At 36.9% G+C, this 121,896-nt stretch overlaps 2 protein-coding genes and 2 long non-coding RNA genes across 7 annotated transcripts; 2 read left to right on the top strand and 2 right to left on the bottom strand.

The window, feature by feature from the left end:
* Positions 1–481: 481 nt before the first annotated feature.
* On the bottom strand, positions 482–44,231 carry NADK2 (NAD kinase 2, mitochondrial). 4 transcript variants are annotated; one of them, XM_072824884.1, is made up of 14 exons: positions 43,852–44,031; positions 43,286–43,362; positions 30,857–30,945; positions 29,916–30,004; positions 28,963–29,044; positions 22,923–23,006; positions 21,426–21,562; positions 16,593–16,671; positions 13,565–13,630; positions 12,136–12,231; positions 5,919–5,974; positions 5,734–5,787; positions 4,708–4,831; positions 482–2,596 (listed from the first exon to the last, which is right to left on the bottom strand). In XM_072824884.1, the coding sequence occupies exons 5-14, from the start codon at positions 29,031–29,033 to the stop codon at positions 2,458–2,460; spliced, it is 906 nt and encodes a 301-aa protein (XP_072680985.1). In that variant the 5' UTR covers positions 29,034–29,044; positions 29,916–30,004; positions 30,857–30,945; positions 43,286–43,362; positions 43,852–44,031; the 3' UTR covers positions 482–2,457. The 4 variants fall into 4 exon arrangements, with proteins under 4 accessions (XP_072680985.1, XP_072680982.1, XP_072680984.1 ...); XM_072824881.1 differs by lacking the exon at positions 43,286–43,362 and having other exon boundaries at positions 43,852–44,221; XM_072824883.1 differs by lacking the exons at positions 22,923–23,006; positions 43,286–43,362 and having other exon boundaries at positions 43,852–44,231.
* On the top strand, positions 9,378–18,288 carry LOC140632650 (uncharacterized). The gene is made up of 3 exons (XR_012030254.1): positions 9,378–9,488; positions 17,100–17,204; positions 18,217–18,288. It is a non-coding gene; the product is annotated as an uncharacterized lncRNA (long non-coding RNA).
* Positions 24,310–37,926, top strand: LOC140632649 (uncharacterized). The gene is made up of 2 exons (XR_012030253.1): positions 24,310–25,830; positions 37,811–37,926. It is a non-coding gene; the product is annotated as an uncharacterized lncRNA (long non-coding RNA).
* Positions 44,232–49,143: 4,912 nt separating the features above from the next.
* On the bottom strand, positions 49,144–93,333 carry RANBP3L (RAN binding protein 3 like). The gene is made up of 15 exons (XM_072824880.1): positions 92,737–93,333; positions 72,518–72,576; positions 70,951–70,990; positions 70,392–70,469; positions 69,247–69,321; positions 66,917–66,988; positions 66,223–66,362; positions 63,237–63,340; positions 61,990–62,074; positions 59,518–59,620; positions 58,839–58,969; positions 56,888–57,008; positions 55,070–55,212; positions 51,494–51,683; positions 49,144–49,947 (listed from the first exon to the last, which is right to left on the bottom strand). Exons 1-15 carry the CDS (start codon positions 92,825–92,827, stop codon positions 49,904–49,906), a joined length of 1,476 nt encoding a protein of 491 aa, XP_072680981.1. The 5' UTR covers positions 92,828–93,333; the 3' UTR covers positions 49,144–49,903.
* Between the last annotated feature and the right edge of the window lie 28,563 nt (positions 93,334–121,896).

The following is a 121,896-nucleotide window of genomic DNA, read 5'->3' as shown; positions in this document are numbered from 1 at the left end:
CATGGTATGATTTTGATCTTTTTCAATCTGTTGAGACTTGTTTTGTGGCCTAATATGTGATCTATTCTGAAGAATGTTCCATGTGCACCAAGTGAATCTTTGATACAAAATTTGTGTTAACTGGTTCTAATGATTTTATACATATTTTGATATTTAAAATCGAAATGAATGGAAATTCTTTATATTTAAAGGCTAGTAAAACATTTAATATGATTTGATTTACTGGGGCTATGAATATAAATACATGTGGAGCATCAAAAATAGTAGGTCAAACCTATCTGCAGTCTGCACTTACAAGTACTTTTACCCTTTGCTTATATAGTAAGTCCTAGTTCTAGGTGAAATATAAGCAGTAAATGAAGTCAACAGGGCACAGCATTGGAAAAGACCTAAAACATAGTATTTCGGGAAAATCTGGTTTTCCAATAATGATGCTGTTAACAGTTAAGGAAACAAATGTAGTTAAAAAAAAAAGATAACACTAGTTTAATTATGTTTATTCACATACAGTTGCCATTAAAGGGTTAACTCATTCATAAACACATTTCTCCTATTGTAATATCCTTTGCTTCTTGTCTCTTCCAAATAAATCCCCACCACATAGCAGAAATGTTAGAAGTTATACTGCAAATGGAGAACATTAACTATTTTTTAAACTTTTAAAATATGGCTTATGAACAATTTTACAGAGCAGGTTGCCTATTAATATATTACATATTAACAAACATATGGTACCATTTTGGACAATCAGATTTGCTTGATATAAAGATGGAATTGGCATTTTTGTCAAGAAGGTATTTTAAACCTCAGAGAATTTTTTATAAAGAACTGAAATTCCATACCATAGTGTTATCTTCAGTATATCAATTTAAATCAAGCCAAAAACTAGATCCAGCTCTGGGAAAACACGATTTTTTTTTTTTTTTTTTTTATACATCATGTAAACACTGCTCTGAGTGTCTATCACATACTCTGAAAAAAAGAAAAACAGATTCTTGTTCTGGATATACATCAAAACCTAGGTTACCTTTGTATAGTAACATTTATCTAAAAATTTGACAAGAACATGTTAAAATGTTGGCAAAACTAAATAGCACTCGATTTGATTATACGTCCTAGTTTTCATAGAATTTGAGCTCACTAGACTCAAGTTCTCTTAGAATAGAGTCTGTTTCCTTCATCAACGTATATCCAGCATCTGACATAGTACATGGCACAAGCTATGTGTTCAATAAATATTTCAATGTTGAATAACTTTTTAACAGCAAGTGAAAAAAGATACAACTCTGAGTAAATGGCATGAGAATACCAGTTGTCTCATAATGCAGCAATAGGTGCTTTCTGTAAAAATTCTAAGATTACTTATAAGTAGATCAAGAATTAGGTAATTTCCTCTCAAACTAAAAAGAACTCTCACAGTGATGGGGGCGCCATAACATTTTATCTTCCAAACTAATGTATGAAACATGGAATATGAGTGAGGTGAAAACTACCATGATATTAAAAATAAGGCAATTCCAAAATTAATGTTTTGCATATTTATTAAAGAATCCATTTTCTGACACTACTCCTAACACTAGATGAAAATATTTTTTAAAGGTTTTATCAAACTCCTAAAAGAGTATGTTCATTCTTTTAGTCTTTGATTCCATGTTAGAGTTTTAAATAGAAAAAATCTATTAAGATTCAAAAGCATTCAAAACAAAACAAAACCTGTCTATGACCTAAAATAGCTATGGGATAATCCATTTGTAACAGTATCATGATTTTGTCCAGATACACGTATTTCACCTCCAGCACTGTCAAAATTAACCTGAAAGCCAATGAAAACATTGATAATTTCAAAAACGATTGTTTGAACGTCTTAAATCAATAGAGCCATAATAGTATTGTACTCTGAAATTAGAAAATTCTAAGCACATATAAAAAACACATTTACCTACTTCAATTAGGTCAATGTCAGGATTTATCAAAATTCTCCATCAAAATTTTTAAAAATCTTGATTTTTAGGTACTATAAAAAATATACACTAATCATGATAGTTGTTTGGTCTGACCAATTCTGTAGTTGGGAAAGGGAAGGGGAAAAAAAAACAAACAAAAACAACTTGTACAGTGAAATTTCAAATCCTAAACATTTACTCCTTTATTTGAGCCTACCTCTCTAAATTTAAGAAGATATCAGTACTATTGGATACCAACTGTAAGCAATATAGAAATTTCACTGGTATCAATTCTAAATCAGTTTAGTCCATCCATTTTCTAACATAGCAAGCAATCTTTTCTATCTGAATCCAAAAGAATAATACAAATCTCACTTTCTTGGTCACCTTTGAAGCCCAGGGCCAACCAGTCTCAATAATAACCAAAATATGTAGTTTCATGAGTGGTAGTCTGTTTCTGCAGTGAAAGTATTTTCCCAGTAATCAAAATTTATTTGTCATCTGAGGAAATCTTTCATTGTTCTAGAAGCACAGTTCGAAGCTCATCTTCTTTATCGATCATCATCGAAGCAATTGCTCCATCATTAAACTCAAAAGAAGTACCTCCATCCACAACCATGCAGGCATCCCAACAACGAGAACGAACACACACCCTGAGCAGAAAGAAACATCTCATTAAATATTAAAAGTTTCCTTAACCTTAGATTATGGCTTCTTTAAAAACCTTAATTTTTACTGAAACTGGCAGATCATTTGGCTTTGATTTTAAAAATCAGGTTCTTCGGTTTGAGAGAGTAACATTGGGTACATTATCAAAATCTAATATTCAGGATATTTCACCAGTATTTCACCATTCACTCAAACATTTATGAGAGAACAAGTTCAGGCTTGACAGAACTCACAGGCTTTTTTCATGACAAAATGTTGAGTTATTACAAGTACTATTACCGAATAAGAATGTAACTATTTTCATGGATAGTTTTTACTTAAGTACAAAATATAAAGAGGCACAAATTTGTAGTGTATAGCTTACTGAACACATTTGCGTATTCATCACCCAAATCAATAATCGAATGTTGCCCGGCTCCTCAGGGGCTCTATCACTGCCTTCTCCCAATCACTGCTCCTGGCCCCTCCTTCCTATACGTGCCGCTATCCTAATGCCAGTCAGCTATCGCAGTAATAGCTCTGTCTTCTTAAACTTTATATAAATGGAAGAATACCAGAGGTCTGCTTGTGTCTAGCTTTCTTTTGCTTCACAGTATGCTTGTGAAATTTATCCGTGGTTACTACCAATTATCCGTGGTTATTAGTTAGTAGTGTGTTCATTTTCATTGCTGTATGAATATACTTCTATTGTATGAAAATACCAAAATTTATGGATCTCTTCTATTCATGGACATCTGGGTTTTTAACTACTGGAAGTAATGCTGTTACATATATTTTTGAGCATGTCTTTTGTTGCAGACATTTGTGTCTCTACGATTCTGTTGGATGATACCTAAGAGTGGAACTGCTGGTGCTATATTCAGCTTTGGTAGGTTACTGCCAAACAACTTTCCAAACTATCCCTAACAATACTGTATGTAAGACTAGCATCTTAGCTATTCTGGTGGGTATGTGTGGTATCAGATTATGTAGTTTTAATTTGCATTTTCCACGTGAATAATAAGGTCAAGGATGTTTTTCCATACAGTTAGCCATTTGGATACCCTCTTCTGTGAAATGTCTGTCCAGAACTTTGGCAATTTTTCTACTGAGTTGTCTTTTCTTACTGAGTTGTAGGAATTTTTACAATATTCTGGACATAAGTCCATTGTTGGATATAGGTGTACTGCAAATACCTCACTCTGTGGCTTGCCTTTATTTTTTTATTAATGGTGTCATGATTAACAGACGTTCTTAATTCTAATATAGTTCAATTCGTCAATCTTTTGTTGATGAGTGTTTTTATGACATGTTTAAGGAATATTGTCCAACTGCCAAATTCATGAAGCTTATTTTGTTTATATGAACAAAAATTTAAATGTCTTTGTAGTCTCACCTAAACTGAGTAGATTTGTTGATTAATCAAAATTAACTCTCAGATCAGTAAAATGAGTTTGAGTGTTTTTCCTAGAAAAAAAAAATCAACTGTATTTTCAAAAAAAGAGAATATGTACACTGTAAAGCAGTAATTTTAAACTGTTCTTTACCTGCCATGAGACAATGACATTTTTCCATTAAGTTTTTTTTGTTTGGAAAATTGGGCAACCTTTACAAAATAAATTATGTATGTTTTCTTACATCTACCCTTCAAAAGAAAATCAAATCTGATAGAATGGGGGGGGGGCCACTTATAGGGGAAAGGTAAAAGAAATGAGTCCTACTCTAAAAGTTTATCGCTATACAACTGAGGTTTCATATGAATGTTTATCCTGCTTTTATCCCAGAGCATATGAGGGAAAAAAAGGTGCTTTCCAGTTTCTTTTAAAGGGATAATCTGATCTTATTGTGATTTAATAGATTAAAACAACAGATCCATATCACCCAATTAAATAATTATGCCCTTTCTAATCAATTAGTTTCTCTAAAATAGTACGATATATTAGAAAGGAAATACCATTCTCACTAGGGTACAGCATGATACATTAGTTCCACGAGTTCTATACTTTAGCTACCAGATTAAATTTGAATGAGTGAATTTCATCAAACTGAATACTTTAAAACCAAGACTCCTTTTAATTACGAGAGATGAAAGTACAGTCAGCCTTTGGAAGCTTACTTTGAGGTGAAGCAACGCTGACGACTGCTGGAGAAAACTCTGTTTGCTATTGGTTCTCGAATACTGAAAAGTATTTTTGGTTCTTCTGGACTATAGAGCAGCGATTCATTATATTCATTTGTTACTATAAAGGGGAAAAAAAAGTATAAGCATATTCAATGAAAGATGGTTGCTTCTGAGAGGTACAAAATGAAAAATGTATGCTATCCTATCCCCAACCTAAAAGCAACTCTGTTCCAAAGGTCTGTTTGGCAGCAAGTTTCTTGGCACGCACAACACATTCCATTAAAAACAAAAAACAAACAAACAAAAACCTTATATATGAGAATTAGGTTCCAAGATTAGGCCACCAGAGCCTACATCAACCACAATCTAGCAGAAATAGACATTCTGGGGATGGGCTACAAAACTAGTAATTAAATAGAAGTAAGGAACTAGATAGAGCTTGAGGCACTCAAAAATACAACTTGGGATGCACAAGTCCCTTGCTAAATTCCCTTCCAAAATACCATGTCAAAGTATTCATAAGTTAATTGTCTTAATGTACAGTCCAGTCTTAAAAAATGATAGGCAAGATGCTTTCTCTAATGAAACTGCCATTATTCAAGATATTTTTAGAAATCTTTGGGACCTGCTTCGAATAATGAAAAGCCATATGAGAGTTGGTAGACAAAGCAAAAACTGGTTAAAAACAACTGTACAAAGAAATCAGGTTTGAAAGAACATTTAGTTGAATACCACATTAAAACAAGTCATAAAACTGAGATAATCTTCAAAATCCCAGATCAGTATTCTTTCCCAATAGGACTAGTTCTCTCAAGAGAACCCTGAAGTAACTGGACAGAAGTAGGGAGGAGAAAGTTAAAGAGAAGATTTGCTTAAATATATGTAAAGGTATATCAAGAGCCTGAGTCAAAAAAGTACTGTGCTTTACTAATTAGACAAGTAAACTTCACAATAATGTCCTCAAGATTGATGTAGAACATAAATGAGACTCAGTAATTATAATTATGATTAGTCACTGACCTTTCTCCACCAATTCTCTGTTCAATGGAAGACTTAAATTTCCTTGTCGTTTTGCTTTTGAAAAAGGAAAGGGGGAAATATCTTGATTAAATATTTTGTCTCCTATAATAGCTAATATATAATAAAATATATACGTTACATATCATATTATAATTATAACATATAATAGCTATTTTGGTACTCACCAATATTTAAAACATCTTCCACGGCCTGAGTTGCAACCCTGTTAATATTGAATGACCTAAAAACAAACATCACATAAGTTCTTTCATTCTAAAAAACATACTAAAAGTGAAAAAGAAATTATCTATTTGATATACAAAAACCTCTCAGAATTATCAAGAAAAAAAAAACACCAAAAGACAATAGCCACTTCACTCAGTTTTTTTTTTTTTAATAAATTTTTATTTATTTATGATAGTCATCACAGAGAGAGAGAGAGAGAGAGAGAGGCAGAGACACAGGCAGAGGGAGAAGCAGGCTCCATGCACCGGGAGCCCGACGTGGGATTCGATCCCAGGTCTCCAGGATCACGCCCTGGGCCAAAGGCAGGCGCCAAACCGCTGCGCCACCCAGGGATCCCCCACTTCACTCAGTTTTAAAAAGTGGGCAAAGTACACAGTTTACAGGCCTATATGAAAAAGTATTCAATTTTACTACTACTTAAGGAAATACAAATTAAAGACTGATAATATATTGGAATGGGCATCAGAAAAACATTCTCATACACTGATGGGATTATGGAAGTTGCCATTGGAGGGCAATTCTGTGCTATTAAAATTTAAAAGGAACAGATTCTTTAATCTACTACTTTATCCTAAGGTATACTTGCATCTATAATATACAAAGACATGTACAAGGATATTTCCTGAAGCATTGTTTATAACAGCAAAATAACTCATCCATAGGAAGCAGGTTAAATATGTTACTACGTAGATATTAAAAACAAACAAACAGAACTATATGTGCTAATAGATAACTGATAAGTTAAAAAAACCAAAGGAATTATGTAGTGTATATATTACATTCCTATTTATATATAACATATATATATATATGGGGTGGTTGTGTCTGGAGATTAATACTAGAGATATGAAATAAAAGACTAGCCTTTCATTTGATAGCCTTTTAAACTATTTAACATATTTTTAATATGTAAATATTTCTTTAAATTATAAAATAGAAAAGATTAGAAAACTTTACCGCTGTGATGCCTCGCTTAACCCACTTAAGAACAAATGTTAACACAAATGTGAATCACTTTTAAAAGTAGCTCTGTCCTTGGGTCTACAAAGTTGGTTAAGGAAGTGTGTGTTTGTTTTTTAATTCTTTCCAGTAATTGAGAATTCTGCTGCTTCATAACTCTTCTCACATGGCCTCATCATATAACTCAGTGAACAGGTAGGTATAGCATAACAACCCACACACTCTCAATGTAATTCAGTGACTCTCAACCTTTTTGAGGAGGAGGAGCAATAGATACCTTTGCATACCCTTCTAGCCCTATGCCTTTCACATTTTAAGAAATGTGATATTTTAGGCATTCTCTTAGTGCAGATACACAAATTTTTATATGAAAAATAAAACTATGGGGCCATTCACAGATCACATTACTATGCTAAAAAAAAAAAAACAAACAAACTCGAAATTTGCCGCTGCCTATTCTACTTTTCAGGATTATCTACTCTCCAATTTCATATTGCAACCACACCAAGCCCATTCTTGCCTCTGTACCTTTGCTCATACTTACTAAGTGGCATGAAATGAAGCAAAATACTTTAAATGTCCTGACCCATTGTTTAGTATGAGGTTCGAGATACCTATTCTCCTTAGAATGACTGTCACACTACAAGGCAAGGCATCTGCAGCACCACCTGGCTCATGGCAAGAACTTGATACTGAATGAAAATATCAGATGAAAGAGATGTGCATGAGTTACATTCTAATTCTTTTGAATATTCACATTATTGGAAGATACTGTTTTATTTTAAATTAAAAGTCACATAAAATAAGCTATGTTTATTAGGTTCCACTGAATTAAAATATTGAAATTAAGACTTAATTTAAGAGGACAAAAGTCTCATACGATCACAACTTGATCTAATAGTCCAAGAACTAGGACTTATTCAGGATACCACAAGATAACCCAACTAAGTCCTCAGAATTGGAGTTAAATTAAGATGAATTTCCTATGGTTATAATCTGGATCTCAGCTAGTTCACTCTCCCTTTAGGAGTGGATTATATTCTACATCAAAGACAAACTATATGCCTAAGAAGGTATTAACTAGCACATGATGACTTTTCCTAGGTCTATCACCTTCACCATTCTAAGAGTTCCCATTTAAAATCAAACATAACCTCCACTAAAGACAATCCAATTGAAAGACAAATTGAATCTCGTATCTTTTTTAGTTAGTGAAGCTTTCTCTCCTCACTTAACACTTACCCTTAATTAAGCTGGCTAAGACAGAACGTATGGAGGGGAACTGGCAACAGTCTTAAAAACCAACAGAAATATATGTGATTAGACTCTGTAGTACTTCTCTCAGTGAATGTAGCAAATCGTGTTCCACACTGGGAAGAGGACAGAGATGACAATGAGACAATTCAGAGACAATTTGCTATCCAACATAACACCTACATCCTCTGTCCTGTAGAGGAATTTTTAGAAATGCAAAATGGGATAGCTAATCCCCAGACTCTTTGAATGTGGTGCATAATCAGGCTATCTTTTCCATCCTTCTTGCCATAAAGCCATGTGACTGAGTTCTAGCTACAGGAATGAAAGTGGATGTCATGCACAACACATCTAAGCCTGTGTCCCATATTAAGCCTCCCACAGGTGATCCTCCATGCTTTTCCTCCTTCTGTGGCTTAATGTAAATAAGTAGAGTAACTAGGAGCTATGTTTAAAAGATGGCTGAGCCACATGATAGAAGGAGCCAGGATCCCTGAGCCACCACTTGGAGACCCACCTCCCAGTGAGGACCCACTTGGACTTTATAAGAACAAAAAATAAACTTCTACTGTATTAAGGTTGGGGGTTTATTAGTTACAGTAACTTTCTTATTCAAAGTTATACATTTCCACATTTCATATTCAAAGCAAGGACTGAGAGGTCACATAGGAAAACTTTTATCTATGTATCCAGAATTAAAAGAAGATTAAAAGAAATAAATAGGCTATTCTACTCCTTTCTTTCTAGTGATTCCTGAGATCTACATTTCAGAGTTAAGTGCAGAACTTAAATCCTGTCTTCACCATTTATTAGTCACATGGCTTTGAGAGACTTTTAATACTCTATTAATGAAAATAAAATCACCTACTTCGAGTATTTTTGAAAATTTAAATAATATATGTAGCTCAAGACAAAATGCTTAGAAATGGTAGTTTGATCAAACACATAGAAATGTATTGCTTTCCCTCAGCCCTTCTGGCCCCCCAGACTTCTCTCCTCCCATATTCTGAAGAGAAAAAGAACAAAAGATGAATGGGAAATGCAGTCACAGCAAAAGAAGGATCAGTAATGGTACAGAGTAAGGTAGAAGATGTTAGAAGCAAGCAAGCTACATAGGGCTGAAGACAGAGGCCACTCAGTGACCAAGGTAACAAGGACAGAATATAGTTAGTGACAGAGTTCTAGACTACAACACTGGAGAGGACAGGAGACTTTAATAAGCAATATAGAGAAGACTGAAATTCTAATCAAAGCCATACTTCTGTCCACTCATCATCACAGGACTCAGCTATAAGGCAGCAGATGGCAGGACTACTTTACAAGTCTAATGGCTCTTATTCTTTATGCTCTTACTACTTAATTCTTCAATATAAGCTAGTAACACATCTTTGGGCTGTATGGATTCTATAGACAGCTCCCCCTCTGCATTTAAAAGCGGGTAATCAAAAAGGCATTGGTTTTGTAGTCAAGCTCACCTGTGGTTGAATCCAATTTCTGACACTAGTTGTGACTTCACCCTAATTATTTATCCTTGTGAAGCCTCAATTTCTATTTTATAAAACAGAAATACTACTACTTTCTTGCATGATTTCTGTAAGAATATTGTCAAGGTATTAAATAGCACCTAGCATATTATATTCAAAGTAGCAGGGGCTAAATCACTGATAGCTTATATTATAATGCATTATACAGAACTACAGAATCACAATTCAGAAGATAAAGTAATCTTATTTTATCTGTTCCATTTCCCCTCACTTTGCAGAAAAGGAAATTTGTACAAGATCACAGAGCTAAAAGGCTGGTCATTTAGCCAGGTCTCTTTAACTTCCGTGCTAGTACTCTATTCAGTTGTTTGGGGGGAACAGAATACTGGGAGAGGAAAAGGAGGATAAAGGAAACCATTTTTGATTCTCAATCTAGTTTTCAACAACATCACGATGAGCAGAAAAGATGTTATGATAAAGCAGTTAACTATAATGTTTTCACTTTATGGGAGGGTTACAAAATAATTTTATAACATATTAGATAATTAAGTTTATTTTTCAAACAATTATTGTTAAAAATCATTTTAGAAATGTAGTTCTCACTGGCCCTCAGGAAAATGAGATGTTATCCAATCTTTAAATGATACTTTTCATTTTCTCCAAAGGTTCATTTATTTGACAAAAATGATGATTGTTTTTAAAAAACATGTGAAGTTACTAAAGTCACATTCATTCATTACTGAATGTAATGTCTGAATGTTAATTCAAAATAATAGGCGATAAAAGGAGACAGTACAGGAACAGAGAAAAAGATTGCGTATGTTGAGAATTACTGAAACTGGCTAATAGGTACATAGATACTGATTATGCTATTTTGCCTACATATATTTAAAATCTTTTTCACAATTGTTTAAAAAATACTGCAAAAGTATTACTATATTTTAAACTATCCAAACTTAAAATTACAATTTAATAAGTACAGTTTTCCACTGTATTAGTGAGCATGTAGTCATTTATTTAAAAAAAAAAATTGAATGAATATGTGTTAGGTACTGTGCTATACACACACACAAACCCATGAGTCACCACCCCAAATGCTTCAAGTTGCTTGAACCAGCCAGGTATCAGCTCATTAGAGAACTAATAACATGGTAAATGCTATCTATAATAGTGCTACGAAAAAAAAATAGTGCTACGAGGCAAAAGTGTGAGGTGTGCACCAAAAGAAGGTTCATTATGCTAATGAAAAAAAACTAGATTCTAGTAAAGATTTCCTACACAGCATGACATTTGAAGACTGGATTTTTCAAGCCAGGGGATGGAAAGTGGAGAACATTTAGGCATTCAATGCAGGAAGAAGTTGCATTGAACAAAAACAAAAAGCCCAGAGAGAACGTGGCTTGTGCCGAGAATTGCAAGTAGCCTGCAGTTCCTCCAGTGGGCTGGAGGTTAGGGTAGGGCAGCAACAGGCCGGGCAGATTCCTCAGGACTTATTTACAGGGTCTTAAACACAGACTTAAGTAAACTGAACATAGACATAAATGAAAGTTTTACACCACAGAAAGGATCTAGCCAAATTTATCTACATTTTGGAAATATCACTCTGTTGGCAGTATGGGTGACAGCCTGAAAACTAAAGGGCGAGGCACAAAGAATACTCACTAAGAAGATGGAGGCCTGGACCAAAGAAATAGCAGGAGAAACTGAAAAGGAGGGGCAAGGACTTGAGAGGTGGGACTGGCAGGATTCAGACACTGGTATGTGAAGAACAGGGAGACTCAAAATAAGAGCAAGGTTTTGGGAGCAAAGTTTTTCTCTAGAGCATGAACTCCGGGTAACAGTGATCCTATTAAGCACTGCAGAGATCACAGGAACAAAAATTGAAGATAATAAATTTAGTTTTGAATATGTTGAATCTGAAGGTCTATTACCACTCTCTCTAGTAGGTAGTTTAGGAGTTTGTGCTCAGGAAACAAGAGAGCTGTGGATCAAAGGGGGGCGTCTGCATGTGTATAACTAAGCAGCAGCAGCAGTGATCACCCAGAGAGAGAGAGGTTAGAGAGTAAGCTATGGGAGCCCAGTTCTCTCCAGTTAGCCCTTTGCTGCACAAACCTCCGGGTCATCTGCTGCTGTTGTTGTACTGTTTTCATTTTTTTACTATTAAAATATTTTTCATTAAAAAAAAACATAGTCCCCCAAAACATTTATTTTCTTTTTTTCCTACAAACCTACTGCAATAGGTTAAATAATGACCAAATCTACAGCTCTAATCTGTGAAGTCAAGGCAGGACTTCTGGACCCAACTGAGGAGTAGAGCAGAAAGTGAACCAACAAACATAACAACCAGGCTACCTCTCATGTACCAGAGGCTTTAGATACACCGATGGGCAGCCTCGGGTAAATTACGTTACTTAAAATATTTCACAAAAGTCAATAAGCAACATCCCAAGTTACTCACCAGGCCTTTGATCCTGTTCCAGTACACAAATTGAGCCCTGAACTCTTCTGTTTTTCCCATGGACCATCATCAACTGAAATCTCATAGTACGAAGCCCTATGAATTGAAAATATAAAACTGGATTTGCCAAATTTATGGCTCACAGTAAATAAGACAAACATCATTTCTTCAGAACTAATGAAATCTAAGTGGGCCAGCTTGACTTAGACATACCTGACTTAGTAGGTGTGTACACCATGATGCTAATACCAATACTGATTAAATGAAAAAGTTAAAAAAAAATCTGCGTATCTCCATCCCTCTCTGATCATATATGCTCCTTTCTATCAGTATTTTAACATTTCAAACAGGGGCTGCTTGTAAATTTTTACCTACCATAGCTATTACTGTTTTTATGGAATCTAACATATACAGAGCCTTATTTCAGAATTCAAAAAGAAAATACTATTCTGAGGTGAGTTTCATTCTTGGTAGCTAGTCCTTGATAGATCCAGTCTGCATCTAACCCTTCAAGTTGCCAACAGTTTCTGCTCAATTTGTGTTTTTTAAGTTACATCCTAATGTGCCTTTTGAATTGATGGTTAGCTGAGAGAAAAAGTTCTAAAGAAAATTCTCAACCAGTACTGCATCAGTGGGCAAAACTAGGAATAAAACTAGAATTATAATTTCTTTAAAGATTTCTACTTCTTAGAGTAGTTCATAAAAATGAAATCAAATGGGTTTTCTGACACCAGCAAAAATGTCACTATTCTTTCTGTGAACATATAAATTTGCAATTATTCAAAAAACTTTTGAAACATGTAAAAGCCTGTTTTGTAAAACTGTAGCTTAAAATAATGGTGTCATTGATCAACACTAGGTTGTTTTTGTCCAGCAAATAAAAAAAGTTAAACTCTTAATATAGCTTTTGCAGTAGTAACAATTTATTAGACATGTTTACAAACACTGTAACACTCAATGGATAATTTATCTCTTATTTTAGCCCTTTCAGTTTATCCTGCCAAATTCAATCTATAAAGGTTCTACATGGCATAACATTCCTTTACATGTTTTCTTTGAAGTTACCATTCTTCATAAAAGATAGCAGGCCTTGTATTCACATTTAACCTATTTCATAGTTTTGTTATGTCTTCCTAGAAAATTAGGAATTTTAGGCATATTAGGAGCCTATTGCATTCAGACAATCCAGTCAACTCTATAGGAATGGCTGCTATTATGCTAGAATCACATGGAAACAAGAGATTAGAGGTAAGTGGGGATAGAAGAGAAACAGGTGGAGAGGAAGAAAAGTATAGGCAGGTGAGAGGTGTTGAGCCCAAAATGATGAGCAAATTTAGTGTCATTCTCACATGCAGGTTTATCAAGATTAGTCAACTCAGAATTTTTGTTTTCAGGGAAATTATTTTTTTAAGGCAGCAATAAAACTCACAGTCCCTTTAGAGTGGGTATACTTCTTCTTAAATTGTCCACTGCTACAGCCCAAGAATAAGACATTCTAGGTTAGAATAGAAAAGAAAAAAAAAATTGGGCTTTTAAAATGTTCTTAAATCTAAGAACATTATAAATGAGGCAGGAATAATATTGCTGCACTTCATATTTTCCAAGCAAAGCACTTAAGTTTTTCAGGGCATAGTGAAGCCTCAATATAGAAATACTGGGTATACATGACAGTTCCGATGCTAACTAATGATAGGACCATGGGCAAGTTAAGTGAACTCTCCAAATCTCAACTTTTTCACTGATAAACACAACTACCTTTCTCACAGGGTTGCAATGAGTGTCTGATGTGGTAATATACACAATATACACAAAGCCTGGCACATAGCAGGGATCCAATAAGTGTTCATTTCCTTTCTGCCTTAAGGGTCTATGTCATAGATTCTTTTAAAACAAATTCTAATACCTCCTATAGTGAAAACTTTTTCAATAGCATCGGAAGCAAACCAACTGCTGTCCTTATCTTAGTAAGGATATAAGGTGAGGCTCAAAGAACACAAAAAGCAGCAGCAGCAGACATTATTAAAGAGATAAACCAATCAAATCACTCCTGCCTCAGACAATAAAAATATTCAAGCTAAAAATCTAGTGGATTTTACCGAATTCCCAAAAGTCTGTCAATCAATCCCAGTTATCCTTTCATTTTATAAGTTACCTGATTTTTAGTAAGTACAAATTATAAAACAACACTAGTAGGAAGCTCTTAAAAGTTACAACCTTTAAAATACACAAACCATAACATAAACCATTAAATGGCTACTCTAGAATAAGCATAAATTCAAACATTTTTACCTTTGTCATCTATTATTTTTTTATTCAAGTATAATTAACATACAATGTTATATTAATTTCAGGCATACAATACAGTGACTCAATAATTGTATACATTTCTCATCGCTTATCAAGATATACTCTTAATCCCCTATTTCATCCATTCCCCCCACCAACCCCCAGTTTGTTCTTTACATTCAAGTCTGTATTTTTGTTTCTTTTTTCTACTGGTTTCTTAAAATCCACATTTGAGTGAAATCACAAGGTAATTGTCTTTCTCTGATTTATTTCACTTAATGTAGTATCTTCTAGGTCCCTCCATGTTGTTGCAAATGGCATTTGTCATCTGTTTAAAGCAGACTTTGTCCAATTTCATTTAGTTGTTGCTCTCTGCCTATGTTTTTAGTAATCATGATTAGATTAGATCACTAATTAGAATTACATCTCCTGCCTTCTGTTACAAAGTATCCATTATTTATTTCCACATTGCTTCAAACTTGATATAGAGCAAAATAAAAAAACTTATGTATAACAAAGGCTCTTATTACTATGTTAAAATAAGTATTTACACTTTATATCTTTTTTTTTTTTTTTTTTACATTTTTTAAAAGAGATTTTTATTTATTCATGAGAGACACAGAGAGAGAAGCAGACTCCTCACAGGAAGCCCAATGGAGGACTCAAGCCCCAGATCACGCCCTGAGGCAAAGGCAGACATTCAACCACTGAACCTCCCAGGCATCCCATATTTTACGTTCTTTAAAGAGTATATTTTTATTTGATTCAAAGAATTTTACTTTTAAATACTTTTAAATTATATATTTTACCATCTTCTAAAAAAATAGGATGCTACTTACTACCTTTATCTGATTTATCTTTACATCCCTAGTAACTTATGTATTACATGTACAGGTACACAATATGTTTTACTGAATAAATTTAAATTACATTAATCAAAATTATTACAGCTGAAAAACACTGTTCAAAGCATTCTACTGAATCAGGCTTTGTTCTTTTCAGTACTACCTGAGTTAGTCATTGGCTAAAACATGGATATCTTCTTTAATTAAGACAAGTATTTCTCATCATAGACTTATGAAAAGACAGGTCAACAGACAGAATTTCAGAATATGTGGAACTCTCAGTAAACTAGAGAAGTCAACCACATGACCTTCAGAGTGTCACACAGTTCTGGTAGCAGCAAAGTGAGACAGAGACTCATCTGTAATTTTCCACCCCTAAATTACTTACATCTACAAAAATGAGAAGGCAAGTTCTAAATGACAGCCAAGAGTTAAATTAACTTCACATTATGGCAGTCATTTTATTAGAGGTAACTAATATCACACAAAGTTCTGAAAAAACATTCTGCTGACAATTTGAGCCTAAGTTCTATTCAACACCCCAAAACAGATTTCATCAGTAATAAAACAATAGTATACTTTTATACTCCTAATGAATAGCTTTATTAACCTTAATTTTTTCTAATAATGATTACAAATCTTAAACTGTCAATACACTTGGCTTATAATGTTGCATTAGGGATACAATTACCACCAAATAGTATTCCTGCCAAACGTGTTTAGTCTGAATCTTATCATGCAGAGAAAAAAATCATACAAATCTAAAACAAGGGATATTGTGCAAACCAACTGGTTTAGACTATTCAAAAATATTAATATCAGGAATGATGAAACAACAGTGGAACTAAGGAACTATTCTTAATTCTAAAGGGCCAAAACGGCCAAATGCAATGCATAATCCCTTAACTGGATGCTGAATAAAAATAAGCAAACAAATCAGCCTTAAGGGAAACTATTAAGATAATTAGGAAGTTTTAATATGAACTATCTATAAAATTTTTATAACAACTGCAAATGTATGCCTAGTATATCATTCTCTTAAATGTTTATGAAGCACCTTTATGATAGATTAAAGGCTCTGTAGTAATGGAACCTGGGTAACTTGGTTTAAACTAGTTTCACAAACTTTTGCTCATAGACCCTTCTTTCCTCTTAACATGTATTATAAATCCATGAGAAGGTTTTGGAATATTTCATTAAATAATTCATTTCTATCACTTATAGTGTATTAATTATTCCCAATTCTTAGGTTGTAGAAATCAAATAAATATTTAAAAAAATACTAAAACATTAAATTCCAAACTGAAGATAACAGTTTAAAAGTACCTGGATGATAGACTCTCCCCAATGAAGACTTCATTTAGTGCCCTCACTGGCAAAAGCTGGGGTCCTGAAGCCTCTGGCCCTATACGTAATAAAAAGAATAAATAAATGTTCAAGACAAAATGTTTAAATTTTAGAAATGTTAGGATTTAAATTTTATAAAATATTAAAATATTCATACTTCTGTTTCAATAGAATCCATAATATTAACATAAGTTAAATCTCATAAAGCATTCATAATGAACCTCAAAATCACCTAACATATCTGTAATGAAGCATTTCTCTCTCCAAAATAAACCTCAATTATTCTTGAAACAATTTTTCAAGAATGATGACGTATTTTTATCCATCTTATAAGAATCTTATTGTCATGCTTAATTTTTCTCTGAAAGCTTCAGAGGAAGAAATAGTCAAGTACTTCCAGAGGAGAGCCACTTTGGATTTAAGCAACAATTACATGCATGGTTCATGTTGGAAGCCAAATTGATTTTTTTTTTTTTTTCCAAATAGAAAACCTCAAAAGTGTTTCTAGCAATAGTAGCACTGGAAGGACACTGCCACATCACCTTTCATGACTCCTAAAAACACATCCACCTTGTCTTTTTTACTCCATAAGTAAGTATGCACAGTTAAGGTAATCTTCCTTGATGATATTTAAACCTAATTCCATCACACAAAACCCTCCAAAGGATTCCCACTGCTTTTGGGATCAAATCTGCAATTGTCACCTTCAAATTGTTTCTTTTACTTTTATCTTTTATCTGTCTCCAACTGGAAAGGCCAACCCCATCTTCTCAATGTCACCAATAGCAGATTCATTGCAGATCATGTGCTCAGGGGCAGGGAGGGGGTGGATTTCATGAGCAGTCCAACGTAGAGGCCAACATAGTGAGGAACTGAAGCCTCCCATTAATGGCCATGTGATGAACTGGGAAGTAACCTTCCAGTCTCAGTCGGGTCTTCAGATACTGCTGTCCTGGCTGACAGCTTGACAATCTGCTTGAGAGACCCTAAAACAGAACTATCAAGCTGAGCTGTTCCTGGATCCTTGATCTTCACAATCTCTGTGAAATCTAAATATTTGTGTTTTAAGATACTAAATTTGAGGGTGATTTGTTATTTAGCAATAGATATCTAATACACATTAGACACTTACTACACTAATGAAACTTTCCATCACTGTTACCAACATGGCCACTGATCTAACATTCTCTTGACTTGTTAGCATGATTGTTAACATTCCTGTTTATATGTTTATTGGACACTAATTACATATATCTAATTTCTTTTGGATTTAACCATCTACAGGAGACCCAACTATTCTTTCAAACATAACAAGTTGTCATTATAATGCCAAAGACCATATGAAAGCTTGTTGACTAAATTGTATAATGGACTAGCATTATCAGCTCAATCTCATAGCTGTAAAAACTTGATACAAAAGGGCATATTTAAAAATTTGATGTATTAATTAAATTTGCACTAAAGACCACAACAGCTAACTTTTGAAACTATCTTAATTTGGTACTAGGTATATCATTCTCATACATGTCAAAAATTTTTGTTTAAATTATTTTTCTTTACATAAGGTAATTCCTAATGGAATTTGTTTTATATCTCCCCACAGATTTCCTGCAAATGCCAAACAGTAGGTACTCGCTAAATATTACTAATAAATCTGATTTCTCACCAAACTGTACCATATCTTTTATAAGGTCTTGACTTTTTGCCTCTATTTCCAAATCTCTCTATCCTAATTTTCCTCTCCATACTGCACTTTTAAATGTGTGCTTATTGAATTTCACCTGAAACTCTTTGTCAAACAAGAGAATAAAGACTGCTTCAAATCTCAACAATCATCTTAATTCTGCTTATATTTACTTTCATGCTAATTGACTACCAAACATGATCTAACTAATGAAATTGTTCATTTGCAACTACTTCAATTGGACATGAAAAGGACAATTAACAATTTTCTCTCCAAAAGAATGGATTACAAAATTAATTATAATTTGTACTTTTAAATACAGAATTGTTATACTAAGGACAGGGACCATTGCTGTATAAGAGATTACACATCTCTTACACAGCAATACTGCTAGACTATGTTTCTAGGTCTACTTGCATTGGGTACACCCTATGAGACTAGTAATGGCCAATGGAATATGAGGAAAATTAATGCTTCAAACATGGCTCCTAAAACCTCCCTTAAGATCCTCCATGCTGTTTTCTCTACAGAGGATCCAAAACATTACTCAGAGGCCTTAGAAGATGGTGGCGGGCACGGTTTGGAAGTTTTTCAACAGCCCTCAGGCAGTGAAAGAAGCTAGAAACAAACCATTCTGTTAAGCCATTGAGATTCTGGGATTGTTTATCAAACCAATTCACTTATCCAAATTAATACAATCAACTTTTCAAATAAGAAAGTTGCTAGTTTATATGATGAAAAAATTTAAAAATAGTAGTCAATAAACCAACCCTACCTTCCTTCACCTGGAAGTATATAGGTAGTAAAAATGTATTCCTCATTAACTTGTACACAAATACAATCCAGTAAAGGATTAAGTTGGAAAGTTTAAAAAAAAAAACAAAACAAAACTAAAATTTTTTTTTTCTCTGTAATCTTTTGTTCTAAATTAGAAACCTAAATCAGGGATCAAACATGGTGGCATACTTATTAATCTCAAACCCATTCCTCTATTCCAAAATTCCAAATGGCAGGTTCCTAAGAAATGTTTCCTACCAATTTGATGACAATTTAAATAGAAAAAATGAGATATACCTTAAAATCTTCCTCAACTTTTTCTCACAAAATAAAGCTATCAAAATAACAAAAAACACTCTCACAAAAATGCACTCTAAAATAGTGCCTAGGCAAAGTAAATACCATATAATTATTACTAACAAAATAGTTATTATAATAAGCATAGCAATTTCCAGTATTACTATTGAGAAATCAAAAATTATTCTGATTCCAGATTGTTTATATATAAAATAATGACCACAATCACCAACACTTCCTCTCTGGAAGCCTACAGCTTTACTTTATCCCTAGCATTCTGACATACCTTGGTGTGAAATCTTTTACCATTAGTTATGCTAAGTACTTGTGAGTCCTTTCAATTCAGAGAATGGTGTCAAAGTTTTGAGAAATTTTCTTGTATTATTTTTATTTTGAATGTTTTCTTTTTCTAGAAATACCATTAATCAGATGTGAGTGATTACTGGATGTTACTTAGTAACTCTGTGATTTTGTTTCTATATACATTAACTTAGTTTGTAAAACTAAGTAAACAGCAAATCTGAGACAGGAATCTGAGCAATGAACAGCTTTCTTTTTTTATCTACAGGTTTCTTTTTTTATTATTATTTTTAATAATATATTTATTTTTTATTGGTGTTCAATTTGCCAACATACAGAATAACACCCAGTGCTCATCCCGTCAAGTGCCCCCCTCAGTGCCCGCCACCCAGTCACCCCCACCCCCAGCCCTCCTCCCCCTTCCACCACCCCTAGTTCATTTCCCAGAGTTAGGAGTCTTCATGTTCTGTAATATCAGAAAGGGAGACAGAACATATCTACAGCTTTCTTATAAAGCCACTGGTAAATTTCAGGGCCAAATCTTAAACATCTCTGGAGATCGCAATACCTTCTTCTGGTGAGGGATAAAGTAAGATTTCTAACTAAAAGTTTAAAATCTTACTGCAGTCTTTTATAAACATTGGTTTTCATTCCAAAACCAATGAATCCATATGCATATGATTTGGGGAGGCGGGATGGGGAGAACGAGCATCTTTAAAACATGACATGAACACATACTGTAAGAACAGCCTAATATATAAAGCATAAAAAAGTCTGAAAATAATGAACATAAACATCAGGTATCATGCAAGACAGACAAAGCAGATATATAAAGATAGCTTTTCCTGGTAAGTTTAGCCAAGAAAGGAAACACAGGAGGAACAAAAAAAAAAAAAAATAGGTATCTTTTTATGTAGTCCATAGATAGTATATCTCAGGGTCTTCTTATACCAGGAAAGCCACAATTACTGGAAAAAGTGGGAAAATATGGCTAAATTACAAACCACAAATTAACTTAAGACTGAAAATCCATCTTAACACTTAAAAAAAAAAAAAGCTGCATATCACCTTATACTAATATTCCCTTAGGAGCTTACAGAGATGTCTGAAACATAAATCTTAAGGCTGGGATGCAAAACTTCCCAACAAAAAAGTTTTAATCAACAACTGTAACTATGATATATATATTTAAATATGAATACAAGTGTAATTATTAGGAAATCTTCTACAGATTAGATCATTTTATTTCTACTGCTTGCTTTCTCCTTTTTGACATTTCAAAGATTAAAGCTAAGAATCTTTCCTTAAGATTCCCTTAAGGGACACCTGGATGGCTCAGCAGTTAAGCATCTGCCTGCCTCCGGCTCAAGATCATGGGTTGTTACTGCTTCTCCCTCTGCCTCTGTCTCTGCCTCTCTCTCTGTGTGTTTCTCATGAATAAATAAAATCTTAAAAAAAAAAAAATCTTTCCTTAAATATCAACTATTCTCTTAGACATTTTATAATCCTTTCATAATCAACAGGTTTTTAAACTCACCCTAGAAAAACATTTCTTCTGGAAATATGTTTTTTATTTCAGTATCTAGTCATAATACATTTTATATCTGAAGGAGTTCACTGTATTTTCTTAAGTGTGGTCAGTGGTACTAAAATGCCCAAATAAGTGAATTATAAATTATTACTTCTAGAAATTAGAAATCAAAGGAATGAAAAGCTAAATATTGCCCAAACACATATAATTCCCATCTACCTACTTTCATCATGAACTCTTTCAATGTTGAAAGCTCTACTATGTTGATTCAAACTTAGCTGCTGTTCATGAAGGTCCACAGGAACAGGGTTTATACCAGTCCCTTCAAGGTACAACCTGATTCGCTGCCTCCATAACCACCTTAGAAAGTGAAGGAAAATTATGTTAAGATAAAGTAAACTTAGGATGAGGCATTATAATTTCACCAAATTAAAAAATTCATATTAAAAAACTAGTTATTCCATAAACAAATTATACCAGAAACACCTAAAACCCACAGGTTCCTCCTCAAAGAGAAATTTAGAGATTTAGTTCTCTTTTCAAATATAGTAGAAATATCTTATGTATTTGTACAAAATCTCCCACATAATGAATTAAAGTCAAATTCTTTATCAAGTATCCATTAAATCTAAGATACTGAGTTAGATATAGTTGTATTTCACTCATATAAAATTGTAACATAGGCAAAAAAAAAAGGACTCTGAGATTAATATTGTGTTAGGGTGATTAGACATAACTCTCTCCCCTAGAGTTCTATAAGGATGATTTTTTTTTTACAGTAAAAAGAAATCAATGATAAATTTCATAGCATTTGAGATTACACCTAAAACTTAAATGACATTTTTGATAGAAGGAAAAAAAATCAAGTACAATTGATTCCAAAACCAAAAACTGATGTAGCAAAAAGCCAGTGGGACAGATTCTGCTAGATTAGTATATAAAAATATACTCCCACTTGATAGCTAATAACTGGTCATTTGTAAAGGTGCCATACTGAAATGACTAGAAACTAGAATCATTACTAATGATTCCAGAAGTCAAGAAGATTTAATTTCACAAAAAATAGACAAAAAACTTTCTCAAACTATAAAAATCTAGTCTAAGTCAGGAAATATAAAGTAGTCCAACTTGGCTCTCTCTAGTATAATCACAATCTCCATCTCAGTGACTCCCTCCACCCTTCTTTTCAAGACAGCCTGATCGCTGAACAAATTAAGTGAAGGAAATATGAAAAAACACTCCCCTGCTTAAGAAACACTTAATATGTAAAATAAAGATACCGGGAACCTCAGTATGGTAGAGTAAATCCAACCCTCAGTCTTCTGGATGGAAGAAGAGGATAAAAATATAAAATGTCAAAGAATATGAACACTTATTCTTAGCCAATAGTTTTAATTATCTCTACCAAACTGCTAAGAACATGTAAATAACGTTAAGAAAATAGAAACACGGCCTCTATCTCACTGATGGAGAAACCCCTCTTCTTGCAGTTGGATTACAGACCAAGTGGCATTTATCAGGGTTTCTCTATGCAGTTCCAGTTGGACTAGAAAAAAGGTAGAGGTGTTTGTGACTCAGCTAATAACAGTAACCACAAAGAGTAATACATAACGATGTTAGGCCAATGCCTAAGCCAAATATTATCTAACTTGTTCTGTTCAATAGCATTTCTAATGGCACATTTTAAAATATTTATAAAACAAATGTAAGAAATTCCTACCTGAACTCACCACGATAGAACTTCTGTAAGGCTTCTGGGAAGGAATGTGTATATCGAACAGGAAGACATAAATGACCCTCAGATCTTTAAGAGATTTGTAGTGATGTAAAGGGAAGAAAAAGAAGAAAAAAAGAAAAAAACCAAAAACTTAATTCAAAAGGTATTACTAAACTACAAAAACTAGATATGAAATTTTGTAAATTTCTATTCTGTACTTGATTTTTTTTTTGCCACAAAATTTTCTGTACTTTCAATGAGACAAAAAGATCAAATAGAAATAGTAGTTTTGCATCTAGCTTCAATGCCATAATACACAATACTATTTACGTTTCCACATCACAGTGAAACTAAAAATAACAACAATTTGTCACTGACTGATTACCCTACAAAATTAGTTAATGGTATAGTTGTGTTTGCCTCCTACCTTTAAATTATTTAACCATAAACTTTGGGCAAGTCACTTTAGCATCAACTTTCTCATCTCGAAAAGGATGACAAAACCATGAATCTCAAAAGGTTATTCTAAGGAATCAAACTATATATGAAAGTGAACCATAAATCCCTTTTAAATATCATTTAAGATATTCCACATCATAAAGAGAAATCACAAAGCTAATCCAATCCAATTCTTCATTTATTCAAAAAAAAACATAAGGATGGGGGTGTTTGGGTGCCTCAGTCAGTTAGGCATCTACCTTTGGCTTAGGTCACTCATCTCAGGGTCCTAGGATTGAGCCCCACACTGGGCTCTCTGCTCAGAAGTCTAGTTCTCCCTCTACTTCTGTTCTCTCTCTCTCAAATAAATAAAATATTTATAAATAAATAAATAAATAAATAAATAAATAAATAAATAAATAAATAAATGTGAAGAGCTTGACATAAAAGACAACAAAACAAAGTGTTAAGATGGCCTATAGCTGCTATAGGAAGAGGAGAGAACGTGGCACCTAACATGAGGAAAGGTGTCCAGAAAGTTCAATCATCATCATTTACATGATGCTTTGATCTTGAAGGAAAGGTTGAGAGGAGGCTTGGCAACACAAACTTTTAATAACTGTACATTAACTTACAGGTGTGAAGAGCAGAGAAAAAGGTTTTTACAAAGTTGTGACGGATCAGTTTCTTAATCTCAGTGCTGATCCTCTTAGATAAAGAAACTTAGGCCCTAGTTTTTTTTAATTTTTATATTCACTGCAATACTTTTACACAGTGCTAAGTATATAGAAGGTATTAACAGTCATTTGTTGAATAATACCTGCTAGGATCAACTGCGGGTCTGAAACATCCAAGAGACAACAATTGATTATGAGGTTATAGTCAGGTATCAGCTAGGCTGTCAGCACCTGTGGGCTTGACTTAGCCTGGAGATTCACTTGCAATGTGGCTCACTCACATGGCTGGCAAACTGGTCCAAGCTACCGGCAGGAGGGCTCAATTCTCCCTATGTGAGCCTCTCCACAGAGCTGCTTGAGTATCCTCACATCATGCTGACTAACTTACACCAGAATGAGCGATCCAAGAGACTAATACAGAAGCTGTAATACCATTTATGACCTGGCCTTGGAATCTACAGACTGTCATACATTCCACTGGTCACACAGGCCAGCTCTGATTGAATACAGAAGCACGGAGAGAACCAAATAAAGGTGTGAATGCTAGGCAGCTACCCTGGAGGCTAGTTACCACATGCCTTCTATCCTATTTTAATTAGCAAGCATTAAATGTCATAATTATTTACTGGGCTCAGTAAACTGAATGCAGAATACAGGTAAGACCAAAGTTTAGATGACTCCATGTGAAAGAACTATCTAAGAAGGGTATCTTCCAACCCAACTCAAGCCTTCAGGTGCCTGCAGCCCCAGCTGACATCTAACAAGAACCTCATGAGAGATCTCAAGCCAAATTACCCAGTTAAGCTCCTGAATTCCAGATTTATAGAAACCATGAGAATAGATGACTATTACTGTTTAAAGCCTCCAAGTTCCGGTCTGATCTGTTATGCAGCATTTGATAACTAATAGAAACGAGAGGAAATTTAAGTTGAACATTAACTTCTGAGTTTATTTAAGGACTGTGAGTTACCACCATGCTTAAAAAAAAGAAGTCAGGTAACCTGAATTACCAAACAAGCTAGGAGGCTTCTGTCCTGGAGACAAGAAAGAAACAAAAGGAATTCTAAAGCCTGTTATTCTAGGTAGAAATTAGAGAAGCAATACTATCTGCTTACCAGTTTCAAAATTCCCATAAGCTTATGAGTATTAAGCCAACTTTTTAAAGGAAAATATATTTCAACAAACTGTTAAAATGTGACAACTAAAGTTAAGAATCTCTTAATGATATAAAAATATGCCATTAAGAAGTTCTAAAATACACAGGCGTCACACTGAACGCAATCAAAAAATAATTACTGAACCAATGATCTCAATTACTTATGCTCAAGAAATATTTACTCAGCTATACATTTCAAAGGTTGATTGTTTACGGACTATGTGTAATACAGTAATAGTGGAGGAATTAAAATGCAATCCTATACTCAAGAAATTTATAGTCTAATGGAAAAGACAAAAACCAAGCAAAAAACAATATGCTCTCTACAGGGAAATTCTAGTCAGAGTCCAGGAGAGGCACCAATATTGTTCAATCTTCAATGAACAATATACAACTATACCACTGACTAAGTGGTACAAGGGCACTCCAGGCAAAAACAGGTATCAAGTCATGAAAAGAATATGCACCTTCTGGAGAACTCTTTCATTTATTCTTTCAAATCCTACTGTCTTAAGTATCAACAAATCTCCTCGCCAGAGGAAAAGCCTCCACCTAGAGTGTCAGCAGATGGTTATACCTGATAATTGCACTAAGGACAGCCAGAGTGGGTAGTGGAGGAATTGGATGAAGGCGGTGAAAGGTACGTATTTCCATTTATAAGATAAATAAGTACTAGGAATGTAACATACAACATAATGACTATAGTTAACACTGATGTATATTTGAAAGTCATTGAGAGTAGACCCTAAGAGTTCTTGTCACAAAAAAAAAAAAAGATACTTTTTTTATCTATATGAGATAATGTTAACTGTGGTAATCATTTCACATTATGTGTAAGTTATTATGCAGTACACCTTAAATTTATGTAGTCTACAAGTCAGTTATATCACAACAAAACTGGGAGGGGGAGAAAAGCAATTAAAAAAAAAAAAAAAAAAACAGCCTTAAGAAGAACCCTAGGCTGTTCCTAGATAGACTTAAGTAATTTTTTTAACTGAAAGTATAATGCCTATGAGTAAATGAGGATTGATGAAGCTAAAAAAGCAAATAGGCAACAGATGGTGAAAGATCATACTATTATACTAAGAAATTTGCAATGTATTCTGAAGGTCATGGGAAAAACCCTGAAAGATTTTAATTTAGGAATGAATACAATTAAATTTGTACTTTGGAAAGAACATAAAGTGTAATGGATGGGTTAGAATGAGAAAGTCTGAAAGCTATTGCAGTAATTTAAACAACAAATTATAAAGGCCTATGTTCAGTAGCAGTGAGGATGTCAAGACATGGACTCAAAGGTAAGATTCCAAGAACTTAGAACTATGGCCATAAACCAATGTGATAAAGGGGGTGAGGGGTGGGCGGGCACAGCTTCAGCAAGGTTATGATTCTATTAAGTATGGTAGGGGAGGGGATAGGAGACAGGTTACTTTTTTTTTTTTTTTAAGTAGGCTCCATGCCCAAGGTAGGACTTAAACTCATGACCCTGAGAATTAAGGGTCCCATGCTTGAAGACTGAGTCAGCCAGACATGTTACATTTTTAATGTTACTGGATAATAAATTCAAGTAGAAGACAGTATGGCTAGATAGCATGAAGAAAAAGAAAAATAACAGGAGAAATGGACACAGAATAGTCAGAGACCAGAAAATGTAGTGTCTTATATGTCACTGTTAAGGTGACCAACTGTCCCAGTTTGGCTGGGACTGACAAACTTTCCCAGGACATGGAACTATCAGTGGTAAAACTAGGAAAGTCCTTGGCAAATCATGATGAGTTGGTCATCCTAGTCACTGTAAAGAATTAGATTTCATTCTAGGTTAGATGGGAAGCCACCATAAGATTTTGAACAGAGGAGTCACATATTATCAAACTTTCATAAAATGATCACTCTGGTTGCAGTGAGAAGAGAATATTAATAAAGATAAGAGTGGAGGCAAGATCAATGTTGGATATAAATATTTTGGAGTCACCAGGATTTAAGTTCAACTACAGATATTAAACAGTTATTCTGGAAACAGTATAAAAAGTGAGAAAGAGACAGATGGCCCAGAGGATGTGAAAACACCTTTAAAGCACTGAATAAAATATAACCTCCTTCAAAAGAGACAAAGTAGCAGCCATCAGGATAGGAAGAAAGGGGGGAGGGGCCCATAAATTCCAAGGAAGTACGGATGCAACACAGGATCAGTTAGCACTAAAAATCTCCCAGAAATCAAGTAAGACAAGGACTAAAACGTCCAATAAGTTCATAACCAGGACGTCACTGGTAGGGCAAAAGGAAAATTAATGAACTGGTTGGAGGCAGTTCAAAAAGATGGCAAAACAATAACTGAAGTAAGGAAGTAGAGATACAACCTGGGCCACACAAAGTTTTTTGAACAATTCTGAAGGTCTGGTTCTAATCTAAGTGCTAGAAATGACAAACTGGATGTAAATTTGGGCCCAAACTATACCACCAAGCTTAAGTTTCTATTTTTTTCCCCAGATGGCCCCAACTGCTGATGAAGGAATAAAGAGGATGACAGACTGATGTAGGATGGGGCAGAAAGACAGTGGTACAAAATGTTTAAGAAGTTTGTTGGGAGGGGTGCCTGGGTGGCTCAGGCAGTTAAGCATGGGATTCTTGATTTCAGCTATGGTCATGATCTCAAGCCCTGTGAGGGGCTCACACTGGGCATGGAGCCAGCTTAAGATTCTCTCTCCCTCTCTCCCACTCCTTCCCCACCCACATGCATTCTCCCCCCCCCGACCCCCCCAAAATTTATATATATGTGTGTGTGTGTGTATATATATATACATATATTTATGTGTATGTGTGTGTGTATATGTGTGTGTGTGTGTGTGTGTGTGTGTGTGTATATATATATATATAAAGAAATTTGTCAAGAAAGTGAATGAAGTAAGGGAAAATTAAGTGAAGACAATAGAGGGGTTCAACACGCTGCAAACCAAATGGCAGATTTAACAGGATCAAGGGAATAAGACTGTTGTTAAAGGTAGGAGGCTGTGGAGTGGAATTAAGATTTGAGATATGGGGCAATTCTAGATGATCATGAAGTCCAGGTATGGTCATGGCTGTGGGTGGCTGGTATAGAATGATGCTAAATATCAGTGAAGCGAGGAAAGAAAAAAAGAAATGATGACAGGGTTTGGTCTCTTCATTAAGTTAATGAAGTGACCCAGAAAATCAGCAGAGGCATAACCAGAAATGTAGACAAAAGACAAAAGGAAGGGCCAAAGACGGGACATGAACTCATCCCTCTTCAGCAATACCGGGGTTACCAATACCCAACTAGGTCAAAGGCTCAGGTCTATTCTGCCAAAGGCACTACCCCCAGACTACCTGGGAAATCCAACGTGAAGATTTGTCCATCCAGATCATAGTTTCCTACCACCAACGGTAGCCAAATGCATATATATGTCTCATGCCTGAACTTTATATAAGAGCTAGGTCCTTGAAAACAACTATACAGAAGAAAATTCTACTAAAGGTAGAAACAAATTGTACATGCCTGAATTTCATTTCTAAAATGTTTTTGGAACATGGCTCTAACCTTCATGATTACCAGGAGCAATAATACTTCCACTTAAACATCATGCACTAAATAATAAACCCCCTGTAGCAATGGAGCACAGCAAAGTGACAACAGTAGAGAAAATAAAGAGCAACCAAAATTTAAGATTTATCAGAAATAGATACCATGCAAAGCAAAACATAACTGTATGTGTAACACACACATACCAAACAAAAGGAACAAGTTTTTTCTTACCGTTCTGGATCAGTGTTTACTCCAATAACTGGCTTAAGTCTATCCAAAACCTTACTTGCTGCCAGGAGCATCGTGCCATCACCTAAAGGACAGAAGACATAACCAGATTTGCTACAAAACTAGTTTTTAACATCATTTTGAACACAAGTCCTTTTAAGAATCACACTCCCACTCGATCCTGCTGCCCACCACAGTCTATTCCACTTCCTTTCTAACTACTATCCCTAATCCCGGATTTCTCAACAGGGGCAAGACTGACATTTTAGGCCAGATTAATTCTTTGATGTGGGGGGCAGTCCTGTGTATTACAGGTGATAGTTAGCAGTACCTGCTACATGCCAAGTAGTAGCCTCCCAGCTGGGAACCACTACTCTACTCCTATTATTTCTATTAGCCAAATCTCTTTCCTTCCATCATAACATCAGTCCAAATTCAGAAACTATTTTAAGGAGAATATACCCAACAAAGTGTCCAGTGAAGACTTTTCCTTCTAATAAATGCTATCAATTTAATTTAAGGCTTTGGCAACAGCACCCACTTCCTTAATAATAAAGCCCAGGAAAAATAGCTGTAAGTATATTGGAGCCAGAGTGGATGGAATTTATCTAATCTCATTGAACTCTTTTTTTTTTCTCATTGAACTCTTAAACAATTTCAACATTTTTTTTAAGACTGGCATAACTAAACCAAAATACAGTTACAATGCATCCTTTGAATCAAATTGAAGTGCACACCTTAAATATACATAGAAACAGACACAGAACCTCACAATACCATTCACTAAAAAAGTGAAATATATAGCAGATATTTTACATTTTATCCTAAAAGTCCAAAAAATGCATCTTGTGGTAGGATTCTGAAGGCTTCATTACAGCTAGACCACAGAGTATCTGGAAATGCATAGTAAAGAGCCTCTCCATATTCCAACATCTTTACCTCTGTAAAGCTATTACCTCCTGCAGCTATGACAGCGTCTGCCCATCGAACAATCTCTTCATCATATTCTCGCCTCTTTACTAGACGAACTTCAATTCCCTCATTCCTGAGATAAAAAAGTAAAGTTTATATAAAATGTCCATTAATAACATAAAGGATGTTTTGAGAGGCAGGTTATTACAATGATGGAAAATAAACCTGTTTTATAAACAAATTTATGTTTAGTTTTGCAAGGTTAACTTCATTTTCATTTAATTACAACAGCCAATTTACTATGGTCAGGAAGCATATGACTAAACTGGAAGTTAATAACTATCCGAAATCTCTATGTACTTCAAAAACATCTTGTTTTTGCCCCTGACAAATAACAATATTGATAGATTAGAATTTTATTTCATTTTCTCTATTTCCTCTGATGCTAAAATTCATTATTACAAAAATGGCCAATAACTTTAACATCTCAAGAGACTTTTTAACTATAAAACTAGTCATTATTTTAAATCCAACAAACATTCCTTGTCAGACACTGAAACAGTGACTAAAATACTATTTTTCATGTTTTCACACCGATTCCCTTACATACAAACATATTCCTGACTGCATTAATTAATGAAGTTCCTATAATTTTTAGACATTCAAAGAATAATTTAATGAAGAATAGTCCAGTATTCTAATAAAACATTATATATACAGGTGAAACCTAATGCATATAGAATTATCTCTATAGAAAAGGCACTTCTCAGACCACCCAGTAACTGAAAATCTGTGGAATTTTCAGAGTACAATAAAAATTTCCTTAGAAATACTGTATCAACTCTACTAAAAACAGTATAATTTTTGGAAAACGCTTTTATAATGGCAGTCTTTACTAAAAACCTCAGGATCCTCTGCTAGTAAAAACAAAAACTGGAAGTCCTGAATACAAAAGCCCATCCAAGATCCAATCCAATTCACTTACCGTAAACTATCTAGAATATGCTCTACATTTTTGGTGTGAATATGATGTCGTTCAAGCAGTCCACTGTAGCTAGAGCCTTTCAATGCAAGCTATATCAAGATAAAACAAATTCTGTCTCATTATAGGACATATATTACACATTATAACATAGCTCTTTAAAAAGGCCTATAAAAATATAATGGATTTAAGACACATTTTTAGGACCAGAAGTTTAAATTCAACTAGAAAGTCTGATTTCAGAAAATCATAATTTGGTTTCAATACCAAATACAGCATTAAGTTTCCAGAATCATGTAGTTAACAGAATCTCAAAATGGTTTTTTTTTTCCTTTTTTCAACTTGAGGGTTTTTTAAATGGATTTTTAACGCATTGAAGACCAAAGATAAACTAATATTTTAGAAGGCAGATGACCTTTGTCCCACTTGAATTTGCAGCTCTCTTCTGTTCAGATTTATGAACTCTATTTGGAATTTACCCCACGCAATCCAAACAAAGGACGGGTTAGCTCCCCGAAATTGGATAACTTTTAGATGTGAAGACATATCCTTCAAGAATTATCTTTCCTAGTCCACTAGAGTGATATTTTTATAATGTTAGCACCTTACCATTAATATTCTCCTTTTAAATTATATGTCTTCTAAATAATCCATAAAAGTAAAATGCTGAGAAAGAAGTTCAGACATATCCTCATTGCAATATCCATTTAATCAACTAGGAAATTTGTCCAGTAAAGTGAATGCTAGAATTAAAAAGCATGTTATTTTCTTTCCTTCTCCAACTTCCCTTATACCCTGCCTCTTGATGACATAATATCGGTTTTTCAAGTACCTGTCCAAATCTTAAATATATTTTTAGATTATTGAATTATGAAGTAAAACCCATTTTTGATAGCATTCTTAATAACGTATTTAACTTAAAAAAAATGTATAAAAAGGGCAGCCCAGGTGGCTCACTGGTTTAGTGCCACCTTCAGCCCAGCGTGTGGTCCTGGAGACCCAGGATTGAGTCCCATGTTGGGCTCCCTGCGGGGAGCCTGCTTCTCCCTCTCCCTGTGTCTCTACCTCTCTCTCTCTGCATCTCTCATGAATAAATAAAATCTTTTTAAAAAATGTATAAAAATAACAAGACATGGAAGGTACATATATAAAGAAAATTTAAAATATATATAATCTTATTGTCCTAGGACAGTTTATGTTAATATTTTGGTATCTACATATCCAGTCTTTTGTTTATGATACAGGGTAAGAGTTTTAAAATAGTTTTGTCCTCACTCTATAATCTAAAGGGAAATGTATGCTCCTCAAAAGAGGAGGGGAGGAAACATTTGGCTATTTAAAAATTAATACATATATGTTAACTCAAAAATATACTAGATCTGATAATCTGTATAACACTTTTTAACACCTAGACATAAGCTTCATATTTAGATAGATCATACCAACATCAAAAATATTTTTTAAAGAAAAGCAGTGACCAAGGTAATTAGATAATCCTTCATTTAACAACAAATCAACACACAACAGGTTTGAAAAACTATTTTAAGAGTAGAATTTCTGAATATGGATGAACATACTATTAATATTAAACTACTATTATGCAATTACAAATTAACTAAACTGTACTACCTCTCAGTAAATTTGGGTCATGCTGCTCTCCATCTCTACTCTTTCCCCTGGACATCTCTAGCTTCAAGGCTTTCTGTAAGAGATCTGTATGCAGAGGCCTCCCAAGGGCTACCCCTCCCCTGTCTTTAGGGCTCCAAATAAATGTATCCAACAGTGCATCTGACATCTTTCTCTGGATATCTAACAGGAATCTCAAACTAAAATACTCAGTATCAAACTGTGGTGTATTTTTTTTGTTACAGTAATTACCTCTCAGCCCATTTCAAGAGTGAACACTTTACATAGTTAGAAATTGAGCTCTGAAGAATTAAATTAATCTATTCAAATATTTGAGTGTCTACGACTCTGTATTTGTTAAACATTAGTTGAGCTCAATTAAATGTATTTAATGGGGCACTGAAAACTGCCAAGGCAATGGGAATTCAAATGTACGATAAGTCTATTAAAATATTTCATCAAATATTCTTCTAACCTGCTATAAATAAAACTTAAGGGTAGCTGGTCCTCAACTCCCTGTCTAGATTTTCATTTTATGTTCCAATTTTTGGTTTGGACAATATAAAACATGTACCCAGGAATATAGGACATAAATCCTTATGTATGATAACTGTAAATTCTGGTCTGGTGGTTCAGAAGCTTTTGTGCGCACTTCTGACTCTCAGCAAACTCCAGAAAATTAAGATTACTCAGCAGCTATTAGAAAACTTTGCTTTGAGATGGTAAACGGGATTTGAATTTGTGAAAAACTTCAAGTTTTCCATGATTTTACCAAGTTTTGGTAGCAACACTAAAATTCCTAAACTTCCATACCTAAATATAAAGTTCATTTAGCATAACATCAGAATACTTAATATTGGGGCAGAAATGTCATTTCATAAATTTTGTTCCCATTCAAATTTCTTCTTGTAAACTAATTCTCTAATAACGTTTATTTGGAGAATACAAGTTACTATATTATTTTCTTCAAATATCTAAATGGTTGGTCTAATAAGCTTCATTAACATGGACTGGCTAAAGTAGGCAAACACAAGATAAGGCATTTTGTAAAATCACTTAATAAAAGCATCAATTAGAAAGTCTTAAATCACTAACTGGCTCATACAGTTTAAAGTTTTCTTTTATATTCAAAGGCTGGAAAGAATTTCTGGCTATCCCTCTGAAAATAACAAGACTTCAAGTATTTAAAATCATACTTCCCCGAAAACAAAAACACAAACTCTTTATGTCTTACAGTGAAGAGGTTAGAGAAATTACTGAAACTTCGAACACATTCTCAATTCTGCAATGTTACACTGCCAGTATTAGCAACAAAGTGTTAACATTTTTATTTTTTCCAAAAAATCTTGTGTTGATGTGATTTAAAAAATATAGTTTTAAGGATTATTCACCAGAATACCTGGAAAAACCAGTGTGAATCTAAAAGATCTACAGTCTTTCACTGCAGTGAAAGAACAAAAAAAAAAAAAGTTTCATTCAAGCAACAAGAGCTTCTCCTACAAAATTTCCAAACGCCAGCATCACTTCTCCCCAGGTAGCTTAGAAATTAAAACAAAAGAAAGCATGAAAGAAATAAAGGAGGATTCTGAACCAATAAAAGCTTGCCTACCTTAAAGTTACATGTGATACGCTACTTCCTAAATAATCCAACCACTTTTATTAAAGGATCATAGATATTTTTACTTGACCAAAACTGAGTTTATTACAAATACAAATTTTTAAGATTCATTTTACTAGTCAGTTCAATGTTCCTACTTTGTACTCTACATACTAACTCACATGAAGGCTCAAAAAGGGAAGGAAATAGGTCTTTTTAAATTTAACACATAAGAAATGCACATTCTGAGGCAACAATTTGGTACATAAACTCACTAGGCATAATTTAAGCACTCTTCAAAGTACACCCACATAACTTAATGGTACACTGAGTATTAATTCAGAACTGCCTTAAAATGATTACTAACACCTAGTCAACAGCTAGAAAGTAAATGATTCCACCTAGCATGATCCGGTCTGGGGATCCCTGGGTGGCGCAGCGGTGGTCTGGTACAGTGAAGCCTGAACACTTCTTTAGTTATATCTGGCATTTATCTTGGATCATTTCCATTTCACGTATCCTTTCTCCCAGGTGCTTACCCATCATTCTCTTCTTACAACTGCATTCCTCTTTTTATTCTACTCCTTCATGTGTTGGGATTGCTCAAGGTACCACTTTCAACTTTATTTGTTCCCACTTCATTTTCCTTGAGTTACCTTTCCACACCAGAGGCTTGATCTCCCAAGTACACACCAGTAACTGTGAGATACACACTGTCAGCTCTCTCCTTTCTCTTGAGCTATAGGCTCAAATTTTCGAAAGCCTACATTTATATCCCCCCCGCCCCCCACCACCACTGGTAGATCAAGTACCTCTCCCCAAAACCATCTAATTCCAATGACCTATTTCTCCTTCAAATTTGCTCTTCTCAGTGCCTTATATCAGTTAACAATACTTTTTTTTCCATTATTTTTAAATGTTTTTGAGTAGTTGATATGTTACATAGTTTCAAGTGTGCAACACAGTGATTTGACAACTTAGCAATACTTATATTTGTATAATCAACAGAATAAACCCAGATGTCCTTTTTTTTTAAATATTTATTTACTTGACAAAGAGAGAGAGCAGAACAGGGAGAGCGGCAGGTAAAGGGAGAGGGAGAAGCAGGCTCTCCTCTGAGCAGAGACGGCGATACAGAACTGGATCTCAGGAACCTGAGATCATGACCTGAGCTAAAGGCATACAGATGTTTAACCAACTGAGCCACCCAGGGGACCTCCAGGTGTCCCCTTTAATTCTTCCCTCACACTCGATCTCCATAGCCAGTTGGTGGCAAAGTACAACAAATACACGTGTAAACGGTTTCCCCAATCTGTCCTTCACAGGCATGCTGCCACCACTTGACTTCGACATCAGCTCTTATGTGGTCTCGTGCCAATAGCCTGCCTCCAGAACTACTTCCTTATTTAAGTCTTTATTTCTCATTCCACCAAACTAACCACCACCATGACAAGCTTGCTTTTATACTAGCCCCAGAATGCTAAAGTCTCAGGAAAACTGACCCTCCAGCCCACACCTATGGGGAAAGAGAGCAGGACGGTTGCATTCTACTGCTAACAAAGACTGGAAATTATTAGGACATAAAGCCAACTCCTGTTCATGACATTTAATATCTTTATAACACCCAGCCTACCTGTGTAGCTTCTAGATACTTATTCTTGAGCAATGATTTCCAAACTCCCTTAAAACGGTTGTCACATCAATTTCTTAATCACAACCAGCATTGCTATTAAGAAAAACATAAACTACTATATGTAACTGGCTCAATTGTTTCATGTTATCTTTTATTTCAAATAGGAGTATACTTACTCAGCCATGATGTAAAATTTTTCTGTAGATTAGAGTCAAAAGCACTTAAGTTCTTCTTGCTGGCAAAAGGATTAACTTTCCCTTGTCTTGCTAGTACTATTCTCTCCTATTCACATATCAATTCTTCCTTATTCTTTAATATTTAATTAAAGTATCCTGAACTTAAGATATTTCACTCATCACAATGTCAAAAATGTAGAAGTCTACCAAGTGCCAGTGAGAACATGAGGAATCTGGGAGTTGTTCGATGCATATGGAAATAATATTTGTACTTCTAATCACATTTTTAATAGTAGAAAAACTGGAAACAACCTAATATCCCAAACAATGTAATACTAGATGGCACTTAAAGTGAATTAACATAGATCAAATAACATAGATCAAGCCAAGAGTAAGAAAAGCAAATTTCTAAAGAACAGGCAGCACAATCTAAAGAATATATTATTGACCTAACTTTTTCAAGATGCACAAAATAGTATACTTTTTATGGACGGTCATATTAATCAATGTGTAACATACGCATGAGGAAGATATATATATATACACACACACATACATATTTAACAGCTTCAAGCCAGTGGTTACCACTAGGGACACAGGGAGGGGAAAAGTGGAAGGATAGGGCTTTATTTTATTTTTTAAGATTTATTTATTTATTTATGAGGGACACAAAGAGAGGCAGAGACATAGGCAGAGGGACAAGCAGGCTCCTCACAGGGAGCCTAATGTGTGACTCGATTCCAGGACCCTGGGATCACAACCTGAGCAGAAGGCAGACAGATGTTCAACCGCTGAGCCACCCAAGTGCCCTAGGATAGGTCTTCAGTTATAAAACTTCCTTTAAAAAAATCACAAGCAAATGTGGCAAAATATTAGCAGCTGTTAAGTCTCAGCTGTATATACAAGTATCTTTTGAAAGTTCTCTATGTGGTAAAAATATTTCACAATTGAAAATCTAAAAACAATCACTAGAAAGTCTGCTTAAAATCTGAAAAAATTCAAAAGTCTTCTTCTCTTTCATTCTTGCCCTTTCCCAAGTTATTCTCTCCATTCTCTGTATTCCTATGGACCACTTATACAGTTATAACACAATTTAATATATTTTCTCCTAACATTTGGGAACCCCTTTTATTCACCTGTGGTTCCCCAGAACCTAGCAGGATGCCTAATTAGCAAGTGCTCAATGAATGGGTTGGTGAATATTTAAAAGTGACACTTTAAAATAAAAAAAATTAACAAACGTCATGAATGTTAGCAATAGTGATACTGTAAGCTACTATTTTAAAGATCATGGTTTTTATTATTATTTTCTCCATTACAAAAATACTTCTTAGAGTAAAAAAATTCAAAACTGTCACTTCCTACAAGAGATAGGCTTTAAAAAAAAAAAAACCTACATAAGCAAGAGTTAAATTCAACAAATCTTCATTTCCTTTAGTGTTCTATTTTATAAAGGAACCTACTTTAAAGTGACCAAAGCCATACCATTTTAGGTACATAATTTAACAAATAATAATGGCATTTACATAATCATTATTGTGGCTGAAAAATTAAAATTATGCTGCTTTAAATTATGTAAATTATATATTTAATTTGATCTTCCTAAAAATTATGTAAACAAGGAAAAGCAGACATTATTATACCTATTCCACAGTCAAAGAAGCTGATAAATAGAGAGAGGTTACGTTACTTGCTCAAGTTTATAAAGCTAATAGACTGGTGCCAGGATCAAAACTCATTCCTCCTGCTCTTAATCCAGGATTTGTCCACTACAGATTCCTAATATTCCTACGTTAGCTATATATTTCATTCCTGATTGAGAGCTGTAAATACTCATTAGGGCACTAAGCCTCAATTTTAATCATTAAGTTATATAGGCCAAGAACTATTCTGTTCCTATGTCCTAATTCTACCCACTTTTTTAGGAAGAAGAAAGTCAATCAGCTAATCTCTCCTTGAATGCAGATGTCTTACAGGGGTTGGTCTAATTTCCTGCACAATCCACATCATATACAATAAACTTTCCTAAGGCGTGAAATAATCAGGAAATTTGCTGATATTCTGAAATACACATTTCTGTTACATATTAACAAAGATTACAGTGAAAAATGAAGTTAACTTACACTTTACTAGCTCAGAAGGTATGTACATGTGTCAATACTCAAAATTCAATTCATATAATTAAAAATACAGGAAAAGTGATCACAGTAAGAAATTACATTTTGACCAGTCTTATGGCTGGCCATATATATATATATATATATATATATATATATATATTTCCTAAAATTTCTCCCAGGTAATCCTAATACAGTGAAAGGTGAAAAGCAGGGCTCAAAAGCCCATTGGTTAATGATTATGTTAATGGTAGAATTTCAGCTACTCTAACATTCAACCCCTTTACATTGTTCAGAGTCTCTTATTTAACTGCAAATATTTATGGAAGGGAGACTATCGTAAGCCTCTATTTCCCAATTTGCATTCCACAAAATTTGATGTTTTTCTGCCTCCTTCCCCCTACTGCGAATCCCATAGTCAAATCAAAATCCTGTTTTGTTTAGGTTTATGTTTCTCAAACATACTTAACCATGAAAAAACTCTTTTAGGGAACTCATGTTGGTAACTTCAACCTTAAGCTTGCAGCAGCTAACATCTTTTGGAAAAATGATAGCTGGAAATAAGGCTCTGGACTAGAAGCCTCCAGGAGAAAAAGAACTAAAACTGATTTCTAAAAAGTCAAAAATATTTTACCACCCTTTTTGGTGGGGATGGGAAGATAGAGAGGATGATGATGAATAAGATGCATTCCTTGCCCTCAAGTCTAGAGAAGAAAATAATCCGATTATACTCAAAGGTGGAAAGCTCAAATATGTTAAGTATTAGGAAGATATATTGGCAACCTTGGTGGCCAGAGAGGGGCAAGACAAAGTTACCAAAGAAGGCTCCTGTAAAAGTAATGTCTAGAGCCTTACCTCAAAGGAAGGCTAGGAATTGGCTAGAGGAAGCAGGAATATTCTAACCAAAAGAGGCTGCGGAAGTAAAGATGCTAATAGACGCAAATCAAACCATCCGAAATACCATTTTTCACCTGCCAGCTTGGTAAGACCCCCAAAATGTGATAAACTGCTTATTGGGGGAGGGGAACACCTTTCATCCATTGCTGGTGAAGGCATACAGCCTCCAAGGGAAGCAATTTGGCAATATGGATTAAAAAATTCAAATGCACATGCCTTGACAGCAATTCTACCTTTAGGTATTTATCTTCAAAGCTGATTCACATGCAAGTAAATTAACACAAATGTTCATACAAAATGTACTTCAATAAATTAAGACGCACCCAATAGAATACTATTCAAACTGTTTTAAAGAAAGAACAAAGTGCAGAAAACCTTAAATAGTATGTTATCTCTGTGTAAAAAAGGGATGGGACAAAGAAAAGTAATATTTCACTGTGTTGATTTGTATGTATAGATTATTTCTGGAAGAAAACACAAGAAACTGATAACACTGGCTACTTCCAGGGACAAAAACTGTGTGCCCAGGGATAAGAATAAGAGAAAGACTTTTTCATTGTACACTCTTCTGTATCTTTTACATGTTGGACCATTTTAATGCACTACTGATCCATAAATAAAATTAAATCAGGGCACCACCTAATGAAAATAAGATCAGTTTTAAATTAATGGAAAATGAAGTCCAAGACAAAAATTGATCAGAAATGAAGCTTAAGAGGTAGACAGGAGCCAGTTCCTGAAGGGCTTTGTTTGGCATAGTAAGGATCATAAGGGTTCCCATACAACAGTGCTTCTCAAAATGTGATCTGGGGACCACTTGCAAATCTGGAGAGCTGGTTAAAAATGCAGATCCCTGGACAGACCCAGCAAACTTCAGGGTGTGGTTCAGAAAGGTAGAGTCTGGAGTCTCCATAAACTGAATCAGAATCTTGGGGTGCTAATGTTCAGGCATCCTCATTTTAGCAAATTTCCTAGGTGATTCTACAGGTTATGTGGAGCTTTTGAGTAGTTCTAAACAGAGAAGTAAAGTGGCCAGATGTTCACTTTAGATAGACGACTTTGGTGCCTGTATCTGAAAGATTTGAAAGGAATGGGATTCTGTTAGAAGGCCTTGGAAGTACTCCAGATCATGTTCTTTAATTTGATAAATATTCACATAGACTACACTCCTTGCACACCATGTGGCAAAAGTATCTGCCCGAGAATTATAACCTAAGCTACACTATCATTTTCATGATACCCAGTAAAGGAAACAAAATCCACGGTGCTATATCTCCTAAATATGCTAAGAAGGTAATAACTAGGAATAATTTAATCCAGTAATAGAGGGACTGCAAAATGAAATTATTCTATCCCATTTTAAAGATAATTTTAAAAACAATAAAAATGGCAACCTTAAAAAGGGTTGTTTCTGGGGTTGGGGTGGAGGGAGAGAAGGGTGGAAACCATTCATGTCTTATTCGGTATAGAACAAAATATTTTTTTTTAAGATTTATTTATTCATGAGATACACAGAGAGAGGGAGAAAGAGGCAGAGACACAGGCAGAGGGAAAAGCAGGCTCCATGCAGGGAGGGAGCCTGACATGGGACTTGATCCCGGGACCCTAGGATGATGCCCTGGGCTGAAGGCAGGCGCCTAACCGCTGAGCCACCCAGGGATCCCCCTATACTAAAATATTTTTAAATGAAACCTACTCTTTAGCCAATAAGGCATGTTTACAATGACAAAATCCTTTCCAATCAGCTTTGATTCATCTAAAGATGCAATTTGTTGAGTGTTATGGACCCTATTAATAAAAATTCCACATTTGCCAGCAGCTGCATCTCTTCTGATGTAAGTAAATCACAATAATAGTTTAATTAGTCCTTGCAAGGTAGTGAGCCAGGAGAGGTACAATCCTTGACTAGAAATTCACAGGAAACATCATGTCAAGATTTAAAAATAAAGCAATGCGGGGCAGCCCAGGTAGCTCAGCGGTTTAGTGCCACCTTCGGCCAGGGCGTGATCCTGGAGACCCGGGATTGAGTCCCATGTCAGGCTCCCTCTGCCTGTGTCTCTGCCCGCCCCCCCGGTCCCCCCCTCCTCCCTGTGTATTCTCATTAATAAATAAAATCTTTAAAAAGAATAAATAAAGCAATGCAACCAATATGAAAGAAAATTGGAAGTCTGACTTTGACCGACTTTGAAAGACAGAAACCTACTCTGTACAAACCAACTCAACTAAGAAGTATTTCCCCTATTGGTTTAAGTTTCCACAAAGTGAAAGACTCATGATGCTTGAGGGTATAAAATCCCACTGACACTCCATCCTTCATCTTCTATTTAAATTTTTACAAATAAGCTAACAGATACCTATTCTGCAACAAGACCACCACTTCCACAGCAAATGAGAACACTCAAATACAAAGCTTCAGGTTACCATGACACTGTAGACACAAGAGGAATGGTGCCAGAGACTAAAGTAAGCACATGGCCACTTTCTTTTATATCCAATTCACATGATTGATATAACTTAGTATCTTTTACCCCAGCAAAATAGCAAACAATATTAACCAGCTTATCAGGCCTACCACAGAATCCCATTTGAGAACAACTTTACACAGCCCGGTATTATTTGGCCTGGACTCCACCTAATGCTATTCCATTTTGAATACTGGCTTTAATACAAATGGTAAAATAAACTCACATCAGTAAGGAGCTAAGCCAATAATATGTAACTGAAATGACAACAGCTATTTCACTTGCCTTGCAATTACAAAACGATGTGTTCTATGGTACAGAAGTTTTAACTCAAAAGTTTTCTTATCCCAAACAGCAATCCTAGCCAAAGACAAATATTTACCTATTAGAGATTTCTCTTTTTAGATACTCAGAGTGGGTACACTAGGTAGTTCAATTTCTAAAGACTTATTGATTTGCCTACATTTTAAAAGTTCTCATTAGTGGCAATCTAGTTCAGAGGTCCTAGAATTAATCTAATTTAGAGAACACTCATTTTCTTGAGGCCTTGAAAAGTTACCCAGAGTTTCAAAACGCTAGCACTAAAAAAGGCCTTGGAGGCTATCTTGCCCAACCTTACTATTTAACATACCGAACGAGGCAAAAGCACTTTGAAAAACATGACCGTACTACAGAAAGGCATTTATCATTGTCACACATGACCCCACAAAAGTTAAAAAGGCCCGTAGGAAGTTAACACAGAAATGGGCAGAGGACTCCAAGATCCTACACTCAATCCTATACCCCCAAACAGGCCAGAGGATACTACTTTAAACTGTTTTTGAGAGGTTTTCATAAAACTGTATAAAGAACATATTTACAACACATATATTTGACAATCTCTATAAAGTGTATCTTGCAAAACCGGGAGTACAATCCAAGGAACACACCTCTTCCCCAACACAGAAACAATGTGCTTGCTTCTGACATTCTTATTCCCGGCCTCGCCCCCAATTTCACTACTCCAACTTCCTACTCAAACTGATCTACTCTTTTCAAATGATGCATTTGTTTTCTATAAATTGCTACATCTTCAAACACTAAAGGAAAGGAGAAAAAAAACAAACCTGCACCTAGCACTTCCATCTAATGAAAGCAGGGGCCCTCCTCAATTAACCCATTAAAGTATCAAGAAGTTTAATGCTGAAAAGAGTCCTTAAGCAGACATGATGATTTACAACTTCACTTTGATACCTGCATAAAACAGTAAAAATCTGAAGATTACAAACCATACCAGAAGTTTAAAAAACAGGCTGTCTACTCTGGTACAGAATTCTACAAGATTTGGTTTTAGGCCTCTAATTCCAAAGCTTTATGGTGCAGAGTATCAACAATTAGAGATTTCCATATTGTTCATGGTAACATCTTAACGCTCCTTTTCCTAAAGTTCAAGCGCAGGGAGCAAGGGATCAGAAGTTTCAAAGGGGGTGGGGCACCTGGGTGGTTCAGTGGCTGAGCATCTGCCTTTGGCTCCCCCGGGCCTGGGATGGAGCCTCACATCAGGCTCCCCGCAGGGCCCCTGCCTCCCCCTCTGCCTATGTCTCTGCCTCTCTCTCTCTGTGTCTCTCATGAATACATAAATCTTTAAAAAAAAAAAAAAAAAAAAAAAGGTTTCAGAAAGGAACAAAGAGAGGGATATTCACAGTTTTTTTTTTTTTCTTGGACAGACTTACATACTTTTGCAAAGATACTAATATCTGCACTAAACACATTCTGCTGTGGAGCCACTGCTATGCGTGGACACGGGCTATTTATTGCATGATTCCCGAGTCTTCCTGCCCTCCCTCTTGCCCTTTCTCCGTAGAAACATATTCAAAGTGAAATTTTCTCCCTCGCTGTCGCCTGAATCCAAAACACGTGTGCTTTTAAAACAAACTGCTAGAACCTTGTCTGACGACCACGTTCCATCACGGAAAAGGCTCGCCCAGGCCGGCTTTCCGGGGTATCCCAGGCCTCGCAGTCCTGCAGGGTAAAAGGGGGTGTGTCCGCGGTACCTTCGCCCTCTCCCCCACCTCCCGCCGCGGCGCCCCGGGGCCCCCTTCCCCCGCGGAGACTTGGGGAGCTGTTGCCGGAGCGTCCAGACGTTCAGCCAGCGGCCCACCTTCCTCGGGGCTGTGGCTGCTATTCCCAAGGGGGAGAGCAGGGGGTGGGGCTGGAGAGGGCTCGAATGGATGCCCCAACCCTGCCCGCCGGGAGCTCCTGCTCCCCGCTCCCGAGCCTTCCTCCCCGACTAGGGGGTCCCTGCAGTGCCGGTGACCCCCGCCCCGTGGCACACGCGCACACACGAGGCGGGAGGCGGGAGGCGGGGGGGGGGGGGTCTACGAGCGGAGCGCGGCGAGCCGGGAGGCCGGGCGTCCGGGGCCCGGGGAGGAAGGCTGGCCCGAGAGGTCTCGGCGCCCCGCGCAGCCGCGGCCGGGCCTGGGGGGGGACGGGGGGCCGCCGGGGACCCACCAGCTGCTTCAGGTCCTCCTCCGAGAGCTCCGCGTAGCGGTACCGCTGCTGCTCGAACTCGTAGCGGGTGGTCTTGGCCACCACCACCACCCGCGACGGGCGGAAGCCGCCGTCGGGGCGGCTGCCACAGCCCGCCAGCTCGCGCGGCTGCCCCTGCCCCAGCCGCCGCCGGCCGCCGCCGTCCCCGCAGAGCCGCGGCCGCGCCGTGGGGCCTCCCGCGCCCGGTCCGCTCAGCACCGCCGCCCGGCCGCCCGCCACGCGCCGACAGCTGCCCAGCAGGAAGCCTCGGTAGCAAGTCATCCTCCGCCCCGCGGGGCTGCAGGCCCGGGCTCCCGCCTCCGCCGCCCGCCACCAGCACTGCCCGCCGCCGCGCCGCCCCGGCCTCCAGCTCCGCGCCGGGCGGGGACAGGTTAAGTGCACCGCCGTGCGTGGCCCGCGCCGCCCGGGGGACGTGCCCGGACGTTGGCGGGGGCGGGGCAGGCCGGGCGACGGGGCGGCGGGAGAGCCCGAGCCCCGGGAGGGGTGGGCGGGGAGGAGCGGGAGGCCTCGGGGGGCTGGGCTGGCCTGGCCGTGTTCGCGGCTCCGAGTCCGCCCACGCCTGCGCAGTGGCCGCGGCGCCGCGCGGGGGGTGGGGCCCACCGCCTGCCCCACCCCTTCCCTGGGCGGCCACCAATCCCGCCCGCCCGGCCCCCGCGCTGTGAGCCAATCAGAGCCGGCTGCGGCTCGGAGCCCGAGGAGCTGCGGGGATTGGCTGCGTCCGGAGGAAGGGCTGGAATTCTAATTAGCGATTGGGCCGCCGTAGGAATCCAGCTGGAACCGGTCTGAAGCGGCGTGGGGGGCCCCGCGGGTGCGGTTTCGAGCGCCGGGCGGGAGAGCAGGTGCCTCTGCGCACCTCCCCGCTTGGGTTTCCTCATTGCACGGGCCCGGACGGTGTGAAACCAGACGCTTTCATCATCGCACACGAGACTGGATTCTTGAGTCCTTCGTTCCGCCGAGCCCAGTCGGATGGCCGATGCGACCCCCGCCGGGCTGCGGTCCAGGAGACGGAGCGAGGACCGTCTGCGCCGCTCGGGCGGGCTCGTGCAGGATGCAAATGCAGAGCTTCTGGTTCGGAAGTGACTGAGAAGTGCCAGACAGACAGCAGGGAGCCGCGTGCCCGGCCCGTCTAAGCAAGGCGCCTGGTGGGACTACGCGAGTTGTGCACCCTGCGGACAACCCCAAAAGTGTCAGCCCGGAGAGGGAAAGAGTTAGCCTTTGAGGAAATTAGAGGGTGATGGGGTGAGGAATCTGGCCAAGCGGAGCATTTCTAGATGGGGAGAGAAGATTGAAAGAGTAGATAGGTCAAGAGAGGAAGGTGAAGAATGTGTTAGTCTTCTGGGCTTCCTTCTGTAGGTAGGAGTCAGCGTTTGGAAGGCTTTTAACTGGAAAGAAGGGAGTCCATGAAACCGTGATGAGCAGTTTATCTGGCTTGAGCCTGTTGAGTGGATTGGGAGGCAAGACGAGGAAGGACACTTGGCCCTGATGGAAGAGTTACACGTGGCCCTGCGTTGACTTGGTAATGGAAGTGGAAGAAAACGCTCCCGTCGTTAAGGGTTGCATCAAATGGCTGTCTACATCCTCCTGCTCCTCCCTCCTCCTCCCTACATCCACCTGTTTGGGCGCCTTCTTTGCTTCTTTTAGTCCTAGCATCATCGGTATTAAACGAGCCCGTGGACTTTGGGCAGGTCACTTCATCTTGCTGGGCCTCAGCTTCCTTATCTATAAAATGAAGGTGTTTAACTAGAGTGATACCAAGGTTCAGTCAAGCCCCAATTGATTCAGAATCAGGACTCTTGCTTTTCAGCTAGCCGCCACCACCAACATTCATCCATCGGTTCACCGAATATTTATGGGGTCCCTACTGTGTGCCAGGTAGTATATTAGAATAGGAAATACAGAGTGGAGGCTGGTGTCTGCTTTTAGTAGGTCTCTGATCCCTTCTGTCCAGGAGCTATGTCTCACAGCAGGTGCTCCTAGCGACTTGCATTGAACATGGAATCCTCTCTTAACTTCTATGGGGTGTGAATTACTCATCTATAACTTGAACATCCTCAAGGTCCTTCCTCTTCCCACTATTCCAACACCTTGTTTAGTAAGGATTTCCACAGAGGAAACAGCGCGAACAGAAGTATGGAGCAATGAAACAGCAGTTCTGAATTGCTAGAGAATTTAGAGGAGGCAGGCCACAGTGGGAAGTGAGGCTAGGGAGGCAGATGGGGGAAAGACGTGGAAAGTGTTCTATCTATGCTTAGGAACTTGGCCTTTATCCTGCATATTCTAAGAAGCCACTAAGAGGGGAAAATGATATGCTTAGCTTTGCAAAGATTACAAACAGGAATTTCTTAGAAGAAACAAGCAGAGAATAAATGCCTGAAAGATACTCAACCTTATTAGAAGTAGAAAAATGCAAATGAAGGTAATTTCACTGAGTCTTTTACATCCACTAGCTTGGCAGAAATTAAGAAGTTTTGGCAAACTTCTAATTGTTTGAAAACTATTACATCAAATCTTTATTAGGCTATACATTTGCCAGTTATTTCAATAACTTCTCCAATGCCATGGTTTTCCAAATATTGTCTTAGAAACTTTAAATGTGTTCATGTTTCCAGTTTGTCCACTCTTAAGTCTGATGTCAAAAATCATGCAGTACTGTAGGTGTGACCTGCCTATTGCAAAACAAACCAAAGTGCTTGCATTCGTGGATTTAATATGAGTTTCAATACTCTCAAAACTACTAAAATAATCGCTTATGTTACTGAGTTTCAAATTCAAACCCCATCTATGGCAGGGCTGGTGTACTTTTCTAGTAGGTGAGCTTACCCAACCACCTCATAACCACATCTCAAGAAGTTTATTTGTTTTCAACATTTTATGGAGTAAATTATATATCATTGTGATAATCACAATTTGATGGCTTACAAAGGTTAAGATGTATCCTTCCCAATCCCTAGAGCCCCCTCCAACCGACATACATTCTGACTCTATGAAAGATAAACTCCCTCCCCTTTTAAAATGACATCCACATACTCTAGGACTTGTATATTAATCCTTGGAGTCAAAGGATTCCTGGCTTTGGCAGTAATGGATGTAAAATAATATTTTAATAGAGAATGTTTTGATGGTCCATAATTAAGCTGAATAACTTGGTAGAGTCTAAAGCCTTGTTGAAAGAGAAGAATATTAAGGTTACTTGAATATAAGAGATGTATAATTGGATATATTAAATGTATATCTAGTACCTTTGGGAAGTATTTAAATTTTAACAAAAGCAGCTTCTATCAAAATCTAAGAATTATGCTTTGAAATCGTCTATCTAAAAACTTATGAAAATTATTTCATTGTATGATGATCTCTTCACCTTAAAGAGAGGTCAAAGTCTGTAGAAAAAAACAAAAAAGAAGAAGGCTAAATGAAGATAGAGGGCAAAAAAGAAAGTATAAGATGTTTCTACTTTTATTACCCCCTCCAAAATATTACTAAATATTTGCATAATGATCATGAGAAGGCATAATAGTGTGGACGGAAAATTATTTGAAAGTCATAAGCTAAATAAAATGTTTCTGCTGTTGGTAATTGTGTCATAATCCAGAAATTTTCACTCTTTTTCTCTCTGCCTTCCTGATATTCTAATACTATTTTTTATTTTTTATACTGGCATTAACGTATAGATAAGTAATTGAAGTAGTCTAATTTTTTTGTTTGGTATATGCAGAGAAGTACAAGAAAGATCACAGAAAGAAAGAATGAATTCAAATGATACTAAAATATTTGAGGCATTGAGAAAATACTGCTTTATCTTCACCCTCAAGTCAGGGCAAGAATGAACATATCAAGAAGATAAAGAAGATCTCTGTTCTCTGCTTCACTTTAATGATTTAGTGAAATCACAATGTTCCTGTATCGGCTAAGATCCTACAGGAAAAGAGAACCAATTCTTTAATTTCTTCTCCAGATGTCTTCCTGTTTATTTTAGCTTCTAAAGAAATTTTCCACTGTGTTCTACATCAAAGGCACTTTTTTGGGGGTTAAGATACCCCAACCAACTTTAAACTTTTGTTTTCCCATTGTTTTTATTCTTCCTTTTACGCTAGAGCTGTTTTTTTTTAATTTTTTTAATTATTCTATTCCTCTCTCACATTAACTTTTCTTTTCCATTTCCTGAATCATTGCTTAATTTAGAAGGATGCTATGTTTCTTTTATATTCTCTAAAATGAATGGCCTAAAAGTTAATAGTTAACTTTTACTAAGTTAATACTTACTCAGTTATGAGGAAAGAGCAAAACCCTGAATGATTTATATACTAACCAAATTACAGTCTAAAAGAGTTAATTCAACTTTCATATGCAAAACTATCAGGCATTAGCTCAGGTTTGACTGTATCCATATCTATATGTAAGAATCTATATAATTGCTTTTATTACTATAAAAGGTACTGTAACAAAATAATGTAACTTTTAAAAAATGTGTATTCACATGTATATATCCAAATGAATATTGTTCTTCAAAGTAGCATTTAGTGAAGTTATACTCGTTATTCCAAATATGTTGTCATTGTTGAAAAATTTTTCAGAAATCATTTTGGGATTGTAAATCTTATTTCCTAGTTATGGACAATGTTTGTATTCTCTCCCAAATGTATACGTTGAAGCCCTAATCCCCAATGTGATTGAATTTGGAGATGGGGCTTTGGGAGTTAATTAGGGTTAGATAAATTTATGGGGGTGGGGCCCTAGTCTAATGGGATTAGTGCTCTTATAGGAAGACACACTAGAGAGCTTGCTCTCTCTCTTTGCCTGTGCTCCCACCAAGAGGTCCTGTGAGAACATGAGCCAACAACCAAGAGCACAGGCCTCAGAATGAAACCTATTTTGTTGACCCTTTGATCATCAATTTCTTGAACTGTGAGAAATAAATTTATATTATTGAAGCTGCACAGTGTGGTATTTTGTTAAGGCACCTGAGAAGACTAAAATGCCTCTAACAAGGGAATATTTAGAAGTCATGATCAAAAGTCATTTGAAGTCATGAGGTGATCAAACTGGATTGAAAAATGAAATATGGCTATAAGCACTAATTTTTATAAGTATTTGTGAAGTATCTCTGAGACAAATCTCAAAAGAGGAGCATCCAAACCTTGTTGCACAGTTGTTGAAATCATTATGGTCTACCACAACAAAGGCATTTAAAAAAATTAATTTGGGTATATATGAATATATATATATTTTTAAAAGGTCACTATACAGCTACAACCATTAGACTATTAATGACAATTTAATTACATAAAACAAAGAACAAGTTAACATATTTTACTTTCTGTATACTTACTGTTTTGTTACATAGATAATGTATTTTGCTCATCCTTTCAACAACTACTGGATGCTGAACTGGAGTCAAGCATATACAAGGTAAAATGGATACAGGTCCAAGAACAATACTATCTTTAAAGGAATTCACACCATGAATATACAATAGTATTATAGTATTAGTAAATCCAAAGGTTAAATGAAAATACACATTTCCCAGAAGAGAAACATGACTTCATGAAATGTTAGCATGCAGTTACAGTGTTTTGGAAGAAATGACTGGAAATCTTGTAAAATATTTGTTTTATGACCAGACTATGTATGACTGAAAAAATATTTTAGTTAGGTATTTATCAAATCCAGCAATTTATTTTAACTATTATATCCACCAATGTGATGAATAGTCCAAATTAGTTTTTAAATCCTATTCTAAATTAGCTTCTTCAAAAATGATAAATTTTGAACTTCCAAAGTCCATGTATTTCTTAAATTCCGTCATTTTCTCCACAATAATCAAAATGTAAAATCTTGCAATTATTAGACTATATAGAGAAAAATCTTAATTGCAACAAATTATATTTCATGAACTTTACTATAAAAACTCTTCAAGGAATGAATCGGATCTTCTTATTTAGTTAAGATGGTTTAGTATTTTCAGTAAGATGACCAATCTTTTTGTAGATGTTGTCACGTTTATAGTAGATAGCGCTCATGAACAGGCAACCGACTGTCTGTGGGTCCACCTAGAAGGATCTGTGATATAAATTTCAAATATTATAAAATGTTATATCCAGATTAGATTTAATATTGAACACAAATGAACATGAATATGCTTACTGTGAGGAAATGCAATATATAGAATTTACATTTTACACATAACGTTTGGAAATGTTGCTAATTTTAAACATGACATTTTCAGATAATGAAACCCTTAACTTGTGGGCAGCACAGTTTAAAAAGATTAGACTTTTTATTGCTTTCGTAACAGCTTAGCATTTGTATGCAACGCCTCCTGTGTGAAAAGGGAAAAATGACAGAGGAAGGGTGGGTTCATACGATTGTCGTTTACTTTGCATTATTTCCATTGTTTCTCATTTTGTATGAAGACATTACTCTTTCCTAAAATGGAATAAAGTATAGATTTCATAAGTGTGATTTTGTTGATGAGAGAATTTTGCCATTGAATCCTTATTTCATGTTAATATTTCTAATGGATACCAATTCATTTTCTATTAGATCCTATTTTATTGTTGACAATATAAAATATCACTTATACATCTCACACATTTTAAAGAGTAAGAAACCATTTGTTTAGTAGCGACAAGAAAAATCATATTCACTTAGTTCTCTGGCTCACTGAGTCAAGCAGTTTATAATCCTAATCTGCACATTTTGTGCACTCTTCTTCTTGATTACATTTTTAATATTGGACAAAGGAAGATCTTTCATCAAGTTTTGCACGTGTACTTTGATAGATTCTTAAATTATGATTAAGTTACCTTTAAGATAAAAAATGATTAAAAGTTGGAAAAAATGCTTGCTCACACACTGTCATTGTAAGTATGTTACTCAGTTCTCTGTAGAGCAGAATTCAGGCCTAAATGAAACTATTACTGAAAATACTTGGCACCATTTATATAACAAAACTGGGCTTAATATTTTCTTGACAACGTTTCTTTCCAAAAATAATGATAAATTTTTGTTTTAAATCTACTCACCAGGACAAGCATTGAAGCCTAAAAATCTGCTAACTACTGGTTCCACTTTAACCTTGCTCAATTCATGAATCCTGACACAATAAAAAAAAATAATACCTTTTGCCCTAGGCAAAAAAAAGTCCTTGAGAATAAAGCAAATTCAAAAAAGGAGATAAGCGGGAGTTTCAGCATTTCAAGCCAGATTTGTCTGGTGGGCTACACTGTAATGTGTTTATTAACTTTATAACATATTTATGATTTTTCTATTATAGCCAATAATAGGAAAATGAGAGCAAGTGAAGAGAAATATGAATAAATGGTTAATTTCAGTGTACCAGTATAAGACTTTATGGTATTTTTATTAAATTTATGTGCAAATGACATGCGGGCATCACCCTGAGGATGACTTTTAGCAAAATCCTAATGAAGGCCACATATAGAGACCGTGATTTCCAAACCCACTCCTCTGATCCAAAGAGTGAGGACTCTAATTCCCATCCACTTTAAATAGATCAGTTCCACTTTACAAAAATCTATTTCATATATTAGGATTGTGCAGAAGATTTCTTTCTTAAACCTTTAACCTAAGAAAAGCTATTTACCTGATCTATTTTTAGTGACTTGGATGAAATCATCCTCATCTTCGTCACAGCTTTCGCAGTTTAGTTGTTGGAGGATTGTTTCTGACTGGCTTTCAGCTTGATTTAGATCTTTCTGTTTATCAAAACTTCGAAGTGCAACAAGCCGATGATGTATTGCTGCATACAGACATCCTGTGTCTTTGGCACTGGCCTGCATGAGGAAAATTAAGTTGTTGAGAATAAAAATAAGAGCCCCTGGGTGCCTCAGTCAGTTAAGCTGCTGACTCTTGATCTCAGCTCAGGTCATGATCTCAGGGTTGTGGGATCCAGCCTCATGTTCCCCACCCAGTGTGAGTCTACTTGAGATTCTCTCTCCCCTTCTCCCTCTGCCCCTCCCCCCTAAAAATGAATAAATAAAATCTTAAAGAGTATAAATAACTTAATAGCCACATTTTAGAGATTTTTAATCTTTCACTATTAATGAGGAAGGAATTACATGGCATAAATCTAGAATCTAAATAACCCTAAAAAATAAAGAGTAAAAAGCCATTCATCTTGAACCAAATTGATTCTGAAAGTGAATAATTTTATAACAGGTCCCAATTTGTGCATTTAAACTGAGAAAGAAATTTCTGTGATTTAAAATTTCTATTTGAATTTAAGACTATCCTTCCTCCACTATTTTACACTGTAGGAAATTTTAGGGTGGATGAAAAAACCCCTCCATTTCCTTTACATAACCGTGTTTAGATCTCCCCTGCAAGCTTCACAGCTCAGTGGAAAAGCAGAGTTTATTACAGCAATCTATAATATTGCATTGTAGAAGCCCAGGGTACTTTCCATTACACCACAGAGTCACACTTATGATATGTATCATCAATACATCAGAAGTCATTGCTTTCAGTACTTTTCTATGCTGTTTTATGGATGCTGTTAATATAAAAAATGATGGTAACAATATCATTGGTATAATCGTTATGGTTACTACATTACTTTTTATTCAATCCTTACTATAAAACTATGAGTTAACTATTTATTTCATTTATATAAGCAAATGTGCACAGCACAAGTAGTCAATACATACTAATTCCCCTCATGTCTCTACAGATGAGATTAAGGCTCAGAAAGTTACAGTGACTTGCTTGGATTTAATTATCTAGTCAGCAAATTGGTTGGGCTCAAATCCCAGATCTTTGTCATCAAAGTCAGTGCTCTTTCAAGGTAACATGGCAGTAGTTTACATTTTTGCATCCTTTCACAATTTCAAAGAGAATCTAGGTAAATTATCTTTTTGCTACCCCTCCAGAAAGCTGTCTTACTTTTCAAAGTCTAGAACTGAGGGTTGAAAAAAACTACATGCCAACTTTTGGGGAGAAGAGTCTTAATTTCTATTTTTTCATTTGCATGTTCTTAAGTTCCCTTAATTACTGTGGAGGAAAATAACTATAAGTTAAATAAAATATTTTCGTTCCTCATATTGTGCTAAGTATTATATAGTAGATGTTTAGAAAATAATTGTTCACTCCCGAATGATTTAATTTTTACATTATGTGCAAAGGTGTAATTTTTCCTTATTAAGTTGATAAATATTGAAAGGGTATTTGTAATTGAAATATAAATACTACTCTGCCACCTTGACTTTCTAACATTAAAATTTAAATATACCTTCCACCAGTCAATATATTGCCATTTGGCAAACTCATTCAGATATTTTCATTCAAGAAATTCAAACAAGAAATTAAAAATAAAATCACAATGTCATACTTTTTTTGAATAACAAATTATCACTGCTTAAAAATATTATAATTCCCAGGAAGTACCATAAGAAAATGCTGGTGGGAATGAAAATCGATTCAGTCTTTCTGAAGAGAAACTTGTCAAGACAAGTCAAAACCTTATCTCGAGAAAATTAACGTGTATGTACACAGAGAATTCCTCATGTCTTTCTTGCAGAATTTATAATAATGAAAGACATAAATTACCTATTTAACAGAGTAGAATTAATGGAATAAATTATGGTGCATAACAGAATTCTTTTCACCCGTTAAAAGAACTTTTGAAGAATGAGCTATTTAATGCCACAAAAACACTCATTTTCATCGATAAGTGAAAAGGTTATAGGGATCCCTGGGTGGCGCAGCGGTTTGGCGCCTGCCTTTGGCCCAGGGCGCGATCCTGGAGGCCCGGGATCGAATCCCACGTCGGGCTCCCGGTGCATGGAGCCTGCTTCTCCCTCTGCCTGTGTCTCTGCCTCTCTCTCTCTCTCTCTCTCTCTCTGTGTGACTATCATAAATAAATAAAAATTTAAAAAAAAAAAAAAAAAAAGAAAAGGTTATATATGTGTACTTCATAATCAAATATTAGCTATCTAATTTATTCAACCACAAGTATATTATTATTATATTTGGCAGAGGAGTAAAATCAAGTTAAGGAATCTAAATAACCTGTCTGAAGATCATACAGTTTGTACTGTATATACATATTTATGCCCACACATATATGCTAAAATATAAGACAACATTAATAGTGACCATCTCTGGGAATGGAAGTTATTTGCATTTAGTTTGTTTATTCTAGCAAATATCATACAATTTATGGAGCCAGCATGGGTCAGATATTGAACAGCAGAATCCCATCTAGCTAATGGTCTCAATCTCAGTATCGGTGGCAGGCAGGCTGGCTGCTTTACTCACTCTAAGCTAGGAGATCCAGCCTGGCAGGGTATCAAATATTGTCTCCCTAAATGGTAAATAATGTTTGGGCATTATCTTACTCTAACATCTCAATACTCAACATTACTTACACCTAACAGTGCACTTACTGGTAGTTAATAAAACCTGTGGTTTTTCATCACTGGGTACTTGCCACCTTTTTTACTCATTATACGGAAGCTAATTTACTTGTATTGTTACCTCCTGCTCGAGTCATGTGAGTACTCAGTCTTCTCCAATCTTCTGGGTCTCAGCCCATGTGGGAAACCTAGCCTTTCTTCTGGTCTGATCCCTGCCAGCTCTCTCTCTTTTGTGCCTGGATCTTGTATTTGAGGTCAAGCATTCCTGCTGCCAGGAACAGCTAAAGCTCTGCTCCCATCCTGTTACCTTGGAGACTGACTCATGTCCAGAATTGGAATTTGCTGCTGGACTGATTGTTTTAACTTAGTAGCCCTGTGTTTTTCCATTTCTCACTGGTTTCTTTCCAGGGATCTCAAAGCCTTCTCAATTTCAGCATTCAGTGTAAGCACTGGACTGTGTATTCCACTGGACTCCTAGGAGCCAATCTTGACAACAGTCTCTTTGGTCACTGAGTAGGATTGTTGACATAATTTCAGTGGTAAAGAAAAATGTGGAGGTTTGAAGCATATATACCAATACAAATGTCTTGGGACATATACCAATTGATTACTATAGATTTTGGTGTTAATCTGTAAATTTCATATAAAATTTAGGTGTTACATTAAACTGTAAACAACCAAAATGAATGATTGATTTTTTTTTTTTGGCCAGTAGTGCAGGTTACAATGAAACTAAACAAATTAGCAATTGCAGAGATCTAGAAATACAGTAAGATAATTCTCTATTACTGAGATTTGTCACTTACCTGAATTAAAAACACTTTGATGCTATAGTCTTCTAAGTCAGTCGCTGTTATTCTCAAATTTTTGTGGTTTGCTCTTTGAATCTCCATTTGAGTCCAGAGTTTGCTATTGAGAATCAGCCTCAGGCTGCCTTGATTGCGCATAACTAAAATGGGAAGATGAATATATAAGACTACAGAACAGTTGATTCTTTGACCTTCCTGGGGAATTTGCCATTTTTGAAAGCAAAGTAAATCTTATAGTTGTTTTTCAGACTGAAATACAGTGAAATATCACTAGTGAAAATATTACTATTAAGTTGTAATTTGGGGCAGCCCCGGTGGTGCAGCGGTTTAGCGCCGCCTGCGGCCCGGGGTGTGACCCTGGGGACCCTGGATCGAGTCCCACGTCAGGCTCCCTGCATGGAGCCTGCTTCTCCCTCTGCCTCTCTCTCTGTGTCTCTATGAATAAATAAAGTCTTAAAAAAAAAAAGAAAAAAGTTGTAATTTGGCTTATTTATCAGTTTTCAAATAGGGCTTTATGATGTTAGAGGACTATTTTTAGCTTAAAAGCTGGAATTCTTTAGGATTAAAATTTTAGAACTTCTTTGAAGATCTAGTGGTCTGAAGAATATTTACCCAAGAATTGCTTACAGTGGAGAAAACTTTGCTTTAAGGGTTCAAAAAATGGAATTAGCTAAATAAATGATGACATGGCTATTCATGATAATATGATGAATCCATTAAGAATTCGCAAGAAAGATAATTACTGATGTGGAAAGGTGATCATGTTATACTACATAAAAGGTAAAGTCAGGTTACACAGCAATAGAAACACCATGCGTCACAAATTTTGGCAGGCAGCGGGATGGGTGGCATTGAACAAGAGTAGATAACAACTAATACTTGCCTTGGGAATACTACTTGGTTGGGTTATTTAGAAACCTGTTTGCCAGTTATAGAACTGAAGACATGGTTCCTATTCTCTTAGTCTGAATTCTATTCCTTACAGATTTCTCGAGCTTGATAGCTGAAGCTCAAAAAACATCCATATACATGGATCCAACTTCTACCAGTGGTCCCTGCCACAGCTTTGACTGCCTAATGTTGACCAGTAAACCTACCCACCCTACCCAGATCTCTGCCTGTGCTCACTTTCAGTTTGGGCCTCTGAACGATGCCCAGTGTGTCTCTTCAGGTGCCGAAAACTTTCAGTTTGAGTGACTCTAGATTCTTACCATTGCTCTGGATGTCAGCCACATACAGATTCAGTAACCACATACCTTTATTTCCTTGGAAACTGACCCTTCATCTCAACCCACACGCCATGTTTAGAATGCCAAGAATAAACTATAGGACAAATATTCTCTTCTAGAAAAACTATTTTTCCTTCAAAAATAATGTCATCATATTGTTTTAACCAATATGGAGATTACTACTTAGGTGTGTCCCGGGCTATCTCATAGGTGCTTAACATGCATTATTCCACTGAGTTCTCAGTTGGTCAATAAGTCACAGAGTACTATTATCCCCATTTTAAACTGATGTAACTAGGGCAGGGAGAGATTAAGTACCTTGTCCAAGGTCACTAGTTAGTCAATGATAGAGGAGAACCAGAACCTGTGTGGTCTGACATCAGAGCCTGCTCTAAACAGGAAGCTCCTATAGTACATTAAAAACAACATTGTTAAACAAACAAACCAAAAAAAAAAAAAAAAAACCATTGTTTTCAACAGTCTGATTTGTTTACTATTTTATAACACATCTCCAGAAAATGATGTGTACCTACTGGAAATTTTACTCTGAGAAATAGTGGGTTTGCTTTACAAAATGATTCCTTACTTAGTCTTGACTGGAATGTTCCACAGTCACTGCTTGCTGTGTCATTCAGCCTCAAAGCTCCTCTGCCCCTTTCAATCCACGACTGTGTTGTTTTGTTGAATATAAAAAGCTTGCAGTTGATCTAAAGGACAATTTTTTAAAATGTCAGATATATAAAAACCTTTTAAAGTGATTTCTTTCCTATGTTGTAACACTTTTATGTCTGATTTTACCAGAATAACATCTCTTAATGATTTGTAAACCAGCTTTAAAAATTTAACTTTTAAAACATACATTTTTTGAATACTTCAAATATCAAAAAGCAAAAAGATGTACTAAATGAAAAGTCCTTTCCAACCCTACTTCACCATCTGTCAATTTCCACCCCTGGAACAGGTGATCACTGTTACTAATAGTTTATTAGCAACGAATGTCTTCTAGAAATATTTGTATGTATATACATGCCAACACTTATGCCCTCTATTTTTCTATAAATGGTGAATACCGTAATACTTTCTGCATCGTGCCCTTTCACTTAACAATATATTTATATGTAGCAACTTTTAAATGAAATTCCATGTTATTGGGCTGCCTGAGTGGCTCAGCGGTTAAGCGTCTGCCTTCTGCTCAGGAAGTGATCCTGGGGTCCTGGGATCAAGTCCCACATTGGGCTCCCCGCAGGGAGCCTGCTTCTCCCTCTACCTGTGTCTCTGCCTCTCTCTGTGTATGTCTTTCATGAATAAATAAATAAAATCTTAAAAAAAAGAAATTCAATGTTATTTGACCCATGTAACATGTGAAAGTAAAGGAATAGTGAAATTATTTGTATGCCTAACCATTTTTTGAAGAATACAGCATCAGAACTAGGATGTGATACCACAGAGTACTGTACTATAATTTAATGCTTACTAGAATTAAATCTTATTGTGTACAAGAATCACCCAGATGACTTATTAAAAATACAGCATGCCAGGGCCTCACCCATAGCAATTACTTCAATTAATCTCGGTTTAATCTGACCTGAGAGTTATGCCTGGAAGCACACACGCATAGTATATGTATCAGTAAATCATGGGAGAAAAGAAAAGAGATGGAGAGATTTGGGGGTAAAAGCAGATGGAGAAAGAAAAAGGGAAATCTACACCTCATTGAAAAATGATTATGTCATAGCAATTACATTTCACATGCCTAGACCGATAGGTAGGCCGCTCAATACTCAAATCCTACATATGCTACTGTATACTACAACTGTGAAAGTCTTGCTTGATATAAAACCCAAAACTTATATAAAAGAACTTTTCAAAGAAAAACAGAATTTTTTTTATTATCTAGAACTGAAATCTATTCATCTTACCATCATTTTTACAATGTCTACAGTACGTAGATCTTCCACATCATAGGATGATAGCACTGATTATAAAAGCAAGCATAAGTATAAAACATAGGTCTGAATTTGTTTTAAGACACCGTACCTGGCTGTCTTCTTTCTAAGAAACTAATGTGAATGGTTGTTAACGCAATAACCCATTTTCCTGAAAATTACACAAACTAATGTAAGTATACGACAAAATATCAGCTCAGTCATTGGAAGCCTTTCACATTTTTATTGAAGCAGCTCGGACTTCACGAAAAATATACTTCTGCCTTATTTATTTATTTATTTATTTATTTATTTATTTATTTATTTATAAATTTATTTTTTATTGCTGTTCAATGTGCCAACATATAGAATAACACCCAGTGCTCATCCCATCAAGTGCCCCCCTCAGTGTCTGTCACCCTGTCACCCCCACCCCCTCACCCACCTCCCCTTCCACCACCCCTAGTTCATTTCTCAGAGTTAGGAGTCTCTCATGTTCTATCTCCCTTTATGATATATATCTGCCTTTATTTTTAAAGGTATTCCTGCTTGTAGAAACTTGACTTCATGCACATAAATGCTGCCAGAAAGAACAACATGTGATATACAGACCTTTAACACATTATGCTCTGCTTCTTCCCCTGTTACAACATCAATTTTCTCCAGCAAGCATTTTGGTGATGGCTTAGAAGAGAAAGCAGCAGCTGATTCAATTAGGGATATCCTTTGAATAGAGTGTGTGCCTAAGAAAAGATAGGGGAAAAGACACATGAAAGACCTCATTCTCTCTACTGCACAAGCTCTTTACTGTCCCCTTTTACATGCCTCCTTACCTTTTTTTATTTATTCATGAGCGACAATAGAGAGAGAGAGGGAGGCAGAGACACAGGCAGAGGGAGAAGCAGGTTCCATGCAGGGAGCCCAACGCAGTACTTGATCCTGGGTCTCCAGGATCACACCCCGGGCCAAAGGCAGCGCTAAACCGCTGAGCCACTGGGGCTGCCCCTCCTTAGCTTTTTATAACAATGAGTGTTTCCCAAGAAGCGAAATTACTTGAGTTTAGATAAATCTCTTTGATTCCTCATATCCACAAGTAAAAAAATTTTGAAAGCTTATGTATCGCACAACCATATTTGTATGCTTTAATCTTTACCAAAAAGTTTTCAAGCACTGCATTATTGTTTTTGCATTACATAGATATTAAACAAATGACATGGCAAAACAGGAAATATGCTAATAGTTTTTTTTTCTTTTTCTTTTTTTTCTTTTTTACAAAGGAAATAATTCTTACTTGAGTTTGGAGAGGTAACGGGGAATTCTAGGGTGGATTTGAATGGTTTTTCCTCAGTGTGTGAATCATTTTCCAGTTGAGGTTGGGTGAGATTTTGAGTATCCTAGGTGAGGGAAAAAGATCTATTACTTAATCACATCCCTATATATTTGAACTGGGCGGGGGGGATTCTTCCTATCATCAGAGGACCTTGGTCCTGATCCTCAGGAAGTGTCATCTAGTCACTACAGCCTACTTCAGGCAGGATCTCATTCCAGGGACAATGGGAGAAGGTTTGGAGACCCAGAAGGATGGTCTAGCAGCACTGTTCGATGCCATCACCACACTAACCTGATGCCCAGCAGGAGATACAAATATCATCTCTGTTTCAAGGTATTTCAATATTCCCAGCACTTCACTTTCTATCCAAAATAATAATAAAAGTCACCAAGAGAATGCACTCGCTCTCTCAGAGCTCATCTTAACTTTTCCTCTAAGACAGTGTCTGCCAAGAGTTGCTTTTAAGGTTGTGCCCCTGGTGCCCTGCCCAGGTGCTGTAATCAAGGCCTGGGAAAAAAGACCGAGTCATTACCAGGCCATTTATGATCCTGGAGAGCCCCCTGCAGAACCAGGAGAATCGGAACAGCTTTCTGTCTTTTCCTTTGTGAACTCAAAATTCTTCCACATTAGTTCATCTGGATATTTTTAAATATTTTGGTAAAACTGGCAGAGATGGGTGTGATTATTCCCATTTTAAGGAAATAAACACGAGGGCACAGGAAGTTTAATGACTCATTCGAGCAGCACATGGTCAGCAAACAAATCAGGAGGGCGTTCTGACCCCCAAGTCACAAGGTCACAGGATTATAGGATTAACCAGAGGACAAATACAAGTGATCTCTATAGCTCCTGCTATCCTAGGACGTTATCAATTTAAAGGGACAGGAAGCTCAGTTTCCTTTAGCCAGCCAGATTTAAAGTGCCCATAGGTACACAAGGACCTCCTCAAACCAAATTTCGAATTTCAACTGTAGTTCATTTGCTCAGGTATGTCTCTGTCTCCCTTAGACGATAAGCACCTCTAGAGCACAGCGTCTCCTTTAGCTTTGTGTAACCACTCACCCAGGTGTTTTTCAATCCTGGCTGTACATTCAAATCACCTGATACCTAACCTCGCCAACTGAGACTCTGATCTAATCTGTTTGGGGAGATGCCCGGGCCTAAGAAATCCTTTAGAGGCTCAGCAGATGATTGTTAATATGCAGCCAAACTTCAGACCAACGCCAGTACCCTAGGTATCATAAGAACATAAAATATGTTTGTTAAATTAAATTGAGTGTTAAGGTTGATCCTGTGAGGCTGGGAAAGTATTTTATTTGTGTCCGTGACATCTTCCGGAAGCTGTGACTAATCTAGTGCCAAAGTTAGGAAAGAATGACACAGAAGAAATGTGCCTGAATGCATTGCCTGGGACTCCACTCTGGAAGCTGGTCCATTCTGGTTCAGATCCAAAGATGTGGGTCACCAGCTCGAGACCTGTGGAGCTGGCCTTCATCTTGAGGGTGACAGGGTATCCCTAAGCTAAAGAGCTATGATACTACTCTTGGAGTTTGGGTTTAGCCTGAGGTGGGTGTAGCATAAAAAAAGTCTTAAAAGGGGTTGATTTGTGAAAGCCCTAAAAAATTTGGAAAAAACAGGCCTCACGAGTTGGTCCTTTTGCTATTCCGAGCCTCTGTGCAGTTTTTGAAATCTGTGTAGCCTCTGGATCCTGGATGTGATTAATAGTCCTAATGCAAGCTAGCCACCTTGGCCAATCTCAGCCAAGATTCTGGTCTGGGTGAAAGCCGGAAAGGGTATGAAGATGTGAAAGACCCGAAGAAACCATAGGCACCTCTGCTACACAGCCCTCACTTTGCTGTCTACCTTCAATACAAAATAGGGGTGCTAGTAATACTCGTTAGGGGTTTGCGCTTGGCAAGTATATTTCCCTAGGCAAGTAAAGTACTATGATTTTCCTCTTAAAGCCTGCAGAATAAAAATAGTTATGATAATGTTTTTCACATAAAAGCTTGACGGGGAAGGTTGTGGTTAACAAGAAAAATAATGGCAAATGATTTTAAATGCATCTTGTTATGAAAGATCCTATCAAAAACCTGATATTAAAATATCATTACCAGTTAAGCTCATCTATTGCAAACAATTCTGGGATTCTTTTGGGTACTTTGGGTGTAACACATATCAAAGAACTATTTAATATTTCTCATCAGTAAGAATGTTATAATTATACAATTCCCTTCCTCTGTGGGTCCCTGCCTATTATTCTAAGAACTAAAACTTGCTTCCCAGGAGAATTTTTCTAGTTAAAGAAAGAAAATGTGGCTTTGAACTCAGGAGTTAAGGTATGCTCCAATTTAACACTGTCTTAATTAATTTGCCTCCAGAAACGCAAAGTGACGGTTTTCTATATAATAGAAAAATTTTCCAAATTCTTACCAAAACTCTTTCTACCATGTTTTCTCCAAACACGAAGTCAGAACTGCAGCTTTTAAAAGAATACTTATCTTCATTTGGTTGACATCTAAGGAAAAGAAATAAACATTTGCTATTTGAAATATATGAATAAAGCCATGTTAGACCTTAGCACATGAAATAATCAGATGATTTAACACATTGATATATAAAGCATAAAAACATCTGCTAACTCTTGGTCATCTGCAGTTATTGAGAAATGAAGGAAAAATGGAGATAGGTACTCCCAGGGATGATATTGAAAATATTTGACAGCTGTGACAACACTAGTTGAGACCGTCCAAACACATGTCATGCCCATCACTGTTCCGGCTGTGTGATCAACCAGGGACTGCCTGGATCTTATCTTCTTGCTTTTCCAGCATAGCCTCTCCAATCTCTCATTTCTACTCTCCCCCTCCCCCAAGTGGCCAATGCTTTTAGCTACAAGAGGTCTCCAGAGCAAAAGCAACATCAATCTTTCTTATCAGTTATACTTGACTGTGCTTTTGTTTAATTTGGGTTTTTTCCCCCTGGAACTTTTTTTTTTTTAATGTTAAAAGTGTTTTGCATGATGAAAAATTCAAAGACATGCAGCTCTCTATCTGTAGGCTGATGTGCTCTGGGGCCCCCTTGCACCCCCAGTATGCACTGTAGGTAAATGCTATGCAACTACATGGCCCTAATCATGTGAGTCTGGTTTATGTCTCTGGCTCATTTTAATCTTCCCTCAGATCAAACATGCCTTCATTGTGATGACATCAGTAAATAATAACTTTCATTTTGCACAATTACACTGCTTTTTTTTTGTTGTTGTCTAGCCAATGTATGTCCATAAATAATGAATAACACCAGAAATGATTTAAAATGGCGAGGGGGGGGGGTGGAAGGAATGCGAGGGGAGAGAAAGGGGAGAAAGGGGAGAAAGGGGAGGCTAATCTAGCAGCCAGATAATTAATTCCTAACTAAATAAAATTTTAGCTATAAGTTTTTTAGATATTCTCACCCAAGTCAACAAAACAATAGAGATAATCCAATATTAATATGACAATCTTTAAGTATTAGAGACATTTTGAAAAGCATTTTAAACTTGTGTCGTTTATAAAATCTCAAACAGAAATCTTAGAATTTATCTGTGCAGTATCAGAGAGCTATTTTCCATAAATGATTATAATGATAAAAGAAAACAAGAATAAAAGGGTATCCTTTCTGAGTCCCCATCATCAGCTTACCCTACTGATGTAGCACCTAAACAATTCTGGTTAGTAGTCAGCTGGACTGAAATTCTGGCACTTGGTAAATTTTCACTTAGCAAACAGGAGTTCCCCTCAGAGATCTGAAAGAAAGGAAATCCATCAGAGAGTTCCTTTGAATTCCCTTACTAGAGGAACATCACACAAGGAAACAATAGAGCTAAATGTATTGAAAACTTACTATGTTTAAGTACTTCCCTATGCATTTTATGTACATTATCTCATTTACTCCTCACAACATCTCTAGACAGGTTATACGTCTATTATTCACATTTTATAGTTTACAGATGAGTAAACTGACCCAAAGTTAAAGAACTTGGTCAGGCTTGGGCAACCAGGAATAGGGCTGACCTTAGAGCCAGAGTCTGTCTGATATCAGAGACTATACACTTTGCCATTATATTCAGAAATCCCACCTCCTCCTTTTGTTATTTTTACCTTTTTAGCTTATATGGAATTCTCATTTCTAGCTTAGCAAATACATCCTTCAGGGCTATTTAATTCTGAAAACACCCTAAGAGCTTCACCAGCATGACCATCAAACGTCAGAGGAAATCCCATTCATCATCTAAAAGTTTTCCACTGGTAACTTAATCAACTGGTGACTCTGTCTGATGTATATATATGTACATTACCTGACTAATGTATAAATGAAGGCATGAGCAAATTTAGAACTTGAGGGAGCCCTATAAATGATCTGATCTAGGGTCTCCAATGTTTTATGAACACCTCCTTTCCCCTAGTAGGGATTTGCAAAAATGTTGTAAAGAATTCATATCTTTCAAGGTAGACGGGGTCTGTTTCCACTTTAATTTTATACCAATCAATAAAAATAATTTTGAACATTTTTCCCTTTTTAATAGAATTTGAGACCTGAGAAATATATACGAAGAGAATATATGTTGTTGGTTAGCAACGATCAAAGTGTATGCCCATGACTCAGTTACTCGGATGATTTCTCTCTCAGCCAAAATGGTAGTTTTTACTCATATGTACTAAAGTACTTTTTATTAGGCATATATTGTTTAAATTGTACATAATAAGTGACCATTGATTATTGACAGAATGAATAAAAATTGCTCTGATTTATATACAAGTCATTAAGGAACATGAAAATAATAGCTCAATGAAATTCACCTAGAGATAATTTTCACTAGATCTAGAAATTACATTATTTTGTCAGAATTCTTACATTGCATCTTATATAGCATGCCCTTAAATCTTCAAAGTTCATTATTAGAGAAAATTCAATAACAGGCATATCCAGTTAAGCTGTTCACTAATTAGGAAAAAGTGCTATTCATATGTTTAATACATTGGCTAAAGAAGAAATGCTTATAATTACCTGAATATTTCTCTTATTATCATTTAGAGAGAAAATGCAAGAAAAATATTAACAAATTTTATTTTTCAAATACATAATGCAAGATTTCAATAAGCCATTCAAAAGAAGAAATATTGATTTACTTTTTATATCATAACATAACAAAAATTTTATTATTTTTTTAAGATTTTATTTATTTATTCATGAGAGATACAAAGAGAGAGAGGCAGAGACATAGGCAGAGGGAGAAGCGGGCTCCCTATGAGGAGCCCGATGCAGGACTTGATCCCAGGGTCCCAGGATCACACCCTGAGCTGAAGGCAGATGCTCAACCACTGAGCCACCCAGGCGTCCCCATAATAAAAATTTTAATCTATAATTTATAGTACATTCTGTTCCAAAATTATGTGCAATATAATATTTTAAAAATTAGTCGACATATCACACTTTCTGTTACATACCTTAACACAAATGAAACAACATGTCGCACTACTTAAATGGATAAAAGAATTTGTGTGATATGATTACGATTCTTAGGTTATATTTAAATGAAAACTTTTAATAATCTACTGATATGAAATTTAAAACATGTTTTACTTAAAAATCACACCATATGCCATGCAAAAATGATGAAATGATTTTTATAATTCACAATGGGTCGCATGAGATCAGTTCTTACAAAGGAAAATGTTTGGAATTATAAAAATGTTGCCAAATACTGACCAAGTTCAACTCTCTCACTTCACTGATAAAAAGAGAAGATTGGGTGTTTTGTCCAAGAACATAAACATAGTTGGATAGGGGCAGAGGTTGGATTAGTATGGATTTTTTTTCATTGCATGAATGAAATGACTGGTATTTTTCATTTCCATTTGTCACTGTCTCTATTTTCAGTATGGAAAAACAAAACAGGTGACCAACCCTCAACAGTTCAGCTGGAAACAAATGAAGGGTGGAATTATTCTGAAAATCTTGGGTGCCATTCCTCTCAAGTACTGTCTTTTGGAAGACACAGCAACAGAATATCCTCAAACACATATCTGTGTGGCTAGATAGGCCCACAATGAGAGATTCAGCTATCTACAACAATTGGAAGGGAGAATTCTTTGTCTTCAGAAGTTTCCCTAGCCCTCCCAAATCCCTCCCCTATGCAGGTAGGTCCCTGCTCCCATTATCCACGAAGATGGGTCTAGATAGATCCCTGGTGTGACCTGAATTGGCAAAGCACACAAGGATGTCGACCAATTGGGGATGCAGAAAACCCCTGTTCCTTTTTTGACTTCTGGCTCCTTCTCCTGGCCACCTCTCTGCTCCTCCTATTCTCTTGTGAGGTCAGTACACTGGAACAAGACCCCAGAGGTTTCCACCACAAGGGACTCCTCTTTACAGCTTAGAAGACACCACAAAACTACTTCCCAGGAACAACTCTGCAATTTGTTTAATTAAACAAATAAACAAAACAGTTGTTTAATTAAACATGTTTAATAAGGTTACCAAGGACTGTTTGCCATCTATAGTTGGAGTGTTTCTCCAGCCTGGCAGCCGCTTCAGCAACAGAACAAAAGTCAGGCAGCCCATAACAATCTACCAAATGAAAGATGGAGAATTGATATTGGTCCCACTCCAGGAGGTTTTTCTTACCTTATTCTTTGTTTTTTCTTTGGTCTTGCAGGCTTCCAGGGAATTGTGTCCAAATGTTTTTCTCACTTTTTCACACCTTTGAGCTTGAGGTGGCTGCAAAATAGCAGGTCTTAGAACATGTTCAGAATGTTTCACAGGACCTTAAAGGAACAGAATTAAAGGGTCAATGTCTTTAGTGAAATACTTTTTCCTCCGTGTTTTTTATAGATTATTTATTTATTTATTTATTTATTTATTTATTTATTTGAGAGAGAGAGCACATGCCAAGGGGAGAGGCAGAGGGAGAGAGAGAAGCAGACTGCCTGCTGAGCAGGAAGCCGACATGGGGCTCCATCCCAGGACCCTGGGATCATGACCTAAGCCAAAGGTAGATGCTTAACAGACTGAGCCAGTCAGGCACCCCCATTCTTCTTCCATATTTTTGGCTAATTTAATATTTACTTTCTAAAGTCATCATTAGATGAGGGATTAATGTTAACTGCTCAATGTCTAAATAGCCAGTGAATCACTTAGTGCTTACTTCTGACCTATCTTTTACCCAATAACTATTCATTTTGGCCATGGGACTTGGCTTACCAAATATGTTTTTTCATGTTTTGTCACTTGGACCTACATACCCCAACACACACACAACAAAGTAAAATATAAGTGGTAAAATGTAAAATTTCAGAGGTTCTTGTAAAAAACTACATACCTTGTTCTGTACTGTTCATGTCAGCATTCCTTTGCACAAGAGATGATGTCATAAAAACATTGTTTTTCTTCACTGTAAGAAAAAATATTTTAACACATTTAAATCTAAGTGTTGGTTTCTATAGGATTTGGGTTTTAAGAATCCTTGTACTAAACTCACCAGTAGATGTCGCTGTTGGCACTAATAACTGTAGGTAGTGCTCAGAGAAAGCAGGTCCGCTAAAAATGGGTGATGGCAATGAGTTTTGCCACATAGTTCTGTTTACTTTCAGAAATATAAGTGAAAATTGGTCCACTAATGGAATAGGCAGTCTCCTTTAGAATCATGAAAATGAGTACCGATTACAAAATCTGATGGTAGTGAAGCCTCTGGGTGCATTAATACGTATTAATGCATATTAGTGCATATATATATATATATGAAAGGAAGATTTCATATATATATGGATTTGCTAATGGTTTCATAACACTTTATAAAAAATACAATATATATATATTTTTTTTTTGTCCCTCTCCTCTCTAGAGAGATGACTGTCACGCTAGGTGATTTTTCTGTGAAATGTGTTGGTGGCGAAAGACTATGGTAGTGGCTGCAAGTATAGGATTACTATCCATTTCAAAGAGATTACCTACCTCTTGGTTGCAAATGGCAGAAACACCAACCTTTGAGCATTTGATTAATGGAAATGAGAATAGAATAAAAATTGCTTCTTCCGAGTATTAAAACATTATAAATGCTGGGCATAGAATTGCTTCTCTAATTCAAAGTTCAATTAAATGGTTTATGATCTTTATGATTAAAAACCGGCAACAAATGGGGCTTATAAAATGGTGCCATTTTCTCCTTTCCAGTATCACCAACATTCTGCACAACATAAAATGGAATGGTACTTACTGATGTCAGTGTATGTCTAATTTAAAATAATAATGAATCGAAGCAGTTATTCAGATAACTTAGAGCCATCCCTTCACTTTATGCACAAATACAATAAAACAAATTCTCTAGGATTAGGACCCCTTTTCCTCTTAATGTCTGTAACTTGTTAGTCAGGCTTAAATGGGGCCTATTGAACTTGAAAATATTTCTTCTGTATCTGAAAAGTACACATGGTACTCAGTCATATTTGGAATTATTAATAAGAATATAAATTCGTTAGTTTGAAAACCCTGTGGCTCCCGGGTAGAGAGGGATCAGTTAAAAGGAAGTGAATAGTTTTTGTTTTTGTTTTTTTTAATTTCTTAGTGGCAAGAAATTTCACATGGAAAAGGCAGCTGGTTGTTCAGTAGAAACAAGAACAAAAAGAATATAAATTTTAATTATTTAAAAAAAGATTTTATTTATGTATTCATGAGAGACACAGAGTGAGAGGCAGAGACACAGGCAGAGGGAGAAGCAGGTTCCCCGTGGAGAGCCAGATGGGGAACTCGATCCCAGGACCCCAGGATCACAAGCTGAGCTGAAAGCAGATGCTCAACCACTGAGCCACCCAGGCACCCTATAAATTGTAATTTTAATATAATGTTCCAACCATTTCAAATATTTTATAACGATAAAATATTTATTTAGCAAAGCACTACAAATTTCAAATAAAAAGAAGTAATGTTTTAATTAGTGAAAAGTTTAAGAGGAATCATATTCTAAAAAAATAAATAAAAATAAAAGGAATCACATTTTAAACTTTAGATACATTCACCTAAAGCATAAACTTTAGAATAAGAATTTAAAACATAGCTATATATTTTGAGTACTCTAAGTATATATGTGTAAATATATATATTTAAGGATTTAAATATATATATATATATATTTAAAGATTTAATTACTTGAGAGAGAATGAGTGAGAGAAAGCATGAGCAGGGGGAGGGGCAGAGGGAGAAGCAAGCTCCCCACTGAGCAGGGAGCCCAATGCTGGCTCGATCCCAGGACACTGGGATCATGACCTGAGCTGAAGGCAGACACTTAACTGACTGAGCCACTTGGGTACCCTTGAGTACTATATATATTATAAACTGTACAGATGAACAATAATAAGTAAAATAAAGCAAGTTATTTTATAAAGCTGTCTTATATAACATATTACTATCATAAACATGAATTCCTTAAAAACATCATCAAGTTCAAAATTTCTACCAAAAATAAACAAACACATTGCTTGGATTTGTGGAGTTGGAATTCATAAGGGATTCTTCTAATCATACTTTGCAAAGGCTTCTATTTTATTTGCCACTCACTACAATGCCAGCATTTTATAGTAGCTGAGTAGGAAAGCTCAACATTCGTGAGAATGGATTTTGAAAAGTCAGAGTGTCAAGCTCAAAGCTGTTTATTACCTGGCCCAGAAGGGGGGAAGGTCAGGAGGTTGGTGAAGGATGATGATCTCATTCGATTCTGGGACAAGCTTGATGCTAGAAGCAAATTGCAAACTGAAGTCAGTGAAGAAGTGGGGTTTTGTGTTTCTTTTGATTTGGACTTTTGCTGTTTCAGGAAGATTTCTATATCACTGATTTAGAAAATGTTTTGTATTGTTATCAATAGAAATAAAATGTGCCTATGGTGGGAATTATAAATTAATTTCTATTTGATTCAATAAATATTGGAGTGATCACCATGTGTAAGACACTCTATCATGCATGAAGACGACCTCAAGGAAGTCACATGGAAGAGACAGACATACACAGAGACAGCTGTATTACAAGGCAGAAGGCAATGAGGTCATTTCTTTTCTTTTCTTTTCTTTTTAATGCGGTCATTTCTAAAAGGAATTACGGAGTACTTTGAGTGTAGGAGAGAGGCAAACTAAGTTACTGATTTACTCAGAATACAGTATGTGCTGAAGTTCCTAAAGGGTTCTTTTCAAGGCAGACATCTATTTAAGTAGATGGATACTCAGGGAGAAATGACAGTTTCCCCTAATTACAAAGCTAATACATACTTAATGCAGATACTTTGGAAGCACAACAAAATGCAGAATGGGTGGGAAACCCCAAATCACCTGCACTCCCATTACCTAAGATAACCATTGCTGACATTATGGCTTCTGTCCTTTCAATCTTTCATCCAATGTTGATAAATTGAATTTCTATTTAGTTATTTGTATTTTTTAAGGATTTGTTATTTATTTGAGAGTGAAAGTGAGTGAGGGAGAGAGAACGAGAGAGGGAGCACATGAGCCGGGAGAGGGGCAGAAGGAGAGGGAGAAGCTGACTCCCCACTGAGCAAGGAATCAGACTCAGGGACCCGGGGGTCATGATCTGAGCCAAAGGCAGAGGCTCAACTGACTAAGCCACCCAGGTGCCCCTGATAAATTGAATTTTTAAAGTGACTCGCTGTACAATCCATTTTATAGACTGCTCTTTTCACGCAACAATTTATTATAAACGTGGGCTTAAACATTTCCCATTTGAAAAGTCTCTCAGTGCTTTCACACTCAGAGAAAACAGAATGGTGAACAGACAACACTCAGGGCTATACCTACCTCCTGGGGACTGAGGATGTGTAGTGTGCAAAGTAAAAGATGAAGACCTTACGCGCTTTCTCAGAAAACCATTGCATTCTGCAAGAAATTCAACATGATGAGTAAAATTGCTGACAATGACAAGCTATCCTCAACCAAAGGATAAACAGAATTACCTTTTGCTGCATAGATCATCATCTGATAACTCGTTAACTCCCAAAGGCCAAGTTTAAATGCTGGGCTTAATAGCTTGGTGGCCGTAGAGCTACAGGCACACCAGCCTCATAAGAAACAATGAGAAACAAGTGACTTCAGCAAGAAACTGCATGTGAATTTTGAGATGGTAAAGAGACTGTTTGGCGGGTTGAGACACAGGGCAATGGAGAGATGAGGGCCTTCAGCGTCACTAACGTCAGTGCTCTGGGGACTGGTGTGTCATCTCTCAAAACAAGAGCCAATTTGGTGTTTAAACATGAGAAAAACCATGAAGTTTTACATCTTGCCACATGCCCAAATATTTGTGCCTGTGTATTTTCCTTGTAGGAAGATGGGTTTGGAAATCCCAGAGGTAAGTCCTTACCATGTTCTGATGCTTCATAGGTGGAGTCCTCTGCAGGTCTCTGGAAGGAAACAAAGCTGCCAGTGAGAGCTGAGTGTTTGCTGTTTTTACAACAGAATTCCACCCTGTGGCTCCATCAGAGATTTCTCAAAAGCCAGGTCTGCTCAGCTAGGCCAGGGCGAAGCCTCTCACCCTTACTCCTTCACTCGCTAGGCACATATTCAAGACAAAACAAAGCCTCAGTAGAGCGGTTTTGTATTTCAGGGACTGTAGAATGCCTTGTCAGAAATTGTTTAAAAGGAAGATTTGGTGTCCATCGAAAGATGAATGGATAAAGAAGATGTGGTCTATGTATACAATGGAATATTCCTCAGCCATTAGAAACGACAAATACCCACCATTTGTTTCAATGTGGATGGAACTGGAGGGTATTATGCTGAGTGAAATAAGTCAATCGGAGAAGGACAAACATTATATGGTCTCATTCATTTGGGGAATATAAAAAATAGTGAAAGGGAATAAAGGGGAAAAGAGAAAAAAATGAGCAGGAAATATCAGAGAGGGAGACAGAACATGAGAGACTCCTAACTCTGGGAAACGAACAAGGGGTGGTAGAAAGGGAGGTGGGCAGGGGGGTGGGAGTGACTGGGTGACGGGCACTAAGGGGGGCACTTGATGGGATGAGCACTGGGTGTTATGCTATATATTAGCAAATTGAACACCAATAAAAAAAAAAAAAAAGAAATTGTTTAAAAGGAAGATTTGGAAACACCAGCTCTCAAGATCTGGAGCTGTTGACCTGGGGTGGAGCCCAGGAAATGGACTTATCTTTGACTGGGGCTTGGGGGTTGAGCTTTTCTTTAGTCAGTTTTGTGGGTAGGAAGGTAAATGACTTGCATAAGCAGAACCCAATAACAGGAAAATACCAATCAAGCTAAAGTGGAAAGCTACTAATCTTATCATTGGTCTTTCAAAGCTGGTGGTTTTAGTGTGATGCAGGTAGGGTCCTTCAGACCCCTTTTATTTTTTTTTAATTTTTATGTCTTGTATACACATTTAGTTTTATTGTAAGAAAGCAGCTTATACACTTTTCATGTTTAAAACTGAGCATCATCTTTCCTTTCTAGCGAAACAAAAAGAAAATTTAAAAATCAACAGGAACAAAATTATAATAAAGAATGTCAATTCCAAATAAGATCCGACAGGTTCACTTTTAAGTCAAGCATCCCAGTTTAGGACTTTACACCCAGTTGTAAGCTAGGTCAGTGGTGGAGACCCACGCGGAGTCTCTGCCCTGCTAACCTCTTTCAGTCCCGCCCTTTTCCAAGTCACTAAAAAACTCTATAATTTTGGTAAAGATGACGTGTTATTCATAGCTTCAACACAAGGCAGGCCTCTGGCCTCCCATTTTGGCCAAATTGCTACCAGTAAAAACCCACTATATAAATATTCTAGAGGCACAACTCTGCTAAGTGAAGAGCAAGAGGATAAACTAAGGCAATCGTATATCATTTAGCCTCACTAGCTTCTTGAAACAATTTTCTTTGCCAAAGTGAAAATCAAACAAAGAAAATTAGCTCGAGCTTACCTTAAAAGTTTGTTCTCTCTTTGCAAAAACAAATATTGGTTGAGCAATGACAGATTTTTCTGTACAAGGAAAAGAATAGGGAGAAAGTCAAACTATATTCGGACATTTCTAACACCAACTAAAAATATTAGAAGTTTTTTGTTTGTTTGTTTCACTTTGTATTTTTCCCTGCCTTTGGGTAAAATCCAAACTGTTTTTACATGGACGCTATAACTTCTGTATTTACAAATTATTTTAGCAGTTAATTACAGAAATAAGGACTTGGGGAAAGTGATAATAACGTGTTCCCATAAGCAGTGAGATCATCCCATTAAAAGAACACACTTTAAGTGTTTAAGGAAAACAAAGTATAATTATCTTCATTTACAATATCATTAGGACATAATGATTAACATCTTTGCTTTTAGAATGAAAAATTGCAAGGGGTGAAAAATCTCATCTAAGAATAGTTCTTCTACTTGAGTTGGATCTCAAGGTAAGAATGGTGGGGATGTATTGCATTCTATCCTCAGATTGTTCCAGAAATAATCCATATTTCCTTCATTAGAGCAGTCATATACTAAGCCATATTTTCAATATTTAGACTGAGAATCAGTCTTTTGTCTTCAGCCCTGCTGACCTCATGAATCTTTTATATTTTCCTCTCTTAGGTAAAACAACAGAGAGAAGCTCATTTACTCTAGGGTATAAATGAGTGATAACAGTTTAGCCACTCCAGAATTCTTAGGGAAGATGACATGTTTGTTAAAAGCTTGGGCCCTGGAGTTAGTTAGGCATGTGTAGCACTAATACTTGGGGGAAATAATAGGTTTGTAACTTTAGTTTCCTCATCTGAAAACAAAATGAAAATTATAATAGTACTTACCTCACAGAGTTTATATGATGATTAAATGGATTTTTAGATATAATTATTTATATTTTTACAAGACCAGAGAGAGAGAGAGAGAGAGAAAAAAAAAAAAGCTTTAAAGAAAGGATATTAAATAATGTGGCATGCCACCAATCTCCATTCCAAAACTCTTAGCTGACATTGCCAATTCATGACAACATTTTCTTTCTTTTTAAAATTGAAGTATAAATGACAACACTTTCTTAATGAGCCCAAATATGATCTCATAAGTCTCCCCATAATAGATTTCCAGCAGCCATTACCAATATATTGTCCTGGCACACAAGCCGAGGTATTTGCCATCCCTGGGCTGAATAATTAAAACTCTCACAGAGGAGTTTCAAGGAACTAGCAGACAATTACATTTTTTTAATATGCCAGGAAGAGGTTCTCCAGTTCCCCATAATCTAATCCCATAAGAGAGTATTCAATCTCTGCCACACCATCCTTGCCATGCTCCTGGGCCCTGTGAGCTTGGGTACATTCTTTCAGTCCAGTGAGATAAACTGCTCACTTTTTCATGCAAGTGCTTACCACATAGTCTGCCCTTGGAACCAAGTGAGCCCCAGCAGAAAATGCTCAAGAATACATCAGCATTCCCATCCATATTAAACTATAGTTCAACTTTTTGTTGCTTCCCTAACAAGCTCCTCTTCCAGCAATTACATTAGATTTAAGAAAAGAGAAATCTAGTGACTTTGAAAGAAAATAGTCTTCGTGGATGTTCAGAGGATACTTATGAATTAGAATTATAAATTTGCTCTTCTAAACTGGATTTAGGATAGTTCTGGCTAAAACATCATGATGAGGTCTAATCTGTGACAAAGGGCATGTTGACTTTCTTTCCCTTGATCAAAACATTCAGCTAAACACAGGCAAAAACAATCTTCCATGCGGCGTTAAGGAAGAAACCACAAACGGTTACTTGCAGCTTAGAGGATATATGGTAAAGTAAGTACATCACTTTTATTCATTAATTCAATGAAAACTTATTGAGTATCTTTTTTGTGCCAGCCACTGTGCTGGATGTAGGTATACATTGTCTGATTAAAGGCATATTAGCCTCAGCACAGTCACCTTCTCTTGCCCACCGACATTGTCTGACACATTGGTTGGAAAACAGAGACTTTCCATACCTCCTCCTCCCTCTGAGTTCTCTCCCCTTCTCCCAAGCAACTCTTTTGGCTCCAAAGACAATGCCCTAAGCAAGCATTTATCAAGCCACCGGGTCTGTAACAATTTTCTTACTTGACCCAGTAGGAAAATTTAGAAATAAAAGCAAGGTTCTTAGGATTTTATATTTTTAATTTATTCTTTTCTTTGTTGGCAAATTGAATTTAAATAAAATATTTAAAAACTTTAAAAAAAGAAAAATAAATTTATCCTCTTTTCTTTCTCATATATTCATTAATCAATCCATTTATTCAAAAAAGGTTTACTGAGGGTTGACTATGTTCAAGACACCATGCAAGTCAAGAGAGAGAAGACAAGTGGTACAAGATGAGGCTGAAGATGAGTGAATATAAACTTCTTTTTCTCCTATTTTAATATGTATCATAATTTCCCCCAATTTTAGATAGGTTATAAGGCCTTGTCCCTACCCTTTATTTCCATATGTTTAATTGACAGTCTCTGACAAACCTATTTCATCTAGGCAAGTAACTGGAGGATTTTCTCAAGGAATCATCTCAGAGAAGGAGGTTCAAAAGCATCTAGGGAGCCAAAAGCAGATCCAGAAGAGGAGGAAGGCACTTGACGTGGAGTACCATTGACTCAGAGTCCCCATAGGAGTGGGGGCAGGTATCGCCAGGGTCCCCAAGTGTCTGCTATACAGTTTCTCCCATGTAGAGTCCTGCAGACCGTCTCTTACTGCATTGCTGGTTTAGGGAAGGTGAAAACTGAGTCGTCCACGCTGGATAGAACCAGGCTACTCTGGGCAGAGCCAGAAAGGTTATAGAAACACTCTTGGCAGGAAAGAGAGTGGCAACAACCCCCCCTGCAGAGGGGCAGGCGCTGCCAAATGGGTCACCTCTTAATTGCTACCAGGACTGGAATTATCCACTTGGACCGCAGCCCTGGCAGGACTTGCATTTTCCTCTGCCTTTCTTCCTGGACCTATCCACATGTTTGCCACATCCTCCTCTCTAATTTCTTCTTGTGCACTGTCTTATCCCAGTCTCCAATACAGTTCTTTATGCCCCCATCCTCTTTAACTTGTGTCCGGCTCTCTGACTGGTCAAAGCATGGATTTTGGAGCTCTGATATCGAATAGTCCTAGAGTTGATTTTTTTTTTAATTACTCTAAGCCTCAGCTATTTCTTCTCTCTCTGTATATATTTTTAAAAGTTTGTCATGAGGATTGAAGTCACGTATGCAGATGCGAGCACCTAGTACACCTTCCTCTTCAAACCTGTTTGGAACAGAGCAGAACTTCTGTCTGTCTGTCTATCTATCTGTCTATCTATCTATCTGTCTATCCATTCTCCATATATGCACACATCTCTCTATACATCTAGATATTTACAGCATATTCCATATCATCTATTTATCTATCTATCTATCTATCTATCTATCTATCTATCTATCTATCTACCTATCTATCTATCATCTATCCATAAACATATAGCAATAGATCAGACGACAGGTTGCACGGAAGACATTCACTAAAAGTAAGATTCCCTGCCCTCCTCCTCTCCAATCCAATGGTATAGGCAGGTTCCAGTGACTCTTATTAGTTTGGGGGAAACGTCTCATTGTTCCTCAAAGGTCTTTCTTTTTCCTTTCACTCATTACCTTATTCTTACCGCTACTATTCTCAGTTCTCCTCATTGAGCTCTTATATCTCTTCTTCTTTTAATAGGAGCAAATTTCTGAATTCAGGCTGTGGCCCCTACATAGTTTTAGAGATTGTTGGTCCTCAAAGTGTGGTCCCGATAGTAGTCCTATAGACTACTTCGGGCTTCTGTCACCCGAGACCAAACTTAGGAAGATGGCAGTGGAGGCTCATGGAGTCAGTGACTAAACCTCCAGGTATTCGGAATTACCTGACAATTTGTGAGAGAATGGTTACTATTCAAACCACATACTATGATTATTATGATTCAATGTAAGGTGAAGTCAAGGGCTGTGCTGAGGACTTAAAAAGAAATCCCTGTAGTAAGGATATTAAAATATTGACATTGATATTGAAATCAGTCATTCAAATATTTTGCTTGAAGCAATTAAGATTTTTTCCTCTCTGATGCAAAAGTTTGTTTGCTGCTTTGATGTATCTGATTTCTGACCTTTTTTTTCTTGAAAAATGCTTTTAGAAAACGTCTCTGCTTGAAATTATTAAATGTTAATTTCTGCCAGGCAAAAAAATAGGCTGGAAGCATAAACTACATCAAAAACTTTGTCATGGTACTAAGATTCTTCAGCAAAAACCCGAAACATCTGAAGCTTCAAATCTAAAAATGAGGTCTTCTGTAGAAAATAACAGGCAAATCATAGCAAGTGACCTTAATCTCTGTATGGGACCCCAGAAAGAGGAGACACAGAGGGTCTGAATAATCTTGATTTTTTTAAAAAAACAACTCAACCTCATATTAAAATATTCCAAGACAGTTTTATAAGGGCAAGTTGCAACCCCAGAACATAAAGTGATCTGTGCCAATTTACAACGGAAGCACAAGCATGAGACATTCTGTAACTTATTTCCAGCCATACACAGAGGAGTTCTATAAAAATGTAAAAGGAATGAAATAAACAACAAATTACCCACCAATATATACAGATGTATGTCTTTACAGAGAGGATGGTAGGAACACAGAGTGACATTATTAACTGTGATGGAACACTCTTGGTTCTATTTTCTGAGATGCTGCATATGCTTTAAAGGTGAAGTAACCGGGACCCCAGAGAAACACAGAGGAACACAGAGAGTTTACATGGGAAGTTTCCAAGCTGATTCACAAAATATTAGCTCAACTTGAGAAACAAGATGAATGGACCCTCTAGAACGATTCCAGCCCTGGTTGTTGCTGCTGAAGTCATAACCAATTTTGTGTACTATAAATACAAAACTGTTGTAATAAACACCTAATATGAAGTAGAAGGGGAAAGCATTCACACTTTCAATTAACTTCTAAATTTTTTGAGATGCTTTAAGTTCTTGTTGAAAATGAAGCTATTAACTGCCCACTCCAAGAAATATAGCATTTCTTGTTTTGTTTTATTATGAGAAGCACACACTGGAGACAAAAAGAATTGACATTAGAATAGAACCAGAAAGCTATTCCTCTTCTCGTCAATGTTGGTAAAGAAATCACTCAATTTCAGAATGGGAATCATATCAGAATAGGAAATTAGAGAAGATGAGAAAAGTCTCTCTCAATCCACTAAAAACAACCATCACCACCCAGAGTTTATTCAATCCATCCGATTTTCTGAACTCATCCGCTTCTCATGCTGATAATCTTCAAGAGATCTGTTCATTGGTAAGGTTTTTTTTAAAGATTTTATTTATTTATTCATGAAAGACACAGAAAGAAAGAGGCAGAGACAGAGGCAGAAGCAGGCTCCATGCAGGGAGCCCAATGTGGGACTCGATACCAGGACCACGCCCTGAGCCCCAAAGGCAGCCGCTCAGCTGCTGAGCCACCCAGGTGTCCCTGTTCATTGTTAAGTTTTGAAGAGTCTAGACTCTTTCCTCCACTGTTTTGTACATTGGTCTAGATCTAGACACAGACCAATTTTGGAAAACCAAGGCAGAGAGATAATAAAAGTCTCTGGTGTGAGCAAGAAGCAAGAAGACTCTGAGGTTGTGTCATTTATAGGTCTTGCTACCATTCTGGAGGTAGGAACAAGCCCTGAGAATTCTGTGCTGAATGCACTCACCCAACGTCACCTCTAAACTGTGCTGCTTAATTTATCATCCAGTTATATGTGGTAGTGGGAGATAGCCAGTAAATTAACTTCATTTCAATCTTAGACTCTGGTAATTTGTAGCAGCAGTAATTCAATTGAAGAAAAATTATTATTTTTTAAAGTCATTTACTTCACTAATGTCTATATAAACAGAGAAGTGTACAGATTAAAGAACAGATCATTTTAATTAAATCATTTAGTATAGAACATCTGGCCAAATCACTCTGTCAACCAAAACATAATGGTGAGGAAAAAAACTGGCTTCATATTTTTGAGAATATTCTGTAATTGTCCCCCCAAAAGATATGGCCATCTTGTGCAGTGTGCTTTATATTTGGGGGTGATCGGTGACTTTTCAATAGATATCATAGCATACTTCCTTAAATTTTACTATTATTCCAGTGTCAGAATAGACCTATTTGAATTATTTCCTTTTTCATTCGTAAAGACAGTAGCCTCCTTATGATATGCGTATGTATGTCATGACTAGTCTTTATCCTTTCGCCTTTTGAAGTATTTAACTCAATATGACCTTAAGAAGTAGCAGAAAAAGTTAGACCTTGGTGATCTCCCAAGATGCTTCTCTTATCCACCAGTGTAATAGAAAAACTTAATTTGCATCACACATTACTTACTACAAAACAGATTTAAATATATCAGTTTTTGGTGACTAAACGAATGGCTACTAGGGACCAGAATGTATGGTTTTAAAAATCTAAGCTTTGGCAGAAAACAGACCTGGATTCAAATTCCATCTCCTGAATTTACTAACTACGAGCTAGGGCAGGTTTCCTCATCTATGAGATGAAGAGCATAAAGCATTCTTCACAGAGTTGTAAGGATTAAGTAAGGTAAGGTAGGCAATAAGCTGCTGCTCTTACTGCATTGGGGGATTTTCTAAAGGTAGGTTATTAAACCCTGTGCTCATGAGAAAAGAAAGGCTCTAAAATTATGGGATGTGCCCAAGGTCAAACAGCCAATACTTAGGGACTAAATAAAGCAAGCAAGGACTCTAAGTCTCGAGCTCCCCACCCAGCACCCCCAGCCCCCTAAAGAAAGCTTCCCCCCTTCTTCCATACCACCCCCCCGCCCTCCCCCCCACACACACCGCTTCCATTGTCAGTAAAATGACTATGGGATGGCTTCCTGTCTTCTGAGCTGTGATACGCCTGGGCTGCGATAGCTCTCCTGCTTCCGTGGTCTGTACTGTACCAGCCTCACTGAGACGTGATCTCAGACTGTGTCAGTCTCCCTACATGTGGGGTTTGCTCTCTGTAATCACTGTAAGATGCTTCACTTAGTCTCACTGTTTTCTGTTCACATTCTGAAGAAAGAGGTTTTTCGAGAATGTCATCAGACAAGTGAGAGCCTTGCCATCTAAAATCCCCATGTCGGGAGGCCTGGTGGCTCAGTGGTTGAGCGTCTGCCTTTGGCTCAGGTCATGATCCTGGGATCCTCGGATTGAATCCAGCATCGAGCTCCCTGCAGAGAGCCTGCCTCTCCCTTGGCCTATGTCTCTGCCTCTCTCTCTCTGTATCTCTCATGAATAAATAAATAAAATCTTAAAAAATAAAAAATAAAATCCTCATGTCAATATATATACTCAACCACTGATAAAATAACTCAGATGTATGTATTACTTTTGACAGACCATACCCACTTCTCCGTAATTTGGAGGTGCTATTTTATTTATAAATAAAACAGTTTTGTGATAAGGTTACTTGTAATCTTTGATTACTCGAATACTTTTACCAGCAACAAGTGTGGGACTTCTGGATTGAGAATACCAAAAGGGGCTGTTTGTTTCTTTCTCGACACTGTTCCTTCATTTATGCCCATGGGGTTATAAAGATGGGGAATGTGTCCTAGGATGTGCTTGGTCAACTTGGTACCATTTGGAAATACATATTTCATTTGACAGCATTTATAAATCACATATTTTCCCCTCAGAATAACTTGCAGTGTGAAACTGCTTCCATATGTTAGAAATGGGTCTCTCCATTTTGCTGAGGGAGGGGGAAGAGAAATATAGTCTAGGTCCTATGACATGTTGAAGATTAATATTGAACAGGCACATGCACAGGTTTAAAATGGTATCTTTTTATTTCAAGTAATTCTCCAGTGTTTCTGTGCTGCTAAAATTAAAGAGGTGATTTTGACACAAAGTATCCTATTAGTAAGAATTAAGTCACTCTTCACATAGGCTATTAATAAGTCAATATGGCTGAAGCATAGCTTGGTACGTTGAATTCAGATAAATTTAAGCTCTTCCTCTTCAGTAAAGAAGCACACTATTTTTAAATCCCTTCATGGATTCCAAGGACACAGGCCGGATGGAGAAGTTTGATTGCAACTTCTTCTAATTCCAAATCTCTTTTCCTTAAACTTATTCCTCTTTGAGCCTTTGAGCAAGCAGGAGAAAAGGCTCCTTGTTTTCTTGTTTCCACAGGAATAAATGGATGTTATTCCCCTGAGAACAAGACCTTGGAGGCCTAGGCCAGAAGAAAGGAGCAGAGCTGCCCACCCAAGGCGCTCATAAACCCAGAAGGCCTGGGCCTCATTCTCTTCTTGGGAACTCGCAGAAGCCGGCAGGCGGGCTGACGTCCCTGAAATGCCCCGCTGGCCCTCAGGAATGAGCTTGAATGAGCAGGAATACAGTGATGCCTGCTGCAGACACCTTCTTGAATGGACTTAGAGCTAATTTGGCAGAAGTATAGGCCAGGTAGCAATTTGTAAAACTTCCCAGAAACGTTTTGTTCACCATGCTACAAGAGACAAACTTACACTTTTCAAATTTATGTGACTTGGAAGATTCTCAAGAAAACAGAGACGAATCCTTTAAATTTATTCATTTTTCTCCTTCAAGTTTTCATAATCATTGAATTATCATGACAAGTCGGGATGGATTAGAGGAGATACAGTAATCAAGTGATTTAAATGTTGTTTTTTGGTTTTTACTGCGGAAAATATACATAAAATTTCTCATTTAACTATTTAAAATGTACAGTTCAGTGACATTAAGTATATTCGCACTGAGGCATAACTATCACCACCATCCATCTCGAGAACTTTTTCATCATCCCAGACTGAAACGCTGCCCACGAAGCACTAACCCCTCATCTGACTGTCCCCAGACCCTGTAACCACACTCAGCTCTCTCATTCTATGAATCCAACTGCTCTAGGACACCTTGTGTAAGTGGAGTCATACAATATTCATCATTTTGTATCTGACTTATTTCTCTGAGCATAATACCTTCAAGGTTCATCTATGCTGGAGCATGTATGAAGAATTTCATTCCTTTATAAGGCTGAATAAATATTCCAGTGTGTGTATGTAGCATATTTTGGCCCTTTTTTTTTTTTTAAATCAGCTTTTTTTCCTTTGCCTTCTCTTCTTTTCCTTGTTCTCATATTGGCTGCATATTTCTCTCTAGCGCCCGGTTCCTTGCCTCCTCACATTTCCTGTTTCTCCTTCCTCGCCCCTTGTATACTCATCATTTTCTCTACATGCTTAATATTAGGATTATTATACAAATAAGTACTCTTTCAACGGGTATTCTAAATGAGATAAAATGCAAGTTTATCTTGTCTTAATTTTTTTAGCCATTTTAGGTCCTTTTTCTTATGCTGGCCCTTACATGATAAAATTCTCAGACATAGAAGGAGTACAGTACCAGCTTTTTGCCCTAACTATAAACTTTGAGTAAGTCACTTCTCTCCTCTGATTTTAGTGTTCTGGTGACGATCAGTTGGCCTAAGTGGAGTGTGAAGCTCTAGTATTCAGTGATTGAGGAATATTAACCACTTGGATGAACTTTGAGGGGGATAAGTCATGATTTATTTAATAAACATTATGTGCCTGGTATGAGCATGGTCATCAACAATAACAATATTTTGAATTTAAGCCTTAAAATGTGAGAAATATTTACAAAGATAGAAAGATGTTTGGCACCTCTATTATGGTGTTTTTTGAAGATTTGGTTTCTAAATCTTTGTTTTTTTCCCTTTATGTTTGTAGCTGGAGTTGTTTGCTACGAGTCCCTTAAAATCTACTTTGCTTTATCCTACAATCACTTCTACTATTTAAATTTAGCTTAGTCAATTTTCAGAAAGAAAAATGGCAAATAATATCAAAACATTAATCCATACTTGAGAATGAAGTTCCTTATGTCAAAGTTGGTCTTGTTGAAGAAACAGCTCCTCATAATCCGTGGCACTGGTATAAGTCTTACTCACACTCAGTTTATAAAAACACACATACACACAAATCATTATCTGTGCCTCCATTTCTCTGCAAGACAACTAAAGTTTAACACAGCCTTAGACCTAAAACACCCATTTCCAAAAAGAAGGCTATCTTCCTTGCTTAACTCTGTCCTCTCCAGATGGTCACATACCTTCTTGTCATGAATTACCTCCTTTTATGAGAGCAAGAAAGGTTGGTGCCAATTATTTAAACCAGTCATTACAGATCCCTACCTGAGAGGGACAATCAAATTACTGAGCTGTAGTGTCTGGAGGTCTGGTAGTTTCTCTGCATCTGCTGAGGGAAAGGAATTTGTGTCCTGTTAGCCTTGGGTTCTTTTCAGACATGAAGCCCATCTTGCACTGATACAGGACACTTACAAAAGTCTTTCTTCTTTCTCCTGTTCGAGTATATAGGTCAGTTTGCATTTCCTCCGTTAGAGTTTAACCTCTGTCTCCTGGACAAAGCCCTTTTGCTGTGGCTCTAGTTAGTATCAAAAGCCACCTTCAGACTATCAGCTCTTGCCAGTAGTCTGGATCTTTCTCCTATGACCTTGCGCTTACTTATTGCCCATCCACACAGGGTGAGTCATTTGATCACTAGGTAGAAGGAAGACGGGTATTTACTGCATTTTGAATCCTGACTTTTGGATGTTATGCTAGTTTTACCAGCAGATTTCATTAAAAAGCAACTCAGGTGTGAAACTTACCTTGCTTAAATGTTAAGATTTCAAGTCAAGTTAATGATTTAATATAATAGTTGAGCCAGCACTTTGAATAGAGTCTTCAGTTTAAATAAAATAACGAATGATAATAATGGCTCTTACTTAACCCCTTTTTAATTTGGAGTTTTGGACACTTCTTGTTTCTTTTGTTAAAATCTAAATCATTTCTCCAAGGCCATATCGGCCCAGTTCTAAAAGTGGTACATTGCTATCTTTCACACTTTGTGCAGTGTAAGAGATGGAGACCATGAAGCTATTTAGATTTAAGTGAAAACCACTAGCCTGGTAAACAGGCCACTTTATCACCTTATTTGTTTTAGAGTCAAATACACCCTGTTGGGAGACAGTTGGATGTGGTGAGCAGTTTATATAGAAATTGATTGCTGACTTCAATAACAACACCTTTTAAACTGAACCACAAACTGAGTTCAAGGGCCAGCCACCACACAGATCATTTTCAGGTACTTAGTTGAGCATCTATTTTGTGCCCCCATAAGAGGAAGAGACCATGGGCTAAAGCACAGGCTCTGGAGTTTCTTAGGTTAGGATCTTAGAGAAGACCCCAGCTATGACGTCTTGATATTATCTACCTCACAGGACTTTCATAAAGAAATGAGCTAACACATGCAAAGTGCTTAAAACAGTGCCTGGCATATGACAAAATGTGATTTGTTTATAGGTGACATGTTAGCACCGTGCTTGTCCTGGTATAAACCCAGGCAACTGCTCCCAAAGAACTGTTACAACACAGTTGAGGAGACAACATCAAAATGAATGAAAGAATTAGGGGCAGTCGCAGAATCTTGGTTTTGAAAGGATCTTATAGGCCTCCTAGTAGAACTTACCATCTGAGGTGTCTAGAGCATCCTCAATAGATGGCCTTCTGTAACACAGCATACGGATTAGGATGGATGCTATTGCCAGAGGTTACCAGCCTGTGTGCAGCAGCACCCTGCTATCTAAGCTACATGTGTGCCAAGATTCATCCCATAGGGCCAGCCTCTTGTCTTCAACCCCAAAATGTCGTACAATCTCAGATTCATCTATGTGGTTACGTGTATCAGTAAATTTATTCCTTTTCTACTACTGGGTAGTATTCCAGTTTACGGACATGCCACAGTTTGCTTATCCATTTATCTGCTTATGTACATCTGGGTTGTTCACATGTTGGAGTTCACAGGTATACAATCTACTATGAACATTACTCTGCAAGCTTTTGGTGGACCTGTCATTTCCATTTCTCTTGGGAAAATACCTAAGAATGTAATAGAGGGGGCAGCCTGGGTGGCTCAGTGGTTTAGCGCTGCCTTCAGCCCAGGGCCTGATCCTAGAGATCCGGGATCGAGTCCCATGTCGGGTTCCCTGCATGGAGCCTGCTTCTCCCTCTGCCTGTCTCTCTCACTCTCTCTCTCTGTCTCTTATGAATAAATAAATAAATAAAATCTTTTTTTTTTTTTTAAAGAATGTAATAGAGGATCATAGGGTAGGCATAGATTTAACTATAAAAGAAACTGCCAGACTATTTTCCAAAGTGGTCATACCACTTCACAACAATAAATGGGACTTCTGGTTGTTCCATGTTCTCCGCAACACATCATCATTGGTGTTTTTAACTTGAGCCATTCTAGTGGATGTGAAGTGATCTCTCACAGTGCTCTCTCTCTCTCTTTTTTTTTTTTTAAGATTTTATTTATTTATTCATGAGAGACACAGAGAGAGGCAGAGATTGAAGCAGCCTCCATGCAGGGAGCCTGATGTGGGACTTGATCCCAGGACTCCGGGATCATGCCCTGGGCCGAAGGCATGTGTAACCACTGAACCACCCAGGCGTCCCTCTCACAGTGTTTTTAATTTGCATTTTTCTGATGACTAATTATGTTCAGCATTTTCTGATGTGCTTATTGGACATTTGTATAACCTTTTTCTAAAGTGTCAGATCATTTGCCTATTTTTAAATCAAATGGTTTATGCTGAGTTCTTTACATATTCCGATTACAAGCTTTTTTTTCAGATCTATATATCACAAATGTTTTCTCCCAGTCTTCTCTCTTTTTTTTTAATACTTTATTATTTGAGAGAGAGAGACAGAGATAGTGACAGAGATAGCAAGAGCGAGGAGTAAAGGGAAAAGAAGGCTCCTCACTGAGCAGTGATCTAGCATGGGGCTAGATCCCAGGACCCCAGGGTTCTGATATAAGCCGAAGGCAGATGCTTAACTGACTGAGCTACCCAGGTGCCCCTCAGTCTTCTCTTTTCTTGTATCAATAATGCTATCTTTTAAACAACAAATAGTTTTAATGTTTATAGTCTAGTTTATTATTTCGTGTCTGTCTAAAAATTATCTATTACAAATTTGTGAAAATATTTTCCTATGTGTTCCTAAGCTTTTGTGTTTTCATATTTATCTCAAACTAAGTTTTGTGTGAGGACGGTAACAAGGTCCATTTTAAGTGACATCTTTAGCCATTTGTTCCAGAGCTATTTCAAAAAATACCATCTTTTCTTTCTTTGAATCATCTTAGTATCTTTGTCAAAAATCAATTGGCCAAAAATGAATGTGTCAATTTCTGGGCTCCCTCTTCTGTTTCAATAATCAATTTTTTCTCCTTATACCAATATTACGCCATCTTGATTATTATGGCCTGAAATCCAAAGCATAAGTTGCCACCTTTGTTCTTCTTTTTCAAGATTCATCTAGCTATTTTAGGTTCTTTGCATTTACTTATAAATTTTAAATTAGCTTGTCAATGAAAAAGAAAAGTGTCTGGAGGAATTTTGATTGAGATGACCTTGACTCTTTAGATCCATCTGAGGAGGATTGATATCTTAACAATATTGAGCCTTCCAATTTGTGTATTTAGTTCATCTTCTTTAATTTTTCTCTGCAATGTTTATTTGTTTTAAGTGTATAGGTCTTGCACATATTTTGTTAAATTAATACTTAAGTATTTTTTTATAAAAAAGGTACTACTAAAAGAATAAAAAATTTCAATTTCCATTCATTCTTTGCTAATATATAGAAATACTTTTTTTTTTTTTGTATATTGGCTTTGTACACTGTTATCCTGTGACCTTGGTAAACTCATTTATTAGTTCTACTATTTTTTCCTAAAGTAGATTCCTAAAGATTTTTCTATACCGAGTATCATTCATCTGTGAATATAGTTTTTCTTTCCAATATGTGAGACTTCTATTTCTTTTTCTTAACCTACTACACTGGCTAGGACCTTCAGTCCTATTCCATAATGTTGAATAGAAGTGCTTATAGCAGACATCCTTATTTTCTTCCCAATCTTAGTAGGAAAGTATTAAATCTTTCATTGATAGTGAAAGTACTATGTTAGCTGTCAGTTTTTCAAATATATTCTTTATCAGGTTGAGGAAATTCCCTTCTATTCTAAATCCTTTTAGAGTTTCTGCATGAATGGCAGTTGAAAAAAAATTTTTTTGCATCTTTCTGGCACAGCGTTAATCATAATATTCCTTTATTATCCTTCTAATAGCTATAGGATCTATAATGACACTCTCTGTCATTTCTAATAGAGGTAATGTTTTGTTTCCTTTTATGGAAATTAAGAGTTTATTAATTTCATTAAAATTTTCAAAAAACTAACTCTTGGGAATCAGAGATGAGCAGGATGTTTTCTTCTAGTTTTGGTTTTAGGAAAAGTGAAAATGAAGGTTGTTTTGTCTTTGCTTTTTTTAAACAATATTTTATTTATTTATTCATGAGAGACACAGAGAGAGGCAGAGACACAGGCAGAGGGAGAAGCAGGCTCCATGCAGGGAGTCCGATGTGGGACTTGATCTCGGGACTCCGGGACTACGCCCTGGGCCGAAGGCAGGCACTAAACCACTGAGCAACCCAGGCATCCTGGTTTTTACTATTTAAAGTTCATATTCAGAAATTTAATTAGGGCTGGCTTTGGGCAGCTCTGGCTTTAAAAAATTTTTGGTAAAATACAGATACCATAAATTAGCATCTTAATCATTTTTAAGTGAGCAGTTCAATAGTGCTAACTGCATTCACACTGTTGTGCAACCAATCTTTAGAACCTATTCATCTCACAAAACTGAAACACTATAACATTAAATAATAACCTCTTATTCCCTCTCCCAGCCCTTGGCAACTGCCATTCTGCTTTCTGTTTTGGTGAATGACAACTCTAGCAATCTCATATTAGTAGAATCATGTAGTATTTATCTTTTTGTGACTTGCTTATTTCATTTGGCATAATGTCCTCAAGATTCATCCATGCCGTAGCATGTGTCAGAATTTCCTTTCTCTTTAAGGCTGAATAATATTTTATCATATGTATACACCACATTTTGTCCATCTATTCATTTGTCAATGGACGATGGGTTGCTTCCACTTTTTGGCTATTGTGAATAATGCTGCTAATGAGCGTTGGTGTAAAGTATCTATTTGAGTCTCTGCTGTCACTTCTTTTCGGTTTATACCCAAAAGTAAAATTGTTGGATCACGTGATAATTCTATTTTTAGTTTTTGAGGGACTGTCATACCGTTTTCCACAGCAGATGTACCATTTTGTATTCCCACCAACAATGGATAAGAATTCTAATTTCTCCACATTCATGCCAACACTTGTTATTTTCCAAGTTTTTTTTCTTTTGATAGTAGCCATCCTAATGAGTGTGAGGTGGGAAAATGAAATTTAAGCCATCACATATATTTTCCAAATCCTTATATATATATGGCCATCCATTAAGGAGTTTTCAATGGAAAGGACTCCTGTAGTGGGTGGGAGCTTGAATGTGATCAAATCTAATAGAATATGAACTCTCTCCTTTCTAATTATTTTAAAGTAGTCTATATTTGTTTCCACCAATCTGTGCCTTTAAATGTGAGTAAAATGGTTTTGCAGACAGAACAAGACTCCTAGTTGGTGATCTTACTGATGTTCTGGAAGAGTGGTATAACCTGACTCCACGAGGACAGAACTCCTGTGCTCAGAGCCTTCCCACACCTTGCCTTATGTATCTCTTCAGCAGGCTATTCATTTACTTCCCTTATAATAAAATGGTAATAAAAAATACAGGGCTTTCTTGAGTTCTATGAGTCATTTAGCAAATTTTAAAACCTGGGAGAGTTGTGGGAAGCCTTCAATTTGTAGCCATGCAGGCAGAAATGCAGGTGGCTTGGAGACACCTGAAATTTGTGGCTGATGTTTTGAAATGATCAGTCTTATGAGACTGAGCCCTCAACTTTTTGAGTTACTAAGTCTGGATAATGCCAGAATTGGATTAATTAGTAGCACACCCAGCTGGTGTCAGAACAAGCAAATTCAGAAGGAATCTCAATGCATCTTGAGTATTTGCAGAGAAGATCCTTTGATATGAATCAATGAAGAAAATTAAACATTGTAACATTAGGAATAATGGATTTTACGAGTTAGCTATATATAGCAGAAAGTAGGCCTAAATAACTACATAACCTTGGAAAAATCACTTGACTTTGAGGATTCCCAGTTTTCACATCTTTGAAATTGAGGATAATGCTGCATTATCCATTAACAATGGCTGAACATTAACAATGGTTAACTTTATGTGTCAACTTGGCTGCACCACAGTGCCTGATATCTGGTCAAACATTATTCTGGATGTTTTGTGAGGGTGCTTTTGGATGAGATTGACATTTAAACTGATGGACTATGAGTAGAGCAGATTGCTCTCTAGGATGTTGGTGGGCCTCGTCTAATCAGCTGAAGGTCTGGACATAACAAAAGACTGACCTGCCCTAAGCAAGAAGGAATTCTACCAGTAGACTGCTTTCGGATTTCAACCACAACGTTGGTCAGCTCTTTGCCTGGGACTATAGCCTGATGGCCCACACAGAGGATTTTGGACTTGCCAGTTTCCCAATTGTGTGAGGCAATATCTTAAAATATATATTTTTTTATTTTAAAAGATTATTTATTTATTTGAAAGACAGAGAGAGAGAGAATGCAAGTACAGGGAGGGGCAGAAGGAAAGGGAGAGAGTCTCAAGCAGACTCCACACCAAGCTCGGAGCCCCAGTGGAGGCTCAATTCCAGGACCCTAAGATCTTGACCTGAGCCGAATTCAAGTCAGACACTCAACTGACTGAGCCACCCAGGTTCCCCTTCAATAAATTTCTATCTTTATCTCTGTCTCTGTCTCTATCTATCCACACACATACACACATACACAAACACACACATCCTATAGATTCTGTTTCTCTGGAGAATCTTGATTAATATACTACCTCACCTGATTATTGTAAGAATTGAATAAGGAAATGTATTGAAAATTGTGTAATTTTTAGCCTACAGCATTATAAAACATAAATCTGGGATCCCTGGGTGGCGCAGCGGTTTGGCGCCTGCCTTTGGCCCGGGGCGCGATCCTGGAGACCCGGGATCGAATCCCACGTCGGGCTCCCGGTGCATGGAGCCTGCTTCTCCCTCTGCCTGTGTCTCTGCCTCTCTCTCTCTCTGTGACTATCATAAATAAATAAAAATTTAAAAAAAAAATAAATAAATCTGGTTAAGTTTGCCTAGTACATACAGTAATGTGTACTGAACTTTGTTGAAATTTTGTAGGTATAAATCAATGTTTACAAATATAGTCTCAGATCAATGTTATAGATAAACGGATTTGAACTCTCACAGAAGCTATCAGACAGCAACAGTTAGAGAGAGGAGCCAGCCTACTGACCTTTGGTTCTGGACTATATTGAATCTGTTGCTGTAGAATATAAATACCACGTAGACTGGAAACCGTGGCTTAGTTGGCATGATTCAACTGATGTGCCCAGTGACTGGCACAGTGCTTTGCATAGTCATTGTTCAGATAGCTGCTAAAGAATAAGTGACTTTTATCTAAGTGATCATCCAAAAAGTAGTTTTATAACATAAAGCGCTTTAACATAGAGCATGGAGGGTTAGAAAGTATATACATGTTGAATCTGGTTATGCCGTCTCAAGAGTTAAATGTCAGTTAATTATGATCTATATGTTAACTTAAAAAGCTGGAACCTTGGTGTGGCTGAGGGTAGGCCAAAACCACAAACTCAGAATGCTTCCGTGAATAAATCCACAGCTGGACCTCACTCTCTGAAACTAATGGCTTTGCTTTCTTGGAACTTCGCTAAACTTTGCATAATAGCAAGGTGCAAATATAGCTTGGAGGAAAAACCAAGGCCACCATACTCAATGAATACTTTTAAACTCTCAAACACTAACTAGTATGCTATTTAGCAGCATAGCAAACACTGCCCAGTGTCACTTGTCAATTCAGACCTCTCAATGACAGTTCTTGCAGCAGTCAATGGCCAGTCTGGATCGCATTAGCATACTTTACAACTTTATGGATTGTGGTTTATGTGGGCTGATATTTTGAGACTCGGTTGTGGAAGAATATGGTTGCTTTCAAAACATTCTAGGCAAAAGCTTCAGTATGAGTAAAGAGACCAGACTTCTAGTCTTGTTGGTATTTTGGGAAGTATGTCATCATAATGATTTTTCCAGTGTCCTCTGGTTATGGCCAATAAGAGGAGAGAACATTAAGACAGCCTGCTTTAAATTAAATCAACAGCGGGATGGTATTTCCGCTTATAAAATTGGGGGAGATTTTTAAAAATAATGCCTAGTACTACTGAGAATATACCCCTGAACTTCTGATTGGAGGACCAATTGGCAAAAAAACGAACACAAAATCTTAGAAACATACATATCCTTGACCTCACAATTCCACCACTAAGAATGTATCCCCCCAAAATAATCTTATCTCTGCAATTATTTACCCATTAGCTTATGTGAAACACATGTTGCTTGTAATAGTGAAAAATAAAAATAAAATATCTAATCATAGAGAACTGCCTAAGAAATTTGTTATATCCATATAAAGGAATAGTATGCAACTGTTAAAAATAAGGTTGTAGAAGAATATATGATGACATGGAAATTTGTTCATAATCAATTATTAAATTAAAAAGCAGTTTACAAAACAATGACATATGAAATAACTCTATTTAAAAATCAAGCAAAAGAATACGTTGTACATATGCACAGAAGCAAAGGCTACAAGACTATACATTAAAATGTTAATAGCAACTATCTTTGGGTGATGATTTTTACTACCTCCTTTATGCTCCCCTAACAAATTTTATATAATAAATATGTTAGGAATTGGAGGGGGGAGGTTACTTTAGACATTTAAAACAAAATGAAAAGCCAACAAAAAAACCTATGATGAATTAGGGTTTACTAATTGAAGGGCAAGAATTTTACAGTGCTGTGATTAAACCCTGGCACATTCCAGGACTTTACATCCTAAGGCAGTTAGTTTAAAATAACTTATATAATCCCTGATGATACAGAATGGTCCTAAAAGTTTTTGCTGTTTCCATTTATTATATTTTCTATCCACACTATGCCAAGCCTTGTGCAGCATGAGGTCCAGGAACTAATGCAGGGAGGTGGCCTGACAGCTCACGCAAATGTCAGCACACAGATGCCACCTTGGAAACGGGAGGTTTTAGCCTGCTAGCCAACACTTTCCATTCCACTAAAATCTAAAACTATGTCTATGGAAAAGTAAATAAAAAGCTCTTAGCCTAGATCCATACATAGACAGATCCATCAGCAGCTATTGAAGGCAAGTTAGAAATATCTGAGGCCATTCTTAACCTCTGGGGAGTGATGATGTCATCTATGACAGCACCCTGCCTTTTTCTCAAGTGTCCCTTGCTGTCAGTGACAGAATGGATTGGAGGGATGATCTTGTCTACTCATGTCAACCATCTGCCACTAATTGATGCAGCTGGGTAGTGGATTTGAAATTTTAAAAAGATTGATGGTGAAAATGGCTGCCAGGTAGATAGTTTAGTCTGAATGAGCACCCATCGTGTGAAATGCGACACTTTCCCCTGCCTGGCTCCAGCTGTTCCTACATTATAACAGGGAAAGAGCCAAGAATATATTTATTTTTCCCACAAACAAACGAGTCAGAGATCCAGGCAAAAATTAGGTTTAAACTTTAAATCCAAAAGTGTGACATTAGTGGCAGGACGGGGAAGATAGTTCCAGGCTAACTTAAAGCTGGTGTCAGCAAATTCCCTTTGTAGCTGATTCAGCTTTACCTGGATGGGTATTTTGAATTACCCAAGGCTAGTATACTCTAGAAAAATGACAGTGGCCAGAAGTTTAAGCACATAAACTTCATAATGACAAGTCCAAAGAATGTGCATTCTTGATAGTCTCCCATAGTCCTTTAAAACCAATAGTGAATCCAAGTTAACTCACCCTTAGGCATCACTATTATGCCTATTCTCAGAGTTAAAAAATCAAATATTGTAAAGCATTTCACAACCAGGTTCCCCAGGTCCTTCCCCAGCCTACCATTCTTCCTGGAGTGCAAATGGCCAGGAAATCACTGAACACATAGTGCATTAGCCTGGCTGACTCACCTTGCTGTCGCTGGTCTTCTGGAAACTTCAGTTTACAGGTGGACAAACTGTCAAACAGGTGGCTGCTGCCTTTTCTTTGTATAGTAGACATGGTGCTGGCAATATGGCTGTGGGTCCAGTATCACTGGGGCATTTCCTGCCCTTGGTCAGTTACCTAAAATGATCTTCACCAGATACCCAGAGCCACAGAGGTACATGCAGATCCTGTCCTTGAGTGTAAAACATTTACTTCTCTAATAAACTTCCAAAGTGCTTCCTGGTCATGGTTCTTGAAATAAATATTTGCTAGCATAACTTCCCCTACATATAAAGATGCCAATTCGTTTGGATAAAAACACAACTTAATTCTTCTTTCATTTCAGAGCACTTTGGAGCTTTCCCCTTATAATGTAAAATCCTACAAAATAACTATTTCTAACCAATTACAGTTTTTGGCAGTTTTTGACATCTGCTGACATGAAATCTAATGCCTCTGGTATTTAGAGAGGACTGCTAGAGTAATAGACACAAAATTTTTAAAGTGCTGCTGAGTTAAATCAAGTGATTCCTAAGCCTGGTCTGAGTTACCCTCCGTGACAGCTGAAAGTGAACAGTTCTTAAGGGAAGCTGAAGGAGGAGGAGCCGAGTGAGCTAGGCTGATTAGCATAAAGAGGCAGGCAAGAAATGGCATTGGAGTTGCTTTGAATAATGGTGACCAAAGCAGGGATTCTAAAAGGATGCCCTGATGTTACAGTAATTACATATCTGACTTTGCTACGTTGTAATTAAAACAAAATATCAGAGCAGGGGTTTATACTGCATGGATACTCATTTGTATAGGCAACATCTAAAGGATATAACAGAACTGGTAATGAGCTCATGGAAATATACTGCTGGAACTTTCAGTTTCTGTAAACACCTCTGAGTCTTCAGAAGCGGGCAGTTATAGAGCAGCCTGCCTGCCAATGCAACTATTTGGAGTTCTGGAAGACAAATAAACACATTAGACATCTTTCCAGAAATCTATCTCTGTTTCCCCTTAGACTATTTCCACTTCCAGGTCATAAAACAAAGCTTTTTCCAGTTTCCTTGTACTGAAATAGCATATTTCATTGAAAAATTCATTGAAATAATAGAATATTTAATTACTGTTCAAAGAACATACCCTGAACACATTTCATATAACTTGGAAGCCTCCTACCTCTGAAGTTGTAATGAATGCTGGTAGATCCTGCCCTTCAAGATTCACAGCTCTGTAGATTTTTGAACAAGTTAGGGGGGGCCTGGAACGAAGGAGGAAGGCAGAGTGTCCAGCCTCAAAGTCTGGGTGCTGCAGCTTCCTGAGCATATTTGGAAATTGGTGCTAAACCTGACCCCCCCCCAAAAGAATAAACCTGACCCCCTAACTAGGTGACCCCCAAGCCAGATGTGGACAGGTGTCCTCCTTGTACTTTGATGCAATTAACAATAATTCCCCAAGCATACTCTGAGTTATGAAAACTCTTACGATATGTTGATTGCTCTTTCATAATTACTATGATTTATTAAACTGTTTTTATTATTTTAATAGTTTACCTATTGCAGTTTTAGGCTTCTCACAGTGCGACAGGTTGTAGAAGTATGCAGCTATTTGGAAAGAGTTACGAGAGAACCATTGTTTCTGCTTTACCGGTTGGCATTTATCTCCTACGGTCATGGTGGAAGGCTGGTGGAGGCATAAAGCTATTGATATTCTATCAAGTTGTGGACCTCACCAATAAGCATATTTTTATATAGGTCAAATAACCCACAAAATTGTAAGCCAACCCTTGAGGAAATTGGATTCTTAAAAACATGGTTCTTAGTGAGAAATTTAAAATGTGTATATGATGGGCAGCCCGGGTGGCTCAGTGGTTTAGCGCCGCCTTCAGCCCAGGGCTGAAGATCCTGGAGATCTGGAATCAAGTCCCATGTCGGGCTCCCTGCATGGAGCCTGCTTCTCCCTCTGCCTGTGTCTCTGCTTCTCTCTCTCTCTCTCTCTGTGTCTCTCATGAGTAAATACATAAAATCTTTAAAAAAATAAAAATAAATAATAAAATAAAATGTGTATATGAATAGGTAGAAAGTATAGCATAATAAGTCCTATACGTCATCACTTGGATTCAATCATTGTCAACTCATGGCCAATCTTATTTCAAATCTATTTCATCACAGCCACTCCCACACCCCACCCCACCATTGGATTTAAAGCTTCCCACAGACCGTTGCATTCATAAAAATTTCAATATGTATTTCTAAAATGCAAAGACTCTGAAAAATAGAGCCATAATAAAATTGTCACCTTTTAAATATTTAAACACAACTCCTTAATGTAATTGAATATTAAAATGGTGGTCTTATTTTCTTGGTATCCCATAATTAAAAGAAAAAAATACATTTTGTTCAAATTGGGACCCCAAGGTCCACATACTGTCTTTGGTTGATATGTATCCTAAGTCTTTTTCATTCTGTAGGTTTCTTTCTGAGACAAAATGTTGCATACGGATTAATAACTACACTTACCCTGATTTATGTCTGATTTTTCAAGGAAGCCCCTAGATGTCTCCATTTTTCTTATGCATATAAAACTGAGGGGAAAAAAAAAGGAAAAGGAATGGTTAACTAACCACAGAGGCTATGACAGCCAACTTTCTAGCTTTCCGTTAGCGTCCTGTGTAATCTTGAAGCAAGTACATGACATCTCTGAGTTTGTGTCTTCATTCGTCAAAAGAAACAGACATTTGGGGCAGCCCCAGTAGTGCAGTGGTTTAGCGCCGCCTGCAACCTGGAGTGTGATCCTGGAGACCTGGGATCGAGTCCCACATCGGGCTCCCTGCATGGAGCCTGCTTCTCCTTCCTCCTGTGTCTCTGCCTCTCTCTCTCTCTCTATGTCTATCATAAATAAGTAAATAAATCTTAAAAAAAAAAAAGAAACAGACATTTGGCAAGCAATGCAAGAAATTATTCAACATTCATTCTGTGGCTATAAAGACCTGTGAAAGGAAGGAGTACCCTGCTTTGTCTTTGGCTATGGCCTGAAGAGAAAGAAGTAGATTTAAACCTAAAAATATGAGTAGGATTTGGGAATGTATTTGAAAATCTAAGCCCTCGATTTTCAAACCTGGCTGTGTAATTACTCTGGGAATGTCATAAAGATAGATTCCTGAGCCCCAACTACAGAGTTGGAGGTATGGGGTAGTGTCTGGAATATATATGTATATACACACACACATATATTAAGAATATGTATTATATATATTATATACATGCATATATATAATATATATATTCTTTTTAACCTGACTTTCTCCCTCCAGCTTCATTGACACAATGAACACATAACCATTGTGTAAGTTCAAGGTGTACAACATGGTGATTAGACACTTTTATATCTTGAAAGATGATCACCACTATAAGGTTAGTTACCACCTCTAGCTTGTCACACAATTACCATTTGTTTTTTGTGGTGGGAATGTTTAAGATCTATTTATTCTCTTAGTAACATTCAAGTATATGATATTGTAGGATTAGCTATAATCAACGATCCTATACATTAGACCTCCAAACTTGTTAATCTTGTAACTGTGAAGTTTTACTCTTTGACCAATACACTTCCCACTTCCCCCACCCCCAATCCCTTGTAACCATCACACTACTCTCTATTGTTCTGAATTTGGCTTTTTTAGATGGAATATTTTTAAAGTCCTCTTATCAGGGTAAATAAACAATCTGCTTACATAGACCTGGTTTTCTCCATTATTTCATTCATTATATCTTTCCTGAAAGCTGATGCAACCAAACAAGAACTCCTTAAATGTAGTTTCCAATGCCACAACATAGGGAAGGGACTAGGGACCATATCGGGGGAGACTCCCTGAGCGGCTCCTCTTTGTCCTATGGTTGTACATCATTGAGTCAGCCCTGGGCAGTGACCCCGCGATTGATTACTTGAGTTAAGGAGATTCCTGAGCTCCTACATTGCATGTTGAGTCACATGCCTCCTCTGGGAGGAGTCTCTGTTTTGGCTCACCAGTTTCCACTGGAAATAACCCAGTGCAGCTGAAAGCAGTGTGTTATAGGAATAAATGAACTAACATCAGCTGTATCAGCCATAGTAAGAATCAGCGATAGTAAGCCATACCCTTATTTTTCAGAGACACTACTAAGTTAGTAGTTCATATGGGCATAATATGCTTTGCTCTTTGGTTGTAAATAAAGGAATGAGTCAGACTATAGAAAGTCTGGTTGGGTTAAAAAAAAGGTGAATAATTTAGTATTTTTTACTTGCAATTTGATTAAATATTAATTAGAATTTCTATGAAATTCAAGGTTCTTTCTTTGTCAACTCTCTGTGGTGTCAAAAAGATGCCACTGTTTTTCTTGGCCTGGTTCTTCCTTCTCTCTTGTATTCTCTTTGCCTAACCTGTGTCTTTGTACTCCCAGAGGGGTAGAGTGGAACGGCATGTCACAGGTAAATAATCGATCTTATCAACTGGTGCGTTTGGGGTGGATACTGGCAAATTGATATTTAATGATGGGAATTTATAGCTCAGAAAGCATAGTACTTGGCTGAATAATATAAATGGCCTTAAGTTTATAGGAGAGTTTTGGTCTTTCAGTTGAACCATATTTAAAAAGTAGGAACATATGCATTGTACATTAGTATGCAAGTGAATTATTTGTTTAATTAATAAACTGCCTGTTTCAAAAGTATTTATGATATTTAGCATACAAGTATATCTACTCTTTGAAAGTCTTCAGGCTGATTTGCATGACAAGTATAATATAAATAAAAAGCATTTATCACTCTTATCCTCAAAGAATAGGATAAAAGACCCTCAATAGAAGGCAAACATGAAAACCATGAAACCCTGGCCAGAGCCTCACTATGACCCCTAAAGTACTGCAGGATCACTACATTCTCATTTTAGCTTAAGACTGATGAACTAGTATTAAGACTTTAGATTTTCTATTGATTTTTAAATAATAGTTCCTCTGCTCCTTTATATCATCGCATGGTAGATTTTTTTTTTTTCTAAATCACTCTTCCTTCCGCCAAAGACATGGTGGACAAGCATGTTGAGTTTCAGGATCTCACAATGGCTTATGCAATGTGTATATCATAAAACACCAGCATGGCAGGCTTTGTGGCTGTCTATAGTTGTGTTACCTCTAAGTCACTGTATGTTTTTAGCTCGGCTAGCACAGTTGGCTGGATCCACATAATTGCTAATTGTCAAAACGTACGAGATGCAAATGGTTGCATTAGAGATTGTTCTGCTTCAACACATGTTCCTCTCCATGAATTCAGGAGGCTACACTGGCGGAGTCCCAAACTGCTTACTTGTTAAAGGTGTTCACTATGCTGAAATTGCTACCATTGATCTGTAATCCATTGAACACCAACATTTGGGTCTCGGTTATCAGAAATATTGCCTCACTCCATAAACATTGCCTTGGCATTTGAAACAAAATTACTTTTGGCCTTTTCTCAGATGAGCCTCAGATTTGGCTGCCACAGGGCTCCCTCTGGAGGTCAGGAGAGTCCAAGGTCAGTTAGTAAAACAGCCTTGGCTTCAGTGCAAAATCAACCCGTCTTTTCATCTGGTGCTTTCAGAATGGGGTCTTTGCATTTGTGAGCTCAGGAAATGATTATCAGTGTCTGAGGTTGTAGGAAAGTTACCTGATTATTCTCCTACGGGTGCAATTTGATTGTTACTGTGCACGGGTATTTAATCTCTGTAGCCTTACGTTTTTTCTAGCTTTATCAAAGCCTTTTAGCCAAAGTGAAAACAAGACAAAATAAAACCAAAGGGCAGAAAAATGCAGAGTTTTATTTTGTTTGTTTTAAGTGGCAAGGAAACTCAGAGTATGGTGGTTCTGGTTCCATAATGTCCACCATCTGGGTAGGATCAAATGATCCTACAGAGTCTGAATTCCACCTAAAATTGTTTGAAGTACACGGGCACGGGGTCAATGGGTTTGCAGCAGAACTGAACTCTTTGAAGGTAAACACTCATTAACTGGGATCATTTCCAAAATAAAGCAAATTAACTTGCATCAGACCAAACTTTTGTTACTTGATATGAATTTACATTCACAGGAATAAAATAATAACCAAGCTATGTTTCTCCCCCCCCACCTCTCTCATACCTTCCTTCCTTCATTAGTTAGCTTGTTGGTTCCTTCCTTCCCTTCTTTTTCACTCTTTTTTTTTTTCTATTTCTTCTTCTATTCATTTCGTTTTATGTTAATTTAGTGGAGTAAAATATAATTTTGGTAAGTTGAAAATGAAATTATATGTCTGGAATTTGCTTCAAAATAATTTCAGTGAGGAAGATATGGAACATATAGATGACATAAATCATGCCATAAATTTTACTGTATTTTAACCAGTGGTTAGAGGAGAGTAGTGCCTGAAAAGAAAACAAGTCATTTCTCCTTTTTGAAAGTAAACTAAAACATAAAAAAAATTGTATTTTTTGTTCAGTAAAAATGGGATAGAATCTCAATGTCCCTAGCCATGAGGGACCAGTTTCACTGAGAAGACTGGTGGTGACTCAAAATTTTGAAAACATTTGGGGATAGGAAAAATTAATTTCTGTTAACTTTAACTTTCTGTTCCAGTGAGACTGTTTTTGTTGGGATGTGTTATGTTGTATGTACACATACCTATACTAGAATTTCTGCTGAGTTTATACGGTTCAGAAAAGATGCTTGATAAAACCATCTTACGGTTTTATGGGGGAGGGTTTTTTTAAAAAATATTATTTATTTATTTATTTGAGAGAGAGAGCCAGCAGGTGGGAGGCGAGAGCATCTGAAGCAGACTCCACACTGGGCAGAGAGCCTGACATGGGGCTCCATCCCAGCACTGAAAGAGCATGACCTGAGCAGAAACCAAGAGTCAGATACGCAACTGACTGAGCCACCCAGGCACCTGATAAAATCTTGCTTTTTGTTTATCTCAATAAAAGCCCACTGGAACTCCCCCCCAAAAAAGACTTGCCATAAATTGATAATTATTAAAATGAAGTGATGAATACATGAGATTTACTATTCCTTCATGACTTTTATATACATATTTTTAATTTCCAAAATAAAAAAATTTGGGCATTGTGAATGGGAATGGGCATTGTGACTTACTAGGATGTGAAGAGAAACCTCCAAATTTCTTTTCCTATTTAACTTTTTACTTTCTATATTATAAAATATATACGAAGATAGGAAATGTTGACATTCATAATGTATCTGTGGGGCAGCACATGAATACAATTTATAAATGAACAAACGCACATCAAGGTATACTCGGAGACACTTGCCGTTGGCAAGGGGCTGTGACTGCCAAGTTTAGGGGCCTCTGGGACAGAGGAAGAAGGCTGGATCTTACATGAGGATGACACACTCATTTTTAAAGAAAACCAGAGTCATTTTACTCATTGTTTCTCAATTGTACATATGTTTTCTTCTGTTCCATTTTTCTAATTGTATTACTGTTTTACTATTTATATTTAAAATTTCTATTAAAAATGTAATTAGGTTGTATCTTAGTTTGGGCTGGTGTAACAAAGTACCATAAACTGATGGCTTATAAACAATAGAAATGTATTTCTCACAGTTCTGTGGGATGAAAGCCCAAGTTCAGGGTGCCAGTATGGTTGGGTTCTGGCAAGCACCCTCTTCTTGGCTGCAGGCTGAAGCCTTCTCACTGTGCCTCACAGAGCAGGAAGATGGTGAGAGAACTCTCTGGGGTCCCTTTTATGAGGGTACTAATTCCATTCAGGAGGGCTCCTTCCTCATGACCTCATCACCTCCTAAAGGCTCCACTTAACACCATCACATTTGGAGATTAACATTTCAACATATGAACTAGGGGTAGGGGAGGACACAAACTGTCCATAACAGGTTAAGTTTTCAAGGATGGAGGAGAGCTTTTAATCTAAATTCAGCTCCTTGGTGGGGCATTGGAGAAAAAATATCGAGGAGGTTTTTATATTCCCTCATATATGACTTTAGAGGTCTATGCATGATAGTCAATAAATATCAACTAACTTTTTACTGTAGGACTACAGCCACTTCTTGCCTCCCAAATCCCCCCACCCCAGACACACATTCCTCTAATCCCCCTAGTGTTCACGACTGGCATGTGAGGATGAGGTCTCGTAGCTCAAATATTGATCTTCAACTTCAAATAACAAGACCCAGTGAACTGTAGCACAGGGGCTTCCTGAACAGTGGGATCGGTATCAGGGCCACTGAAGCCATTCCTTTGTTGTTCAGTGAGGACACAGGGCCACTGAGCTTGACAAAGATGAAAGGGTCAGAATACAAGATCCTGCTCATTGTCTCAGGGGTCCAGTGAGGTAAATCAAGAAACAATCAGCCTTTTACTTGGGATCCCTTAAACTGTTTCTCAGTTAGGAGAAGCTTGAAGCTCTCCCAGAAACTCTGAAGCCTAGATTTAAGTGTTATTGGCACAATTGGATAAAACTCCTGGTATGTTTTCCTGTACATTACACATATCAATTATATCAGCAAACATATACTTCTTTATTCTCACCTTTCCTAAGTAAACCAATGTAGATAATCAATCCTAAATAAACATTTAAAGAAGGCAGTAGAGAAGAGATGTTTTAAACTTACCCATAGGAAAGACCAATCAAAATAAGGAGCTCAGCACAGATTTCCAAATCCATTTAGATGATATGAAAAGCTATACAAAGGGATGACTAAAAAATGTAGGTGATGTTGATTAGAAAATTATCTTTATGTGTGTGCCATCACTGGATGAGAAATTATGAAGACTTACAAGATAAAAGAGTGGGGGAATCTAAACAGAGTGGAATAAACCATAGTAAGAGAAGAAGTTTGGTGTCAATTAAGATGAGTAACTGGTCAATCATCATATATTATTGACAAAACTGCATGTGGAATAGTAGTGTTTATCCACAGGATAAATCCTGACAATTTAAGAATGTGAGCTATCTGCCTGGAAGTGCCTCTTAAACAGGGACCAGAAAAAGAAGTGGAGCCAAAACACCCTACGACTGCCCACCTCCCACATTCCACATGGAAAGAGACTAGAGAGAGAGAAAAGTAGATCTTCTCAGGAAAGAAATGTGCTGAAGCCTTCCACAGTCAAAGTCAAGTCCTAGTTTGTGGTAATTGGAGGATGTCTTCAGGATGCCTGTCTGCTTTACATCCACGAACCCCAAAGTCTGTCAATACAACCAGTGTACGTACACAGAGCATGCAACCAACCCTTAGGAGAAGCCTGCTGGGGAAAAAGACCCACACGGCTGCAGAGGAAAATCCTGCTAACTCTCCATACAAATCAACCTACATTTTCATTCCTAAATGTGAATGGCCAATGCAAGATCATCAGATATTTGAGGAAAACCAATAAAAGAAGGGAAAAGGACCAGATGAGCAAACAGAACAGATGACCCTGAAAAAAAAGTAGAAATAATGCAGGAAATCAAAGAGAACTTTAAAAAAATAATTTAAATTAGTGTCTTCAGAACAGAAAGGATTGCATTCATAATATAAGAACAGGTTGACATGAAAAAAAGGAGCTACCAGAGCACTAGAAAAATTCTTGGAAATAAAAAATATGATTGCCAAAAGCCCCACACCTCATTTAAAAAGTGAACTAAATAATGAACATGATTAAAGGTAGAATTAGTCATATAGAAGGTAAAGTTAAGGAAATTTCAGTGTGCAGAGCAAAAAGGCAGACAAAAATTGTGAACAAGTTGAAACATGGAAAGTCCATCTAGGAGGTTCACATACTCCTCAAATTATTAGTTGTGACCTTGGACAAGTGGAATAATGCTAACATCCAGCCTTAAGTATGTGCTTACTGTTTGCCAGCACTGTCCTAAGTCCTTACACGTTAACCCATCTAATCTCAGCAGCCCTCTGTAGGCTATCTTTCCATTTGCCATGGTTTACTGCATCCTTAATCATCCTTAACTCAAGGAGCTGGGTGTTCTGTAGTATTTCTACTGATAAATTAATTTTTGTATAAAGTACAGAGTAAGAGTCTACAACCTACCTTTCATGTTCTCCTTTCAAATGATGGCCAGGGATCCCCTCTCTGCCTCCCTGCAAGTATTGTTGTGCCCATGGTGGAGACAAAACACAGAAGCAACCAGTCACACAGCCAAGAAGTGTTGGAGGCAAGAACCAATGCCAAAGGGGCAGTGGTAATGCACAGACATGTGGTTTTGCCCTAAACAGATCTTCAAGTAATATTGAACTAAGAATAAACCTTAAAGAGAGAGAGAGAGAAAGAGACCTGTAGATTTTATATAAAATTCTAAATTTCAGTTTCTGGCAACAATATCAGAAAATTTTGTCCCCCTTCAAAAGAAGGCAGCAAGTGTGTTAGGATAGGCTGTTTTAATAAATAGGCTCTAAAATTAACAGTGCCTCAGGGTGCCTGGTAGCTCAGTCAGTTAAGTGTCTGCCTTTGGGTCAGGTCATAATCCCTGGGTCCTGGGATCAAGCCCCACTTTGGACTCCCTGCTTAGTGGGGAGCCTGCTTCTCCCTCTCCCCCTCTTATGCTCTCTCTCACTATGTCTCTCTCTCAAATAAATAAATAAATAAATAAATAAATAAATAAATAAATAAATAAAATCTTTTTTAAAATATAAAATACAGTGCCTCAAAGAAGATAGAAATTTCTTTCTTGTATAATAACCCAGGGATGTGCAAGTGATCCAGTCTAGGTAGGCATGTTTATCTGAGGTCATCCAGGATCTCTGGCTTCCATTTTGTTGTTCAAAAAAAAACCATTTTTATTTACCATCTTTGACTTTAGAAAATGCTACTTTCACCAGAAAACAAATTCCTTGCCCTTCTGTAGGTATTCAGATATGGAATGAATGAAGGTAAATTTAAATCTCCAGCACCTTGCAGATGATGAATAAAAATTTCAAAACACTTTTATAAAGCACTGTTTAAAGATACTAAAGATATGACAAAACAAAACAAAACTAATGAAAAGTCCTCTACAGACCATTATATGTGACCGATAGTGATATGCATAGTACTAAGAAAACATGCAATGGTCCTTCTTCATTAGTACACGGATGCAACATCTGTACTTCACAGCAAATGTCAAATGTCAACCACCTAGTGCCTCCATTTTCTTATTTGCTCCATAGTAGACATTGTTGAGTGCCTGTCCAGCAGCCATTTCCTCCCTCCTTTTTGTTCACAGAACACTGATCTTGTGCAGCCATTTGCCTTGGGAGAGGTGGGTCTCATCTCCATCATTGGGGATTGGTCTAAATCATCACGAAGACCCCACTCTGCTCGGATTAATGGTTTTTATAACAAACAGAAAAAGTCCTGATAACAAATTATGATATTTAGTATCATAATTTCCAGGAGAGAGAAGTCTCTCCATCCACACGGACTGGCACGGTGCCATTCTTGCAGCTGCCTCACCTTCCACACTAATACCACTGAGAGCAACAGGAGACTTGTCTTTGGAAATCAGGCACACTTTGCCAATATCAATACAACACTTGTTTGGCTCTGACCTTTCTGCATCTCCATTCCTCTTCTTAATATTGCATTTAGTAGACACTGATAAAGGAATCTGTAGCCAACAAAGACACACTTGGGCTTTTCATACTCTGTGCTCTCTCCCTGAATTGCTCTTTCTCTGGCCTACTCATTTTTCAAGCATCAAGATCAAACATCTGGGTGAAAGATTCCTTGGCACCACCTTCTTCAGGATAGAGTCAATCATACTCTTTTCTGGGCTGGAACTGTATTTTGGATATATTTCTATTATTGAGTCTATGTACTTCCTGATAATTTTCTGTACTTATATGTTTCTTCCTACTAAGATATTAGTGCATTGGGCCTAATATATGGTGCTTTTGAATTAAGAATTAAAGGACAGAAAGGAAAAGGGATGATAAGAAAGAAGACAGGGAAGGATGGAGAAAGGAAGGAAGAAAAGTTCTATGGTTTCTTTCTTTTTTCTCAATGAGACCATGATGAAAAAACCAACTTGTGGCATGTTTAGATCTTAGCAGATTGTTCCCCAAATTGGGAAAACTTCTGCTTCATCTATGGTTAAGAAACCAAATTGAGAAGATTACAGTCAATTTTTTTTAATGGTTGGGGAAAGTAGATTCATTAAATGGTTGACATCCAGAATAAATAAAAAGAATAAAATGCTACTGACCTAAGAACCAAAGGCTGACTTTAATATTATTAAATGAGCTCAAGATCATTAACTGGGAAGAGCTCTGAAATCAGGCAGCAGGCAGGCCTGCTGGAGTCAGGGCTTCATCTTTTGCTAACTGTGTGATCATGAGCAACTGTTCATCTTCTAGCTTCCATTTCTGCATCACACGAAATGAATGCAGTAATCCCTATCTTATGAGATTAATACACATTAGATGAGATAACTGTACTTAGCTCAATGCTGGGCACAAGCTGTTTAGATGCTAGCGTCTTTCCATGTATAGCAAGTACTGAACTAGAAAATATATATTTCTTACCATATTTATACTGTTCTGGTTTAGGATGAGTCCACTCTCTATAAAATGAACATGCTTGGGTAAACTGATAAATTTGAATTATCGAATTTGAGCCCTGTGGATTTCAGGGGTCTAAACAAGAGGAAATCAAGATTTTCTGTGGACAGGGACCGTGTCTAATTTGACTTTGGGTCCAAATGTAGAGCAGAGACTGGCACACCATGGATGGCAATGAGTTTTACTGGCAGAATGAATTCATGAAATCACACTCAAGGCCTTATCTGAGCCAAATTGCTAAAATTTGTATCAACAGCACAGCCCAGAACTCCTGGCAGGATTTTTCTCTGATAATTTAAAACCTGCATAATATCAAGCAGAAAAGCAGTGGGGCTTCATTCCTCCTTGACTTTCTCACATTCCCATTTTCTCTCAAAGAAACCTTTTTCAGCTCGATGGCTGAGGGACAGCCAGCTTTTCAGCTGTGGGGATTTTCCAGTTGCATGAGAACTTCATTAGAAACCATCTCCACTCTTGCTCTCAAAAGAACCCCCCCTCAAAACAAACAAAAAAGAACAGACATTTTTTCTTTCTCTTTTCCCAATTCTATTATTATGGGTTGTGAAACGCATGTTTAAAATTATGTCATTTTTATGATTTACAAAGTTCTAAATAAAATACTATTTACAATCACACAAAGCATGAAAGATGTTAACTAGATATGATGGAAAGATGGAGATAGTTGTCCAGTGTGAACTGAAGAGGAGAACTTCATTGGGAGTCAACTAACATCAATTGTTTAGTTAGCATTTGGCAGACCCAGTAAATTACAGACATAGCAGATACCAAGCGGAATTATCTTCAGTGCATTTGAGAGAGCCAACCATGCTTGGGATAAGCAATACTGTTTCATCCAAGGGAATTAGTATTATGAAATAGAGTTAAGTATGTATGTCTAAAATCTATTATATAAAAATATATGATTTTCTCTCTTTCAAGCTCATATGAAACAAACTTTGTGTCATTTTGAGTTTAAACGTAGGCAAGCATTTTGTAGTTTAAGAGACTAAAGCAAACAGAAAATTATGATATCTGAATTGTCTAGCAGAACAGGGTAGAGATTTCTGAAAAAAATCCTTGTATGGTTTGGGAAGCTGGCACAGACTGTGTTACACTCTAGGGCAAAAAAAAAAAAAAAGAATGTCATGAAAAAAGTGATGTCCACCAACCCACAACGTGGTATCAAGCCTGGTCCACCACAACCAGGTGGTGAGCAGTCCTTGGATGGCTTCAAAATGGCAGTCTACAATTCTTACATTCTCCCCCTGGCAAGAACCCCTTCCTGGGAGAACAGACTTAAATACAGACGTGTAGGCTCAGTGAGGACCAGCCAGGTGTGAGTCCAAAACAATGGTGCACACCAGAAGTGAATTTGATGCCTCACTCCACCGCTAGAGGGTGGGCTACAGAGAGATTAGAGAGAGACTGGGAAGACTTCTTCAAGAGATCTTCAAGTGTCAGATTGGAAGCTTCTTTATTTCCCTATGCCCCCACCTTTGAGAAGGGGGAGCATTCCCCGTGGTTTCCTGCAAAGAGGATCCCCAGAGAATAGCCTGTGAAGTTCAGGGACACATCCGAACATAGAGGCTGGCACCAGCTTCTCTCTGGAATGTGCTGAATGGCAGAAACCATGGGCATGTCCCGGGCTGCCAGGGAACAGGCAAAGGACACACAGAGGGCTTTGGACACAGGCAGAGGGCTCAGAGGGGGGCAGGACAAGTCAGGAATGGCTACAGATTACCTCCCAGCGTCCCATGGAGCCAAGGTGGCTCTATCAAGAAGTCCAAGCTTCCTAGGGCCCCAGAGATCCAATAAGATGGTCAGAAGCGCAGATCGCTTGCTAAGAAAATCCTCACTCCCCAAAAGACACACAAGAAGCCCTAGTCTCAGGCAGTTAGGACCCCTGTCCTGGACCCCGTCTTCACAGGGCTCTGCAAATCACCAGCAAATGCATGTGCTGAAGAATACATGGTGCTGCTGCCACTCAGGATTTGAGGTCAGAGTTGGCACAGACCAACGTAAAACCCTACACCTCTGCTCTCTGATACTATTCAGGCCCCAGGGAAACTTTCTCTTCTCCTTTAGGTACTCTAAACAGAAGGCAGTTGTGTCCATAGCCAGGAAGGTTTGTGGTCTGTGTTTGTACAGAGGCTGCTTGGGAGTGTGGGGAGGATTATAGCAGTACATTTGGTGAAAACGCTTTGGGGAGAAAGAAGCAAATTAATTAACTTATAAATCCTTCCTCTCAAATAGTGTGAATATAGAACTTTCTTCTACAATGAGATATCGATTACCTCATTGTGCCAACTGTCTTCTTTCTCCTCATTTTTTGTTTGTACTTCCAGAGGTGCTCATGAATTTGCCATTATTTTCGATAGCTAACCCCACAGCTGAGAAATAATTGCAGTATTGCTCATATTCCCCTTAAATGCATATATATTGTAGGTGTAGTGTAGCAGGCATGAAGCACAATTACTTTCGTTTATAGTGGCAATTTCATGGGCATTACATTTTAGAATTACAAATAGTTCTGATTCTATAAAAACATTTAATATGAATTAAAAATGTTTAAGTTTTCAGTTTTAATTGAAAACTGAAATTTTTTTTGAAAATTGAAATTTTAATTTAATTTCCATTTGTGGAAAATGAACTGATGTTCATTATAGTTTGTAGTTTGCCTTTTAATTTTAATAAATAATTTTAAATATTTTAGAAGAAATCTTATTTAACAATGTAGGAAAAATAATTTTATTTGTTTACATTTACTTCTTTTTTAAAGATTTTATTTATTTATTTATTTATTTATTTATTTATTTATTTATTTGAGAGAGAGAGAGTGAGAGAGAGAGAGAACACAGCAAGGGGAGTGGCAGAGGCAGGCTCCCCACTAAGCAGGGAGCCAGATGCCAGGCTCGATCCCAGGATCCTGGGATCATGACCTGAGCCAAAGGCAAACACTTAACCGACTGAAACACCCAGGTGCCCCTTTCATATTTACTTTAAATTTTCTTAAAAATTCATAGACATTTTATACAGTTTCAATACAATTACATTTTACTTTTTAATCCACGTGTTCATTAGTGAACACAAGAATACAAGTTATGTGTGAAAGTTTTGAATATATCACCAAAATTAGTGACTTTACTTGAAATAATGGCTCAAAAAATTTAGATTACAAAAACAAATATATACTAATTTCTGAACTGTTACTCATCCTAACATTGCCATCCTGTCCAGAGACTGCCTGGGCATGTGCAATACAAATTAAATACAATTGTATTCGACTGACATTTTGCTAACTTTCAGCTTTATATATATTTTCCTGATTTGCCCTTACAAAATATATATATCAGGTTAGGAGGATAGAACATATTTCATTTGGCAATTTATTAACCTGACTTATAACTCCTAAATAGATAAATTTGAGATACGTGTGCCTCTACCTGCCTCAGGCTTTATAACACTTGGTGGGCATGAAGGAAACCCACAGAGACTCAGGATAGGTCAGCACTCTGAGGACAAAACAGAAGGGAATCGCAGGTTGCCAGAACATTCATGGACCACTGAGCCAGCAGGGAGATACCCACAACCAGACTGGGTGAGGACACCGGCATCTGAAACCAGCAGAGAAGTGACTGGAACCAGCTTCTCAGTTTCCTGCCCCAAGGACCTGTATCAGTCAGCGCACTCTTCCTGAGTTCATCTCCCTGCTACTTTCACAAAAGTCAAGAGATTTCTTCCCCGGAAATTCAGTAAGAGTAGGAGTGAAGGCAATTCATAGAAAGGATTTTGAACTGGATCGCGATTGAAATGGTTTGACCTGAACTTGACTACAGACATAGTAAATTAGATGGATGTTTTCCTGATTACACTAAATTGTATTCTGCTGCAGCACAGAAATGGGGGCTTGTAAGAGGAAAATGGGCACCAGTACCAAAATACAGGGAAGATCATATCTGCCAACATCTGACTTGGCATTCCTCTAACACACATCTCTTACTGGTGGTGTCTTATTGGAGAATAGGACATCTTTTGAATGGGAGAGACTAACAAAGATAAAAAGATGGGGATTATTAATTTCTTGGCTTGACACAGTAATATGCAACCCTAGAGATACAATCAACTTGCCTAAGAGCTTTAAAAATATTCAAATATTGAGTCTGAATCACTGGGTATAGGGTTTAGCTCTATATGCTATAAAAATAACTCAAGTAATTCTGAAGAGCAGCCAGGGTTGTAACGCACAGAGCAGGTATCTTCCTGGTCAATTCTTTGTGTCTACGTCCCCCAATCCTGGCAGATTCACCAGTTAATGCTGTACTGTTTCCTCTCTCCCTGTCTATGCTGTCATGGTCCAAGATCCTGCCAACTGATTAGGTCCTGTGCCTCAGGTGCCTTGAATATCAGCTTATTTACTGAGAGGTGTGTGACAGCCACATCACCAACCTGGGGAAATTAGCCCTGTGTCAAAGCCAATTAGTCTCCTGTTTCTACTTTAATGAAGCGGATCAATTAAGAAGAGGGCTACACTGGAAAATTCCTGGGGCTGCCAGACCAGCAGTCCTTAAGTATTATGTGGTTAGGCACCAAATTTATTCATTCATTCAGTAAGCTTATACAAAGCACCAACTATATGCTGGACATTGGAAACAAAAGTGTTTAATAGAGATATAATCTCAACATTCAATGAGACCACAGTTGTTTTTTTTTTTTTCTGTCATCTTAGAAATCAATTATTTCTCAGTCACCTGTTTTTAGGCCCCAAATTTACCACTCTTTTCTGATTTTAGAATTTGATATGCTAGTATTTTTTTCAGATAAAATAATTATTACTTTTTAATTTTACAAGGTAAAAAACAAAATCAGATGAAAGTCATTTTAACACACAAAAGTAGCAAATATATATATCTCAGCATAAGGAACTGAAATTTAAATGAAATAAATTTAGCTTAATGACAAACTATTTTTTTCTCATTTTGCTACCTCACAACAATCTCTTTCTATAAGATATATTTATTTTTTTTAGGATTTTATTTATTTATTCATGAGACACACACACACAGAAAGAGAGAGAGAGAGAGAGAGGCAGAGACACAGGCAGAGGGAGAAGCAGGCTCCATGCAGGGAACCTGATGTGGGACTTGATCCCGGGACTCCAGGATCACACCCTGGACCAAAGGCAGGTGCTCAACCACTGAGCCACCCAGGCATCCCTCTATAAGGTGTATTTAAAACCAAATTTCTTTCTCTCTTTTTTTCCTTTATTTTTCTTTCTTTCCTGATAATGAATTGTACCCATTGTCCTTCTCTAAATTAATACATTGGAAACGGAATTCTACTTCTGGTCAAGATGGAGTAACAGGACCAGATTTACATTTCCACCTTAAACAAGAAATAAGTGAAGAAAATATATGAAACAATGGTTTTCAAGACACTGGATATCATGCAATGAAGAAGAGCGACTTCTGAAAGAAAGGAGAAAGATGAGGTGGGTCCTATGATTATCCTAGCTTGCTGTCCTAAGAGAGATTCCAGTCTGTAGACGGAAAGGGGGACCCAGGTGGAGCTGAACATGTGCAGTGAATAAGGTGGCTAGAGTTCACAGGAAAAGGTACTGGGGCAAAAAAAAAAGAGCTTTACAGACAGAGACACCTAATGATCTGCAGAGAAGGAAATGTAGAGCACATATTAAGGTAAAATTCACAATGACTGGCATCCAATAAAAAATTACCAGGTATGCAAGTTATTACTAGGGATGAGGAAAACTACAACTCATAGTAAGGCAAATAATCAAAATAAACTCAGAACAAAATAGATGTTAGAATTAGCAGATAAAAAATTAAAATAGTGATTATAACTATATTTCATATGTTCAAAAAGTTAGAAACACGAAAGATGTAAAAAATAGAAATGAAAGGAAAAATACAATGAAAGGAAAAATACACTGGATGGGATTAGCAGCAAATTGGATACTGGAAATGAAAAAAATGAAAAAAAATAAATGAACTTGTAAACAGAATAACAGACACTATCTAAAATGTAGTATATAGAGAAACGAGATTTTTAAAAAATGAATATAGCATCAGCGAGCTGTTAGGCAACTGCAGGTGAACCTAATATATGTGTAATTTGAGTCACCAGAAGAGATGAGAGAGTCAGGGGAAGGCAGGAAAAAATAATTTTTTAAAAATAATAGCCAAAATGTTTTCAAGTTTAATGAAAATTAGAAACCCATAAATTCAAGTACAAGACAGATGAAGAAAACCACACCAAGGCACATCATTGATTTGTTAGAAACCAATGGCCAAAAATTTTTAAAGCAGCCCATGAAAACATGTGTGTAACACATGTGATCTATAACATAACAAAGATACAGAAAAGAGCAGATTCCACATCATAAGCAACACAAGTGAGAAGACAATGGGACAACATCTTCTAAAGTATTGAAAGAATAATACTGTAAACCTAGAGTTCTACTCCAAGTAAAAATATCTTTCAACCATGAAGGCAAAATAAATAATTTTTTACACACAAAATGCTGAAAAACTAATTATCAACATACCTTTACTATAAGAAATAGTAAAGCTAAAGGAAGTCCTTCAGGCAAAAGGAGAATTATATCAGTTGGAAATGTTAATCTGTACAAAGGAATGAATACCATTGGAAATAGTAACTATATAGGTAAATATATAAGATGTTTTCTTATTATTTAAATACATTTAAAAGACAATTTAAAATTCTTTTTTTAAAAAGATTTTATTTATTTATTTATTCATGAGAGATACAGAGAGAGAGACAGAGACATAGGCAGAGGGAGAAGCAGACTCCCTGCGGGGAGCCTGATGTGGGACTCAATCCCAGGACCCTAGGATCACAACCTGAGATGAAGGCAGATACTCAACCACTGAGCAACTCAGGTGCCCCTTAAAAGACAACTGTTTAAACAAAAATATTAACTATGTTGTGTGAAGTTTATAACATTTGCAAAAATAAAATCTATGACAACAATGGCACAAATATCAAGAGGGAAGAAATAGAAGTATATTATTGTAAGGTTCTTAGACAATAAGTAAAGTGGTACAATGTACTTAAAGGTAAGCTGTGAAAGGTATAACTTACAAACCTTTGAGACCACAAAACAAAAAGGTATAGCTAATAATTCCACACAGGATATACATTATAATAATAAAAAATACTTCAAGAGAATAAGAAAACAAATTGAAGACTGGAAGAAAATATTTTCAAAAGATATATCTGATTAAAGACAGTTATGCAGAATATACAAAGAACTTTTAAAAACTCAACAATAAGAAAATGAACAGCATGATTTAAAAATGGACTAAAGACCTGAACAGACACCTCATCAAAGAAGATATACAGATGACAAACAAGGTTATAGAAAGAGGTTCAACATCATATGTCTTAGAGAATTGTAAATTAGAATAATGAGATACCACTACATGCCTATTGAATGGCCAAAGCAAAACCCTGACTACACCAAATGCTGATGAAGATGTGAACTGTCAGGAAATCTCATTTACTGCTAGTAGGAATGCAAAGTGGCATAGTCACTTTGGAAGACAGCTTGGCAGGGTTTTACAAAGCTAGACATATTTTTACCATATGTTCCAGCAATTTCACTCCTAGGTATTTACCCAAAGAAGTCGAAAATTATGTCCACAAAAAACCTACACACAGGTGTTTATAGTAGCTTTATTCATAATTACCAACACTTGGAAGAAATCAAGATGTTTTCAGTAGGTGAATGGGCAAATAAGCTGTGGTTTATCTAACCAATGGAATATTATTTAGTGTTTTTAAAATGAGCTATCAAGCCATGAAAAGATATGAGGAAACTTAAATGCATATTACTAAGTGAAAGAAGCCAATTTGAAAAGGCTACATACTATGATGACATTCTGGAAAAAGCAAAACCCTGGAGGTAGAAAAGAATCACTTGTGGCTACAGGGTTAGAGAGGGGAAAAGGAATGAATAGGTGGAGCACAAAGGTTCTTTAGGAGAGTGAAATTATTCTGTATGATATTATAATGGTGGATACCTGTAATTATACACTTAGAAACCCATAGAATTTACAAGAGTAAAGCCTAATGTAAACTATTGATCTTGGGTGATAATAATGTGTCAATGCAGGTTCATCAACTGTAACAAATGTTTATCACCCTAATGCGGGATATTGATAGTTAGGACGGTTATGCATGTGTGGGAGCAGGGATATATAAGAAATTTCTGTACCTTCCACTTAATTTTGACCTGAATCTTTGCTTCTTTAAAATATATAGCCTACTTAAAAATAAAATAAACAGTAAAAATAATGCTCAATCCAAAAGAAGGTGGAAAAATATGAAAGAGAACAAGGACCAGATGGCCACATAGGAAAAAGTAAGTAAGATAGTAAGATGATAGATTCGAACCTAATCATATCAATGATCACACTAAATATAAATGGTCTAATACCCTGGCAGAGATTGTAGATTAAATTAAAAAGTAATACTAACTCCCTGCTGCTTCTGATAAACCCACTTTAAATGTAAAGACACAAACAGATTAAAAATAAAACAATGTAAAAAATATACCATGCTAACACTAATCACAAGAAAGCTTCAGTGGTGATATTACTGTCAAAATCCATTTCCGATCAAAGACTATTACCAGGAATAAAGAAGAGCCTTTAATAATGTTAAAGGGGTCAGTTCACAAAGACAACATAATGGGGATGCCTGGGTGGCTCAGAGGTTGAGCATCTGCCTTCAGCTCAGATCGTGATCTCAGGGACCAGGAATGGAATCCCACATTGGGCTCCCTGTGAGGCACCTGCTTCTCCCTCTCCCTATGTCTCTGCCTCTCTCTGTGCATCTATCATGAATAAAGAAATAAAATCTTTAAAAAAAAGACAACATGACAATCCTAAATGTTTATGCACATAATTCTAGATCTTAAAAATATGTGAAACAAAAACTGATAGAATTGCAAGGAAGAATAGACATATGTAGCCAGAGATTCAATACTTCTCTCTCAATAGTTAATAAAACAGTAAAAAGAAATTGGTAAGGATATAGAGGACCTGAACAGCACTATCAAACAACTTGACCTGATTCATTTATAGAACACTTTACCCAAAAATCCAGAATATACATCCTTTTCAAGAGTGTGTATAACATTTACCAAGAAAGACCATATTCTGAGCATCAATAAACCTCCATGCGGGATCCCTGGGTGGTGCAGCGGTTTATCGCCTGCCTTTGGCCCAGGGCGCGATCCTGGAGACCCGGGATCGAGTCCCACGTCGGGCTCCCGGTGCATGGAGCCTGCTTCTCCCTCTGCCTGTGTCTCTGCCTCTCTCTCTCTCTGTGTGACTATCATAAATAAATAAAAATTTAAAAAAAAATAAAAATAAAAATAAAAAAATAAACCTCCATGCATTTAAAATGATTCTAGTTATACAAAGTATTTCTGCAACCTCAATGGAAATCAATTAGAAGTTAATAACATAAAGATATCTGGAAAATCCCCAAATATTTGGAAACTAAAAAACACATTTATACATAACCTATGGCCGTAGAGAAACCAAAAGGAAATTAATTGTATCTTGAACTAAATACAGATGAAAACATGACACATCAAAATTTGTAGAATGCCACTAAGTCAATAGGTAGGGGGATATTTATAGCAGTAAATGTCTATATTAGAAAAGAAGAAAGGTCTTGAATGAATGACCTTGAAGTCCACCTAAAGATACGATTTTTATTTATTTTATTTATTTTTAAAGATTTTATTTATTCATGAGAAACAGAGCGAGAGAGAGAGAGAGAGGCAGAGACACAGACAGAGAGAGAGGCAGGCTCCATGCAGGGAGCTGGATGTGGGACTCGATCCCGGGACTCCAGGATCACATCCTGGGCCGAAGGCAGGCGCTTAACCTCTGAGCCACCCAGGGATCCCCAAGATATGATTTTTAAGTAGAGAAAGTAAAACCCTAAGTAAATGAAAGAAAAGGAATAACAAAAATCAGAAAAGAAATCAATACAATAGAAAATTAGACAAAAGGGAAAATCAACAAAACCAAAAGATACTTTTTTGAGAAAATTAATAATATTTATAAACCTTTGGCACACTGATCAGGAAAAAAGAAAACACGAATTAACAATATCAGTAATGAGAAAGGTGACATCACTACAGATATATAGATATTAAAAGGATAATAAGAAATATTATGAACAACTCATGCCAAGAATTTTGACAACTTACAGGTAATTGACAAATTCCTTGAAAAACACAAACCACTAAGTTCATCTCAGAAAAAAACACATAACACGAAGAGCCCTATATCTATTAAATAAATTGAAATTGGAGTTAATATCTTCCACACAGACAAAAAACATCTTAGATGGCTTTGCTGGTGAATTCTACCAAACATTCAAGAAGAAATAATAGCAATTAAATACAAGCTTTTCTTGTAAAAAAGAAAATTAAATAGGAAAGTTAAATAGGAAAGACAACTTCCCAACTCATTCTATGAAGCAGTACCTTGACTCCCAAACCAAAGAAGACAAGAAAATAAAATGATAGATTTTTCATGAAAACAAATGCCAAAATTCTAAACAAAAAAATTGTAGATCAAATCCAAAAATACATAAGAAGGATAATACATCATGATCTAGTTGGATTTATCCCAGAGTAACAAGGTTGGTTTATCATTTGAAAATTAATTAATGTAATTCATCATATTAAACAAAGAAGAAAAATCATATGATCATCCCAGTAGACCCATAAAGAGTATTTTTTCCTATATTTTTCTCTAGAAGTTTTACAGTTTTGAGGAAAAAACCTTTGTGACCTTGAATTAGGCAAAGATTTCATAGATAGGATAAAGTGGTTCATAGGCATGAGCCATAAATAAATGATATGATATGGTATATGCATGAGTTATTTTAAAAACGTGATATATTTAGAAATGAGGATTATTTATTTATTTATTTATTTTATAATAAATTTATTTTTTATTGGTGTTCAATTTACCAACATGCAGAATAACACCCAGTGCTCATCCTGTCAAGTGCCCCCCTCAGTGCCTGTCACCCATTCACCTCCACCCCACGCCCTCCTCCCCTTCCACCACCCCTAGTTTGTTTCCCAGAGTTAGGAGTCTTTATGTTCTGTTTCCCTTTCTGATATTTCCCACACATTTCTTCTCCCTTCCCTTATATTCCCTTTCACTATTATTTATATTCCCCAAATGAATGAGAACATATAATGTTTGTCCTTCTCTGATTGATTTATTTCACTCAGCATAATACTCTCCAGTTCCATCCATGTTGAAGCAAATGGTGGGTATTTGTCGTTTCTAATGGCTGAGGAATATTCCATTGTATACATACTGAGACTAATTCATTGGAAAAACAAGTGCAATTTCAACAAAGTTGACCCAATTATTTACATAAGCTTAGCAAGAACAGCGATTGGCCTTATAGATCCTTTCAAACTTGCTTCACTGGAACTTTTTCATAAGGAACCTCTAAATTGAACTTTTAAAAGCCTCTCCAGGCCAGAATCCAAGTCAAATAGTTGCCATCAGGCTTGCCTGCAATACTGTAGATTTGGGTGAATTCCTCTTCTCCACCTCCCTCAGATATCCTGAGGTTTCGTGAACCTGCCAGAAGGGACATTCTTTAGTCATCTGGTAAGGCTACTGGAGCTCTGAAATCAAGGAATCTGGCCAACATTTCTAAGGGGGCTTTATTGGCTCCATAAAGTCAACCTTAGCTCCTTAATACTGTCTGGTCATATCTGAGTCTATGAGTGTCTCCCTCCAATATGACATTCCCGTCAGAGACTCTGTAAAGTAACCAACGTTTCCAATGGTGTCCTATTACAGAAAGAAGATATTCTTATCGAACTTTGGGAAACAACTGAAATTGCCATGAAAGAAACAATACTCACTAAGAGTTTCTGAACTCTGGAGGGTTCAGGTTGAGAGAAAAGTTTATGTTTCAATCTTCTTACAAAGGAATATTTTATCATGTTAGAGATCTCTTGAGAGAAAGTCTTTACACCTGGAGGAGCCAACATGAACAGAAGAGAACCAGCAAACTTTCAAATAAAAGTCACAAAAACTATAACCATCTCCCTCCATTCATTCAGCCCTGTGTTTGAATGCATTTCCATTAATTCCAGAAATTCTTACCCAGTTTAGTTTTATGACTTTAAAGATAGAAAACCGTGTATTTTTCAAAAGTCATTTCCATGAATCTCCTTGAAGAGGAAATACATTTTGCAAGAGCATCAGAACAATAAATATATACGACAAAAGACTAAAAAATGGCCATGGATCAATATCTGATGAGAGTTCACTATAATGAGGTTGACAAAGAAATACGGTTATTTCTGTGACCTACAACATTTCATAATTAGAATGTCAAATGATGACCCTATACCAGAACATATTAAAACTTCAGTACTTTCCTATATTTTCTATAACAGTTGTAGTATGTACCCAAAAGTACAACATAAGAATGTGTATCATCATATTTTTGGACAATGCTTCCCATGTAATTTATCATACGAAATAAAACGGCCTAATTGAACTTTGTCAAAATTAAAAGCTTCTGCTTCTCAAAAAATACTGTTAAGAAAATAAAAAGACAAACTATAGACTGGAAGAAAATCTCTGATAAGGACTTATATACAGAATATAACAAGGAGGTCTCAAATTTCAATAACAAGAAAACAACTAAATTTTTATTGTTTTAGGATTAATTTCAATTTCGCAAAACAAGTTTTAAAAAAACTCATTAGGAAAAGACATAATGTGGAATCAGAATTTTTGTCAAATAAATTCTTCCTCAATTTTCAAACCACTGTGGCTATAAGAGATAGATATATAACAACTGAATTGGAATTAAAACTAAATAAAGATATAGTCAATCAGTAAAATAAAAGGTATAACCTAGCCAATTGCAAAGAGATATCCAAAATATTCAGAGAATGAGTCAATTATTAAGATATATTCAACAATGTCTTACACTTTTTTGGCTACTTAATAACCTGATGCAAAAAAAAAAATTTTGTAGGAGTAGAGTTAGGCAGATGGACGGCATGTGTACAGCAATTTTATTACCTACTCATGAAAACATTAAGGTCATCTCCTGAGAGTTGGAGAGGGGGTTGTCAGTCATCCGTGGAGATGTGGAGAATATAGAGAAGGCTGGAGTCACTATATGCATAGTATGTCATGTAAAATACATTCAGAAATTGCCAGAAAACCAAAATTGAAAATATTTTGATCCTATCCTTCTAAAGCCAGTGAGAAATTTCTTAAAGTTGCACTTTTTTGATATCTAAATCCAGTTTTCCAAAATGCCTCCTGAGTCCAGAAATGTAAAAATCCTTGTTGAAGTAGTGTTCTTTCTCTCACCCTTGCTCTCTCATGCTCACTTGCTGGCAGGGGGTGGGAAGATGTAGCTAAGAAGCCCTCAAGATGGTGCAATGTGATGGAAAAGCCAACATCAATAACTTTAAGGGTAGATCTATACTGAGATTATTTTTGGCTTAATAATCCATTCTTTTCATTTCTATATTACTTTTTGAGGCTCACATATATTAAGAATAAAACCTGTGAGGCAATCCAAATATTTATATCATGCACACACAGACACACGCATACACACACAAACACACACACATATGAGAGAGAGGGGGAGATTCTGTATATGTTCATGTGCTATGAACTAAGAAGCCCAGATCTAATCCTCTAGCCAGAATTCTCACACACACACACACACACACACACACACACACACACACACATATGAGAGAGAGAGAGAGAGAGGGAGAGAGAGACTATGTGTTCATATGCTATGAACTAAGAAGCCCAGATTTAATCCTCTAACCAGAACTTCTGACTGCTTAGGGCATCTGTGATGAGTTGTAGTCTTCAGTTAACGGACTAAGTGGTCTAGAGGGTCTTGTTTCTCCCATGCTCTTAAATGACACAAGAACTTTTTAAGCCTTCCATCAAATATTTTATTGATGAAGCTCCTGAGGATTCACACAAGATCATGCTTGTGGATCTCAGTAGGAGCTACCCAGGTGTAGCAAGCTATTGGACTCAGGTTTGAGACATTACCAGTTGAGCCAGGGTCAAATTTTCCCCAAAAAGAAATGAAAATTTAAAGGGTTCCAGAAGCAAAGTTTAGGATAATTTTTAGTTTTTGGCTAATTTGTATGATAAAATAGTAACAAGTCTACAAAGGAATCTTCATGCAACACCCTTGATTTTACTGGAAAGAATAAGTTTTAGAATATTGTTCTTTTTACCCTTTTAAAAAAATACTAAATTTTATGTGCTCATGCCTTAATATCACCTGCTACATTTTGATGTTCAGTTTCAGCAAAGGATTTTTCATTACATATTTAATATATTTAAGTATACTTTCTCTGGATATTTTCTCTTCTTTTAAAAATAAGCATAATTTTTGTCTTTGTATTATTTTAATAAGATTAAGAACAAGCCTGCATAATATACCAGTTTTGCTGTGTTGAGTTGTCAGCAAAATGCAATGAAATGGATTCTAAATAATTAAGAAATACTGTTGGACAAAGCATGAATTTTGCACATTTTGAAACACCCATCATCCTCTGTTTGCGGTGGGACCATACCTTCCTCTCTATCTTTCTCTGACTCCTAACCAGAACAAAGAAATACAGAGATACATGAAAAAAAAAATTGAAGTTAATCGATTTCTTAAGATGAAACAGAAAGAGACAAACCATAAAAGACTCTTAACTCTAGGAAACAAACTGAGGGTTGATGTAGAGGAGGTGGGTGGGGGGAAAAGGGGTGGGAGGATGGGATAACTGGGTGATGAGCATTAAGGAGGATACTTGATGTAATGAGCACTGGGTGGTGTATGGAACTAATGATTCAATAAATTCTACCTCTGAAACTAATAATACAATAAATGTTAACTAAATTGAATTTAAATAACAATTTTTTTAAAAAGAGAAAGAAATGAATAGATCTCTTGTGCTGAAGGAAGGGGGCTACTCAAAAACTTTTGACCAAATAAATTCTCACTTCATTTAAAAAGCCTTCCCACACACTTTCTCAAAGATGGCTTATAAACCCATTCTAGGAGATGTAATGTCAGTATACTCAATTATAAATAGTCTCTAAAGATGAAGTATTTGAATGAGTCACTGTTTTCTGACTTTTGTTTTATGAAGTTCACCTTTCAAATATTATTTTGATGTTTAGCTTTTCCAAATTCAAAGACATGAGACATTCTAGTGAAGCCTTTGCTATTTTCCTTTTCCCATAACATGTATCATAACTTTTGTCCCTTTGAATTTGTATGTGCATTCATACTATTTACCTATAGTTACCAGAAACTTCCGTATTTATCTTCATAAGCATGCTTACCAGAAATAAGAAAAATTAAGCTTACCAGAGGACTTCAGTCTTTTTACTATTTTTCCAGCTGCCCCTCTTACAACTTACTGCCTGTAGCTTGGAACAACATTTTTCTTCCTGCCTGTGATCCTGAGATGTTGGATTTGGTGTTTGTTTATATGTTCTTTTATTCCAAACAAGAACTAGGTCCTTGGGCAATTAAAAAAATGAGGAGATAGCAGTGAGCAGAACAGCCGCTATTCTTTAGAGCTTGTTCCAGGTGAAGCACCTGCCATAAGAAGTGAAAGAGTAAATAATGAGCGGTAGGTTAAGGATGGTCCTTGGCACCTCCTCCAATGTTGGGGAGCCTGTAAAGGACAGGACCCAGGTCTCTTGGGAGACCAGCAGATAAATTGTTAGTGAGTTGGACCTGGGTGGTGTCTCACCCTCTCCTGTGCTGTTTTTACTCAGTGGGGTAGGAGCCACTACCTGGACAGTCCTGCTCTCTTGCTCCAGGCAGACTGTCTTTCATCCTGTCTCACCTTCTTTTTCTACCAGCCCCAGCCTCATTCTTGGACAAACACTTCTCTCCTTTCTCTGCTTCTTCACCTCACTTCACTTCACCTCCACTTCACTTCACTTCATTAAACCTATTGATGACTTTGGTACATAAGTGTAATATGAATAAAACATCTTATTAAGCCCAACTAAAACACTGTGTTTTGAAATGAATTCTCTTCTAGGAAGCCCCCCTTGGCCTCCTCATCCTAGTTTAATTAACTCTGCTTCTCTGTAGCTACCCCCTTTGCCCTCAGTTGGACCACCTAAATTAACCTATGGGTGCACTTATCCCCTTTCCAGTCCAGAGTGTGACCAATTCAGACCATGGGTGGGCAAGATTAAAGGAATTCTAGCCACACTCCTCCTAAAAATCATTTTCTACTAGCGAATGAGATTAAACGAGTCTGAAGTTGTAGTGTTCATTATGATTATGGTTGTTGTTATTTTCAGAAAACCCTCCAATGGTCTCAGAGCATACCCTAGTTTTTGAGCTATTTAACAAAGAGCGTTTCTCCACATGAGACTCCAAATAAACTGCCTTAGCATCACACAGTGTGTTTCTTTAAAATTGCCAGTTTTCTGGGCCTCATATCATAGTGTTAAAAAATCTCTGGGTTTGGGGCCAGAA

This window comes from Canis lupus, chromosome 4 (assembly GCF_048164855.1).
Source record: "Canis lupus baileyi chromosome 4, mCanLup2.hap1, whole genome shotgun sequence".
In the NCBI taxonomy this organism is placed as follows: Eukaryota; Metazoa; Chordata; class Mammalia; order Carnivora; family Canidae; genus Canis; species Canis lupus.
Note: the sequence above shows the minus strand (reverse complement) of the source record. Positions and strands in the feature narration are given on the sequence as shown.

Bases quoted from the DNA above. Each gene is read 5' to 3' on its own strand.
- RANBP3L (XM_072824880.1), bottom strand. From the start codon at position 92,827: ATGTCTACTATACAAAGAAAAGGCAGCAGCCACCTGTTTGACAGTTTG. The intron at 66,363-66,916 runs GTATGTAGTTTT...TGTTCCTTTAAG, and splicing joins CATGAACAGTACAGAACAAG to GTCCTGTGAAACATTCTGAA. The intron at 57,009-58,838 runs GTCTGTATATCA...ATTGTCCTTTAG, and splicing joins CAGAGCATAATGTGTTAAAG to ATCAACTGCAAGCTTTTTAT.
- NADK2 (XM_072824881.1), bottom strand. From the start codon at position 44,151: ATGACTTGCTACCGAGGCTTCCTGCTGGGCAGCTGTCGGCGCGTGGCG. The intron at 29,045-29,915 runs GTAATAGCTTTA...TCTGTCCTTTAG, and splicing joins CGCTGTCATAGCTGCAGGAG to GTGATGGCACGATGCTCCTG. The intron at 2,597-4,707 runs GTAAGCTTCCAA...CTTTCTGCTCAG, and splicing joins CAGCGTTGCTTCACCTCAAA to GGTGTGTGTTCGTTCTCGTT.